This window comes from Manacus vitellinus, unplaced genomic scaffold, assembly GCF_001715985.3.
Source record: "Manacus vitellinus isolate BGI_N305 unplaced genomic scaffold, ASM171598v3 scaffold_3_pilon, whole genome shotgun sequence".
Lineage (NCBI taxonomy): Eukaryota > Metazoa > Chordata > Aves > Passeriformes > Pipridae > Manacus > Manacus vitellinus.
The window spans coordinates 37,826,201-37,968,591 of NW_021940535.1; the positions used below are offsets into that span (position 1 = coordinate 37,826,201).

The 142,391-nt window shown below is 40.4% G+C and overlaps 2 protein-coding genes and 1 long non-coding RNA gene across 5 annotated transcripts; 2 read left to right on the forward strand and 1 right to left on the reverse strand.

Annotated features, from left to right (window-relative positions):
* The first annotated feature begins 41,380 nt into the window (after positions 1-41,380).
* ARMC3 (armadillo repeat containing 3) lies at positions 41,381-101,487 on the forward strand. 3 transcript variants are annotated; one of them, XM_018075711.2, is made up of 20 exons: positions 41,381-41,491; positions 46,192-46,235; positions 46,934-47,020; positions 50,998-51,046; positions 59,847-59,964; positions 61,950-62,075; positions 63,146-63,214; positions 63,544-63,719; positions 65,068-65,262; positions 66,055-66,238; positions 71,475-71,627; positions 71,734-71,839; positions 84,513-84,762; positions 85,901-86,037; positions 89,470-89,638; positions 90,511-90,611; positions 91,489-91,557; positions 96,775-96,972; positions 99,400-99,562; positions 101,040-101,249. In XM_018075711.2, exons 4-20 carry the CDS (start codon positions 50,999-51,001, stop codon positions 101,247-101,249), a joined length of 2,472 nt encoding a protein of 823 aa, XP_017931200.1. In that variant the 5' UTR covers positions 41,381-41,491; positions 46,192-46,235; positions 46,934-47,020; position 50,998. The 3 variants fall into 3 exon arrangements, with proteins under 3 accessions (XP_017931200.1, XP_017931201.1, XP_017931199.1); XM_018075712.2 differs by having other exon boundaries at positions 46,934-47,004; XM_018075710.2 differs by lacking the exon at positions 46,934-47,020 and having other exon boundaries at positions 101,040-101,487.
* Positions 99,164-111,811, reverse strand: LOC108640232. The gene is made up of 3 exons (XR_001921014.2): positions 111,707-111,811; positions 110,407-110,536; positions 99,164-100,157 (listed from the first exon to the last, which is right to left on the reverse strand). It is a non-coding gene; the product is annotated as an uncharacterized LOC108640232 (long non-coding RNA).
* MSRB2 (methionine sulfoxide reductase B2) lies at positions 111,479-121,336 on the forward strand. Its single transcript, XM_018075713.2, is given in 7 exon segments — positions 111,479-111,654; positions 111,656-111,712; positions 111,781-111,928; positions 113,149-113,255; positions 114,236-114,312; positions 118,207-118,354; positions 120,276-121,336. Coding segments are annotated over 7 exon segments (777 nt in total). The 5' UTR covers positions 111,479-111,522; the 3' UTR covers positions 120,384-121,336.
* The last annotated feature ends 21,055 nt before the right edge of the window (positions 121,337-142,391 follow it).

Here is a 142,391-nt window from a genome sequence, read left to right on the forward strand (position 1 = left end):
ATCTGCCCTCACTGTTCGGGGTCAGTACACACAGGTAACGCAGAGCACACACCCCCCAATGCGTTCACAGTAAGTCAGCCATCAGCTCCTGAATAATACAGACTGACCCGCCTGCTGTACATCTTGCTTTGTGCATCAGCTGACACTTAGCAAGGTGACCAGATCCTTAGGAAGATGCAAGAGCAGGGCTGCTCTGTGAGGGTGGACAAACCCTTATGGAGTGAAGGTCATCCTCAAGGAGTTAAGGTAAGCCTCAAACACACCGCTGAAGGTCATCCCAGTGCAGGCAGTGCCCTCAGTGACAAGGCACAGCCCCACAGGGCCTGCACTCAGTGTCAGGGCGCTGGCAACAGCACACACCAGCAGTCCCTGAGAAGCTGAGGTGATGATCCGGGTTCATCCAGGAAGGCACGATGTAGGCACAGGGTCTATCCCGGGCCAGAAACAGAGGTGCAGGCAAGCTACTTACAAGATAGGCCCAAGGTATGTCCAGGATACAGTGCATGAGGTGGATATACCTACAACATAGCTCAGACAAAGACCTAAATTGTGCCCTACCTGAGCTGAAATGGAGATCCTGGGCAAAAGGTGTTCCCAGGTGTGGTTGTTCAGGGCAACCAAGGTCAGTACATGAGTCTGGGGGCCCAACACAGACTTAACACAGCTGCTCATAAATTTAAAAACTTGTTGACCTCTCCACTTCTCTTTTGCTGTTGTGATCAACACCAAAAGCATCTATCATGCTGGAATCCAAAACAGTAGTGTTTAATCTCCCTCCTGCATAGAAATAGTTACTGGGATTTATTATATGGTCCCTTTCCTGCATCTTATGGAGAGTAGGAGAAAACAGAAAACAGAGATGTTATATTTCAGTTTCTGTCCTTTTTTTTTTTTTTTAGTAGAGTTCCATAGGAGTTACAGAGAGACTGAACTGTAATTTTTGTTCTTGAAAATAGATTCAACAACAAAAACATCCCTTATATTTCTGCTGTAGTCGATGGAAGCAGCTGCAGTCAGCACCTTTGAAAAAAAGCAGGTCACTTAGATGCCTAAATATAGATCTGAAGTCAGACTTTCAGAGGAGTTTGGTGCCCCTTTTACTCCTTACACTGTGCTTAGAACATGACATCTGAGCATCGTACAATGCTGCACACATCAACACAACATGGCTAACATCTGTCACATACATGTCTTTCATCTTCTTTCCAGAGTAAATGCATATAGTGAAGCATTTTGGTTTATAAATGAGTAATAAATAACACACATTTTCATAGGTTTGTTATAGGGAAGGCTGAGGAAGGCTTCTTTTTTCTAGAAGACTTTCTTGTCATCACAGCCTAGATTCTAAAGAGCTCTTCCCTGCAGATATGAGTTCTCACTAAGGAAGGTTGTTTTATCAGAGGAACAGATGTTGACCATTACATTTACAGCACAATTAAAAAAAAACAACAAGGGTCTGGGCTATCTTCATGACAAGGCCCAAGGCAAAGATTTGTCCTCTCCAATTTTAAGAACAAAGAACAGGACAGTTGCCTGTACCTGTCTTTCCTCTAGGAACCACTGTGGACACAGGTTTTCTACTGAACCCATGATATAGATGAAACTGTACACAGGGGTCACTTGAAGAGACAAAACTTGATTACCCTTGCAGCCTACATTTCTCTTGGGAAGTCTCTTTCTCTCAATTGTCACCCTACCCCTTAAAATAAAACAAAACAGAGGCTGAGTCTAGGATCAGGCCCTCCAACCAGTGCCCACAGTAAAAATTTCCCCAGTCCAGTTCTTGCAGTTTGAAATTCCCTTTCAAACCCCATTTAACTCCCCTCCAGCTGGAGCTCCAGGCCTGTCTCCCTGACCATAAGAGCAAACCTAATCTTATGCTGTCATAACACAGGGTTTCCAGTCATTGCCCACACTAAAACGTTCTCACAGCCACGTTCTCTTCACAGTCTATCCTTTCCTTTGGCATGTTCCCTTTTAAACCTCACTCCATCTGCAGCTCTAGGCTCTCTCTGTCTGAATGCCCACCTTAACACTAAAATAGATCCTTAGACCAGGACCCCCAGCCAGTGCCCTCAATAAAATATTGTCCCTGCCACATTTTCTCTGCCTCACACCCTGTGTTTTCAAAGTTCCATTCCAGCTGCACCTCCAGGTCCTCTGTGTCACTCAACTCTAACCTTAAGCCTCAAACAAACCATATGCTGGGCTTCAGACGTGGCTTCCAGCCAGTACCCACACCAGGAAGTTCTTGCTGCCAAGTTCTTCTGGCAGCCTACACTTCCCTTAGACAGTCAGTTTCTAGCCCCAAGCCAGCTACAGCTGTTCTCTCTTTCCTTCTTTCAAACATAACTTCAAACCTCACCCTACACCTGGAAGTTATGTTGAGTCTTGGACCAGGCCCCTCAGCCAGTGCCTCCACCTACAACTTTTTGCAGCCAAGCTATCCCTGTGGCCCAGACTTTTCACTAGCAGCTGCTCTCAAGCCTCTCTCCACCTTGAGCTCTAGGCTCTCCTTGACTCTTAGCACCAGCCCTAACCCTCACACTAGCTGTATGGTGAGCCTCAGACAAGGACTGCTGAGCATCGTTCACAGCAAAAAGTTCTTGCAACAAAGTTTTTCTTGCACCCCATGTGTCCTAGGCCTGTTCTAACAGCAGCAGTAGACTCTCTAGTGTTGTGAAAAATAACCCCAGCTGTAAGTCCAGCCATAACAGTAGGCTGAGCCTCAGACCAGGCAGACTGGCCAAGCTCTCCTTGAAGTTAGACTTCCCTTTCAAAGCCCCTCTCTAACTCACTTCCTGCTGGAATGCTAGGCTCTCTCTCCCAGCCCTAACTCTAATTCTGATGTAAACATAACTGTATGCTGCAGCCACTCAAACCAAAACATTCTCCCAGCCAAGTTCTCCTTGCAGCCCACCTCTCTTCTAACCCCACTCTCACTGCAGCTCTGGGCGCTTTCTTTTAACCCTGACCATAACGCTAGTCTCTATTGGATTTGCATGGCAAGATTTTGGTACTTGGGGGTGGGGGGTCGAGGGTGGTCGGGGGCTACAGTGGTGGCTTCTGTGAGAAGATGACAAAAGCTTCCCCCATGTCCAATAGAGCCAATGCCTGGCAGCTCCAAGATGAACCTACTGCTGGCCAAGGCTGAGCCCATCAGTGATGGTGGTAGTGCCTCTGGGATAACATGTTCGAGAAGGGAAAAAAAATCTGCAAAAACAGCAGCTGGAAGAGAGGAGTGAGAATATGTGTGAGGAACAACTCTGCTGACACCAAGGTCAGTGGAGGAGGGGGAGGAGATGCTCCAGGCACTGGAGGAGAGATTCCCCTGCAGCCTATGGTGCAGCCCATGGTGAGGCAGCTGTCCTGCTGCAGCCCGTGGAGGTCCATGGTGGAGCGGAGATCCACCTGCAGCCTGTGGAGGACCCCACATAAGAGCAGCTGGATGCCCAAAGGAAATTGTGACCCCGTGGGAAGCCCACACTAGAGCAGGCTTCTGGCAGAACCTGTGAAAAGAGAAGCCCACGCTGGAGCATATTTTCTGGTAGGACTTGTGACCGTGTGGGCGACCCACACTGGAGCAGTCTGTTCCTGAAGGACTTGCACCCTGTGGAAGTGTCCCACGCTGAAGCAGTTTGTGAAGAACTGCAGCCTATGGGAAGGAATTACAATAGAGAAGTTTGTGGAGAACTGTCTCCCATAGGAGGAACCCCACAGTGGAGCAGGGGATGAGTGTGAGGAGACATTCACCTGAAGAATGAGAAAAGAGCAGCAGAGACAGTGTGTGATGAACTGACCACAAACCCCCATTCCCCATCTCCCTGCACCATTGGAGGGAAGGAGGTAGATAAAACTGCGAGAGAAGTTGAGCCCGGGAAGAAGGCAGAGGTGGGGGGAAGGTGGTTTTAGACTTGTTCTTGTATCACATTATCCTACTCTGATTTGATTGGCAATAAATTAAATTAATTTCTCCAAGTTAAGTCTGCTTTACCCATGACAGTAACTGGGGAATGATCTCTCCCTGTCCTTATCTTGACCCACAAGCCTTTCACCATATTTTTCTCCCCCTGTCCAGTTGAGGATGGGAGTGATAGCGTAACTCGATGGGCACCTGGCATCCAGGCAAGGTCAACCCACCACACAGCTGTATCAATAAACCCAACCAAAGGCTGAGCCTTAGACTAGAATTCACAAGACCAAGGTAGGCTTGGGGAAAACTATTTATTTTGTGTTGCCTAGTCTGCTCCATTTTTTTCTGCCATTGGTAATAAAATTTCTGCTTTGTCCCACTTCTGGTGCAAAATGCTCTCAGCTGGAATCTGGTGAACAAGGGACAGAAAAGAATCAAAAATGACCTAGCAAGACTGTGCTAATAAGTGGCTGTCCTTGACTGACGTCATCAACAGTTAGAATAAATTTTAAAAAGAGTGTGAGCTCTCACCTTGACTTTTAAGAAAAGCCTGGGATTAACCATGACTTAGCAAGCTCACTTCTAAAATCTATTTGCTTTTTTGGATGCTTGCCACAAAGTTTTGTTTAGCATTGTTGTTTATACGTAACACTAATTTGTTACTTTATTCCACTATGAAAAATATGTGAATAACTTGCTTTTTCTCTCATTAGTCGCCCAGAGCAATTCTTCTGGTGAGTTAGGGTCTCCAATTTGAAGGAAAGGGATATGACAAAGTTTGTAAGTGAAGCTTTGCCTAGCTACTGGAAGGTGATATTTCCCTTTACAATTATATTCTGCAGCTGCAAAGAACAGAAGGCTCACAGAGTTTCCCTGGGCCAACTGCCATAGAAACTAATTTCAGCTAAGGCAGACTCATAAATTGTTCCATTACTCCATAAATTGGTCTGGGCACATGTCACTTCAAGCCAAGCTGGGTTACTTTAAATCTACCCTGTAGTTCTAAAATGCTGCCTCTTTTTTTAAAGAACGTGGCTTAAAGACATGATGAAAATAAATAGTGTCTGAAGTGAGTTAATATTCTACAAGAGCACAAAACCTACAAGGATGTCAAATTATTAACCATTACCATTTTTTTGGAAATACATAAAGACCAGACTAAATATTTCGAAGACAAATACTTTCCTTCATTTGCAAAACAGAAAAGGAGAAATAGAAAACCAATATCTACTAACTATTTAAAATGCAGACTCCTTAATTGCTCTGTACTCAAAAGAACAAATACAATCTGTATGTGGGAATGATTACTGGCTACATATGTTTACAGGCAGAAAGCACCGCCTGCCCTTTTCAGATGTGCCATCAAGAGCTACAGGATTCATAGAATTTCACATTATTACAGAAGATTCCAAATAGTCTATGGAACAATTTAAAATACAGATTCAAAAAAGTTAAAATTAATTTAGGAAGATAAATGTAATAATTTCCTAATCAGAAAGGATTCTGACATTTCATTTTAAGCACTACCAGTTTATTTTTGTTCCTCAACAGGAAGCACAATACAGAACCAAAGCCCTCAAAGAGACTATCAGCCCCAATTTGAGATTAGGCATCTAATATAAGTGATGCTTTCTTTTTTTGTTTGGTTGGTTTTTTTAAAGGTGAAAAAATAGGCATCCCATTTCAGTCTAGGCTTGGGAAATTAGTGCAGGCAGGTGCAGCTCCTGTAATCACGATCCTAAAAACAGCGGAAGCCAGGACATCTTATTTTCACCTTGCTCGGCTCTCCATAAACAAGCCAACTAAAAGTCTCCCTACGATCAACATCCAGCAGCAGCAGTGTCCATTTTAGTTCAAACAAAGACACTTCTCCACAGGCAAAGAAACGCAAAAGCCCAACTGTCCCTCTCCCTCTGGGGCCCTCCACTTCCCTTTTATGACTTCCCCGCTTCAGCAGCGCAGCTGCCAGTTCCACCTCCCAGCAGTTTAACAAGCCACAACTGCCAGGTTTTGCAGTTTATATAGTCTTTAAGGGCTAACCTCTTCCTTTTTCTGTAGAGAAAGCTTTTAACCCTTTATAGGTTCACAGGGCCTACAGCTCAACCTTCTGAGTTGTTTGTGTGCAGCTTTCTACTGTAACTGGGATTTTCTAGTGTCTCTCTGTTGATCCAACTCCTGTTTTATCAGGTGTAGTCAGCTAGGAAATTGCAGAACTGTTCCTGTATGCTGGTACTCCAGCTGGGGGGTTAGAGGGCAGTATATAAAATAATATATAAATATTTTTTCTTCCCAGAAAATACCTCAAAGCTAATAGATTTTACTGTTAAAATAATGATATTTTACAAATGGCATCAAATGTAAGCTTAATAAGGACATTCTGTATATGCGTCTTTTTTACTCTTCAACTTGAAAAGTGTTCTGCTCAACATCAGGTAATAAATATAACTTTGAATAATCTATTGCCTGTATAAAAGCTTTTTTTTCCCCAAATATGCTCTTTATCTTATTGAAAAGATTTTAAGCTTCCTTTATCTGCTTTCAATAACCTTTAAAACATAAAAGGACATGCAACGTAATAACAGATTAAGAAATAAGATGTAATATTTAATTCTTTAATTGCACATCCTTTAATAAAAAATGCTTGGTGCAGAGTTTATATTACTTTGTAAAAAAAAATCACTATAGGTTCCATTTTCCTCTAGCTGTTATTTTTATTATTTGCAAAATTTCAGAAGACTTTTCAATTTGTAGCCCAGAAATACAGCTTCCTCAGCATATGCCATTTTAGCATTTTGTGCTTAGTGTGGTTGATCACAGGAACTGCAATAGCTGAAGAGCTGTTAGAGAACTACAGTCATTCCCATGTGTTCTAATTTAGACAGGTGCCCCTGGAACTGCAGATTTCGCTTTGAGAGAAGGTTATGCTTGTGCACTTTTGGGTGTTGCTTTAGGGCTTTCTAGTATTATTCTGCTGGAGATATTAAAAAGCTACACTGATGCCAACTAGGTTAGCCCTGGGAAATCTCTTGAAAGTCAGGAAAAAGTAATATACAAAGTTTTCAAAGCTTGGTTAACAAAACCATCCTTTTATTTTCAATGCCTTCATTTTGGACAGAAAACATGAGATACCAAGACCTTGAGCACTGACAATAACTGAATATTAAAGCTCTAGCAAACCTTGTGAAAATCAGGTCTTACATGTATCCAAGAGTATCTAAACAAAAGCCCTACCTACATTTAAAGAAATCACATGGTCAACCATTTCATCACAGGTCAGTTTGATCCAGACTTCATCCATTCCAGTTCTGAAGTCTCCAAAGAAGGAAATCCTGCAGCCTTTCCACTATCTGGCCACCTGCACAGGGGAAACACTTTTCAATAAATCTAATTGAAATTCCGAATGGTCCAATGGGCTCCTCTGAAAAGAGCCTGATTCTGCCTTTTCTCACTGTATCACTCCAGATACAGCCTCATAAGTGCTGAATATAGAGAAGGGAATAAATGCAGTGGCTACACTACATACAACTCATTTATTCTGTCCTAGATGCAAGATCCCAGATCCCATTTACACTCGAACTTCATGAGTTTCTGTCAGATCATTCTCCAGTCTGTAAAGATTCTTTGAACTGCAAGTACTCCCTCCAATGTCGTACTGACCACAAACTTGCTGAGAGTGCACTCCATCCCACCACCCAGGTCATGAATAAAGGTATTAAACAGTGCTATCCCCACTATGAATCCTTGAGGCATGCCACTTGTATAACCAGTCACCAGTTCTGCTTCATATTGTTGATTACAACTCTTCCAGCACAGTGATCCAGCTGATTTTCTACCCATGTTATCACCCACTTACAGAGTCCATACCCCCACTAATTTAGCTGTGAGGAGATAATGGGAGACCATATCAAAGGCCTTGCTAGAATCAAAGTACACAACATCCAGTGCTCCTCCCTTCATCCCAGAGCAAGTCATCTCATCACAGAAGGCAATCAGGTTGTTCAGGTATAATTTACACTTGATAATTCTTGTGCTGGCTGTTCCCAATCACCTTCTTATCTTTCCTGCACTTCAAAATGCTTGTAGGAGATTCAGTCCATAACATTCCCAGGGAGTGCAGTTCAGCTGAGTGGCCTGTACTGCTGCAAATTCTCCTTATTGTCCTTCTCAAAGATGGATGTGAGTTTCCATTCTTTTTTCTTTATGGCTTCTTTGTAATATATTATTATTTCAATCAATTAAAAAAATTACAGTGGGACCCTGATGTGCTATCAGAGGGTTAGAATCTATCAGGTCTCTCTTTTATGGAAATTTTATATTCTAATGTAAAAAACTTGCAATATTTAGGTTTCAGTATATTGTGATGTGGTTCTGCTAGAGAAATTGTTAACCTAGCTAACAATCTTGTCTAAAATTCTTTTGATTTGCATGACAAATACATGTTTTCCAAGAAATATTTTGTAAGAAAATGAAAATTAGATGTAGTAAATTCTTTAAATTGCTTTTAACTACTAAAACCTTTCCTGATGCCAGTAGATAATTAAAATATTATTTTATATATAATAAATGCAAACAGTCAGCTTGGTAAACACCAGAATAAGAAAGGAGAGAAAGCAAATGATATGAAGAAAAACTTATCCATCTAACTACTTTGTAATTACTACATAAAACTCAAAGGATTTCAGAGAAAATGAAAGTGATTTCTCAGGAGAGCAGAGGGAAGATTGGTGTAAGAGCTGCTTAAGCACATGACCAAAAGATTCTAGTGACATCTCCAAGGAACCACATAAAATGCTGTAGACCTGAATAAAGAGGAAGGTTTTTGAGTGTATCGTCATGTGCTGCAAACCTGTGCTTGAACTCATCTTTGATAGATTAAGCAGCTGCAACCCACAAGGCCACCAGTGCTTTATGTGAGGCTGTGGTAACAGTTTTGTTCAGTTCACTAAAACTCTCCCCTCTTGAACATCTGAACGTACCTGTGCATGAGGCCTGAGCCACACATTTCTTTTTTTGCTAATGTTTTGTCATTAGATGAGTAGTGTAACTTTTAATTTAAATAGTTATCCAGGTGCAGAGGTGGCTGCAGCTGTTTGCACTAAACAATGTTACTAGAAAAGCTAGGCTATTTCCTGTTCTTAGGAGAAGCTGCTACACCGTAAGAGCATCTTTTTACACATATGACGTCTTCTACCCTCGTAGTACTTTGCCTATTCTGGTTTTAAAAAGTAGGCTAAACAAAATAATTGCAGCTATTCTAGAGCTGAGGAGTAGCCTCTTTGCCCAAGGTTTCTTCCTTGGTAAGCTTTAGCAGTGGAGGTGGCACTTTCTGGCGATCATGGGGATGATAAGATACTGCTTAGTCTGCATGTGTGTGGCTTGGTGTCAGTAACCAGAGTCCTGCTATGAGATTAATTAGTAGGGATTATCAGTGTTGTTCAAACAATGTGACCTGTGTGCAGACAAAGCTTTGATCATTATACAGTGTCATTGAACACTTCATAGCAGTCTGCAGCAGCACATGTCCAAGGTTTGTTATCAGAGCTAACAGGTTTTAGGTTCTCTCAGTTTCCCTGGGGAAGCATGATAATTTCCAGGAATTCAGCTTTGGAGAAAGCCAGTGGTCCCATGGTGAAAAAAGAGCCATTCTAGGCTGGAGCAGTTTGTTTGCTCCAAATTCATTGTGTTAAATCACGAACAAAAATTATTCAATATGTAGTAAAGGACTTGGGAAGGCAGATATGGCCAGGGTTAGGACCAGCACAATTTACATTGCAAATATTGTTTTGAGAAGTAAATGAAAGTAGATTTGCCCCATTTTTTGGTGGCAGTAAAAACATGGTCAACTAATATGTCATGTTTTATTTTAAAATGACACAATCTAGTCATGTGATTTATAATAGCTTAAAATTGGACATTAGTATACTCTCTGTTGGTTTTAACTATTTTTCTTACTTTTTTTTTTAATGTTCAAGAAGCCAGTTTGTATTTATTTTGCATGAGAGCAAAATCCAGCAATCCAGCAGAGTGGATTGACAATTGACATAACACAGAGGAAGTCAGGCCATAGAATTCTCCATGCGAGTTACTATAAGCAAAAAAGAATGTCTTTTCTAAACACAGAACACATCTTAACACCAGCTAGTTCCTTTTCTCACAAAAAAAAAAAAAGGTATAGTTCCTTTTAAGTCACAGAAGCTGCAGTGGTTAGCACCAGAAGAGCATCTTACCTGTGATATAGCTAGACTTGGTGATAGATTCATTGTGGGGGTGAGTGGAAGAACTGAAATCACAGGTGGACAACTGATACATGGCCAAAGCTCTCTCTAAAGCATGTGAGTTTACGTGTGTGAGGTGGGTAGGATTCGAGTGGCAGCACACGGAAGCAGAAGACATACCACAAACCACAGCTAATTTGGCCCTCAGCTTTCTTGCGCTGTCACTGTTTCTACCCTTGCAGATGAAGTTGCAGCCACATTTCCTCTGCAAGGCAGGCAGAAAAGGTAGCTGAGAAGCTTTCAAACTGCAGAATAAGTGCAGCACTGCATGAGTTTTCATATTGATATAAATATCAGCTCTTTGATGTTAGGTACTGCACAGTCCTGCAGAAATTAAGGCAGAGTTCCCATCCAATGTTGAAGAAGACAACAAGGAAGCCGAGAGGTTTTGTTTTGCTTTGAAGCAAAGATAAACAGACTGTCTACAAATGAAATATTCATGTGTTCCAATGTGTTTTTCAGTTCCTTGAATAACTATAGTTTGTTTTGAGCTCAAGTTTAAGAAATATCTTAAACTACCACCTCACAGAAGAGAAAGGCTCCAAGGCCTAAGGGCTGTGCTCAGTAAGGAGCCAGGCTATTAGTGACACTGGACCAACACTACACTCACTGTTGCAGGTCCTACTTGTCAGTTTAGAACCAATATTTACTCAAAGAAAATTAAAAAAAAAATCAGACATGCTTACATATTTGTGATAGGGCAAGAAATTACTTCCCTCCTGCTCGTGGTTTGCAGACCACATGGTTTCTGTTCAAGTCCTGCTGGGAAAGAAGGGGAGGAAAGAATATCTGTGGCAGATTGTGGGGTCTCTTCTACTTCCAAAGCAGAGAAAACGCCAGTAAATATAACTATGTAACCTGATATTTTGTGTCCTTTTCTCTATTATTTTGTTTGCTGAATATTGCCATGGAGAGACTTTAGCCATTCTTACACATGGCAAACAGGTCAGCTATTTGCACTAATTGTCAGGCAGAATCTATATTTCAGGATCATTATCGGACTACCAAAGAATAGCGTTAAGGCACCATTAAAAAATTACAAGAAAATATTATTCCTTGTCATTTACTGCTTGCACAACTAGGCAGACAAACACACACAAGTACACGAGTCAGAAAGAAGGACTGTTGCAGGAAATATCTCACAAAAAGGGAAATGGAGAAGAGACAAGTACGTAATATAAAGAAGAGGGAGGGAGGAAGCAGTGGGTGTTTTCTGCACAGTCTTAATTACTTTGGAGTTTTAGGCATTAGATATTAAAAAAAAGAGTAACAGAAAAACCATGAATGAGAGTGTTCTATTGAAACAAGCACTACCTTATAAATGAAATCAAATAGACTCTGCTGGGACAGCAGGTGTCATGAAGTATGCCATCAAAGTGACCTACTCTGTCAGATAGCAAGTCATGGTTCCCCTTTTGCTCAGAGAAAATAAACAATTTGAATGACTTATCATGTCAGTATTTTATTAATTTGGTTTCTCATCTGTTACTGGGATGTTTTCTATCAGTTACCAGGTTCCTCTTGGCTCTGTCCTTCATTATGTTTACTGGAAGAAAGTAGTATTAGCTTGAAGCAAATCTCTCAAGGAGAAAGATGTACTTCTCTAGGCATTCCAAGAAGTCTGAAATATTGTTGCTTCCAACAGTCTGTAAGGAAAAGTAGGAAAAAAGCCAAATCAGAGTATCTTTAGCATGAGAATCTACTTATGTAGATATGTAGTCTTTTACATCTTAGTTTAGTTTCTATGAAGAAAATAATATTTACATGTCAGAGAGCACAGTGTATGGTAAAGGAGTGGTCTGTGCTGTGGGTAGCCCTAACAAGCTGGAGAGGGAAATGTGCCCCCCTATCCCATGCATGGAAAGCTACACTTCATTATGTTTTAGGAGTATCACAGACACCATTCCTGAGGCACCATTCCCTGACAGTACTTGCTGTCTAGTGTTAGGGTATCCCATCTGGTGCACAAGGAAATTATATACTAAATTCTTAACATTCTTCCAAATACCACACCACTTGTTAGCTAATAATAGCAGTAATACCTAAGTACTAACTATGAATATAGCAATATTAAACACTGAAAAGACAAAAAGATCCTCCTATAAAATTTATAGGAGAAAGTAATTTCTCTGTACTGCATCCCTGAGATTATTCCCAACTGTTTCAAGAACAATGCTTTAACAATTTTAGGTGATAGTATAACAAAGTGGATAGATACATTAAATATAAGATGAGAACATAGTATACATGTGAAAATTTACAGCCATGTAAATAACATGAGCATAACGGACTAAGGTTGATGGCTGAACCAGTTAAAAACTCCAGTTTCTAAAAGCTTCACCACTGTCCTGGAGAGTTTCATAACAGATTTCCACATAAACAGGAAATTTTTAGTTTTAAAAATCTCATCCTGAAAACTGTCCATAAATATGCAGACATATTTTCCATGATTTCCAGGTGAAATTTCTCAAGTTTAAAAGTAATGATCAATCTCAGAACTCAGCCTCCAATTTGAAGATTCCTTTTCTTTTTTTTCCCCCACTTATCTCTGACACTAAAAGTTCAGCAGCATAACTGATGCCCTCATTGACTTCACCTGGTGAACTAACTGGGTTGGACCTCAAAAAAGAGTTCTGGTCACATACCAGAAGTCCTTTCAGAAAGACGAGCTCTGTGCTGTAGGTGCTAGTGAAGTGCTGTAACAATATTTTAAGCACTTCTGTAAAGAGTCACCACACCAAATATACACAAAGGAGGGATCTGAGGAGTAGGAGAGTGGCATTGATTATTTTTTTATCACCAGAGTGCACTTGAAAAAGAACTTCCTGAAAAATAGTTCAAACTGGTACCAAGAGAGAAGAAAATGTGAATAACAGCATCCGAGGACTGGTTCTTTTGATTTTCACTCAGGAAAATTACTTTGAGGAGAATTTTGTCCAAAGAAGCATGAGATCCACTGGATGCCTTGGGATTTACTTACACTGGCCTTGACAAAACCATTTTTGCCTTAGAAATGAAAATTAATGGTTTAAAGGAAAGGCAAAAGGAAGACAGCACTGAATGGAGTCAGATACAGCTAGACCTCAGTGCCCAGCAGATGACCACAGCATGGGAAGTTGCTGCAAGGGAAAAGAGAGAGCAAGCCACAGGTAGTCTTAATGTCTGAAATGAAACAAAACCATGCACCTCCTACCTCTAAGGCTAAAACCAACGGGTTTGGGCATTCTTAGCTTCCTGATAGGGAGAAATTGCCAACATGGGGGCCCTTTACAGAATGCACATTTTGCCTGCTGGGCCTTGTTCTGCTGAGACAAACCTGAAGTTTTAGCTGACAGGACACATAGAACCTGTTGTTATCTTAGGAAAAGTTTTATGAAGTATCCCGAAGGAAGTTACTAGTATTATTTGATAGATAGATATCATATTAGCTTTTAAAACATGGAACAGCTGCACGGCTCAACCTGGGGAGATCCAGTTCACAAAACCATTATTTTTTCTGCTTGTTTAAGTCCCTGAACTGGTACGTTGTGGATCAGATGAGCACCAGCATAAGAGAGAGGCGAGGAGGCAGGTTAATTTATGAGGAAATTACAGCTTTAGGCATGCTCTGAGGTGTCTTTTGGCCACAATAGCCAGGAGTCATCTCATCGGCTCTATGCCTCTAACATGTCATCTTTAGGAGTAAGTTCCCTTTCAGTAAACATATATTCAACTTGGAGGTTTTCTGGTTGCCACTGGATATGCAGAGAGAGTCAAATTTCTGAAAATTCTGTGTCTCTCTGGGAACACTGTATTTCTCTATTTCTGGATCTCTTTGATTCTACTCTGATTAAAGGTGTGGATTAATTACTCATCATTTGTGGGAATGAAATGGAATAACCTGAAATTTGCTTGAGACGGCCCCTCCCGAGAAGGACAGAGTTCAGTTCCTTCCCCTCTTTTGTCTTAGGAATAGAAATATTTCACTGTAATTTCACTGATTTTGAGAATCACATGTCATTAAAATGTTCTTACTGTGTGGAAATTTCAGCCTTTTGAGACAACCAGCATCTTACACATATCACACATGGCACGATGATACTGCAGTTTTAGTTTCAGAGGCCAACATGGCACACTCCCTCCAGTGTCCCATTTGTACTCTTTGAAACATTGCTCCTTTTTTGCCCTTTCAGAGGCTTTCATGCATCCCTCCCTTGCAAAGGGCCAAACTTGGACACCTCATTCTCTAAATATGGCTGTTAAATTAAAAAAGTGCTAATGGCTAAACAAGGTACAATCCAAGATTACTAAATTAATGAGAACATATCCTCCACTTTTTGCAATGTAGGAACCTGCTGCAGTGCTGCCTACCAACATGTCAAAAGAAAAGATGCTCAAAAAACCTGAGAACCATACTGGTACATAACTAATCAGAATCTGCCTAAGCCACAGCAAAGCAAAGTAGCTTTTTCACGTGTTATTTTAAAGAAATGGTAAAAAGAACCACAAGGACCCCCATCACACACACAGTAATATTATGCTTTACCTTTTCTGAGGATTTGCAAAAAACTCACCAGGGAATGATTCAGTATTACCTGTCATACCCATAATGTGTATATTACTATTGAAAGGGCAGCTCACAGAGCAGATACTCAGACATGCAATGGCACCAAGGAGTTATTCATATGCTGTGTTTTTCTCTTCATATTATCCTGCACACTGGTCTCCAGCACTCAAATCATACTTCATCCTTTTGTTCTGTTCAGGTTTGACCCCAGTTTTTAAATGGAAAAATATATTAAGAGAGTCATAATCATAATGCTCCCTCTGGTTCCATTAGCTTTGGAAGAACTGCATTTCATACATTATACGTGACCAAATTAAAAGGCACAAGTTTTTTGTGTGCAATTCCTGGCTTACAGCGGCTGGGTATAATTATTTCTTCTAGGGTATTGCATTATACTGTAATTTGCACAATGGCCCAAACGCCTTCCAGTGCGCCAGCAGAATCAAAAACTCCACCACTTTACACTCAAGTGCAGTGCTGCTGCTCTGCTTGTTTCAGCATGGGTAGACAATTAGATAAATAAAGTGGAATTAACCCCCTCATCCCCAAATGAGGGGTTGTACTAATAAATAAAAAGAAACATTGAAGTTGGAATATAAACCTATTGATCTCATTTCATCAGAAGTCGCCAACATAATATTAAGTAACATATGAAGTAATTATTTTTGAGTGTACAACTTGAAATGTTGAAGAGGTTCTACATTACATTTTCGTACTGAAATTCATGCAGCTGTTTCCCCTGCAGTCTTTGAAAGCAGAAATCATCCTTTCTGTTCCTCTGTACATGTAAAATTGGGTACCATTGAGTCGCAGCTGTCTCGGTCGACAGAAAACATTTTTATTGTGACAAAAAGTACCCTCATATGAAGCATTTTAGTAATGTCACTGTTTCAGCTGTCAGCTGACATTCAGCTTGACATTTACAAGGTGACTTCAATGACATTTCTGTAATTTGACTAACTAATGACCCTGAATAATCAAGTGATGACAGCTAAGATCAAACCCAAGCATCTGAACCACATCTTCAACTTACATTTATGTCACAAATTGCTATGAAATTTTGATAATTCTAAATATTTTTGTGGTCTGTTTAAATCTTTGTTGAATAATGAATATCACAAAAGCAAAAAATAGAAAGAAAAATTCTTATCAAATCATTGTAGAATTTGTGCACCTGGGCTTGCCATTTACTTCTTACAGAATGGGGTATCTTATTCTTCACATCACAGACATTTTTTAATAGTTTATAATAAAGCCCAATAGTTTTTCTGCGCTCAGATTAAATTGTGCTTTCTTGAGATTAGATTATTGCAGTGAATTGTGATTTTCAAGGGATTGGTTGAAATGAAAAAGGTAATTATTGTGAAATTGTACCAAAGAAAGATACCAAAAAAGTAAGTTTAACTTTTTTCTTTGACTTGTCCAACCAATTGTTTAAGCTCTCCTTTCATGCATTTTTGAAGCAATTTCAGAGTTTCCTATTATATTCAGAAAATTATGTCAATTATTCTGCATTAGTACTTTAATTAGATATAGAAAGTAAATGCTCAGGAAAGCATATAATACTTTATATTTCACTTACTGAAATACATAATTTCATTTATATTTTCCATTAATGTTCTGAGTTCATCCAGTACTTACTCTGCAAGTATGTAAGGACATCGGGACCTGCAAAATTAAAGCATGTCATTGCAATGAGTTGCTGTCACTCATTCTTCCTCTTGTTAATAGCATGGCTAACATCAACATTGTGAGACATTACAGCTATTCTCTTAAATACTTTTATTCAGATATATCTATTTTCTTTTTTCCTTTGGAAGTGTTGGAATCCCTTACTATTATAATCTTTGAAAGAAATGCAGTTCTTTTTAATAAGTCAAAGAAACCTGTTATTTCTTCATTTGGTCCCTCAAACTTCTTTTCCCTTCCCTTCCTTCTCTAAAAGCTTTGCTTTTGTGCTTCTTCATCTGAATTAGTCATCTGGACTCCTTTCTAAGCACTGAAGATCCAGTGATCGCATCCTATAGCAGGACAGGTGGACCATGTCTGGAAAGTTTCTGTTTCCTCTCAGTGGAATATGAAAGGAGGTTAGGATGACTTGGTCTGACAGAAACCTTTTGCTGTTGCCATGCAAAGCTAGAGATGAAACTCTCTCAAAGCCCTACCTGTATATCAGCTACAAAAGAGCCTCTGGAAACTGGCAGCTCTGGCTATGAAGAAAGATCAGCCTGCTTAACAAAACCAAACCAAACCAACGCATGAGGAAAGATTTGTTTCTGATAAGGCAACCTAAAAAGAGTAACCCTATTGGGCATCTGGCATTTGTTTCCTATTACAGGGAACAGTAAGGACGGGTCAACGCTACAACCAAGAGAAATTAATTTCCTCACAGGAAGTGTACTGGCTGTTTTTTTAATTACTTCTGTTTCAAATGCTTCCATTTTATGACTTTGAAAATATGCACTTTATTTTATACTCCAGTGGATGATCATGTGTCTATCTGGACTGGCAAATAGAGTGTTATCTAGAGTATTTTTTCGAGGGGGGAAAAACCCCAAACCTCACAGTATTTTGGAAAACTCAAAGTTTAATTGGTATTTGGGTTCCTATTGTCATTCTGTGGAATAGTCTATATAGAGACAGAGCTTTTAGGGCATCACCTCCAACCCAATTTGCATGATTATACTGGAATGCAGCTGCTTTTATGTAGCCACTCTCATTCTTCTTGGACCTAAGTCTTTCTCGCAAGTGCAGTAGTTGCCTCAACTAAGCGGATATAACCTGAGAAGAGACTCAGAAGTCCTCATGACTTGGAATGTTGTTTATAGGGCTCAGTGGGGATTTTCTGAATATACTGATTTGCCATGAAATATTCATTTAATAAAGGAAAAAACATTTGCATGCACATTTGTACCATATTTGTAATGGTTTAGACTGCCAGTCTCCCACTTGCTTTTTAGTTGTTTCGTTGGGTTTTTTTGGTTCATGCTTTCCTATTCCACTGTGCTTTTCTGGCTCATTATCTTTGTCCACTGATGGGATACATGCCTGGGAAACCATGTGATCACAGGGCAAGCTTGCTGTCATCCTACAAGTTCCCTAGTAAAACACTCTCAGTTTTCAGTACTTCTTTGCCCAGAATTCCATGTATTTTGTTATTTATTGGGTGTTAATGGATTTCACATAGGACAGGATCAACTTCAAGTTCAGCCTCACCTCTTTGAAAATGTAGCTCATCATAAAGAAAGTTGGGCTTTGTCCCTGTGTCACTGGGTTGCAAAGATGCTCTTGTGAAGTTTTGGCAATTTTGGGAGCTGTCAAACATGTGAGTAGCCTAGGAGAAGTGGAATTTGCACATTTTTTAGTTTCAAAATGCAAATTTCTCTACTGAGCATGAGTGATCTATGATTTTACAAGAATTTACAAATCTTACAAGAAGGAAAAATTGGTTGCCTGAATATTTTTTTCTATGTAAGATGGACATTTTTAGCTCAAATTGCTGGGGATGTGCAAAGCTACAAGTAACTGAGGGACAAAAATCTATAATGGAAAGTATCAGCTGACCCTGACAAATGTGCTGCTCTCTGCCCTACCTCACAGTCATCTGCCGACCTATAGGGCACAACACAATGAATTAGGTATTTGAAATGCTGTTTACCCGTTTGCTATAGACAAAATCAACATTGTACCACCATACTAGGAGGGCATATTACCCTGCTTCCTTCTCTTAACACGGTAAGATTGACTTTCTCCTGCCCCTCCCTGTGATCTCTCCTCTTTTACCCTAGTCACTCAAAGCTCGGGAGTGATGAAAGTCCCTTTTGGTGGGGACTTAAGGCTCTTGCCCCAAGCCCATCTTTTAGCTTGTGAAGTGAGAGGCACACTCGAGTCTTAGATCTGGTCATAGCAGTTTTGCATCCTGGCCGCTTCAGTTGGTATTTCATGCATGAGAGGCTACACCTAACTCTGTATTCCTACAAAGTACCATTTGCTGAGGCTGGGGCTAATAAGAAATTAGTCTTGAAATCAAGGAACTTCAGCAGATCCAGCAACCCTCATCTGCATCAGGAGACTATTCGTGTACTGCCAGCATAGGCCATTTATGAGAAACGTAGACACAGAAAGGGAAAGGTGGTGTTTATGCTGATGTCATGAAGCAGCATAATATATTAATCTGGAAAAAATATCACAGCTAAAAACTGATATATTTTCAGGACAGGGATGTGTGTGTGTGTGAGTTTCAATAATGGTTTTGAACCCAAATTTTGCAACTCTATTCTCCCGGCTTTTTGAAGGTTTTTTTCTAGCATGTGCAGTTTGAGGCACCACAATATAAAAATGACATTAAGCTATTAGAGAGTGTCCAAAGGAGGGCCATGAGGATGGTGAAGGATCTGGAGGGGAAGCCGTATGAGGAGTGGCTGAGGTCACTTGGTTTATTCAGCCTGGAGAAGAGGAGACTGAGGGCAGACCTCATTGCAGTCTACGACTTCGTCAGGAGGGGAAGAGGAGGGGAAGGTACTGATTTCTTCACTCTTGTGACCAGTGACAAACTCGAGGAAATGACATGAAGCTGAGTCAGGGGAGGTTTAGGTTGGGTATCAGGAAAAAGTTTTTCATGCAGGGGGTGGTTGGACACCGGAACAGGCTCCTCAGGGAAGTGGTCACAGCACCAAGCCTGTCTGAGTTCAAGTGTTTGGACAATGCTCTCTGGCACGTGGTGTGATTTTTGGGGTGTCCTGTGGAGGGCCAGGAGTTGGACTTGATGATCCTTATGGGTCCTTTCTAACTCAGCATACTCCATGATTCTGTGTTTCCATGTCTCACAGCCCTGCAATATCTCAATAAATCTTTTTGTAAAGCCTTATAATTTCAACAAGGTCTGTTTCCACAAGTATACCCCATATTACTCCTTATTGCAACCTGCATATCAAAGCCATGTAGCTAACAGAATACCATACACTCTTTTAGCCTTCCTCCCATACACAAAATTGCATGTCAAGAAGCAACTATTTAAAGACACAATGGATGTTTGTCTACTTCTACAGAAGCCTGTACTAGCTAGTAAACTGAAATCTTTCAACTACATTAATATCTCTGATAGTCTTCAGGATTTATGTTTATTACAATGGGAAATAAAAATATATTAAATTACTACCAGTGTGAAACACTGTTTGCAGTCCATGGTCTGATAATATTTTATTTGGTTAAAAAAACCCCCAAAACCCACATCAAAGACTAAGCCAAATCCACCCAATAGCTCAGTGGGTCTCCACTTCAAACTTACAATTGGTGGTGTTTTACTGAGGGAGAATATGGCCTACACCTTTAATTTTGTTTGATATTAGCAGTTAGCTAATATAATATTCCATATGAAAGGATTTCACTGACATTAAGAAAAATATGTTGAGTAAAGAGAAAGAGAAATGGTTTTGCAAGTAAGTTAGCAGAAGTTGAGAAAAATATGAAGCTGAACATTTGTTCCTCATATTTGGACAGTGATGTCTTACTACATTTATGAATAATTTCTTACAGTTTTTTATCACTTTCTGCCCCAGAAGCTAAATTAGTTTTACAACTATTAATTGAATTGTCTAACTTCACTACACACTGGGAGATAGAAAGGATTATTAACTCCACTTTACAGATAAGGAAACTGAGACAGGGAGAGGAAACGATTAGCTGGAGGTCACACAGGGAATCAGAGACAGATAAATCCCAGATCTCCATCCAATGCATTAAGCGCTGAACATTGCTACTTCTCCACACAAACAGCCAGCAGAAATGAGACACATTGCAAAGAGAAACAATTAAAGCAACATTTCATCAAAGATAAAAGCTTCTGAAATTCATCCTATGCTGGTGATACCAACCATTGTTCTCTTTTGTCTCTGTCACATTGTTTTAAGTGCAGATTAACCCTCCTTCCTTGCTTCCTGCACCATTAGGCCAGCATGTGCAGCACATGCACTCACATCTCTCCTGCAGCCCTCCTGCAAACATCTGCCCTACCTACAGGCTGCACACTGCTTTGTGCTTCCATTGTAGCGAGCACAAAAGCTGATCATTCCTTAGCACTCGCAGTACATGAAGCACATGTCTGCCTCTTCAAAAAGACCAGTCTATATACAGATGTAGGATACTTTTTCTATTAATAAGTTAATGGACAAGTTCAAAAGTAAGTTGTGTAATGTTTAACTCGGAAAGGATGGGGGGGGAGGTGTAAGAAATAAATAAATAACAATATACCTTATACTTCTGAGATTTTCTCGGCCAGACCTCACTCGCTCTGGGTGTCTAGGAGAGCTCTGGCATACTCACCTTGCACAGCACTTTACAATTTCAGCTATCACCACTCTGAATAAGGTACTTGATTAAACTAATTAAAGTGGTGTTTATTAGCTGACAGCCATTAATAAGAGAGCTGGTTAAACACTTGCCACAGTGTATCAATCAACAGATTAGAATTTTCTTTGTTTTAGTTTAGGCCTACATGTCTTTGTTATAATTACCTTAGTACTTAGATCTAATACTGAAATTCTGTAAATCAACACATATGTTGCCATTAATTTTCACAGGAAAATCACCAGGATCTCTATGAAAAACATTTTATAAAGCACTGTATGTGAGCAAATCAAGTCGCTATAAGATTAAAATTTTGAAGCAACTTTAGTTTCTGGCTTTAGGACTTCCCTGTGTTCTCCTGTCTCCACTTCATACTTGTACACAAATTGTTTGCTGCATTTCTAACAGAGTGAATGAGGTCTCATGACTTTAGTTTAATGGGACAGATCCATGCTACAGAAGAAAACAGAATTATTACATAGTAAACATTAGGACAAGTGTGTAGACTCATATAAAACAAACCAAAGGCTTCAAGAGGTAGCATTAACATTCAAAAAATCTTATTTAAACTACAATATTGTTAAAAACCATTTTTAAGTTTTGCTATGTAAGTTTGTAAAATACAGAGTTTATAAACAGCAGCATGGATCAAAAATCAATGTATTTTTAAAATACTTCTTAATGAGTGCTAATTCAGTGTGGAACTAGCCTTCAGAATTTTTCAAAGTTAAATAAGAATACATGTGTCTGATTGGTTTCAGTGGAATCACTGAGAATATGATCCAAGGAAGGATTTTACTAGTACTTGAAGATTAAAGCTTAAAAAATAATCTGGAAATCAAGAAAATTCAATTACATAAAATAAGAACAACTTACTAATCATTACTGACATTACAATGGTTGTCTCTTTCTATTGCTTTTTGTAATTATACATAGTTTTCTACTGGATAGTTCTGATGTCTCTTACAAGGCCGAGAACATGAACATATTACAATTTACCTATGGCATTCCTCAGCTAAAAAGTATAATGCATTAAATTTTAATAGTTGGTCTAGATACATAAACCAGTTTTTATTTTGTTTGTGAGGCAAATACTCCTCTTATTTGCTTATAATTTTTTGGGGTCCAGTTACATTTTGTTGGAACAAACTATAATGTGTAAAGAATGATAGATGAATACTTGAAAAACAGCCAAAGTGAGTTTTGTTTATAATAAGACTTTTTCAGGGTATCTAAGAAAGAGAATTGGTAATTAAAGACTTTTGTCTTCTTAATAACAACTATAATAGCCCTTCTTAAACTCAAAGCCACATGTTTAGACTGTAGGCCAGCTGTAGGCCATTAAACACCTGTGACCTTCTCCTACGAGCAGTTGAAGATCTTTGAAATGGAATCTTTACCTAATGGCAACTGTTTAGCAAAAGAAAAACAACCCCAAAGCAAAAAACAACAATAACAACAAAAGCAACCAACCAAACAACCCAAAAAATTCCATATCCAATCCCAAAACTCTGCAGTGAAGCACTGGCCCCCTTCCAGGGGTCACTGCCCTTGTTCTTCCAGGATAGAACAGGGATGGGGGACCACTGGCTCAGAAGCCCAGGAAGTTCCTCCACCAGTGTTACTCTACAGAGTGAAAATTTGGATGGTGTACTATCTCACTAAATGCCTAGGGCTGTGCAAAGGCACTGGATTATCACATCTACACACAGATTAATTTTCAAACCCTTGTCCAGAAATCCTTCTCATCTTCATCTCCCAGGTCCCAGTGCAGAGGCTTGGTCTGCTTCAGCTCCATTCTAGATGCCAAGAAGAACTGAATGTTCTGCCACAAAATCCAGGCTACAGCTGCATCTATATTAGTGTTGTGTTTTGAGGCAATGCAAATCTTCACTGTCCTCATTTACTGCACATTGGTGCAGTCTACAGAACAGCGTTTACACTAACTGGGCTTCCTTTCAGGGACATCTAACCTGATGGTGGTGCTCCATATGGCCACCAATTGCACTTCAGCCCCTATGGGGGACACGTGAGCCCATAACAGTGCTTGCTGCTTCAGAGTCCATCGACATTGCGTCTTGTCAGTTCTGACACAGGAGTGCATTTGGAGCAGATCTCCTGCTGTCCCACTTACTCTTTGATTCGCACTGCAGAGGGGTCTCAGAGAGTCTACACTGGATTCCTTGTAGGTGAAACTAAATTAGCAAATGTACCTCGGGATTTTCTCCTAGGGCACTGCAGCTGCTAATGGAGATTCAGTGCATAAGACCAGATGAGATCTAATTTGAAACACCCCGCTGAAACACGGAGAATGTGGTCCTCAGCACCAGCTACTTCACTCTGCAGGCCTGCTTTTCTTGCAGCACATTACGTGCTAGCTTGAACACAGCCTCAGATAGTCTCAGACTGCATGTGTGGTGACGATGATTGTGGTATTTCAGGGGACCAACTGCTCCAAAGTAACACCCCTGAACTGCACATAATGTAGATGTACAGGCCTCGTGATGTTCACTTCATTAACTGTTACTTTTGTTGCACCAAATTACTTGATAACGTGGACATAGCAGAGTGCTCTTTGCCATTAGACTGGAGTCATGCCAACCAGAGGACATATTTTAGACCTATGGAAAAATATATGCAGTTTTATCACAATTTTTACACCCGAATACTTACATTTATCTCTCTGTTGCTTTAACTCTGTGGCATTACTGACAGTATGGACACAAGTAGGGAAAAGTGGGACACCTGCCACCATGGAATGGGTTGAGAAGGACTGTTGGTTTTTATAGCTCTGTTTAGTTAAGATTAAAATTCCATCACACAGCTTTTACTGATGGTTTATTTAAATCCTGCAAATGCAGTTTTGTTTTATTTTATTAATGTATCAGATTAAATTTTGTGGGTTTTTTCTTTATCTCTGTATATCATCTAGCATTAAAAGTAGAGTAACTGAAATATAAATAAATACATAAGTGAACTCAAATCCACCATAATTCTGCTGGTCTGATTCTGATTTCATGCTAGTATTAATCAGAACTAAAACAACTGAAAAAAAAATCAGAGCCATATACTTCCAGACTTAGTACTAGTGCACCTCATAGTATCAGAAGGTCATCCTCTAGCAGCACAGCAACCTCTGATATTGCGGATTGCAAATACTAAACTAAAGAGAAAATCATGATGGAGCCTAAAATTAGTCTGATACAAAGCCCAAGGGACATCCTCTATGGTCCTTGCTAAAAGGGAACAAGAAAGACTTGACCAAGTATTATTGGTCAGAATTTAAAAAGTGGAAATGAAGGTTTCCACATACCTCTGACTTCTGCCTTGTGATTTCAATCTGCAATAGAATCACCCCACAAAAGAAAATAAATTATGACAGGACTACAGACACAGACCAAGGCTGCTTTAGATTAAGTTCTCTGTATACATCATGGATCTGTACCATCTGTTTTGTATTGAAAAAGAATAATATTTTACAGCACATTTATTACAATATACTAAGAAACTTAAGAGCTCTCATACTGCTTTAAAATATATATTGAAATTAAAGACAAAGTCCAACAGTGGAAACTGAGGGTCCTCAGCATCTTTCAAGAGACATTCAACAATTTCATGAGAGCACTGTAAATGGAAAACAAACCTAATATATGATTCTTGCCTGCATCCTGTAAAAATAAACACCATTACTTATACTCTGCTACTCACATACTTTACATGCATGTCCTGTAAGTTACCAAGAATAAACTTCAGTCATAATATTTACTGATAAATTTCTGTTATACAATTTTATGGAGAACTTTATAAAAACAAAGTATTTATTTTTGTTTCTTTTTAGTCATGGATGGACTTACTGAATTTTCATATACTAGATTTCAGATAAACTGGATTTATAATACATACAGCTTTTTATTTATGCACTGTATATGAAATTCACTTTTCCTATTGGACTTGTATAACTTTTCTCTTATTATTCAGATTTCACAATGTCCTTGCATTGTATGCCTCAGTGAATTCACTAATTTTGGATTTTGTTAGCAAAAAAAATAATTGATGAATAGCCATATATTATCTGTGAGCACTGCAGTTACAGTTTCCTTTATACAATTTAGGCTACTTACCCATGCTAGGAGAACTCTCAGGTGTCTGTTTAAATGAGTTATCCAACATTATGGTAGATATAAAAGGGCTCTAATGGGATCTGAATTTTTTTAATGGTTCTCAGAAACTACAGTTACAAAGACCACCTCTCTGCAGATTCCCTGTTTTCTGGCTCTGAGTGTCAGTGCAGCAGCAGGGCTAATGCCATCACAGGCTGCACTAGCAGCAGCACAGTCTGGCTGACAGAAGGGAGTGGTCACTTCTATTTGACACCCACGTCCAGTTTTGGCAATTCAAGTACAAGAATAACACAGGCATAATGGACCAACTCCTGCAGGCAGACACCAGGATGTTTAAGGGATCAGAAACACAACATAACAGAAGCTGAGGCGTCTGAGTTTGTTCAGTCTGGAGAAGAGATAACTGAGTGGGAATCCAGTTTCTGCTTTGACTAGGCTTACAGAAAAGATGAAGCCAGACTCTTCTCTGAGCTGCACAAGGAAATGACAGGTTGCAATGAAAGAATTTCTGAGTGGATTGAGAAAGAAATTCCTTTTCGAGAGTACTTAAGGACAGGAACAGGTTGTCCAGAAAAGGCCAGAATCCATCCTTGAAGATACTCAGAATTCAGCAGGACTACAAAGTACAACTTGAAAGCCAATCCTGCTTTGAGCAAGGGGTTGTATTTGGTGACCTCCAATAGTCCTTTCCAACTGGATTCTAAGCCTCTGTGCATGGGTTGCTACTCCCACCTCAGTAATACTTATCATATCTAGCTTTTCTGCATCTATACACTAAATTTGTCATCTAGATCCTCATAATCTTGCATCCTGATTAATTCAAAACTGCTGCTTTCAGACCATCTGTTATACATATTCTCCCTCCCCCTGCCCCCCCCGCCCCAATTCAGTATACACAAGATACAGTGGTTCTGATATTCCCTGACCACAATTCTGACGTTACTGCATTTTTATGTCTCACCACAGCACTGCTTATCTCCCCCCACAGCACAGCGGATTTGCTTGCCCATTTGTCAGATTCTGCCACTGGGATCTGCTTGTGCTGGCAGATCTGCATGGCAAATCATGCGCCGTGACCAGTCCTTCTGAACTGGTGCAGAAATGCCTTCCAGCCTTCCACATTCTTCCGCACACAGTTCAATTATTGTGATTTTTTGAAGAAGCTGCCAGATGATGCGTAACCAGAAGGGTCATGGTGTTTGTCAGTCTCTTTCTTTAAAATGATTATGTATCCTGCATATTCCCTAATCTTCTAATCTGGTATGTCAGAAATTACTTACCTTCAATTAAATAATTACAGCAGTTTTTCAAAGTATATGAGTTCCCACAGATACTATGGGACATGCTTGGTGAAGAGTCTAGAAAACAACAATAACAATACTGCAAAGGATCTTAATTAATCTAAATTGGTTTAAGTCCAGTGTTCTTTAGGTGTTTTGATGATTGGAGAGGACTGTAGGATGTTGTGCTATTATAGACATGTAAGTTTGGAAAATAAAGTCTGTCACAAAGGTTTGATTCACAGACTTGTACATAGGTACCTGGTGATGCTATTTGAGATGTCCTAGCTTCTTTAATACCCCCATGGCTTCTGTCTAGGCACTATAGAAAGAAAACTAACCATACACTACATTTGGCAGCTACTAGAGGGTCTCTGAGATCCTCTGGGATGTCTGAAAAGATATAGAGTACCTTTACATACAGGGAACTAAAATGGAGCCCCTAGTCCCTGGTTTGTACGTAAGTTGTAAAATAGTACAATAACAAAGGAAATAATTCTACAAAATACACTGAAATTATTAAAAGAATATTGTAAGAAATCCAGAGGAACAACAACAAAAAAAATCATAATCAGGTATTCAGTTTCAAATGTTGGGTGTATCAGTACTTGGCACACTGGAGTGGAAAGAGCTTCCAGCGTTGGTGAGTCCAGTCCCTGCCATCATTGCCAAAACAATTTATAATCCTCTCCAAACTCACAAGTTTTGTCCTTGAGCACTTACCACCTACTGCTCTTTCAACTAACAGCCAAACATCGTAATCAGTTATAACCCATAGATATATGTGATACACATATAGGTTATATTTCCCTGGGAAGATACACATTTTGATTGTTCCTCACACTCTTTCCATTCTTTTGGAGGGTGTTCAGGCCATTATTTTAAAGAATTATATCAATCAAACTGGAAATCAAGCTGCAAGTTATATAGTCTCCAACTATCTGGCTACAGTGTTGTTAGAGAAAATGGAAGCACTTACCAGACATAAACTCTATATTTTTCATGTCTTTAGGATAAAAACTACAAATAATGACATCTTCTTTTGTACTGCCTCTGCCCATTTTGGACTTACAATCAGCCATCTAAAACCTGAAATTTGGTTTATATTATTCCATGGAAAAGGAGAAGAAATAAATTCAGAACTGATACATCAACACAGAAAAATAAAATCCTCATTTTCAAAGTGGACTGACAAAAACCAGCTTCAGTAAAGGAAGATTAGTAATGCAACTAAAAAATTCGCTTTTTACTGGAGTTTCTGGTAATGGGAAGTTAGAAATGTTTGTAGTTTGTATCAAACTACACAGTCAAGAGAACTCAAACCCAATGACTGGAACTGAGATGTGGATTTGACTCTCTTTTCAAAGGAATAGAGCAGTACTAACTTCCTATATTTTTGACCATTTTTTACCCGAAAATCTTCACTGCAAAGTTCAAAATAAGGTAAAGGACGAGGAATACAAACTTAGTGTTTCAAAAAAAAAAAAAAAGATGTGCTGTTCATCAAAATTATAGAAAGCCTTGTCCACCAAATGACTACAAGGTGCTACACCATAAATAACTGCATAGCTCTGTGAGTATAAACACTGGCAAAATCTTAAATAACACTGTCTACATTGGTCAAAATATTTTCATCTTGAACTAACCAAAATACCCCCAAATGCATCCACATAATCATTATTCAGCACAATACATTAATTACAGATTGAACTTGACAGCTATGACCAGCTTCATAAAAGCATTCTGACATGAAATTTAAGCCCTCATTGTTTTTATAGTAAAGGATTATTATCTGGATTTAGATCACGTGTTACAACAGTCTATCTTTTCTTTAATTGAATGTTATTACCATATTTTTTCCTTCCTTAGCAGAGAATTTGAAAATATCTGGTGGTGTTCACTTTCTTGGTGGATGTTGCTTCTGGCATAATAAGCACAATGTGGTTACAGCCTTCTAACTTTTTTATCCAAACGATGTGAGTTAATGTACAAGATGTTAGTCTGTGGCAATCATATCCACTGCATAACTGAATTTAGACTTCAGACCTGCCAAGTATCTCACGCTGCTCACAGGGCTCACACAGTTGGCTCATGCCTGGCATTCTCTTGCAGCTGGGGATCCAACACACACACGTATTCAGCATTTACACAGATCCTTTGATTTGGTACATGAGATCATGGAGGAGGAATGAAGCTGTCGCAAGCCCATCCCATCTTAATGGAGCCTTCTGCTCACAGAGATTGTGCCAGGGAGATATGCTCTCTGGATGCAGCCCAGTTTCCCAGCTGCATGTCAGCCCATCACTCAGTGCTCCCTCTGTCCCCTGGCCTCGCACGGCATTCTCACAGGTACTGAAATAAATGAGACCTGAAAGCACCGATATCTGATACCATACAATGCACAGAACTTGCAGTTTATTATGAAGCAGACAGTGCAATAAATCCCTCTGTATTATATTTAGTAATGGCATCATTTGTGTCATTCAGGAAAGTGATCTGGATAGTTTTGTACAACCCCACGGCTTTGAATAAATCACTTCCAGAGTGAAGTATTTGACCGATGAGACACTAACTGTCCTACAGCGAGAAAATTATTCAGGCTGGGAAGATGACAGGTTCAGAGCATGAAAAACAATAAGCCATAGAAAGGCTGGAAAGAACAACATGTACAAAAGACCAAAGGGCAATTGTCACTATCCCTGAGTAATGACCATAACAACAGGTGCTAAAACATACAATACAACTATATAGTACTAGCCAATTTCTAAACTGGCAGAAAGCTCAATAGCCAAGTGAAACCCTTTATAAGCAAGAGAGTCTCATTTGCACAATGAAAGGGCCAAATAAAAATGACTAGGTTTTGTTTGCAATACCCCTTACAGTTGTCTGCAATGTGAGACAGCTTTCTGTTTGCTATTTCCATTTGATCTCCCTATGCTATAGCTAATATAATGGTTGCCAATTGGAAAATAAGTAGAATCTGTAGTTAAAATTGTCTATGGCCTTGAAATTGTTACAATTTTTTCCTCATCTTTCTTTACAATGAGATCCATTTTACAAGTACAATATAAAACTATTCCAATTTTTCCTCATGAGGATGTTTATCCTTTCTTATCTAGCCTGCCTGTCATATCTTATTATAATTTACAGAAATCTGAAATGTGCTGTTCTGATAAATCTGTCAGAATAATAACAGAAACACATACAGTTAATCATTGTGATAGGGTTTCCATATTATTGTAAGATAGAACTGAATATTATGAATAACATTAAATGTAATTTATATGAATATATAAATCCTTACCAGTGGTTTCAATTTTCCAGTAATCTTGAAATTTTATCAGATACTAATTGCTAATAAGCATGATTCATTATGACTTACTGCGTACAGATTTACTGTTCATGACGGGGAAGTAAGACAACAGACACAGTATTCCTGAAAATGAAAAAAAAGTTCTTACTATCTATAGGTCTGTCAAATATAAAGTAATACTTGTTCTACAAAATGTCAGTATGTCTGTTGGTCTTCAGTAACTATGTTACTCTGAGCCTTTTTTTTAGTATAGCATGCAGCCAGGCTGAGGTAGCTAGAGATAAGAATTGGAATCAAGCTGTCATTTGGGGAAATGTTGCATCTAGATTCTTTAGATCCAATCAGGGAGACCTGAAGGGAGATTTATCTTCTCCTGTATAATCACTAATGATTACAACATTGAATTCACAAATTCTGAGAATAGAAAACATAAACCCCAGAGAATTACTTTTTTGTTTCAAAGGCACATTAGCTGTAATCCTAAGCATATGTCTCTGCCTCCTGCACAAATACAGGAAAATCCAACAGAATAAGCAATACCATTCTTTGATTTATTTATCTGCGCATTCACGCTTCAGCTTTGTCATCAAGCAATCCATTTCAGCCTCCTCCGTGCACCTTTTTTCATTTTGCTGTTTTTCACTGAAGCTCTTCTTGCTGCTACTGCCTCCAGAGTCACACACAAATAGATTTAAGCATGAACATTTAATGGCAAAGGCCTTTGAAAATTATAGAACTAATTTTTTCAAATTTTTTTTCTGCTTGATAGCTTGCAGCACCAAACCAAACAGAATCATTAAATGGTTCAATGGACTAAGATCAAAGACAGACACCTGTGAGCAAAATCCTCTATTATCCTTTCACTGTCAAAAGCAATTGTTGCTAATTGAACAAGTTTGTTTAGTTGTAATATAGCTCAAGAGACCATATCCTGAGCTGCTGGAAATAGATCTGGTTCTGCTGAAGTCAGCTCTGCTAATCTATAGCAACTGAGGAACTGTCACAAGGAAACAGTTAACCCATTGCTTAACTGCAAGGGCTGCATGACCAGCTATTACAACAAAAATATGTCTCAAAACTTGGGATGAACAAGAAAAAAATGACCACATTCATCTTTGACTAATTTTATGTGAGAAGCTATTAAATACACACTTTGGTATCAGTAGACTAGATGGCATCCAATAGCATTTGATGAAGACAACATTTAAAATACGCTGGAAGGTCTGCAAGCAGACTCCAGCCATCATTTTCTAAATGCTTTTAAAATCTGATTTCCCTTTGCAAGAAAGAAAGCTCCTCTCCTCCCTGCTCAGGTTTAACGCACAACTCAATCAACCAGCAAGCAACAAAATGCAGTGCTAGCATATGGATTTAAAAGTTTAGAAAGCAAATAATAACAAATCAAGCACATCTTCAAAGCGGTCATCTTTATAAAGAGAGCTCAGAAAAAAAGTGTGAGTTTATCTGCCACATTTTAATTCCTGGCAATTTCATTCCAGTGAATGGAATAAAAACAAAATCCAAGCAATCACCCAAATGACTTCCTGTAAGGGCAAATTAGATAGAGATGGAAGATATAGGTCTGCTACACAAATCACAACAGCCTGATTTTCAACAGTAAAATTATATACAAGCAATGCTTTCTGAGGTAGCAGTGCACATTAAAAATGAAAGAATGTAGTTTAGAGAGAGATTAAAAAAAATTGCAATCATAAATACAAATATTATTTCTTTCAGAATCAGTACTGGCTCATTCATTCAGCTAGGTAAGGAGAGCCTACAAATAACTCCTGTAAATCGCCAGCTTAGCCTTTTTCTCTATCTGGTGCTTCATAGGACTTGCAGCAGATGACAGCTACAATGGAATGCCAGTGCAGTGCAACACTGAACCGCCATGCAGATCATCAAGTAAATACCAGCATTTAAAAGACTCCGTATTATCAAGGCTGATGCAGATACAATCTGTAGAGAGATAGATTGGTGCAACTACCCAGATGTATCACAAACAGAACATCACATTGTATCATGGGCGCTAAACGTGGCCAAATTCCACTTACTCCCCTCGCTAACTCCAATCCTATTTACTTACAAAGCTTATTTTACTATGATCATTGTTGCTTATCACTTATTTTTTATCCTCTTGCTTGAGCTGTTCTAAGTCTCCAGCCACTACCTTTAGCTCTTATTACCTTGCATTGACATTGTTAAAATAAAAAATAATTTATAAACCCATGAAGAAGGTGACATATTATAAGGACAGTCTGTTAAAACTCATTCATGCAAGTGTATGGGTGTGACAGGTGCCATACATTCAGCACACATGTAAGAAGTCACTATATCCCCCCTTTTTAATAGCAAGAGACTTTCCAAACCAAGAAACATTAAGAGCCATTGCCCAAAATATAGGGCACACCTAGAACCTGCCAATGACTGAGCTAAGTGCATTCCAGGCACTGGGACCTAGATGTAGGTGCCAATACTAGTGGTCATTGAATGGAAAAATGGAGAGATTCCAAAGCAGGTACAGAAAGCAGAAGGTTAAACAACATGTAGCCAGTAGTAATGTAACCTAGAGATGAACAGTTTTTGGGAGAGCCCTGTCCGTGAGGCACTCTTGGCACTACAAGTGAGGAAACTTCTGCTGTTGTGGCAAGAAAAACTATCTCAAACCACAAGATTTTACAAGCGTTTGTCTACTTTGATTTCATCATACAGAGCCTGAATATTAGCCAATAGCACATGTCACAGGGAAGATAAAGTAGAAAATATACAAGCAATATAAAAACCAGCAGTATTTAAACACTGGCTCGTGATTCCATTTTGGCTGTGATGGCATCTCTTACTTCACAGTGACCACATTAGAAGAGGAGACAAGACCACCTGGCCTAAAAATACCTTTTTGGTACAGAAGTCTTCATTCGCTGATGGCTTCCAGGACTGGTTAATGAAGACACCCTGTCAACTAGGCCATGGCACTGAGTGTCCAGTCCAGTCCACTGGCCATGTCCAGTCTTTCCTTAAACACTCTCAGGGATGGCAACTCCACCACCTCCCTGGGCAGCCCATTCCAATATCCAATCACCCCTTCTGTGAAGAAATTCTTCCTAATGTCCAACCTAAACCTCCCCTGGTGCAGCTTAAGACTATGTCCTCTTGTCCTACTGCTAGTTGCCTGGGAGAAGAGGCTGACCCCCACCTGGCTACAACCTCCTTTCAGGCAGCTGTAGAGAGCGATAAGATCACCCCTGAGCCTCCTTCTCTCCAGGCTGAACAGCCCCAGCTCCCTTGGCTGCTCCTCATAGGACATGCACTCCAGACACTTCAACAGCTTCCTTGCCCTTCTCTGGACACACTCCAGCACCTCAATGTCCTTCCTGAACTGGACATGGTACTTGAGGTGTGGCCTCACCAGTGCTGAGTACAGGGGAAGAATCACTTCTGTACTCTTGCTTACCACACTATTGCTGTTATGGGCCAGGACACCATTGGCCTTCTTGGCCACCTGGGCACACTGCTGGCTCATGCTCAGCTGCTGTCAGCCAACACAACTAGGTCCTGTTCTGCTGGGCAGCTTTTCAGCCTGTTGCCCTGCACAGGGTTGTTTTGGTCAAAGCGTAGGACCTGGCACTTAGCCTTGTTGAACCTCATGCTAGTGGTCTGGCCCATTAACAGAGCCTGTCCATGTCCCTCTGCAGAGCCTTCCTTCTCTCTAGCAGATCAACATTCCCATCCAACTTAATGTCGTCTGTGAATTTGATAATGGTACACTCAATTCTCTCATCCAGATCATCAATAAAGATAGTAAACAGAACTGGGCCCTACACTGACCCCTGGGGGACACCACTAGTGACCAGATGCCAACTGGATGCAGCACGGTTCACCACCACTCTCTGGGCCCAGCTGTCCAGACAGTTTTTAAACCAGGAGGAGCGGAGAGTGCACCTGTCCAAGCCGTGGACTGCCAGCTTTTCCAAGAGTATGCCGTGTGAGATGGTGTCAAAGGTTTTGCTGAAGTCCAGGTAGACTACATCTACAGCCTTCCCCTCATCCGCTAGGCAGGTCATCTGGTCATAAAAGGGACTCTGGTCATAAAAGGAGCCCTAAACCTGTGCTGGCTGGGTCTGATCCCTTGATTGTCCTGATACTGTATCATGTGCTGCAACAAATTTTCTGAAAATGTTAATCTATTAAGCAGTCATGTCATGGCAAGAAACTATTTTAAATTATCACCAAAACAGAGAGACATACAGTTAGTAACTTCTCAGATCCTGCTCTATGCTACTGTAAAAGAAGGCTGCACACCACCAGGTTCCCAAGAACAGAAGTCCTTGGAATTGGTACAGGACCAAACCTCATTAGCTTAAACCAGGGGCCCAGGAATGCTTCTGAGCACCCTGGGTTCAAGTATGCTGAGCTTCATGTGTCTTGTGTCAGAAACTAAAACTCATGAACTCTCCAGCTTGCATCCTGCCCCTTCTCACCCCTGCTTTGGTTTCTGCAAGACAGTGCCTGAATCTGAGTGGTGAAAAGAGCAAGATCCTGAGGTAACACGAAGATAACCCTTGTTCCATCTATGTACAGTCATTTGTGTGTCTCACTAATTATAAGGAAGGTAGTAAAACATAATTATATATTCTAAAAGCCTTTTTCAATACCATCACCCTCTGCACTGGAAACCATACCCTCAGGTCTGGACTTACCAAGCTCTTTGAAAAGTTTCTGCTATGCTCTATAAATGAACCATGTTAGGTAAATGAACTGAAATTATTGCTGCTCTGGATAACAGTGATTTTGCAAAACCACACAGCATTTAGTCCTATTCTGATTTAAGCATAGCAAAAGGTGCATTAGCATGTATCTACTCAGAAATCAGGAATGGGCAAGTACAAACCCCACGGTTCTTCCAGAGTTAGAGGGAGTGCAAGATCCAACAATGCCTAACTGAACATAGGAAAAGCAGAAGACAAAGGAAGGCTGTATTTCAAAAATATTAGTTAGCATCTTATTCAGCATCCTAAACTAAACACAATTCTGAAAGCAGAAGCCTTACCAAAAGCTGCTGAATACACTCTGACAAACACCTAAAATGACTGGGCTGATACCAATTTCTTAACCTATAGAAATAGGTAATGTTTTGGTGGGCTGACAATATGCCAAAGTAATTTTCAACACAAATAATGCCAAAACAAGAATTGGATAGTAATCAAGCTAGGAAACGTGTGAAATGCAAAACGACTTCAAGTAAAAACAAGACCCTGTTTCATTTCCATGCAGTTTCAAGGTCAATGACCTAAAGCACATCTTATCTTGCTTTTTGTGCTCCTCTTCCACTTTGTCTAGCATTTATAGGAGCAAAACTATAACAAGAGCTTGGCTGATAGATGTGGATTACACTACTCTAAAAATAAGGCCTGGCACTGCAACCAGGTTTCAGAGACTGCAGTGCTGGCTCCTTTCAAGTTACCCATGGGCTTACTAAGCAGCTGGCCAGCAAGATGCTGGATTCTCATATCTGGTGTGAGTCTGGCAAAAGCACTCCAAAGGAAGCATTCCTTTAAAAATTAGTAGGATGAGGGAACAAATTTTACAAAAATTCCCCTAAATAACTGTGATGGGGAAAGGGAAAAAAACAGCTTGAAGATACTTAGGTATCCCTAAATATATGTATCTGACTAAAAAATTTACTAGTATCATTCTCAGGAAAATTTTTTTGTATAACTCGTGTGTATAACTTCAAGCTTTCAAATGTTTCTTTCTTTTCTGATTTCCAAATTTTAAAAAAAATCGCTACATAAAGGATTTCTTCTCTCTCAGCTGCAGACACACTTCACCTCAAGTTTTTAAAAGTTACACAGTAAGAAAAAGGAAAATGCAACTGTAATTGCACACTCTGTAGTGTTTTCATAGCTGGGAAAGTTATGTAAATTACAGAGTAGATTAATGAAGAGGAACTGAAAAAAAAGTGAAAAAATTGCTCAATTTCCCCTATGAACCAGAAAGAAACAAGGAGAAAAAGAAAGGGACCAAAACCTCAAATTCTGAGAATTCTAAATCTGTAATTAAAAGAGTAAAGACTGCTACAGTATTGAATCAACTTAAAAATATTCATTAAACTGTCCTGTATGTTTTGTGACTCTAGCCTTCAAATCCCAGATAAGAACAGACTTGTCATTCCTTGTTGAAACACAGCCTTTGGCAAGGCTTCAGAGGATCGGTGCTGTTACAAGAATGGAAACAATACAGCACAATTTGTCCTGAAGACACTACAGAATGTTTCATCTTTGAAGAATGAAGATAGAAAGTGAAATTTGGGCAAGAAAAGTCTTGGGTTTTTTAAACACAAGCTGTGTATTCCTTCATCAGTTTAGCAGATTATGGCCTCTGAGAATACCTGATATCAAACAGTCTGTCCAGGATGACAATTAACACTATCCTGGAGAATTTATTCAGTTTAGCCTTTAAATCCATGTCTTGGGAAAACAAGTGATGTTTTAAAACATATTTGCTAAGAGACTGTGAAAGTATTTAGGCAGAATTATCTGATCTGTGTTAGTGTAAGGTCAAAAAGGTGAAATCTTCAGTTCCTTCCCTTCCTTCAGTCATTTCTTACAGTAAGCCATTAACATCTCTGATAACATCTACAGTTTTCAAATACCAGTTTAGATAAAAACCAGTTATTTATGTTAGCTGATGATGGTCACTCCTAATCTACTCTTTTTTAAAAACAAAAAATGTGATAGTCATGGTGACTTGAAAAGCAATCTTATTTTCTTGGGATATATATGCCCTAAGAAACAAGTGTGCCACCTATTGATTTACCAGATATCACCTAAGCATAGCCTTCCTGATTTTGTAATGCTCATATGCTCCAGTAACAATTTTTGAGAACCTTAATGAACTTCATCTCAAAATGCTCTATGATGAGGACTTCAGAAGAGCCCAGTTTCATAGGCAGAAATTCAGCTACAGAAATACTGAAGTATGTGGTCATTCCTGTTAAAACAATCAAACTGGTTTCATTTCATGCAGCTTATTCAGGATTATACAGGAAGCTCTATGGTCTCAACTCCTGGTTTAAACCTTTCACTGCTGAACCACCTGTCCTCTTCTGAGAGTCTCTGAAGCTACTGGGTACATACACAGACATGCACTGATGTGACATACCACTACCAGCAGTCAGAGGTCTAGGTACAAGCTGGGGCTGCAAGTAATCAGTTTCTAAATAATAGCACTGCAATTTGCCATTTGCAAATTATGATTAATACATTTGCTAAAAATAATCAATTAAATAATTTAATTTAATTTTTGCATAGAAGAAAACTGACGAGAGAATACAAGTATATTGGGGGGATGTTTTTCAACACTCCCACACCATACACTTGGTTTAGGCAGGGAGGCTGTGAAAAATGAAGACTTAAAAATCTCACTCGCAAATCAAAAGACAAAAAGGCTTGTTCTTTTCTTTGATTCCTTCCCCCCCGAAAGAGGTCCATTTACATTGATATTGAGTATTTTAATGTGTGAAGTAATACACCAAACTGAAATGCCAAGATGTTGTGTTGTAAATTCATCACTCCCTAAGCCAACTGCTTCTTGTCAGAAAAGAGAAGTTCCTTTTAAGTGTCTTTTGAGACTGATATAAAACAAGTTATATGACAAGACTGTTTGTACTGTATGTCATCAGGTATTTCTTAAAGCATAAATTATGACTGATTTGTTTTAATGGAAAAAAGAGTTATTTCAGAAAAGCAATCCAGTGAATAGTAGTTCTACTTCTGATGTTTCAGAAATGAGAAATGACTCCCCCAGTGGTACTTCCAGTAAAAGTAGACAGATAATTTCACACACCTCAACATGCAAATTTCCAACACTTAAACTCAAAAAATACTTTGAATTGGCAGTAGCTTACGCATTTAAATCCCTTTTGAAATTAAATATTTAAAATGGTTTTCCCCAATATTCTTTCAAATATGTTTCTAATCCATACTTGATTTATTTTTGCAGAAGCCTTAATTTAATCAAACTGATAGGATATTTGGCCCTGTTTCTTCATAGGACAGCACACAAATTCTACAGTGGCTCTATCAAAAGTTAAGTCATGAAATTTTGTTAAAATGTGTAGTTAATAAGGTCCTTGTAGCTAATAAAGTTCTTATTAATTTTATTCGGTATTTAGTCTCAGAAAGATCTTTAATTTTATAATCTTCTATCTTTAAAACAATTTGTATTATTCTGGTTTGTGTATCTTTGAATGTTAGAATAAATTATATTTCAATAAAATATTGAGTTCAAGAAGCATTTGGACAATGCTCTCAGGCACATGCTGTGATTCTTGGGGCTGTCCCTTCAATGATCCTTCTGGTCCCTTCCAACTCAGAATATTCTGTGATTCTGTAGTTTCTGTCATTTGTGACTATTTGTTAGTTGTGTAGTTTTGTGACATTTTGTAACTGTTCTCCTCATTAGTCCTCTTCCTTTGCTTTCTTATCAGTATGTTGTTACTTAATAAAACATCTCAGAATATTTTCACAAAATTAAATTAATTTTTTTCTTGATATATTTGCATAATTTTGCCAAAACACAGGTAAAAATGCTGCAAATATATGGCTGTCACACAGTGCTTGATTGTCTCTTCTCATGGCAAACAGTTAAAATAAAAAATAAAGACGGAAAGTCTTTATTCTGTCTCTGCAGAATTCATTTCCACGCAATGGTAAGACCACATTTATTTAGACTATGGAGGAGGAGGTATGTGCCCACAACATGCTCATGGTCCTTAACTCCCAGACATACAACTGAACAGAAAGTAGCACTGGCCTGATGAACACAGACTCACCTGTTGTGGAGTCAAAATGCCACAAAAGCACACACCTGGAGGTGCTTCTGGGTCCTGAAGGTAGACATGTAAACATGGAACAAATAACAGAGCTGGGGAGGGAACAGCATGCTCGACTTTCTCCTGGTCATCTGCTGTTGCCCATCTTCCTTTCTATCTGCTTCACAAAACAGTTGCATAGTCTTCACAAAATTTGTGAGAAGGTGCCAGCTATGAGTTTGAAACTGTCTGTGCATTTCCTACCTGCATGGCACGCTTTAGTCTTCAAGGACAACTGAGCCCATTCTTCCATGAGTGTATTGAAATACAGGGTAATTATGCACCAAATTACCCTGTCCCTCTTCTTTCACATAGAGTCTGTATCGCTGTACGTTTTTTAGGTGACCATTCAAATGAAATAAAGAAAATATCTAACCAACTAATGTTTGGCTATCATGATGTTTGAAATAGCCACAAGAACTACCATTACTGAAGATAAGAAAAAGAAAAGTCTTCCCAGTCATGGAAATCTTCGGGTTTGGGACAAGTAGATCCCAAGCAGCAACTAAGCACTTGTGGGCTGCTTGCTTACTATACCCCCACAGCCACAGCAGGATAGGGGAAATAATTACAAAAACAGAAGTGAGAAAATAAGTGGCTCAAAATAAAGACTGCTTAATAAATGAAGGAAGGAAAAGTTTAAAAAATCCCCAAGTGATGCAAAGGCAATCACTCAGCACCTTCCACCAGCCTAGCCAGTCCCCAAGCAACATCTGCCTTGGGAAGATCACCCCCCAGCGTTATTGCTGAGCCTGATGTTATATGGCATAAAATACCCCTTTGGTCAGTTGAGGTCAGCTCTCCCAGCTGTGTCCCCTTCTCAGCCTCCTGCCTACCCTCAGGCCTACTCTCTGGCAGGGTAGCATAACAAACAGCCTTGACATTGTGCAACCACTGCTTAGCAATAGCATTATCAACACTATTTCGATCACAAACCTACAACATGGCAACCCACAAGCTGCTAGGAAAAAAACTATCTGCACCCCAGGTAGACCCAGCACAAGGTTAAAACCAAATCTTTGCCTTTACTATTTACATCCATCTCTTACATTTATAGCACCAGTCTGGCACTATCGTGCCAGACTCTGTTTAGAGAAATAAAGGTCCATGATGAAGTTTAGGAAGCAGGTGACTTGCCTGTACCAAAATTGTTTTTCCTTCCTTCCTTCCTTCCTTCCCTGCCAGTGTAAGCCTCTACTAACCACTGTAAGCCTGAGACATCCATTGGCCAGAATTGGTGGAGTGTCAGTCAGTCACCAAGTTCAGCGAGATTTCTTCTGTCTGTGGAGATACCAGTCAGTATAAATGGTTCTTCACTTGTCAGCACAGTTACTTTCCAGGGAAGGTGATTATAAATCTCTATAAATTTTCTATAGGAGTGTCAAAAGTGGAACGAGACACCTTCACACGTGGCTTTCCTATGCCTGAAAATGACCTACCAGCTCTTCTGTTATGATGGTACACATTTGTCATAGTGTGATGGCAGGACCTTTTTGTGCTATGATCTCAATAGATTGATATGGCTTATAAAAATAGAACTAAATTTATACTTGCAGCGCAATGTTGTAAAAAATCTGGGGAGAAAGCAATGAGATTTGTGATTATAAGGAATCACAGGTGAGATATGTTAGCAGCTGTAATTTCTTTACCTATTATTACCTGACTTTGAGGCCTGGAAATGATTAGATTTTCTTGTTTTCTGTCACTTCAGCAGTTACTGATAGCAATTAAGCTGCATTTCAAGTAGAAAATTTTTTTTTGATTTCAGAATTCAGCAAATACTAGAATGAATCATTATTCTGAGAATAGCACAGTTCTCGATACAGCACAGTGTTCTCCATCACCAACCCAGAGCTGACAACAGCTGATCACCCCTCCGGCCCCTTGACATGGCTCTGGCTGATGTTCTGCCCACGGGGCTCGAGAGAGGTTTGCCTGTGCCTCGCTCTAAGTCGTGTGTGGTTTTATCTGTTTCTCCCCAAAACAGAAGGCTTTTTCAACTTTTTTTTTTTTTTTTTTTTTTTTTTTTTCCCGTGAGTGCACTGAAAATAGACAGTGGCACAGGACCAAGAGAAAAAAAAAACCACAAAAGGCAGGCGTGAATATGGCAACTTGTATATTTTAGACAGACTGTAAACGTTTATTAGTTTTCAGAAATAACGTTCTTTGGGTGAGAAAGTAGCCTTCCCCTCTAGTCTGCAAAAATAACTGATTACTTTTTTCCATCACTGCCCCGGGCCCATCAGCATTAACCACTTAAAAGTTTCCCTCAAAGAAGTGTCACCACCACTTCGGAGTCGGGATAAACTGTGAAGAAATGGATTATATGCAAGTGTCACGGCGAAATTGTTCCCCGAGGACTTCTGGGAATTCACATTAAACGAGCAACGCTGGAAGCCGTTGCCCAGGGACGACTGGGAAAGGGGGGGGGAAGGCGGCGCGGGGGCGGCGGGCTCGGGCTCCCTCCGGCCCTCAGCTCCCGGCTCCCTCGGCCTGCCCGGCCGCCGCCGTCTCCCGGCAACCGCGGAACAGCGGCGCGGGGCGGCGCGCGCGATCGCCCCCGGCCGCGGGGAGCCCGGGCAGGCGGGCGCTCCGGCCCCGCGCTGCGGATCTCGGGGTCTCTGGCGCTGAGGGAGGTGGGCAGAGGGCGCAAGCACGCGAGGGCGGAGGGGCTGAGCGCTGAAATCACCGTGTGCGGCCTCGGTGGGCGGCGTCGGGAGGTGTGTTATAGCGGCCGGTGCCCTCGGGCCGTGCCCGGCGGGTCTGGCTCCCCGGCGCTGGTCAGTGAGCTGAGGGCCACGTGTCTGTATACCTTCAGAAATAGTAAGTTAAAGCTTAAAAAGCATCATTATTTTATGCTAGTAGCGTCTTTCCAGTACCTGAAGGGAACTTGCAGGAAAGGTGGGTCAAGACTGTTTACAAGAGCGTATAGCAACAGGACAAGAGGGAATGGGTTCAAATTGAAAAAGAGTAGGCGTAGATGGATATTAGGAAAAGATTCTTTACTGTGAGGGTGGTGAGGCACTGTAGCAGGTTGCCCAGAGAAGTTGTGGATGCCCCATCTCTTGAAGTGTTCAAGACCAGGCTCTGGATGGGGCTTTGAGCGACCTGGTCCAGTGGAAGGTGTCCCTGCCCATGGCAGGGGGGTTGGAACGAGATGATCTTTTAGGTCCCTTCCAACCCAAACCACTCTATGATTCTATGATTTTTAAAGGCATACATTGAAGCTTTCTCCAGCCACAACCAAAAAACCCTAAAAACTTACAGTCAACTTGATAAGGGCATATATGCCTTTAAGAAAAGCGATAGCAACACAGCTGAGGTGTATCCAGTGCTGACAAAGAAGTAAGAGTACAGTTTTGTCCAAGACAGGAGAAGCTTCATCAGGGATGCTGTGTTCAGCTGAGGTCATCCATGTTTTCAAGAGGTTGACTTAAAAAGGGCTTATGAGGATGGTGTGGGAAACGAGGAATCATTTTTTGGAGGAAATTAGAAGAATTCTTTAAGCTAACAAAATGAGTGGGGACCGGTTTGTTATCTTCAGGTAGAGGAGGGGCATGATCAGAGCTGCAGTGCCTGTCCTGTGCAGACAGGCTGAGAGAGATAGGTGGTGTTTTTCAACCTGGAGAAGTGACAGCCCTGGGGAGACATTGTAACACCTTCCAGTACCTAGAAGGAGCCCACAAGAAGGCTTGAGGGACTGTTTGCAAGGGTGTGTAGGGGTAGGACAAAGGGGAATGACTTTAAACTGAAAGTAGGTTTGAATTAGACAGTTAGAGTGGTGAGACACTGGAATGGGTTGCCCAGAGAAGTTGTGGATCCATCCCTGGAAGTGTTCAAGGCCAGGTTGGATGGAGCTTTGAGCAACATGGTCTAGTTGGTGTCCCTGCCCACAGCAGAGGGCTTGGAACTGCATGATCTTTAAGGCCCCTTCCAACCCAAACTGTTCTATGATTCTAAATGTATTCTGACTCTCTGTATGTAAATATATATGGAATTTATATAATATACTATATAGTATGTATAGAATATGGTAAATATATATTGTATAGAATAACTATTTACTGTATATTTCATTCATGCCAGCAAATAAAGTAACTGACAGATGTTCAGACATGACACAAACACAGTAAACTGCAGACAAAAGTTAAAAAATGGTCCCTGACCTTGCGGAACAACTTTTTACCAGGAGAGGTGGACACAAAATATCTAGCAGTTTTAAAGATACAATGTGATAGGCATCTGGTGGGATTAAAGTGATGCAGTGGCTGTGATGGAGGGGCATGAATCTGATCATTCAGAATGTCCCTTTCACCAAATGTCCCTGTGACACTGCCAGGAGAAGGCATTCTTTTTAAGACATGTAGACTGGCACCGCTGGCTGAAAACTTAGGAGCGTCTTCAATTTTTTTACTAGTCTTTCTTCCTAAGTCAGACCATCTTTGCCTCTTGTATGAGGAGTGTCCTGCTGTTTTTGCTCAGACAGTGGTTGTAACTACTGTAACTACTGTATCTCATTTGTTTTAGGTCAATTTTTCTTTAGTCTCTTTTTCATGGGATGAGGGATTTCACTATGTGTCTCAGTCAGACATTTAAAATCACACATACTTTCTAAAAATCACCTTCATTCGGGTTATAACAGCTTAGATTTTCCAGAGGTAGATCTTAGGTCTCATATTATTTAATATGTGACCAATAATATAGCAAAATCAAAATTTTCTAGTGAGATAAAATAATTTTGTTATGACTAAAGAAGACTGCTAGAAGCTTCTGAGAGCTCTTCTGCAGTTAGGTGAACTGGTAACACAATGACAGATAAAACTAATTGTTGATGAAAGCAGTGTAATTTATAATGTCAGGAATACTTAGAGCACTATATTCTCTTCAGTAGTGAACCTAAATTAATTGTGATCAGCTGGGGAAATGACCTGTTTACTGTATGTGGATAGCTTAGTGAAAATCTTCACTGAGGAAATTGGGTAAAAATAAATACCCTGAAAGTTATAAAGTCACTCAAATAAGTCAGTAGTGTTCTAGAATTGATTATGGTATTTTAGGTTGAGTATATCATGTCTGAGAAAGATTTAACAGTCACAGAGGGACTCTGAGACAAGAAATATAAATGTCTGGAAAAGCTATATGGAAAAAATAATTAAGCTGGCTTAGAAAGGTGATAAATCAGGGTGTACAGTGAGTTATAAAAGAAGTATAAAAGATCAAGTCAGGGCACCTCTTACCTAAACTTGTAATACAAGAATGAGAGGTTGAATTGAATAACACATTTAAACTATTTACATATTTTTTAAATCTAAAGCGTAGTTCCTTGTACGGTGTCCTTGACAATTGGACCTGTGCTGTAGCATTTCAGACTAAGAAAGAAGAGTGAAAGGATTAAGTGTTCATGTGGACAGTAAAAATAGCTACTATTGTTAGGAAGAACATAAAAAGTTTAGAAAATCTAAACCTTGGTAATTTAGGGAAATAGAAACCCTGTAACAAATGGAGGAAATCTGACTTTTGGGATAGTTTCAAGGAATTATCAGCATTTGGCTGTTGCCATTCTGGAGGCTGGATACTGATCATCCATGGAAGACTGTTCTTATTCATAGAAGGAGCTTTCTTGTGCTGAGACCTCTTAGTTATTGTGTGATTTGGAAAGAATGCTATCATGTCCTTTAATTCCTATTAATTTTTTTTAATGAACAATCATACGTCATCTTTTACACCGTACAAATTGGAAAATACATTCTGCCTCTACAGCTTAGGATTTCAACATGATTGGAACACTCCTGACTCTTGCTAGGTGTACCAAGCTGTTCACTTTCAGAAAACAGTGAACTATGGCCCTTGGGCAGTATGGAAAAACTATCTATCAATCTGAGGCTGTACATGACTCATGAGTCAAATTTTTTAGTGCAAATTTAGCATATTTTCACAGCATCAGATTGTAGAATCAAATAGCTGAGAAGCTTGGCTTTTGTTAAAAACCTTAGCATCTATCCTTGGGCTTTTGAAAGTAACACTCAGCTGAATGTTAATGTGATATCAGAATGCAAATAAGAAGTGTAATTGTATCTTAAAAGTTCTGAGATTTTAAATAAATAATTGTATTATCTTTTAACTTGCCTAAAATCACCACCTTTTCTCTCTCATAGCTATTTTCTCAACCTGGCATCTAACTACAAATTTATTTTGGTTTTAAGACTTTGTCTGCAGGGTACTCCACTCTGCATCTCTCAGTATTTTTAATGATTCTTTCATTTTCTGTGTGTATAACATGAAAATGCATAGATCATTGGAAAAAATTGGAATCTTTAAAGGAACTCTCAGAATGATCAGAGTACATTTAGTCTTTTTTTTTTTTTCCTGCAATGGGATGAACTTTGTCCAGTTGAATCAAAATATTGTCTTGTATCTAGGATCACACTCTAGGTAAGTTTGGTTAGTTAATGTCTCTTGCATGGTAGCTAAATCTTGACCTAATCCTCACAGCATCATAGAATGAGTCAAGTTGGAATGACCACAGGGGGTCATCTGGTCCAACCTCCCTGCTCAAGCAGGGTTATCCCAGAGCACATTGCACAGGATTGTGTACAGATGGTTCTTTAATCTCTCCAGTGAAGAGCAGTCCACAACGTCTCTGGACAATCTGTTCTGGTGTGTGGTCACCTGCACAGTAAACAAGTTCTTCCTCATGTTCAGGTGGAACTTCCTGATCATTTTTTGCCTAATACACACACTGGACAAATTCAAAGGTCTTGACTTAATTGGTCTCTCATGTATATATATGTTTCATATGCCATATATATATATATATATATATATATGTTCAGGAACTGAATATTAAATTGAATCTGCCATCTCTTTTTAACTCTCTTCTTCTGTGAAGCCAAGTTTTTTAGTAGTGTTTTAATGCTTTCGCCGTCTCTACAACATGGCAAAGAGAGTCTGTTGATCCATACTTAGGGAGTTGGACAGAAAAAAGATGGAAGAAGAATGTGGGAGAAAGAAAGGAGTTTCAAGATCATTCCACATTGTTCTCTTAATTAAGACAGAGCTGTCTGAGAATGATGATGAGTATATTTAAGATGGCATACAAAGGACATACTAGTTTATGGACTCAAAAAAGGAGTGAGATTGTCTGCTGATGATATGATTACATTGGAAGGCAGCAGAACTAAAGTGTCCATACAGAAATCAATTGAAATAATCAATGACAATGACCCATTTATAAGGCAATTTCCACTGTTATCACAAAAAAAATAGCTTCTATGAGACAAAACTAAACAGCCAAACTTCAATTGAACTAGCTCGACTAAATTGATATGTAATTGTTACTTGGAAGGCAAAAAGAATCTCGTGCATCATTTTTGTGAAGAACCTGAAAATCGTGGCCAAGTTGTAGTAACACAGCTTCAGATTGTCTTAAAGTATAGGACAGTTAATCTGAAAAGTGGATCATGTAATAAATAACTTGTTAGAAACTATTCTTAAATCCTTCTCTTTGCACTGCTTTTCCACAGGGGTAATTGCTCTCAGAAGAGACCTTTGATTCCTTGACTAAGAGGTAAGTTCCACAGCTGGCTGTACCTTTGACCTGTTCCTGTTCTTTGTCTCAGGTCTCACAGTATGTGCAGAGTTCTAGGTTTTTGTGTCTGTTATTTAAGGATTTAAAACAGAAAGAAGCAAATGGAACAGGTAGTGCTTTCTAAATGCATTGTCTGACTTAAAACCATAATATATTATGGTCTTGAAGTGTATGCAACAGGACTCTGATAATACAGATATATACTCCATACTGTAAAGGAAGATTATAAGATTTCAGTATTTCAAACAGAAAAACAACCAGAAGACTTTCCTCATATTTCAAAGTGTGGTTTATAGATTCTTTTCTTGTTGAAGCTCACTTACTAGCCATCATCTTGTGTTTAAAAAAAAAAGTGTAGTGGCTAGAAATAAGTGCATATCTCAAATTTGAATCTAAGAAACTATTCACACTGAGCAGAGAGGTTCTTATAGCAAGACAATAAAATGAAGTAAGTACAGAGATCATGGCCGTAATTATCTTACGATCTAGTACTTGGAATCTGCTCCTCTAAGCAGGCATCTGCAGCAACTCTCAAAAACTAAATAAATTGTCCTTATTTTATTTGACATGATAGAGATGCCAGTTCCTGATATAATAGTCAAGAGGTTAGAGGGTTCCACTTCTGAACTAAAAAATCTGTATTTCTGAACTTCCTCAAAATCCTTTTCCACTTACAGGCAAAATGTTCTGGTTATAGAGATGTTACTGGAGATGAGCCTGTTCCTTCAACCACTTTAAGAAAGACAAGGTGGCTGTGTTTTGGGGTATGTCTAGTTCTGCTAATGGTTAGTCTGCTGCAGTAGTATCTGTTAGATCCAGCCTGGCATGTGGATTTATGTGGAGAAACGGGGTAATAAGCTTAGCTCACACATTTCAGATATCAGTATAAATGTAAATATATGAACCAACAACTCTAGACTTTGGTTTTGGTCCAAGAAAAAAATAGTTATTTTTAAGGTGTGGTTCCATTTTAGATACCTACTTAGGATGAATTTGCCATAAGAGGTATTCAGTATGTTGACTAGATCTCCATCAGTCATCAAGGACAGTGACTAACTTTAGTACTGATGCCTAATATAGTTTAGTGGACACTACTAACAGTTTACAGATACTGATTCAACTTAAGATACACTGGAGCAGTTCTGGTCCTGTGGGAAAGCTGGAGATTCTAATGAAGTTTAGAGTGAGACAGGGAAGTACCTGCTGAGCTTAGGCATTGAGAATAGCCAGAGCTGAGGGAGAGTGTTGAGGATTGTGGGTTTAGAATGAGGATTTAGGTAGAGCTAATGACTGTCCTGCTGGCTGAGAGAAAACACCCGATTAGACCACTGCTCTGAAACTGGGTTGGAGGGAGGTAAAGCAGGCTAGTTTATCTGTCATTGATAGCAATAAATTCCAGGTGAAGGACAGAAAGTAGCATAGAATGATAACTTCATAGATTGCTTGACTATGCATTGCCTGCATCTGTTAGGTCAAAGTACTTTATTACTTCTAGCTCTACATGATTTACAACAATCAACTCTTTAATCTCAAAAAACATATGTGGAAAAAGTATGCTTCTATGATTCTAGAAACGTGCAAGACATGAAGTAGAGGATATTACTCAAATGAGAATATTCTTTATTTTGTCTTTAAGATTTAGAAATATAGAATTGGTTAGGTTGGAAAAGATCTTTAAGATAATTGACTCCAACTCTTAACCTAACACTGCCACGCCCACCACTAAAACATGTCCCTAAGCGTCACATCTACATGTTTTTTAAATACCTCCATAGTTAGTGACTGAAGCTCTTCCCTGGGAAGCCTGCTCCAATGCTTGACAACCCTTTTGGTGAAGAATTTTTTCCTAATATCCAATCTAAATCACCCTTGGTATAGCTTGAGGTAATTTCCTCTTGTCCTATTGCTTGTTACCTAGAAGAAGAGACCGACCCCCAACTCACTACACCCTCCTTTCAGGTAGTTGTAGAGAGCAATAAGGTCTCCCTTGATTCTCCTCTTCTTCAGTTTAAACAACCCCAGCTCCCTCAGCTGCTCCTCATCAGACTTGTGCTCCAGACTCTTCACCAGCTTCATTTCCCTTCCCAGGACACGCTCCAGCACCTCAATGTCCTTCTTGTAGTGAGGGGCCCAAAACTGAAGCCAGGATTCAGGGTGCAGCTTCAGCAGTGCCCAGTACAGGGGCACAATCATTTCCCTGGTCCTGCTGGCCCCACTATTGCTGATACAGGCCAGGATGCCACTGGCCTCCTTGGCCCCTGGGCACTGCTGGCTCATGTTCAGCTGCTGTTGCTTTTCTGCTGGGCAGCTTTCCAGCCACTCTTCCCCCAGCCTGTAGAGTTGCACAGGGTTGTTGTGACCCAAGGGCAGGACCTGGCACTTGGCTTTGTTGAACCTCCTACCATTGGCCTCTTCCCATAATCCAGCCTGTCCCAATCTCTCTGCAGAGCCTTTCTACCTTCCAGTAGATCAACAGTCCCACCCAACTTGGTGTATCTGTACTGTAAACCTGCTGAGAAAAAGACAACATGCAGCTATCATGGACAGAAAGGGATTTGAATAAAGAAATTCTTTTATAGTTCAGTAGCCTTTCAATACCTGTACACATTGATTGGCTGTGATAATGAAAATTAAATGCAGAAGACATATTTTTAATTATCAGTAAGCCAAAGAATTCCAAGTACATCATTCCCTCAAATCAGAGAGTGATCACTGAGATCTTTATGGGAACAAAGATCATACCAACATTTGATGGCAGAATGCATTGAAATCCAGACTAGTACCTGCTGCAAAGAAACAGACTGAGGGGCATAACCCACAGTATAGTAGTTGTGCTGGTCTCTCTGCTTATTGCTATAGGTCATACTGCTTTTTTAAAGTTAAAGGAACTAAATATTTTGAAACTAAGAAAAATGTAGAAGTTTCTTAAAAATATGCTCAGAAGTTGGATGTATTTATACAGAATGAAGATGTACTTGCAATTAAATGCTTTAGTTATTTTTGTTCTTGAAATATTTATAATTTGAATCTGAGAGCATTAATTATACAACATTATAAATACTTTTACATTAATTAACTTTTTAAATTGTTTGGTTTAAACCTAATTAAACTCATTCAGAATTAAAATTGCCTCATGACTTTAGCTTAATTTATACCTGAAATGAATCGAGCTGAACTGAATAATTCTAAATAAGAGTCCATATCTCCATACCAGGATTTAGCACAATTTAAATAACCCAGATTTCCTGAATGTCCTTGTAAATCTGATTCTTGTATGTGTGCAGGATTCTTACTTTCTACAGTGACTGCATAAATCAGAAGGTAGTATGTCCATCATGTTTGTTGAATATACTGTCAGTAATTTGTCCTTATGCTTTTTCTTATGTAAGTTAATTTCTCTCTAGCCAAAGCTGCATTTTCTGAAACACTGAATTTGTGTGTGTGTGCTCATATGTGTGTATGTACAGATGCACAAGGGTAAAGCAGATTGGAGCTGAAGAATCTTTGATTGTGTGGATTTTCCTCTCAAAACTGTAATTAGTGACCTGCCTTTGAAGTTTTAAACTTCAGATCCATTTTTAGGATGTGATTATGAACTGGTTTCACTACTGCTATGTTACAGTTTATTTGTAGAGACCACTAGAGGAAAAATACCTGGAAAAAAATCAGAGGATTCAAGAAGAGCTCTAAATTTTTGTTGGACACAACAAACAATAGCCTTGACTTTTGTGACCAGCCAGGCTACAGCTCATATTGCACTAAAAAATAATCTCTTATACCACAGGGAAGCTGTCAGGATAGTCCTGGCTGAGGGTGAATGTGTGGTTTTACTTTGAGAACCAACAGAGGAGTTAACAAGGGGTGCTAACAGTGCACATTTCACTTTTACACAGTGTTAAAACAAACTGAAGTTTGGCATAACTTGGGTTATGTTCTATGCATGGTTAGTGCTAGTGGCTCATGTTGCCCTTTACTTTTGCCTGTACCTTAACTGGAAGGCTCTCCTGAAGTTTTTAAAGCCACACAAAATTAGGTCCACATGAGGTATTACATCCATGTGCTTCAGAAGCTACTATTAGATGCAGTTGAGGAGGTCTTCCTGGTTCATGTGCACATGTGCTAATGCCAGAAAAAAAAAAAGGCAGAAGACAAAAGCTAGACTTGGTGAAAATGGATGTAACTTTTTTAAATCAGTGAAATTTGTACTGTAAAGAACTGTTTCTTAATACCTGCAGACCTGATTTTTGTCTTTTGTGAAATATTAACAGAGAATTCAAATTGTATTTGAACCATGTTTTTGGGGTAGAACTTATTTGTACATTCTACATTTGTATGGAATGTTTGCTAACACAGAATGTGTAGACAAACATGGGGAAATACCCTAAAAGGACTTTCAAGTTCATATATGATTTATAGATGCAAATAAAACTAACTTAGAGAAAAGGATGTTCTATGTATTTGTACCACAGTACAACTTGAGCCTGTGATGTCTCAGACCTTTCTTTTGATCTATGTATTTTGTTGACAGATGTATTTTACCAAATGTGTTCAAGTATTAGAAAAAAGGACAAATTTTGTATAGAAACTACTATGTCAAAGAAATCTTCAGACTAATTAGGTGGGGTCAAATGAATGAGAAAATCTGTCTTAGAAGCTTTTCTAAATCAATGGTAAACTGGTTCCTAAAACACAGAAGGGAATTTGTTTGTCTGCTTTTATTTGTTTGTTTGTTTGTTTTTAGAATGGGTAAAAAAGTAAAGAAGGAAGCAGAGCCTCCACCCAAGGATGTGGTAAGTTTATAAACTGCTATGTGCTATAAAATAAACATTGCACAGTTACAGGCCCAGTACAGTCCTTATGTAGTTCCTTATTCTCCTAACTTACCCACATTATTCTAAAAATGGCTTTTAAAGATGACTCTGTTTCTGCTTTTCTTGGACAGCATACAAACCAGAGTGACTGGGCATGTGTAGTTCTTTGTAGAGATTGTTGTCTTTGGCAGGCTTTGCAAACAGTAATGTATGAAACAATCCAGGCTTCTTTTTATTTAAGAACAGTGTTAGCTTTCTCTTTGTAAAAATCAAAGGAGAAAGGAGAAGAGCAACCTGAAATCTGCCTGTCTTTTCAACTGTGAAGACATTCTCTTTCTTTAAGGGTGAAAGAGTTAAGAGTTAACTGCAGACGGATCTGCAGTTTTATACAAATACAAAATTTGACAGATATTTTGAATGCTAGTATTATATACTCTGGATCTTTTGCAAAGATACACAGTCTTTTTGGTATCATTGGAAGTACAAGAGCTGAAGCTAAATATAGAATCATGGTGATAACGTGACTATTTTTCAAAAGGTGGAGGTTAAGGATCTGACACAAGCACACTTTTCAAGGGTTTCTATAAGTTCACAAGGTACAAAGAAACCCCCCAAAAGATAGATATGCAAAATACAGGAAATTTTAAAGCTTAAATGTTTTATTCAGAAAGAAGTAGAGGAAATACAGAAACCTTGAAAATAGTATAATATAAATTCTGTGCCAGATAATAACCAAATTAATGAAAATAGGGACCTCAATGAGTTCCACAGAGGAACATGAAACTAAATGCAAAGTTCAGTACACTGTTTTAAAAAAACAATGGGTTTGTCTGTAAAGAGTGGTAGTACTGCAAGAGCTTTTTCAAAGCTCATAGATCATAGACAAGTTGATCAGCAAAAACTACATTACAATTTTAAAATTAAATAAGCATAAATAATTTTGACTAAGTAATATCCAATAGCCATGATGCTGCTGAGGCATAGGAATTGATACCAGGTTTGGCCCAACTGTTATGTGGAAAGGTGAATATTACAAATGTAATTCATAAGCTCCAATCAATAACAAATCCTTATGAAAAGAGATGACATAAAACTTCAACATAACCTGGGTCTGTATAAAAAAACCAGGAGGAGTCACAAAGACAGTGAATGTGGATAAGACTAATTAAAACAGGCCTGAAGAGTAAAACTAAGTATCTTTACAGTCTAAGAAAAAATTCGAAAGGCATGACAGTACATTTAAGCCATACAGATAAGCTAAAGTAATAAAAGTTGACCTTTTCAGTAAATAGCTAAAATCAGTAGATGCAGCACTACAATTTCTGTATCCAAAACATACCATTAGATTTTCTGGAGAAAACTGTGATACAGCCTAGTAGGTACTACAATAGGCTGTGAATAATGTCAGAAAAGATATTCAATAATTGAAAAAATCCAACTTAGAGAAGAAGTTGATAAAACTATCAAAAAGGAAAGAACTGGAAAGAGTGAATTCCAGATGGCATCTGAAGCTTTTGGCTTAGTTTTTCCCCTTATTATACTTCAGGTTAGCATATCTCTTCTATCAGTCCTAACAGGAGAAAAAAACCTGAATGTTGCATAGCAAAACAGTATTAAACATGAAAATAGATAATTGATTAATTGTAACTATCAACCAAGAAAATCTTATAGCTATGAGAATGTTGTTAATAATGATTGTGTAAAATCAAATCTCAAAACTTGAAATTTCACCTGAATATTTCAGGTGGCAGGAAATGAGATGCAGACAAAATAAAAAGACGTATTAGCCATTATCTTCTGATTGATAATCTGTTTATGAAAATGTCAAGTCTAAGAAAAGAAGCCTTGAGATAATGTAGGCAGGCTTATAAAGAGGGCCTTTGTGCACATGGAATGCTCTGAGAATATATGGTACTGCAGATGACCACTAATTTTTTATAGATTTCTAGGAACAGGTGGGAAACACATCTCTTAGCCTAGCCTCTGTTTCAGAAAATGTTCCTGAGGATTCTGTTTTCACAGCCTTGCATAATTTGTCTTTACTATTCTCTGTTATGAGAATTGGTCTCCTACAGGAAAAATATTGCTTTGAGCCTCTATCTCTATATGAATGACCTAAGTCAGTAATTCAGGCAGATAAAATACTTGACACAGATTGATAGGAACTTTTCATATGATGTCTAGATTAAGTTTGGTCCAGACAATATTACTATTTGATCATCAGGTAGGGCACAGACATTGAAAGGAGACCTAAGATTACCAGCAGAGAAAATACTGAGGCGCTGTCACTTAAAGAAAGCTATAGATACCTGAGTATTTTTGAAAATAGCTTCATTCACAACTCTGATGTTAACAAAAGGTGGAACGTATGAAGTGGCACAGTCAGCTCCTGAAATTGTCTCCACAGAAACCCCTTCTTTTGATTAATGCCTAAATATTAATTTGACTTGACTTTAGTAAGGCTTTCAATACTCTCATAACATCCTCGTAGGCAAGCTAGTGAAGTCTCGACGAGAAACAGTGTAAGTGAATTGAAAAGTAGCTGAACTGACAGGCTGAAAGCGTTGCAGCATGGGGTCCTGTTGGAGGGCAGGCACTCTTGTTGTGCTCCAGGGGTTGATCCTGGGGCTGATACTGTTTAACCTCTTCATTTGTGACCTGAATGATGGGACAGAGTGCACCCTCAGCAAGTTTGCAGGTGATACAAAATTGAGAGGAGTGATAGGCAGACCAGATGGTTGTGCAGCCGTTCAGAGGGACCTCAACAAACTAGAGAAATGGGAAATTGGGAATTTAATTAAGTTCAGTAAAGGGAAATGCCAAATCCTGCACCTGGGGGAAGAATATCCGGTACAGTCTGGGGGATGACCAGCTGGAAAGCAGCTTTACAGGAAAGGACCTGGTGATTCTGTTCTCGGTTCTGTGGTACAAGTGAGACAAAACCTTACTGGAACAAATCTGCCAAAGTCTTGGAGCATTTGTCATTTGACATTTGGGACTGTTCAGTCTTGAGAGAAGGCTTGGAGAGAGGGGTCTTGGCAGTGTCACCTGACAGGAAGAAGTAAAGAAATCAAGCCAGGCTCTTCTCAGTGGTGCCCAGTGGAAAGATGAGAGGCAATGGAAACAAACATAAATCCAGGAGGTTCCATTGAAACGTAAGAAAAAAAACCACCCTCTTTTACTGTAAGAATGATGGAACGTGGCACAGGTTGTCCAGAGAGCTTGTGGAGTCTCCATCTTTGGAGACACTCAAAGTCAGACTGTGTGCCAGCCCTGAGCTCCAGCTTTCCTTGCTCTGAACAGGGCAGTTGGATCAGATCAGGTCTCCAGAAGTGCCTTCTAACATCAACTGCTTGTGATTCAGTGGAATATTTTGGGTTTATATTGTTAAAACAGGAGATCAGGCAATCACAAAACTGAAACAATTAGCATGTCCAGGTATCTATTAACTCTGTTTTTCTAGGTAAAGGAAAAGGGATTAAGAATATCAAAGATATCAATAGTGCTTCTAAAAATTCTGTGAAAGGTGCGATGCTAAACCTGACCTTAAATCAAATTTAAGTGATTTTTAAAAAAACAATTACAGCATGATTAAACAATAAAATAATAGCAGATAAATGCATCTTTCATAAGGTGGGATTTGCATTCAAATGGAAAAACAAAAAAACCCTTGCCCTCCCAAATGAGTAGTAAAAGCACAATGTCACCCTGCATCAAAATATTTTGGGAGAGAACTAGCAAAGATACCAAATTAGGAGTAAAGCTTTTCCAAATTTACTAGATGCAAGAAACTTCTTAGAGGGACTTTATTAGGTGATTAAAGTCATGAAGGAAAAGCAAATTTTTTTTTTTTTTTTGTCAAAAGCCAAAGCACCAAAATAAATGTGATAAAATTGCCCAAATAGAAATAAATAGTATTTGCCCAGGTCTTGTGCTAAATGAAAAATAATTAAAATCTGAAAATGTGGTACTGCTACATGTAGTATTTAATATAGTGGAAAAATGAAGAGTAGAAAATTTCATTTTCTAAAAGAAATACATTAATAATTACAGGAACTTTCCATGCTGTGTTAATTGGTAGAAATAGTTCTGAAAAAAAACTTCAAACCAAACCCATGGATAAATATGATAATAATGGGGGAGAGTCAATACTGCTTATGTAAATTTTCATCTCTGAAATCTACTTGAATTCTTTGGAGGAGTTAGTGAGCAAGTGGATAATGGTGTTCAGATTGATACAGTTACTTAGCTTTTTCAAAAGTTTTTAGACCGAGCTTTTCACTCACATAAAGACAAAGAGGTAAAAATAATTTTCTCTCCTAGCAATAGTGTCGGGTTGTAAAACCGAAAGCAAAGGTGAGAAAACAGGTTCCTGTTCAGGTTTCATAACAGAGAGAGGTTGCCAGTGGAATGTCATGGACTTTTATTCTGCAACCTGTGTCATCCAGTCTTTCAGAATTAATTGATGTTTTCATGAAAATGGCAGCCAGATACAACATTTCAAATTCCAGAAATAAAAGGCAAAACACCATGTCACTAGCAAATGCATTATACATGCACATGTTAAATGCCATTAACAGTTTTGGTGTTTCCATTTCAAATGGAAACACAGTTCTGAACTGTAGAACAGAATGAACTAAGAAAGACAACAATAACAGACAGAGTGGCTTCTGTATTAGGAAAGATCAAAGGGGGTAGGTTTCTTCATCCCCAGAAGGAACAACTGTGAAGGGGAATATCATAGAAACTTAGAAAATTATGAATACACAGGGAAGACAAATGGGTGTAATTTATTTCATTGTTTCTTATGGTGAATGAACCGTGGAGGACAGACAAAATTATCAGGTGGTAGTTTTAAACAAAGAAGAGGCACAGTAATTTATATGACTGTTAAATTGTGGTACTTGTGTCTCAGAATATTAATGGTGATTAAAATACAGATGGCTTCAAAAATTATGTACCAAATTTTTTCTTGGACGTTTTGAACATGGAGGTAAACTCACTAGGCTCTCCAGTTCTCTAGGTTGCAGAGTGCTGGAGTCTGAGAGGGAATATAAGCAAAGTTTAATAGTCTGCTTGCCCACACCTGTTACAGGCCTTTTATCAGAGACAGGATGCTGGGCTAGATGGGTCTTTGGTCTGACTGGAAACATATTTTATATTACATTCAATTTCAACTAAATTAAGTTGATGGAAGCAAAAAAAACCACCACCCAAAATCAAACCCCAAATGCTCTGCAGTTTTTAATGGCTTTGAAGTCAAATGTACACAAAAATCAGAATCAAAGACATGTAGAAGTTTTTGAATTATAGCTTTCTTTTTCATTTAATTTGCTTTTTTCTTAATAAAAACTGAATGTTGGCAATGTTGCTTATAAACTAGTTAAATTTCTGTGTTTAATTCAAGGTTATTAATTCAGTCATATTATTCTAGCACATAATCTGTCCTGTATGTGCCATTACAGGAAGAATATACAATGAGGTATGAAGATTTAGAAGCAAGCCTTTATTTAAAAAAAAAAAAAGGTGGAACACTGGCTATGCAGGCATTATGATCAGCAAGAGTCCTAATCAGTTCTATGATAGTTTTGATGAACACAGAGCAATCACAGATTCACAGATTGGGTAAGGTTGGAAGGGACCACAGTGGGTCATCTGGTCCAACCTTGTCGCTCAAGCGGGGCCATCCTAGAGAAAACAGCACAGGATTGCATCCAGATGGTTCTTGAATATCTCTGGAGAGGGAGACTTCCCACCCTCTCCAGGCGGTCTGTTCCAGTGCACTCTCACCTGCACAGTAAAGAAATTCTTTCTCAATCACTGACCTGCTCAGGCCTCTGACTGCTTAAGCATACATGGGTAGACATTAGATTAATTTCACTCTGCTCATGTGCAAACCTGTCATTAAATCCCAGGAATTTGCATTAAATTGTGGTTTCTACAATTTATTGTGAACATGAGATGCAGTGAAAATGGAGCGATGTAATAGTGACTTTGTTATTAGATCAATGTAAATAAATAACTGAGATTTAAAACCCTTATTTCATCTTTCATTTCTTATTGAGCTTCATCTGAAACCAATATTTGTGTTTATTTCTCTCTGGAAGACTAGCAGCCTTTACTAAAAATTGGGGTTTTATCCCATCACCAAGTATTTGTCCAGACTCTGGAGATGTGTTTGTGCTTAAATAATAGTACTTACCTGGAGGATCATGTTCGGTCCATGCAAAGACCCAAAGGTGCAGAAGTAGGGAAGTATGAAGGTGACTAAAAGAACTTTCAGTCACCTCTTAATTCTTCTGTATTCCCCTCATGTGGTTGAATGAGTGTTGCTGTGAATTTTTTTTGCCTCCTTACAATCCAAAAAGAAAATTCCTATAAAGAATTCCATAATTTTAAGCCCATCATAGAATCAACCAGGTTGGAAAAGACCTCTGAGGTCATCAAGTCCAACCCTTGATCCAACACCACCGTGGTTACTAGACCATGGCACTAAATTCCACATCCAGTCTCATCTTAAGAACCTCCAGGGATGGAGAATCCACCACCTCCCTGGGCAGCCCATTCCAATGCCTGATTTCTCTCTCTGTAAAAAATTTCTCCCTAAAATTTAACCTAAACCTCCCCTGGCACAGCTTAAGACCATGCCCTCTTGTCTTACTGATAGCTGCCTGGGAGAAGAGACCAACCCCCATCTGGCTACAACCTCCTTTCAGGGAGTTGTAGAGAGTGATGAGGTCTCCCCTGAGCCTCCCCTTCTCCAGCTGAACAACCCCACTCCCTCAGCCTCTCCTCAAGGACTGGTGCTCAAAGTCCCTTCATTCCAGCCTTCGTTTCCTATTCTCTGACCTGCTCCAGCAGTCAAATATCCTTCCTGAAACTGATGGGCCCTGAACTGGACACAGCACTCCAGGTGTGGCCTCACCAGTGCTGAGTACAGGGGAAGAATCACTTCCCTGGTCCTGCTGGCCACACTGTTCCTGATCCAGGCCAGGATGCCATTGGCCTTCTTGGCCACCTGGGCACACTGCTGGCTCATGTTCAGCTTCCTGTCAATCCAAACTCCCAGGTCCCTTTCTGCCTGGCTGCTCTCCAACCACTCTGTGCCCAGCCTGTAGCGCTGCAGGGGTTGTTGTGGCCAAAGTGCGGGACCCGGCACTTGGCCTTGTTGAACCTCATCCCATTGGAATCAGCCCAACTCTCCAGCCTGTCCAGGTCCCTCTGAAGAGCCTTCCTGCTCTTACATCATTAAGATGTAACTTGCACCACTATGCTATTACTTGATTTACTTCTTGTTGCTGAGTCATTATTAAGCAAAATGACTTGCAGTATAGTAAGCTGATTATATTTTTCCATGACTTGGCCCATGCCTCCAGCTTGTCACAGCAAGCACGAAGTATCTTCAGATTTTCAGACCTGATTGAAGCGAGGTAGATCAGTTAAGCACGTTAGGCAGGCAACCTCTTAATGAAATTTGTATGTTGAGCTTGCTGCCTGCTAAGTTGTGTGATCTGCCTCATGGAAGGTGATGAAATGAATTAGATTTTAAAACCTACTGAAAATATGAATTTGGAAGTCTTTGTACTAGTATCATATTTTGCCTTATTTTTGAGCAAGTCAGAAGAGTGAGAAGAAAAAAAGCCTCCTCTCTGTACATTTTTCTTCTAGCACACTCATAACTTTTAAGATTTACTCCATATAATTTACTTGCTTGACAAGCAATATGTGCCTCTGATGTAGCTATTAGGTTTTTTTAATGAAGTAAAACAAATAGTCAATGTTTGTAATTATATATGGTATAAATATATATTGTAACAATATTTTAAAATAATTTGTATATTGCTATCTCATATGATTAATCTGCTATATTTTAAAGATAAATACATTGATTCTGAGAGACAGCATGACTCCAGTATGTGATAGTTTCTGTATGTAACACAGATACTCTATAGTCCTGAAGTGTGAAGACATAAGACAGTTTTTCCGTACTGAAAAATTACTTTAAATCCAAACAAGCTTAAAACGTTTTAATTGGTAGGATTTTCAGAAATTGAATAGAGTCTTGTTAAGGAATGAAAGTCTTTTTTAGAAGATTCTCTTGCTCATGTGATGTTAGTCCTCAGAAGTCTGTTAAGAGTGTGAAAACTGTCTGATTTGCTGGAAGATTTCTTTCCATATGAGAGAACTCGGAAATAACAATGAACAGTTTGTATCATTTCTGGCTGGGTGAGCAGGGATTATATCTTGGAAATACTTCAGCTAGTGCAAGATCATAGTGAGCTGAACTGAGTTGACAAAGGCACAGGCAGTGTTCTTATATTATTTTTTTAAGCAACCACAAAGTGGTATTGCCACAGAGTAACCAAATCCTCTTCCTTGTACAACACCTAAGTTCGTGGTCTCTGTGTTACAGGTGCTCAAAAGAAACTTCTCATGTCTGGTTCCAAAGTTACAGAATGCTCTTACATGTGTAACAATTACTTAGTCTGTTACTTTCAAGACTTTCTAGATGTGCAGGGAAGTGTCAAGGTTTTCCCAAAATCTCCATATGGGATGAAATCCTGATTATATTTATTTGGAAGTCAGTTTTTAACAGTGTCTCCAATTGTTAAAAAATTGGATTTCTCCAAGTAAATAGCAACTTGTTAATATTTCTAATTCAGTCTAGATATCAAACAAGATTTTTTTTAAATTAAATATGGGAGTCTACTGCAGCATACAGAAAGAGTCGGTATAAATCAAACTTTTCCTTCCTTTTTTTTTGTTTGTTTGTTTGTAGTTCGATCCATTATTGATTGAAAGCAAAACACCAGAAACAGTTGTACTAATGCTTAGTTCTCCTGAAACGGAAGTTTTGACCAAAGCATGTGATGCTCTATATAAATTTGCTTCAAAAGGTTAGTATTTTTGCAATGAGCTTTGTTTTGCACGCTTAGATTTTGATAGTAGTTCACAATTTTTAGTTTCCTAGCACTGAAATCTTAATTTCTTCTCAAAGGTCTCTGTTGAGGTTTTGGGGGTTTTCTGAAATATTGATCCAACCCGTATTTGCAGTTATAAAGTAGTTTGCATGAAGCAGATTTTTATAATTTTGTTGTAGAATTTTATATTCACTGTTGAATAGAGCTTGTTTTAAATATAACGTAGATCTGGTTTTTTATGAGCAACAGACCTGCAATTGGGAAATAATTCTTTTTTTATGTCACAGTTTAAGACTTCTGTACCACTGTAGTTATTTTAAGGTTCAGTTTTTAATGAAAATAACTTTTTAGCTTGTTTCTGTTATTTTTGCATAAAGTTGTTGTGTCAGGATTTCTGTGACAGAAGATTTATTGGAGACTGCTCAACCTCCTTTATCAAGCTTATTCTGTCTGTTGGGAATCTAACAAGTCTCCAAGATACCAAATCTTCCAAAGGTTCCTGTATAATCTATAGCTAAGGATCATGTCCAAGGGACCGAGGACACAAGCATCTGTATAAGGCTCAATTTTATGTAGCAAGTAATTTCCTAAGCTGTCTCCTACTTACTCCATGCCAGTCACTCAAGTTGGTATATGCTGGTAGTATTCTTGGTCTGATTAATCTGGTTTAATTTTAATTTCCAGTAAATTTACATTTTCTTAAAAAATTGTGGGTTTATATGTTGATTGCTATACTGATGGCGATTGCCAACACTGCTGAAGTTATGAGAGAAGAGCTGGAGGCTTTGACAGCTGGCTAGAGGTCAATGAGTTCTGAGAGATGTTTGGGCTCAGCTTGATATGGCAAGCTTGGCTGAGAGCAAGCAATCACATTTTGAATATGGAAGAGAGAATGTGGACTGTTGGGAGACAGCTATGAACCATAAGCTCTTGCTGGCTCCTTCCCTGCTATCCACAGTAAAGTATGTCATGCTGCAAGAGGGAGGACAGATGCTTATATTTTATGTTTCTACTAAATGAATAATCCTTTAAATCATTAATGTAGATATTCCTACAATCTTCCAGAAGACTTGACTGTAACTTTGCAGTGTGGCACAAGAGGAGGAGTTGTTTTCAGTTAATTAATTGCAGTTAATCTGTTTTTTGAGTGTTGCTAGTAAATCAAGTCCCATCCCTCAATAAAAATACCTTGTATTTTAATCATGTCTTGGCCTGGGAATGAGCATAGTTCTCCAGTTTCCTCTTACATTCCTTGCTTGTAGCCAGAAAGAATAGGCATAGTTCATTAGAAAATGAATTATAAAGCTGTTGTGGGAACTGGGAATGGGAGTAGGATTGGGATTTTGTTTCTTGGGTTGTGTGTGTGTTTCGAGTGATCAGGAATGGAAGGTTGTAATCACACAAAACACCTCTGTTCTTTGTATGTCCAGCACCTATTGAGGTACAGAGTGCTCCATTCTCAGGTGGTAGAAATCTCAGTTAGGATTTAATGTTCCAAATCCTGGTAGTTGCTTCCATTGAGGGATAGTAAAGATACACTGAATTAATTAACTGTTATTTTGAGGAAAACAGAATTGGGAGGCAAGAAAAGAGGAAGACAAAATGAGGTTCTTAATGATACTGAATAAAATGAGGTTCTTAATGATACTGTTCACCTGTACTTTGCTAAATAGAAAGTTGTCCTTTGCACTACCATTGCAGTCTCTAACAAATGAGTGGAGTGTCCAATGGGCAGAAGTGTCCTTTGCTTTACAAATGTGAATTAATCTTAGATATTATTAATCCTTGAAACTCTTTGACACATATTTATTTGGGGTATAGATTACATGATCTCCCAAGGCCCTGTCAGGCCTTTGTTTTTTGATTCTACTGTCCAATAAAAGTAGCTGTTTTACTTTGACACATAAGAACTGTGAGGTTGTTGCATTTTTTCTTGGGCTTTTAACACAATTCCTCTTCAGGTGATGAAAACAAAGTGACACTTCTTGGTCTTGGAGCATTGGAACATCTGTATAAACTCATCTCACATGAAGATCCCATTGTACGCAGAAATGCCATCATGGTTTTTGGCATCATGGCTTCTAATCGTAAGAGTTTCAATTTATAAATATTTTTGAATGTGTGTTCATCAAAACAAGGAGCTGACCCATGTGAAAAAATCCTATATTAATGGCCCAGAATAATGAGTAAGTGATGTAAGGTTGAGTTTCAGTGGCTGCTATTTTTACAGTGCTTTATAGACCTATATCTAATTACTGTAATTAAGCAGGTGTTATTTTGGTGGATGTTCTACCCAATTGTATTCCATTGTGATGTCCCAGCCACTCTTAAGTCTTTTCATCAACTGCTACCTGCTTTTCATGCTGCACTGGACCTTACCCTCTTTACCTTCCTTCAACTCAGCATTAGCAGATAGTCCTTGCTGCTGCACAAGCATGAATTTGAATGGGCAAAGATCTTCCATTTATATTACATCTTAATTGTTTCTTTATTTAAAAGTAAATTAAACTCATACCTTTTTTCTTACATATCAACGCTGTAATATGTTGATAATGACAACACTGCCCTGTAAGATCACATGAAGTCTGTTCCAATAGCTATTATTTGATTTTTTTTATCCAATGGTTGTGGTTTTGCTAGTTTGCCATTAACAACAGTAAAAATTCATTCTGAAAGTCTTTACTGTGATTTTAATAAGACCTATGTAATTCGTGTTTTCCATTTGCAGTGTGGGCTGGCATTAGCTTGAAATTGCAAAATCGTGGCTTGAAATAATGGAGAGGTTGCTTTTAGTTTGATAATTTTAATGACAAATAATTTAAGCTATTGGGATATGACTTCTTTAGCAACTAAAACTGTGCAGTATTTAACAGAACCTGCTAGATGCAAGTATTTTGAGTAAAGTTTCAATAAAATATTAAGGAAGTTCATATATATCACATGTCAAAGAATGTCATCTGGTACTTGAAAGTCTTTTCTATTTTTTGTCTGGGCCTATTATAATCTTGGTATAACTTCAGTTGTGTGTCTTTCCCAGTCAGATCTGTTTGTCACTCAGGGAGTAACCATGAGTACATTTGCTTGGAGCAGATTCTCTTCTTTACTCAGCCAACACTGCCAAATGAGAGACTTCATATTTGTATTTATTTCATTGTAGATAATGTCAAGAAGTTACTGAGGGAACTGGATGTCACAAATCCACTTATATCACAGCTGGCACCAGAAGGTACCTTGTGCAGTATTCATTCCTTGTGCTAAAGTACAGTGAGAAATAATTTATGATTGCATTTGAACGGACAATTTAATAAAATCTTCCCTGTAACTTATGATTTGTCCTACTACATGTTAAAGAGGTAAATGCTTTTATAGGTGTAGCTCTTACTCACTGAGTAGCGTTTTATGTTGTATGGATGGAGCAACATGTTTATGGAGACATCAGGTAGGATTAACAGCTATTATTTATTGACTCCAAATAATATTTTAAACCACTGGATTAGTGAATATATTCTGTGCTGAATAAAACTTGATCAAAATGTTTGTTCTTTTTCCCTATAGAAGATGTAGTTATCCATGAGTTTGCTACTCTCTGTCTAGCACATATGGCTGTTGAATGTACTACTAAAGTAAAAATATTTGAGCAAGGTGGATTAGAACCACTTATCAGACTGCTAGGTAGCCCTGATCCTGACGTTCAGAAGAATTCACTTGAATGTATTTACCTTCTGGTACAGGTAAAGTTTCCTGTTGTTTGTTGCCTTAACTTACAAAGGCAGATAGGCACTTCCCTCCCCAACCCCCACCCCACCCCGCCCCTGATATCCTCTGTGGGGAAATAATTTTAAAATACTTGTTTCCTTTACTTCCCAATGTCCATCAGTGTATTTTAACCATCACACTCAATCTCATGAATGTTAAATTAGTTATGAATATAACTGATTTGACTCTAATTCTGTTGAACTTGATGCAATTATCTGTGGTGTGCTGCAGTATAAGTATAATCAGAATGAGATTTAGATTTTTTAAATTAAATAGGAGTTTGTTTTCTCAGTTGGAAAATGCTAATTGTGGTAATGAGAGTCATAATCTGTCCATCCAAAAGGTTGGAATAATCCTGTAAATTAAAGAACTACCAATTGCATTGTGTCTTGATTTGACCAGCAGGTCCATAGCACAGTTTTGAACATATTTTTAATGGTAGGTGAATGCTGTCAACAGCTACTTTCCATACTGGGAGGAATAGGTTTGTTATTGGCTACTTTCACACTCAGCACTAATGTCATCCATATGCTGCTTAGCAAAAGAATGGTGCATTTGTATGGCAGTCCTCTTCCATGGCTTAAGCGAATCAATTCAATAATGAATTCAGTTTATAACTCTATCTCTTTTGGGGCATCAGAGCATGTCTATTCAGAATCACATTCTACTCTTTCTCCTTTTTTACTATCTCGCTGTCTTTGTTGCAGGGTATATCTGGATAACTGCACCTGGTGCTTGCTTATATTGATAAGGATAATTGCATGCTGCACATGTGCAATAAGCTATTTAAAAGCAAATTGTAATTTATTTATTTATTTTCTATTTTAATATAATCAACTGCTGTCTTTTTATTAAGCTGCGCATTCTCTGTTTAAAGTTGAAATTTTAAATTAAATATAATTACTAAAAAAAAAGGAAGATATAACCAGGCAACCACAGTTGAGTGCAAAAAACTGTTTTCCATGCACTGAGTAAACAAAAACGGTGAAACTAAATTTAAAAAACTTACTCAAAGAAACATTTATGTTGAGACAAACATGGTGAAACCAAGAGTAAATGGGCTTCCTTAGACAGAACTAGATTCTGTAGTGTGTACTTCAGTCTTGAAAAAAACTCCTAGAATTTAAGGTTCACGGGGCTTGATTATAATCAGTTTGATTTTTAGCTCAAAAGAAAGAAATCTTCAGAACTGAAAGCTCTGGAGTATTGACTAATTTTTTGATGTCTGAAATCAGACTTTTGGTGTTCTTTCTGTAAAGTCAGGAGTGGATGTATTGTTATATTCTCTATCACTAACTTTATTTGTTGAATATTTTACTGCAGGATTTTCAAAACCGTGCTGCAGTTAGTGAACTGAATGTGATTCCACCGTTGCTTGAACTACTGGAATCTGAATACCCAGTTATTCAGTTGTTAGCCCTTCAAACCTTAGAAGTAATTAGCAAAGACAGAGAAACCAGGATAATACTGGGAGAAAAAAACGGATTAGATTGCCTGCTGAAGATACTGGAAACCAATGTACAGTTTACTTGCTTTAAAAGTTTTTTCGTTCTTGCTACTAATGTTTGTGTGACTAATGAGAAAATATTACTTATGTTTTGGAAGAGTGAAATAAGAAGAAAGAGTTCCTTACTTGGAGTGAACTGTGATAGAAATACGATAGGCTAGGATACCTAGCTTACTAAGAAAGGAAGCAAAGGGATTCACCAAAGTATTTATATTTGTTTTATTGCTCTTAGTAATAAATGCTGTTTTACATTTACTGTCCATTTCTCAAACTGTTGTAAATATCAGAAAAATTCACCATATAGCTTTTTATATGATGTTTTCTCAAATTTTTTTTATTATATATAGAACTCTGATGCTGGTTCCTAGTTTGAACACTGATCCTTTTTTCCTGAATTTACTTTGATATCGATGACCTTAGACATAATTTTCTACCTTGGAAATGTCATTGTTTATGTTATTATGGTATTCAGTTTAGTGCTTCTTGAGTTCAGGTGTCACCATGGGACATAATGCATAGAGAAATTTGTGAAGTTTTTGAAATTTTAACATGACAAGTACCTGTCTAACCCACTTTGATGTAAATGAGAAACTTCTGGAGGCTTTAGTGGTTTTGATAAATTGTGTTGCATCCCAAGGCATCATCAAATAAATTAGATGAAAATGTGAATATGAAAATATGTTCTCTGCAGTATGAACAAACTGTCCAAAAGGAAGTTATAACAATTATCCTACAAACTTAAAAGCCAAAGATATTTTAATCCTGATTTGAAGGTTATTTGTTTGGGTTTTTTTCTTTATTAGGAACTGAGTGATCTACACATCAAAACTCTTGCTGTGCTGGGAAATTGTCTTGAAGATGTGCATACTCTGCAACTGATTCAGCAGACAGGAGGCCTTAAAAAACTCCTATCACTTTTAGGAGTCTCTACTGTTCCTGATATTCAGAAGAATGCAGCAAAGGCAATTACCAAAGCAGCTTGTGACTGTATGTGACTTTTCAATAATCCATGGACATAAAATTGTTTATGAAGTAAATTTTTATCCAGAATGAGGTTGTCTTACCTGGTTGAGGATAGTACTTGTGCTATGTTTTACACACACACACACATATATATATATATATGAGAAAATTTCAAGATTTTGCTTCAATTTATTTTTAAATGTAATATATTCTTGCAAAATGCTGTTCTCAAAGAAAAATGGAACTTTGAAAATATGATCTTTGTCTTTTGATTAGTGATGCCAGGTAACTGCCATCTTAAGCCACCTTTGCTGGCACTTTCTCACCACTATCAGTTAAGACTTCATCTGGCATTCAGCTGCTCGTCTAAATGTCAGGCAATTTCAAATACAAATTTCTTTAACAGGGGTCTGAAAGAAAACCTTTCAAATGGCTTGCAGATTAATATTCTCAAGGGAGTTAAATAGTTTCATTGTAATCTTTTTATAATTATTCATCCTATAGTTCTTTTTTATGTACTTTTCTTTAATTCACCAAGGAATTCTGAATTAGGCAGAACATGCTCATCATTTTTGCCCACAAGGATGGTCTTTTAATCAAGCTACATTTGAAATTCTTTCCATATATTGGCTTCTGAGTTGCAACATGTGCCAAGTAGCATTGTGTAAAAAAATACGATGTAACTAAAAATATACTTCTGTCTATAGAAGGTTTTAATTCTGTCAAGGGATTCTTATGATAGAACTGTGACAGTAGAGCTTAAATATTTCATTAATATTTCTGGCACTTTGTGTTTGAATCATGGCTTTAACTGATGAGTATTTTAAAAATATGTTATTTAATTTAATACATGGGTAAAATAATCTCTCCTTTCTACAATATTTCAGACTTCCTTTCTTCTCTCCCCATGCTGTCTTACCAATTCTTTTCTCACCTTGCTTAGTTTGACATCATGAATATTTGTAATTATTTGGATTGCAAATGATACACAAAAAGAGTGGAATCTGCCTTTCCTAGTATTCTGTGGATTTCTCTGTGCTTTCATCATTATCTGTTGGAAGCTTTGCAAGTCACTGAAGATTGTTTTTATTAATGTTCAAGTATCAAAGATAGGAAGGAACCTTCTTATGCCAGTATTTTTTTTGGTGTATTTTCCTGTATTGTTATTTTATTATGCTACTTAGGACTGTCAGTATCATTTTTATAGTCCTGTGACAGGCTTATAAGGTGTATGCTAAGCAGATTTATATTTGCTCCTACTGCTTTCTACTGCATCTTACTCCTTTATCATATTTATTTTCAAATAAGCATAGCCTTCTTTTCCTCTTTCACACTTTTTTTTTCAGTTTTTGTGGCCTAATATTTTAGCAGCTGTTAGTAGAAGCATGTCTGAACACATTTTTAAAGCACGGTGGCAAGAACTACACATAATATATTACAGTACTGCCTATGATCTTATATCATGGGATGTTGCCGTCAGTGAAGATGCATCTTCTTGTCATGCTTCTTTACAAATGGAGTCAATGTGGTTTCATTATAAAGGTTTGCTCTCTTCTTCAGCCTATGACAGTTGGTATGGATACAGCAAGCTGGGAAAATAGATGAAAAGAACATTTAAAATATCTACTTTCAAGATGTAGAATTTTGGTGACACCCAGTTAGACAAAGGGATACTTGTCCTGGTGCAGGAGAAAACACAATCCAGTAACCTCACTGCTCAGTGTGGCCCCCAGAAGCATTGTATTTTTCAGATACACAGGGCTACTGTCAGTCTTCCAGAGGGAAGAAAAGTGGCATTGAGGCCATTACAAGAAATAGCCCAAGTGCAAAAAGAAAACAGAAATATTTGCAGTCCTTGTTTGTTGGATTGGATTCTGGTTGTAAACATACTAAACAGCCTATCCAAACTGCAACACTAACGTATACAGCACTAGTACTTGCCTTGATGTGAATCCAAAATAATACAACACAACTCTAAGTTCTGTAGTGACTTTTCCATTAAATTTGCCATAGCCATACAGTAGCTGACATTCTTCAGGTTTGATAATTTACCAACATTTCCTGCATACATGGGAAAAAAGAGTACTGCTTTTCATTGGAATGAAAAAGTTCCTTCTGGAATGACAGAACATGTATCGAGCTGGTTTTTTAATCCTGGAAGCTGAGTATACAGCAGTGTCTGGTTTTGAAATTATTATTGTTGTCAGATGGAATTTAATTTTGATGGTTTTTTTTTCCTGATAGATGTGATCATAGCAAACAGTTTTGGTTTATGTCCCTTTCAGCCCTTTGCAAAGGGACTCGTGGTGGTGTTATAAGATAGATTTATCCCTTAAGAGCTATTCTCAATATCAGAATAAATTACGTGGTACAAACATGATATTCAATTTGAAATAGCATCTTTAGGCTGCTCCTCTGTTTAAGTACATTAAAATTGATCACATTTCTATACATAATCATTATGCCTTTACCCCTAAAATTTTTTTTGTTCAGTACATAATTTTGAATTTAATATATTAATTTATTGATGATTTTATTTTGTATGCTCAGAATTATAGTGGTGAATTATACTGTGATTCCCTCCTTGCCCAGCAAATAATGCAGTCATTTCAGAAGGCAAAATATAATTTAATGCTATAAATTATTGAATGTTTGTGAGTGGATTATCTGGACTGTTGATTAAGGAGGGCCTGATTTCCCCTGTCAATGCCAGACACACCAGCAACAACAAAATGCTGTAGAGTATGTATGGAGAATGTGATGATCATGCTCACCTGGGCTTGGCCTCACTCTGCCAAACTTCTGGTTTGAACCTCTCCCCGTTCTTTCTCTGTATCTCAGTGCAAATCCTTTCAAAAGGGAGCACACTAAACATGCTCTGTAACCTGCTTACCATATGCATTTCATAATACAGATTTTCGTTTATCTGGGTTATCTCAACTCAAGATAAGTGAGAGCTCATGGTACTATTTAACATTAACTTCTTTTTTCATTTGAAATTGGTATAAATAATTCCATAAAGTGGTGACAGTGACCTGAATAGGCGATCAGTAGAATTCTGATCATGATTTTGAGGCAAATAGGAAAATATATTGAAAAACAAAGGTTATCTCACAATGGGGTCAATGCATGAAAAACTGGACAGAACTGTTAGTACTCCAAACTCTTAGTTGTGTGTGCTTGAGTATTTTGCTTCATGTTAAATCAATGTATTCAAATCACTTAGGGGTTAAGAAAGTCATCACTGTAAAAATGGTGTTGGCACTCACGTGAGAAGTACTTCAGTAGAAAGGATGCTTTTCAACTGTGCATTCTTTCTTTTCTCTAGCAATGGAAACAAAGGAACAATTCATACAAACAGAGAGGATTATCAGAAAATATTCATCCCTTATATAGAATTGGTGCCTGGATTGTTAAAATATTAATAATTTTCATTGGTCTAGCTACCTAAATATATGTGGATACTCTTTACCATGAGTTCAAATTCAAAATCTGTTTTTCCACATTATCAGAAAAATATTTTTCTGTTTAAAAAATTTTAAATCACTATTTTCACTCATCCAAATTAATTATTTTCATATTGTTATTTCATATAGGCATAAATTATCTTTAAAATTAAACACTCATCATTATAGCTGCCTTTAAAAGCAAGAATAATTTTAAAGAAAATTTGAATAGTAATAAATAACTTGCTGTACAAAAACTAAATTACTGAGTCATGAAGAACCTCTAGAGATCATTATTAGGGATTATGGACTACTTTGTTAAGCAACAGGCCAGCGGCATACTTGATAACTTCTCAAAATGGTCTCTAACCCTAATTAAGGCCTTCTCTTGAGAGCTGGCCAATATGCATCAAGGTTGTGGCCAAGGTTCTGCTGACCCTTAAAATCCTCTCTGTTTTATTTGTTGCATCTTTGCTTTGTGGTTTCATTTGTGTAAGTGATGATTCTAAAAATGTTTAAAATTGACCTAGAGAGAAGAAAGCAACTGTAGCTATCTCACCTATGTGCATTGAGTCATTTCTGCTGTAACTAGATTTTCAGTCAAATTCCCTTTTCATTGACTTTGCAGACTTGTATTTGTTTACTGTTATTCACTATAGATTCAGATTTATCTAAAAGAATACTTATGATATTTTCCTTTCCTTTTAAATTTTTTTTATTTGGAGGATGACAGTCCAAACAAGGGAGAGATCCCTGAGAGCAGTAGTAAGCATTGGTAAAATTTCTACATGTGTTGAAGTCCCACTGGCTTCTCAGTTCATGAATTTTTTTAATACATTCAAAAATTCTACCATTTAGCTAGAACTTCAAGCATGTAATTAATCTGCTTTAAATTATGCATATAGTTAAATGTTTATTGACCCTCATCACTGTACAGCTTCTGTGGTGTCCTGTGCCTTTCTGGATAAGAAAGTTTCACTCAGGGCTCTTTTTAACAAACACCTGGATTTCTGATCTCATCCATTTTGGGATGAGGGAGTTTATTAGTTTGTTAGTATCTACATACAGATGTCTGTCAATACTTTGTCGAAGCTGTGTGTTGTTACTTGTGTAGAGGAAGGGAACATCTATGTCCTTCCCAGCTGCTGCCAGTCATTGCAGAGTAGGTCAGCAGGGAGCCCTGTGTCACCAGGCTAAACTACAAAATTGAAATTCTCTGCAAATTGTGCATTGATGAAGAACTACAAGCTGTGCAGAATTTAAAATTTTCTTTGTAACTCCTCTTGCCCTTTTTTGGCTTTGTATCAGTATGTTGGCTTTTGCAGTATGGTAACCGATACTCCACCAAGTTCAATTGTACATTTACTACTATGTTCTTCAATTTTATGCATTTGGACTTTGTTAGCATAAACTGAAGTTAAGCATGATCCTGAGTAAGTATGATCTGTTGAACTGGAAAAGCTGTTTCCATCAAACCTGTATACATTCTGCGGTTTTAAAGTCTTTTAGAGAACAAACTTTGCCTTCTGTTGGGCTGTGTATGTTTGAAGCTGTATTTAATAGCCATCGTTTGGGCTTGATTCAGAGTTCACTGAAGTCTAATACATGAGTTGGATTTCAATGATCCTTGTGGGTCCCTTCCAACTCAGGATATTCTATAATAGGATTTGGCTCAGGTCCTTTGTGCACATTTCTAAACGGCCGATGCCCCTGTTGCCAAATATTTCGAGCAACTATATGAAATCAAATTCGTGTCCTTTCACTGATCTGGAAAACAAATGCTGATTAATGCTATTGTTATTTCTTGTTTAAAGCTGAAATCAGAAAAATCTTAAATGAGGAAGAGGTTGAGAAATGTCTCCTAAACCTTTTGAAAACTGGCAATGATGAAGTTAAAGTTGCTGCTTCCCGAGCAATTTCTGCCATGTGTAAGAATGTAGAGAGCAAATGTGCGCTTGGACTCCAGGGTAAGTAAGGTGGGAAAGGATGAGCTGAGAATTTGTGCTTTTTCTTTTGTTAGGAGACTGCCATGGTTTACTTAAAGGTTCATATATACAATTATTTTTTTCAAAGGGATTCCCCAGCTGGTGCAGTTGCTAAGTAGTGATAATGAAGAGGTAAAAGAAGCTGCAGTGACAGCATTAGCTAGTTTGACAGAAGCCAGTCATAGTAATGCAAGGTGAGTCTGCAATAATTGAATTATTATTTAAAACAGTAATCTGAACACAAGTGATAATATTTTGATTTTTAAAAATGCCTTGTCTTGTCCTTATCCCGGGATAGGCAGGTCTGTTTGAATTTGACTGTAAGGTGCTTTTTGGTTCTTATGAGTCATCTGGAATAGGCTGGTTCTCATCAGTGTTACAAGAGTTATGCTGTCTCTACTAACGTTTGCTTCATCAAGGAAAGGTATGAAGCAGATGTAATGAAAGCAGAGATATAAATCATGTTTTGAAGAGAACATATGAGCAAAATATGCCTTATAATCTAAAGCATTTGATGTGGAATTTTTTTAAAATTCCAAATCATTAAGATAGTTTAAAATTTTATGGTTCATACAACTTTTTTGACTGATCTGAATCCAGTCTTTGATGGAGATAGCTCTCAGATCTTCTGAATATTGGCATTGTCTTGGTCTTTCTTTTTTGTTGTTGTTTCCCAAGTAATGGAGAATGCTTCTAGTGCATTCTCTGAAAGAAAAGAAAGGTAACTTCAGTATCCAAAATAACTAACAAAGGATGGTTAGCTGACTATATGTTCCCAAACAATTGTATCAACTAAATTCTGCTGTCAGTTGGAGAGTTTTGTTATCCCAACTCTATTAAAAATCCTGTTCAGGGAAAAGAAACAGAGCAGTGTGTGACGTATGTGAGCAATCACATGTAACTTACAAACCATAAAATAACATTCCTTAGAAGTTTCCTGGAATATACTTAAGAAAGTTGTAATCAATTCACAGGCATTCTTTGAAGTGAAAAAATAAAATAACTCACAAAATAAATTATTTGTTTCAATTTATTGATTCATCTCTAATAGTCACCAGTATTCACTTAATGTTACCAGATGGAGCCATAATTTGATGCAAGAGAATAATACTCTGTTCTCAGATTCGCATAGTAGATTTTTTTTTTTTGTCTGATACTCTGTTCTCCTCATGTGCTGGACTCTTCAGTTGGTGTCAGTGGGAGTCATACACACATAAAATGAGCGCAGTACTGGAGTCTAGGGGTCAAACTTTCAGCTCTGCTACAGCTGTTTTTCGTAGTGCAGCCCTTTGAGGTTTCACATTGTCAAAAGGGATTTTTGAGTTGGTATAGCAGCTTATGCCAACTCATTCCATTTCTTTTGCCAAGGAGATAGTCAGGACATTGTTTAGCTCAACTGCTGGAACAATTCTGTGAGACCTCAGGCAGGGAAATAGCTGTTTCTGTTCCTCTGCATTATAATGAAGTCCATATTTGTTTCTTGCTGGGCAGAGTCAGGAAATTGTAAAGGTGGCTCACATATACTTCTCTCTCTTTGCAATCCAGCTTCAAGTACAATATGGAAGCACCAGATAATCTAATCACATGTCTTCTGTGAAAATCAGGAAGCAATAATTTACATTAAATATGTATATTGGATGAATGCCATGTGATTATATAATTACTTCAAAGCTTCATTCCTAAATCGAAACCATTAATAAGTCATAGAAGGGTATAAGTGTGACTAGGATCTGTAGACAAATATATAGTGTTGAACCCTTAGCTGATACAGATTGGTATAGTTCCAGCTCACTGACTGACTGTCTGGCCCATATTTATTTTACATACACGTAATAGGAAATAAAAATAGTTTGGAGAAAATTAATTCCAGATTGAGTCACCGTAATCATATTTCGTTCTAGAGTGTTTTATGTGTTTGTACGCCACTGAAAATAAGTGTCTATATAATGAAGATGCTGATACACTTTTATAATAATGTGACTTTGCTGTGCAATTATGTTGACAGTATTCTGATCCCAAATGAGACTAATGAGACTAGCACCCTTTTATTGGTTATGTATTAGATTCTTGTTATAAACCCTCCAAGAATATTAAATCATAAAGGTAGTAGTAGCAGGTAGACCTTATGTGTCAAGAACATAATGGCCACAGAAATGGGGAAGACTATTTGCTGTAAGTGCTTTCACTTTTTACTGACTAGTCAAAAATTCAATCTTGTTGAACTCATGTACATGCGTTCTGCCATATTTCATTTCATGAGCATTTTTGTATGTATTACATTGACTGAAGGATGTGTACCTTGCCTTTTCATTTTGTACAGTATATATTTCAGAATATAAACTGAGTACAAGACATCACTATTTTTGCTGGAGATTTGTTGTTCTTGTTAGGAATATTTGCTCAAGAAGTGTAGCCTGCTTTTCATATAATATGGAAAAAAATACAATTTAAAACAAATTGTGTGTAATTAAGGCTCCCACAATAGCTAGCTCATAAAGATAAAGTCTTCCATTGATTAATGGCACAAGAACAGCATAGGTAATGGGCAATACTACCCCCCACTAATGTATATTAACCTTGACCTTTAGGTGCTTCCCCACAGCAATGAAAGGCTAGTTCTCTACCCCTGCCCAATCAATCCTTTGTTTCTTAACTGAGACAGCTAATAAAGGTGTCAAATATGGTGGAGATTTGGTAATTAGAACACCTGTTCACGATGAACGGGACAGAGACCAGCTTGTCATTTCACACAAGTCCCCCAGCAACCACAATTTGGCAAAAATAAATAAATTAATGAATTGCTCTGCCTACCAGAGTATTTTAACCAAAGATCTAGAGCAGAAGAGAACACAAGTCCCATACAAGTGGTTTGAGTTTTCAGGTTTGCTGGAAAACATGGATTTTCAATATGATCTCTACCAGAACACATAACAATTATTATAAATAACTTCTAAAATATTTCAGCATTTAACTTTTTGCTGCAGAGCTGTTGTTGTGTCATACTTCAGTAGCATATAGAAAAAACCACAGTGGTCAAATGCCTCATTAGTTTACAGACTGATTCCCCCAGATGACGGTTTTATAAGAATTTTATCATAATGTAAGGACAGAGTTTTAATGTTGCTCTATACTGGTAATAACTTCTCTGTAAACTTGTTAATAATTAGGCTAAATAAATTTGCAAAGTATACTGCAGTTTAAAATCCCATGTACTTATTCTAACATGTTATGTCCCTCTGTGTATATAGTTCCAAGGTCATCCATGGTATATACATGTCAGAATTTGTTTCTGTGGTCTGCTTCTGGAAAAAAAAGAGAATGATGTTCAGCTGGGTATTTGCATCTATTTTTCCCATCCCATCTTTTAATCCAGAACATTAACTTGCTTTGTTGAAAACTGTATACACTTATTTGTACAACCAAATGCCATTTTAAGAATCCATGAAACCTGTTTCTGCTGTGTCCAAGCATAGGGTGATGTGGGCACAGTCAGTTCAGTAAGGACGTGAGGCACAAATCCAGCAATTACACGGGAACAAAGAAACAGCAGCGTCATCTATTGGGCAGGAAAATAAGTGATTGTGTGCCACACATCTAACCCTGGAACAAATGTCTTATCTCGGCCTCTGCCTATTTTTTCCCATTTAAGGTATAATCAATTATTTTTGCTTTCCATGTGTTTAGGGTAAGCTAATTCTGTTAAATATGAATATGATGTTAGTTAGAAGTAGCATGTAGAAATAAGATCTCAAACATACCAGTTAGTCAGACATTAATTTGACCAGCTCTTTTCTTCAGTATTGTTGTAGCACAAATGCCATTTCTAATAGCTGCCTTCATAAATCTGGGAGTGTCTGAATTCTGGGCACCTAATGGATTTGCCACTAAAGAAAAACATATGCTCTGGAATTTAGAACTGGGTACTGGATGTGAAAACTAATTAACAGCCTCAATAATATTTGTCCTAAATTGTTTATTTTAAGTGCAAAATTTATAGCATTCAGTTAGAGTTTGGTCTGGGGGAAGAAGGAAAGGGATGGTTTTTCTTCATCTGTACCAAGTGCTGCAGGAATTTGTGGTACATGACAGACTTATCATATGGCAGAATATTTCTCCTGGGGTTTATGATTAGTGTCATTTGACATATTTCTGTATTATATCTGGATTTAAGATAGCAAAGTATCATCCCAACATTTAGCAAGCTTAGCCAGTTAATCAGCAAGTTTTATGTTTTTTAAATTATTAAATTCTTCACAGAAATCAATGGATCTATTTACATTCACGATTATGTCCATATAAGCAGTTCTAGGCATTAGTGCAGCATCTGAATGTATGCTTTCTCAAATGTATCAAGATTGTCAAGATTTGGGAGTAGCTTGGGATAGGAAGATGGGTTGGAAACTTTTTGGTTATGGACAGTGCCCAGCAAGGAGAAAGCAAGTTGTTCCCTTGACTTCAGTGGACGTTGTATCTATTCCAAACTGAAATTCATACACTGATCTAATGACTCAAGATACATCCTCAGTCTGTTCCATGTGGATAATGCTCACCTGTAGTTAGAGTCTCTCACCTTTTTAAACTGAGATTTTTCAGTACCCACAACAGACTTTTTACTGTTTTTAAGATGGGTATGGCTGTCAGGGAATGAATTTAAAGAACGTCCAGTGTTATTACATTCAAAATGTTGTTATTATTAGGAAGTAGTGATTACTACCATTAGGTAGTAATACCATTAGGTAGTAATCTTCCCTATTAAAAAATGGAAAACTTAATAATAGCTTTTCTCTTTCGAGACTGTAGATGGAATCTAATTCATATAAATATTGAAGCGTCGATATTACGTAAGGTAATACATTTGCATGAATATATGTGTTAATTTACGAGAACAGGAACACAAATTTCTAGCACGAGAGCTACATTTAATAACATAAATAGGTGGTAATCTACTGTAGGATTTGTCTTTTTTATGGTTTTATAGTTCTTTATGACATAAGTTGTTTTTTTTCGAAGGAGGAAATCAACAATAGAATGCTGCTGGTGGTATTGTGTAGATGTAATATGTTTTAATACTGACCCCTAGTGTCAGAATTATATTTTTGAGCTCATGTGCTGCAAGGTAAAGGGATTTTTGGGGTTTTGTGGTTTGTGCTATTATTTTCTATATTAGCATCCATTCTGCTGCAGCCTGTAAAATACAAAGAGTTATCTCATGCCATGAACAGCTCCCTCTCTTTTCTCCTACTGTATATCCATAGTGTGGGGGATACTTTCTAATAAAAATTAAAGCAAAAAACCAACACACTCAGTTATATATTGACTTCCAATGAAAACTGCAAAATGTTTTATGGTAAATTTTTCCCTTGACAGAAAAACTGAATTAAGTCCTAATGCTGGGATGTCATTCAGAAATGTGTTCCCTCTTAAGACTTTAACATCACATCAGATGATTGATACACAACCCACGGACAGTACCCTGAATCATGCCCTGCTGGCAGGTGACAAATGTTTTGTACAGCCAGCTGTTGTATTTTTCTCTTACATTTTTGAAAGTGTGGCTGTGTGGAAAACTCCCTCTGTACACTGACACTGTAACTGTGTTTTGGTCTCAGTACAGTTCTTCTTTTACAAAAAACCAAAATTGTTATGCATTTTCCTGGGGTTTTTGGGGTTTTGTTGCTGTTTCCTATCAGGCAACTGAAGACAAAGACCAATACAGAGCATTCATCTCTATCTAACACAGATCTCATGTCACTGCATCCTGAAGTGGATGGGAAACTAAGTATATCCAAAATAGGTTCAGACAGAAAACAGAACGCTTCAAATTGAATTGGGATAATGATAACTATGTAGAAATTCAAGTCCTTGTTGATATAGCAAAATCTTTTGGGCTGTTTGTACTCCCCTACCTTCTAAGCCTTGCACTATGATCACTATCTTAGCCATGGAAGGCTGGAATTTCACTTGGAGCATATGTAACTTCCATGTCACTTGGAGGACCTATAACTTCCCATGGTAGATTTCTATGAGATCAGGTGAAACATATTTCTTCCCCGATGGAGACTTCTAAACCTGGGAGAGAAAACTTTCTTTCATTTAGTGGCACAAGTACAATGATTACCCTTGAGTGTGTATCCCTGCAGTGACATTCAGTGGCACGCACTGAGATAAATTATACTTTTTATGAATTTAAAGTGGCAAGGGTTATTTTACTTATGAGTAAAATTTCAGACAAATTTATTGGTGCTTTGCATGCGCATTTTCTTTGTAGTATATTTCTAAATTAAATGCAATTTTTTTAAGTGTATCTTTTAACTTTACTGTGGTGTGAATTCGTTTATTTTAAGTGTCTGTTAGGAAATTGCAGGGTTATGGCTGACCATGCTGTGAATTCAACCTGTGCACTGACTGTGGCATGTTGTCTACTTGGACTGTCTTATACATAAGACGGTAAAAGTAAGCTTTTACAAGTAACTTTAGCATTTTGACATGCAACCTCAATAATTTTATCTTAACATAGTAGTATATGTGTATTTTCTTACAGATGTAATTTTAAGAGAGAAAACTAAAAGCATAGATTTCTCCCATCTGAATCATTGTAAGAGCTTGAGCTTTTAGCAAGGCAAAACAGTCTCCTGACATTTGAGATAAGTTCAGTGTTATCCAGAAAAGAGTTATCCAGAAGTGAAAGATGATGTCAGGTTTCACAGTCCAAAGTACTGTGTGTAGAGACTAACTTGGCACAGCTTTTTTGTCCTTCCTCAGCTGGTGCTTCCAAAGATGAAGAAAAGCCACCATATTCTCACTCCCTGTGTTCAGAAGAGTTGTTGTGAAGACCCTGATTTGGCATTTTCTTTCCTTCCATTACACCTCCATGAAGGTTGCTGTGGCAACACCTGCATATTCCCTGTTATTTTGCTTCTGTAACAGTGTAGGCTCCAGGCTCACAATATTTGTGCTGAGTTACTCATTTTTGCATGCACTACTTCTTGGATCAGAAAAAAGAGAGAGGAGGATGGTGTCTTTTTCATTAGCTTATCCTGACCAAAGATACATGGGATCTTTCAGGAGTAAAAAGAGTTTTTATTGCTGAATCTCAAGCCTTCCACATAATAGTGGAAGTGTCAGAAATTCTTAACAAAGGTTGCAAATAATATTATAGTTGAAAGTCTCAGATATGAACAGATAGCTCATTACCAATGTGCCTGTAATATTTTAAATTAAATATACTGCAGTTTTAGAACTGAGATCTATGTAACTTTGTCAGATGAATTCAGTGACAGACATTAGAATATCTCTGTGAGTTGCTAAATGAGAGTCAGGTATTAAGTCTCTGCTAACCCAGACAGTTTAAGGTTTTATTGCTTCCAGACTGTGAGGTTTATTGAGTTTTGGGTTTGTTGATGTTTTAACAAGCTACTTGTCATTATAAAATAGAAATAGAAGGTTCAGTTCCTGAAATGAAAAATTAATATGGTTTGTTGATATCATCAGTATTTTTATTGGAGCACAAAGGGGCCTCAAATTGTAGATCAGAGTCTCCTGTGCTAGGTTCTCTTACTCAGAATAAACATACTGACATTAATTTCCCTCGTATAGTGAAGAAAACGGAAGTAATATTAGTTTTTAAATAAAATACAGGTGACTATATACAACAGTCAATTGCTTTTGAAAATAATTAAATCACAAAGTGAAATTTTTGCTAAATGCAGAAGACATTTATTGGATGTGTGTATTCTGCTGGCATAACAAGGCAAATGAAGAGTACTAATACATTTAAGGGATAAAAAGGAAGCTATTTCTTATCAAACTTCTGGTTATGATATTCTTTCTCAGAAATTGCATAAGAGAGCTGGATCAAAAATGCCATGTGTGAAAAAAGAAGTCATGCGATTTAACAACAGATAGAGTTGATTTTAAAAAATGTATATGTAATTAGATGCATAATTCTTATGCATAATTTACATGCAATTATGTATGAAAATGAGATATGCACAGCCATAAATGGCTAGCTAAGCACCTCACACACAATCACAGTAATTTTACACAGAAATTAAACATGCAGTTGAAAACACATTTGAAAAAAATGAAGTCCCTAAGGAGTCCAATGGCTTTTGTGAGGAGGAAAAATCTGAATTTTTTCTAAGCAGAAATTATGTTAAATCCTCAGTCAGAAGGGGGGAGTAAACAGCATAGAAGCGAATAAAAATATAATTTAATATAAACCAGTTTATGTTCAGTTGTGGTAGAAGCAAAACCAAACATACTTTATCATTTTTATGAAGTGTCAATCTCACTAGTGTAAATTCAGAAAATGCAGAGCAAACAGTGGTGTCAAGCTGCATCACTGCTCTTCCCCTCTATCTCCCCTCCCTGGGAGGTCGTTGAGGTTGGAGGTTTGGGGGGCAGTCTCAAGGGTTTCTGGCAGCTCTTTGAACACTATTAGTTGCTTTCTCCCTTAGGCTAGACCTTCTCTTCAGGAGGAAAAGCTAGCTGGACCATTCCCTATGCACTAAGTAAATAATCCGTTATTTTTCTTGCCCTGGCTAGAAGGCTTGGTCACAGACCAGAACTATTATGCTTACTATGATGCCAACAAAGAGGTGGTTCATGCCCTAAAATGCTTACAGTCCTAAAAATAAAATAAACCCACAGAGTTTTGGTCAAATTTTTACTGATTATTGTTTTCACAACACTGTTAACAACATCGGAACTTTCCTGTTGCACCCCAGACACGTAAAGCAACAAAATATTCAGTTCAGTCACATTCGTATAAATCCCCAAAGTATCTGCTGAAAAAAAAGTTTGTTTTGTGAAACTTTTGGTAATGATTTTATTGACAACATTTAACTTATTTTTGCAGTAAAAGCAGTAAAGAAAATGTTTGGTTTTTTCACTTTTCAGCATTTATTCTTTTAGTCTTAAATCGAGAGTATCTGTTAATAACGTGTTACAATGTATATTTAAAATTAATAAATTAAATATTTATTATCTGACCTTTTAATATTTGTCTTTCCAATGACACTTGGGAAAAAGATTTTATCTATTCTTGAATACAGTAATTGGAATCCAATTGTAATCAGAATTTTACTGTTTCACTGAAGAGCCTGGTTAAGGTCCTTAGGGTTAAAGTAAATGCCTGTTAGGTTAGGCATTCTAATGATCATAATATGGGCTTATAATTCATAACATTTGAATTATTTTAAATGTAATTTAAGCTCTGCAACTCCTACACCTATCTTGTCTGTTTTTTCTTGTTGTTTGTATTTCAGATAGACAGCTTCCACTTTTGAACAAAAAACGGTGATGTTGCAAATTCAACATTTTATTTTTCCCTCGTCATTGTCTTCTTTCCTTTAACCTAACCTTTTTTCTCCATATTTAGGAAAGTTAATGTATTTTGAATATTTACACAACGTGGAGGGGGAAAAATCCTGTGGATTTATATAATTTACTCCTTTTCCACATCAAAAAGTGAACACTTTTTTCCAGCTAAACCAAGGCACACTTCTTCCTTGAGGATGTAGTTCTGTAGTGGGAACACTGATAAAGTGCACTGTCTCAGTAGGATGTGTCTGAGGGAGAGTGTTCTGGAGGCAGGGAGAGAGGCTACGGCTGCTCTGCGTTAAGCAAAGACAGTGCTGGTAAAAACTTTCTCCAACTTTTGTTGCCTTATAATAAAAGAATTACACGGTCCATGCCTATGCCCAGGATGGAAAGGAACAAGGACCTCCATACTTAGATCTTAATGTTGTATTATTTCAGCACCTTAAGAACTTAAGCATGTTCATTCTTGCAGCTCCCTTTTGAGGTCAGGCTCCGTGGTCCAGGGTGACAGTGCTATTTCTGTGTTCTCCGGAGGGCTGTGGAGTAGGATTGAGTTGAACTGTGGATTCTCCATTCTTCCTTCTTCCCTCAGAATCGCTTCTGTATGTGTCCCTGTTATCAGAACAAAGCATGGCATCAGATGTTCATGGCCTCTTAAAAACATATTCTCAAAGGTACTGGTTACCTTCAGCTCCTGTTCCCTGATGTCGTCACTTCTAACAAAATCTTTTTGCCTTGTGATCAGTCGTTCTACTTGATTAAACTATACTCCTGAAACTGTGATTCAGAATGAGTCTGTGCAGAACACAGATCTGAAATAAATATGTATGATCTTCTAAATCAGTGGTTCTCAACCTTTTTGAAGTTGAGTGGCACTTGAGAAAATTGGGTGTGCTCTGTACCTCGCTGAGGTCAGCTCTGAACACACGAGGAGCTGTCACCTTGCTCTTTTGTTAAGTGCTTGTGTACTTGCTGGCTTTATGGAAATTATAGTAAATCTGCTTATAATGTGATTGGCTACGTCATTCAGTGCTGTGTATCATTCTGTAACCAGTCTGTGAGGGACGATATGTTTACTAGGATTTCCTGTGGGAGAATACATGCATTCTTGGGTGGAGTATTGGAATAGTAAGTCCTGTACTTACTGCAGAAGTATTGGATATACTACACCTGTGAGATGCAGTGATGCATTTCATGAGTAGTTAATCTGTCCCATAAATCCTGGAATTTCTTTGTATCCGTCGTAAAGGAGAAACTGTTTGGTTTTGTTTTTTGGGGTTTTTCCTTCCTGCATAAGATATGTGTGTATGTACTGTGTAATGCTGTAAATCTGATACTTTATGGACATGCCTTACTGCGTATGGCCATGTGCATGTATGTGAGTCTCTCCCACACTTTGCCAGCTGGTACATTGTGACATTGTTACATGTGCTGTGAATGTGATGTTTTCCAGCAAACCCGTGATACATGTGGTGGATAGCTCATTCTTACATGTGCAATCAACATGTCCAGGATTTTTTCATATACAGCAGCCTGGATAGAGCTACAAAAGTCCTGAAGCTGGAAATTTGGATAAAATTTCATGGCAAAGAGAAGACAGTCAGTATTAACCAAAGAACCTAGAAATACAGTGACCTTACCTAAGTAAAAACCCCAAACCGAATCAACAACAACAAAAAAGCAACCCACCAAACAAAACATTTTTACATCTTCTTCATCTGGTCAAGGAGGGAAGGTAAAGGAAATCCAGCTACTTGAAGACAGTCAGAGGAGTGCAGTGTGGGACATCTGAAAACATGGGGCTCACTTCTGAACAGAGACTGAAGTGCTTGCATTAAAGTTACTGGTGCTCCAGACGGATTCATTAGCCAACACCAAACTAACCCTATATCTTAACGCACACCCAAGCTAATAAGCCCGCTCACCTTCAGTCCCTGGATTGCTGCCTTTTCCCTGGTTTTCCAAAGTGGGAATTACTGCCTGCCAGCCTTCCTTAGATCCATGCACCAGCACTATTTGTGAGCTGCCATGGCCTTGTACCTGAGGCAGAGATCAGAGTGACAAACCCCATTAGCCTCTGCTGATTCATTCCAGGTATGCTCAGGAGCACCTGCATCCCCCTCTGTGACAATCTGGAAATATTTGCACTAACATGAGTTCACAGTCAGATCTACATTATGTTGCCCATGTAATGGGATTACATAGCACAGGCTGGCATGTATTCTGCTTTCTGTCCTGTTTGCATAGGAGTGTGACTATCAGCATTCCTGGTGGTTTTTAGTTTTCATCAATGCCCCGGCAGTCTTTGATAGTATAATGGTTTCTTTTAGATGTGATACTTCTAAGCTTGTGTTTATTTTGTAACTGTGAAACTTATCAAAAGGTTAGTCAGATTTTGGTAAGAGGCTGTTACAATAAAAGATGTTTACATGCAGATTTCTCTTTTTATTTAATGTGTTCACAGAAATGTAGCAAAATTTATAAGAAGTGTACACTCCTCGTTGAAGAGCTTTTTATGTTTTTGATGTAGGTAAAATGTACTAAAAGAGGGTATAAAAAGCAGTTGCAGGGAAAATTCAAATTACCATCTGCACGTTCCCATTGCCAACTTTTGTTTAACGGATGAACCCAAAGTAAAATTATATATCCTCTAATAATGCAGCTCCCTGCATTTTCTGCTGTGTCGTGCCCAAAGTTGCTATTTCCTTAGTAGTGCTTCTTCAGCTATGTTTTTTTTCCTTGGATGTTTTCTAACCTAAATCTGTGAAATGATCCTTAGAAAAAAAATCCCAACAAACTCACCAATTTTATTTGGAAATGGTTAGTTTTGCATGCCTAGCTTAGAACTTGGCCACACAAGCGTTCGTCTCAGCTCTGCTGAGAGGCAGCACCCTTCAACCATGGATGCATGGGAACAGAGGGAACATTTAAACTGGATCTGCTGTTGATAGACTAGTTAATGTGGAATCACAGTCATAGCCAGCCCTGAGCTCTGTTCTGATGACTCTGCTATTATCCTGCTGTATAAAGCCAGCTCAGTAATTCCTACATTGCACTGAGCTGCACTAAGAAGGACAGAAACTTGGTCGACTATGTTTATATTACCTAGGTACCTGATAATAAAAATTTACAGAGACAGAACAAAGAAAAATGTGACATTCCATGCACTATAATCCTCATTAGAAGTAGTGCTAGAATGTTTATGGCAAGAAGTGATAAATGTCTGCAGAAACATTTGCCTGGAAGTAAAATACAAAAATCACACATCTTTAAGAAGATGCGGGATTTAACTGACTTGTTCAACACCTCAGAAAGAATCCTGTAGTAACTTAAAGAATCCAGAAGTTTGTGACTTGGTTTGTCTGCTTAGGCTGTGTCTCTTGAACTTCGCACCATGAGTCATATATAAATCACACACACACACATATATATAAATAATTAAATCTTGAAACATAATACTAATTTAATTGGTAAATACAGCACACTAAGAAGGAAAGATGGTCCTAAAATAACAAATATTTTCCCCCTCCTTTATTTTGCTAGTGCTGTTGCTGAGGCTGAAGGAATTGAGCCATTAGTGAATACCTTGAGTGCTCAGAGAGATGGAACCATTGCCAATGCTGTTACAGCGCTGACAAATCTGGCCTTGCAAGAGTCATCCCGTGTCAGCATCCAGAGCCACGGCATCATGAGTGCCCTTGTGGAACCACTGCACTCCACCAACAGCCAAGTGCAGAGCAAGGCAGCGTTCGCTGTGGCTGTGTTTGGTTGTGATGCTGTTGCAAGAACTGAGGTAAAATTACTCTTTGAGGTTGTGATTATTGATAACATTTCTCGGTTCTGAGGTCGGAGTTAAATTAACCTGGAATCTTTTGTGTCTGTTCTAGAAGTTTTGAGCTTTCTAGATTTTTTTATCTTTGTCATAGGCTTGTTCTACCGAGTTTAGCTGTTTTTCATGAGATTTTGGAAAGGGCTTTCTTTAATTTGTATTTTCACTACTGTGTTTGCTTACCCCAAATTAATGCTTTGCAGCTTTTCATTGGCTTCCACGAGCTTTAATCAGGGTTGTATCTTGATCCCCATGTTAAGGAGCATTAAAGGTTTCTTTCAGCTGAACTTTGAACATGAGAAGTTCAGTCCTCTTTACTCTCCCTCAGTGTTCTGTTGCCCACTTTCAAGGCCTGAATGGCAATGTCTGACCTTGCTTAATGAAATATTGGATGTGCATGGACTAAATGTAATTCAGACAAAACTCAAAATATAATTAATCCCTTGATCAGTGACATCCAGCAAGTTGAACTCTTTGCTGTTTATGAATTGGTCATAGTATTTTTATAAAAAAGAATGATGCTATGTGCATTCATAAATCATAAGATGGGGTTTTCTCATGGGTCAAGTTTGTTAATTAGGACATGAATAAGGGGCACAGATAATTAATCTACCTCTTTCAGTGTCCTTAAAATGTCTTTCTCTTCAAAAATCCAAATGAGCAATATTTCCTCCAGCATGTATAGGAAAGATACTGTAGCACACAAGAGAATAGGATGTTAATAAGACTGTCACACATGCAATACATATTCAAATGTATTGTGATGTAAATTAGTTGCTGGGAGGCAGCAGAACACAGAAAAAGCTGTGTAACTCTCTGTGGCAGTTTTGGGTTACATAGTCTCTTCAGGTTCCACACCACAGCCTAATAACTGAAGAGTAAGGCAGAGCCAGAAGGGATGTCTGTGTTGTACTACTCTGAAGCTCACTTCAGCTCCAGCCTGTGCAGAGCTCACGGGAACACAGATTACCCACAAATGACCTTTCCACCAGCCCAGCACAGGTTGTCTACGAGGCTTGAATGTTTTGGAAGGTGAATTTCACAGGCTGTTCTTGCTCGGATAGATGAAAGGGTAAGTGGCAATGTCTTCACTTTTTCCTAGTTAAGAAATGCAGGTGGACTGGGACCACTCGTTGAACTGCTGCATTCTAAGAATGAAGAAGTCCGAAGAAATGCCTGTTGGGCTGTTACGGTCTGTGCAAGTGATGAACCAACCGCTGTTGAACTATGCAGGCTAGGGTGAGTGGAAATAGGACATTTTTGATGTGAAAACTCAATTTAAGTCAATCTTTACGTATTTATAGCAGAATAACAAAGCTTTTTGGTAAGCAGAAACTACTTTTGCACCACAGATGTTACAGATGAAATGGTATTGATTTTTAGGAACAGAGGTTTTCAGACAAAATATAAGCCTGTAGAGAGAACTTCCTGGAATTATAAAGCATTTATTGTTTCTGTGACTGAATTAGGCTTTAGATTGAAGATTGCTTATATCAGTCAAAATTAGGAACTACAGTGCCCCATACATTTCAAACTGAAATAAAGGTTTCAGACTAAGTTTAATATACAGTAAATTGTACTTATTATGCACAGGCTAGATTTGATTTACAATCTCTGGTTAACTGCAGGTGTGCTGAAGTGTCATGTAAAAGTGACTCTTTTATTCCTTCTTAGAAGCTCCCAGTTCCATATATTAATATCTGAATTACAAAAGCTAGTTTAGGTTATAAGAATTATGACACAGGATTCCTCAGACAGGGTGACTTTTAGTTACTGTTAAATTAAAATATATGTAATTGCCCTGCTCCCTCTGCTGGGCACTTCTCTGATAACTGCACGGATACTTAAAATCCCCCTAGGAGGGAATTCTGCAAAGGGAGACTCTCAAAAGTTTAGATCATGATGGGACCTCAAAGGTGATGTTATCCATCTATCTGCTGTAAGACTGAGTAAGGTACACTGACGTGTTTTGGCTTGTTTGGTGTAAATACTGATTCTGATGGGGTTTCACAACTTTCTGAGGTAACTTGTTCCAGTGCTGGAGTATCCTTACAATTAGAAGGGGTTTCTGAGTTTTAAATATCCCTTATAGCAAATCAATCCAACTACATGTTGTCTTACTTGCAGTGGGATCGAATAACCATTTTTATAGCAATTTAACTTACTGAATTTTCTCATTTTCTATGTTCCTCTCTGTTTCTTTTTCATGACAAAATAAAAATGTTAAACTAATTTTATTTTGAAATCTTGTATCATTTTGTCACACATCTCTGAATTTTTCTTCTTTATTTATACCATTTTGAAGTGTCATCTCCCACCCTGGATGAGGTACGTCAGATGGGGTCATACCACCATCAAATAAAGCTCAGTAATTATTTTCTTAATCTTGCATATGGCACTGTTCTTGTTTAATCCCTTCTTTGTTACAGTATCAAAGTAGGACTCTAATTGTAATGTGTCCTTCCAGTTTGACAGGATATTATTGATAATTATATATTAAGCATAGTTTTTCAACTAGTCAGGCACTACTTCATGTTTTTTTTATATAGATCATATTTCCTTGATTTGATCACGAGTATTCAAGTAGGAATATGTGAAAAGACTTATTAAAATCAAAACATATCTCAAAGTCAACTCATATCTCACATCTACTTTTTCTAGCTATACATCAAGTCACCCTATCACAGCAAGGATTACATTCACTTTACATGACTTATTCTTGACAAATACATACTGGCTATTTCTCACCTCTTATTGCTTGCAAACTGATTGTTTAATAATTTGATATAGTTTTCTTTGGACACTGAAATTTGGCAGCATGATATTTATTATAATTTCCTTGTTCTTAGTTTTTCAAATCTAGGTAGTATCTTTGCCCTTCTCCACTCTCCAGGCATCTAGAATTTTCAAATACAATTATAAATAGTTACAATGTCGCTTTTGCAAATTCGTAGAGTGGTATGAGGTAAGTGTCCTCAGGGACTGCTAACTTTGTCTCCTCAAACTTACTCTAGACATGTTAAGACTGCTGTTCCTACCTCCTTGTTAATATGACTGCCAGGCATCAGCCTGAAACCTTTTTATGAAAACTGAAGCAAAAAAGGCATCATCAGACACTTCAGTATTTTCTGTGCCATCTGTTATGAGTTTTCTTCCCACATTGAGTAATAGGCCTACGTTTTCCTCTCTGACTCATAGCATGTGAAACATTTGTCTCAGTCCCTGAACAGTTGTGTCTCACTTTGCCTGTGCATCTTTTGGGTTTGTCCCTTACTTTTTCTATTCTGTTGGTAGTGTTTCCATTTCTGTTTGAATTTTTTTTTTTTTTTGGGTTTTGGCTCTTCACAGAATTTTTGGTGCAACTGTATTTGTCCAGTTTTAGTTTGTCTCTCCTCTAAATGAGGGTAATGTGCCATTGTGCCTGTAATGTCATCTGGTTTAGACACTGTTGAACACATTAGCCTTTCTTGATTCATTTTCCCCTTTAAAATTCTTCCTTGTATTATTTGCTGCTTATCTGCAATATGCTGTAGACAAATAGCCTGAACTGCTCTTCCACTATCTTCTCCCATTGCTCGCTTCTATAAGAGAAGGCTGTCATTTGCCTTGCCTGAAAAACTTGTTCTCTGGAATTCATCTGACGGACCTTCGAAGTCTACCTTGTAAATGTCTGCAGCTGAGGCTCCCTGTGTAGCTCACAGAGAGAAATGGGCAGCCTAAACATGGAGATCATTATATATGTATCTATAATATGTGTGTGTGTATATATAAAATTTATTCCTTGAGATGTGAAGAATATCTGCATGTGTGCATAAAATCACACACATAAATTTGAATATTTACACACAAATATATCATCATTTTTCCTGTTTTTTTTTTTTTTTCACTTGCAAACAGTTCTAAAACTGCAGTATGCTATGTTCTCCTTTATCTTCTTAGTGAGCTTTCCCTAAGTTTTTCAGGTCAGAAGTTATCAGTATGTGGGTTTCTGCACCAGAAACAGCTTAAGAAATTAACTCCTGTCCTCCCATGTCCTCACATTGCTATTTGTTTCTGTCTCCATGCTGCAAAAATCCTGCCATTCTGATGGTGCTGAGACAACTGCTTGTGTTTCTCTGCTCACTCGTGTTTAGCAAATATCTGCCAACTGTGCCTTCCCCAAGCACAGTAACAGTCCTAGGCCAGAAGGATTCACACATCACATAATGCACAACTGGAATCTGAAAATTGCATTGCAGCTGGAGAGAGAGAGAGAGAAAAAGAGAGAGAGAGCGAGCTTGCCTGAACTGTGTCATATGGTCAGCTCTGAACATTGTTCCTTTTACATCTTTTTTCTCCCTCAAGTCCTCTGTGGTGCCAAACATCCTTCTGATAAAAGGCTGTGGCATCGTGTCCACGTTTCTTTATGTAGCATTTAACTACCTAAAGAAATTGCTTTTGCTTTTGAGCATTGCAAGGCGTTTTTCTCCCCTTGAGAAGAAATTCTGTGCAGCACAACCTTGCTGGCCCAGAGGGCACAGGGCTGGCACTTGGAATTGAATTTGTCTTGGCCTTGGTAATGCTGAAAACTAACTCTAAACTGTATAATAACAGTTAATAAGTATTTAACAATGAATTAGCCACTGTGTTTTATTTACCAGTGCTTATTTGCTTTTGTATTTTATCTATCAGCGCTTTAGACATCCTAGAAGAAATTAATCTGTCAATAAAGCGTAAAAATAAGTTTAGTGAAGCTGCTCTGGAAAAGCTACTTGATAACAATCTTTCCCAAAAGTACAGCCGGCTGGGATATTTATCATCAAGTAATATCATTACTAATGGATTCTATGACTGTGGTCAGGTAAGCTATTCTAAATAGCTACTCTTATTTAGAAAGAGTAAAATTTTCCTGTTAATTTAGAAAGAGTACTGTAGCAAAAAAAACCAGAATCTGGCTACAGAAAATACTCTGTTTTCATGTCCTGAAGTTTCACAGCTGTTACACAGATCTCTTTTGATTATCTTTCTTCATGGATGAAATCTCACCATCTTCATGCTACCCCTTAGTTGTGATTTTCTTCCCAATCCTATATGAGCTGTGCAGACCCAGTTCCTTTCCAGATCCTTTCTTAAACTTTAGGTCTTCTGATCTTTTTCCCTGCAGTGTACTTAATACTAACTCGACACTGAATGACCTATGGACTTTTTGTTTGTTTATTTTTACATAAAGAAGTAGAGAGTTCTTATTTTCACCTGAGTCATGACCCTTTCTCTCACAAAGAAGTGTTTGTAATATAAAGACTGACTCCAGTATCACTTGTTCAGGTTAAATCAGAGAAAGACTTCTTAAAATACCCAAATGAATTAGAAATACCAGTCTTACTGACAATCAGTGAAATACCTGCTCCTAAAGCACTTGGTTGCTTTGAAAATTCCATCCTGTATTGTAAAGCCTTCAGAGGCAGGAACATTTACTTATTCTGGAACTGTTTGGAATGCCTTAATGACAATAACTGCAGGTTAAATTATTTATAAACAACATTTTCTAAGGAAAATTGATGAAGAAAATGCAAATTAAGAAGAAAAAAATTCACATATTTTTAATAGCTTTGTAAGTTCTTGCAGAGTCTTTGGTTTAAGATTAGGAATTTTAAATTACTCTTTTAAATACATTTTTTGTCTGCATCTTTAACTGAACAGAACACCTTATATTTTATGCTAATTTTCTTGTAGATAAAACCCGGAGCAAAATTTTTATCTTTGGAAGAACTAAGCATGCAAGAGCTTACTGACCGTCGGGCAATAATCTTCATTAATGCTAAACCCCAAGAAGAGTGAGTCATGTTAGATCTACTACCATTTATTGCAATAGCTCATCTTTTTAATAATTTTCCCTGTTTCCAGTATAAACTTCATTTTATAGATATATACATGCACGCATATATACACACACATATACAGGCACATCTATTTTAATGCCAGTACAGTGCTTTATGTCCTAGAAGGCAAAAGAGTCGTATTTTATAAAATAAGAATTTGGAAAATAACTTTTTTCTCTGTTTCGAGAGATAGACAAATGCATGGAAGTTTAAGCACATCATCCCAAGAGGCAGGACAAAGCCAAGTATGAAGACCTCAGGCTTGATAAAGAACCTGTGTCTGTTTCTTCTCCGTTTAAGTTGAAGCCAGCCTAACAAATCTTCTTAGATTTGAATGCAGGAAGTTGGTATTGGGCTTGTTTAACTGGGAGCCATTTCCTGTAAACAGTATCACAGATCAAAGATTGCTCTACCAATATTTTGCAAGTCCAAAACCTTCTTCTCTGTCAACACATCACATATTTGGTTTACAGTATCATTAGCTTCCCTTTTAAGCTTGTATATGACACCATAAAGATGTCTGGGAATATCTATGACAAATTATACTTCCATGCTCTTTGTTGATCCCTAGAGTTGTCTTTAACTATCAGGTTTTCTTTCTTTGGCTTTGATACAGCTTCTTGCTCTTGCACTTCGGCAGCCGTCTTACTCCCCAGTTACTTTTGTGTCCATAATTTGGTATTCCATACTTCATTTTTGATCCCTGAATCAATATCTGGTTTATTAGTGGTTATTTCTTCCACTTACATTCCACAATATATTTAAAATCAGAACTCCATTTTCATAGCTTCACATGCAAATAACGTGCAAAAATAATCTTGTTCTGTTTCAGTCTTGCAGTAGAGAAGGCACAAGATTCACCACCTCCTATTTCAAAAATAGGTAGTAAAGAAAAAGCAAGGTAGGGTTTTCAGATTTACTGGTTGTCAATGTTCTGTTATTGCTCTAACATTAAAAATAGAATTCTGACTGAAAATAGTGACAGTTTCTGAACACTTAAATACAATGTTAAGTATGTTTTTGGAGTCCTGCTTTCACCTCCTATTTGCAGTAACATTCTTTTGTCTATCTTAGTGGTTATTTGTCCTCCCTCCCCCCCCATGCTGTATTTGAACAGCTCATATTTATTTACTTTTTTCCTCTCATTATCCCTGGGAGGCAGGGAAATGCTATTATTTTGCAACTTGACAACCAAGACACAGGGAAATTAGGGTAGAAGTTCTTTCTCAATTTAGGACTTAGACCCATGAAATGTTCCTACACTGTCTACATGCATCCTTATTTGTAGATTAAATTTCTTCCAGTGAAATTCCATAGATGACTAGAAGCTGTGTGTGCTCAGAACTAGAAGGGTGTGCTCAGAGCTGTCCTGATTTTGATGACAACTAGCCTAGAAATGCTTTGCTCTTGCAGGGCTTGTCCTGATCCATATGATACACAAGGTACAGTGCTGCAGTCTGTCTGTTCATACCAAATAGGCTGGAACCTCTACCCTTGTAGTGAAAAATTAATTTCCTTCTTTTACAGAAAGAGGATTTGAGCCTGTCCCTCAGCAGACAGCTGACCACAAGATATTTGGGGTTTAGCAGTCTCCTTCTGGTTTGTTGTAGCTGATCACTGACAATGGGGGGTAATGAACAGGGCTTTCTGCTTCAGCTGTTGGGGTACTTACCTCAGAGAGCCAAGACTAAATTTCTAGTCCTTGTCTAGTATAAAATACTTAACCTGTAGTTTGTTCCTGTGGAAGAAAACTGAGCCATGGTCTCCCAACTGTCCTGCCTGTAAAACAGCAGCACAGTCATGACCACAACAGTGCCTTTTGGAGAAGCCAAGTGTACATGCCCAATTCCAGGGGAATGTCCAGAATTCCAAACCCAGTCCAGTTAGAGCCTCCTTGCCATTAATGGGATGGTCTCTAGTCCTTGACAGGAATGTGAGATAACCTACAACTCTCCTTGGCTTTTCTGTTAGCTAACTTTGTGAGCCGACCATTTATTATGCTGGTTTCTGTGAGTCCCATTCCTGACTTCCTATTTTTCCTTTCTTTATGGTATAGGGAGCCTTGGTAATGGCTCAGGGCTGTGAGTTCTAGTCAGTGGTGGACATTATAAACTACTAAGTGCTGCAGGGTTGAACAAAAGGAGAAATGGTGCATCTGCTGTAGGAGCTGAAGTACTGTGTTTCCAATATTTAGCTTGGAGCTCATCCATTAACTATAATACACTACTGTCTGTACAGGCATTTTATTGACTGAGATAATGGCTGATTTCTTATGCTGTTTATATATTTCTGGGTATGTATGAACCTGTGCTTGAGAGATGAAATCTGCAGTAAGAAAGTTGAGAGAAATCTGAAACCTGCTTTGTGGTCTTAACAGTTCAATGGTATTTCCAGTGGAGGAAAAGCAGGAGTTTTCTGGACAATGGTGTTCACTTAGCAAAAGCAGCAGCAGAGAAAAAGGTTTAAGGGTATTATACTTTGAATTATATTTGAATATATTTGAATTATGTCAATTTTTTTAGAACTGACATGCAAATTGTTGACAGATAATAGCTACTGACTGTGAAGGGTTGAGGTTCTGACAAATCAGAATCCAAATTGTGAGATTAGTCTATCGAAAAGTTATTGACTTAGAAGGCAGACATTCCCATTTGACTAGTTATTTGGACTGCAAGCACTTTTGAAATTCAGTTTCAGTCATTTCATAGAAGATACCTGAAACAGATCCCATGAATTGCATTATGGAAGGTTCCTGTTTCAGGATGCACGAGAGCAGATATTGCAACTTGGGTGTCTTATGAGGCCTGTCCTACCTTCTGCTCACTGAGCAGGTCCTCCTGGTTCCCCTCATGCTCTGGTCATGACCCACCACACATATGCCAGTTTACTCGAAGGGAGCAGAGGCACGGGGAGATGTGGAACCCCAGTTGTGTTTGCTCTGCACCAGTGGCAGGTTCCTTCATCTCAGAACATGCTCGAGTCACAGGCCATTTTGCATAGTCTCAGGAGCTGAGAGACCTGTTCTGACAAGATGTTTGTTTATTACAGTGTGAGATGAAGATACATTTGGATAGTTGCTTTTTAAATGCAGTTTATGTCAATTACAGAGTAAATGACTGCCCTGTTAGCAACCATAACTCTTTCAAAGAGCAAAAAATTTCCTTTAGGAAGAAATAAATACCTGGCTCAATTTCCCATAGTAAACCTTGCAGGGATATAAAGACTTCTTTCTTCAAGTATGAAGTAATTGCTTTTGAATGTCATGATCAAGTTGTATGATTTATAACCCCATTGTCATTCATTTTGAATCCATAATTCATACATCATTATTAATTTGTGAGATATATGGGAGTTACTTGAAGGTCAGTAGCTGACTCCAAGTCTCAAACACACTTAGACTTTTTTCTACATATTGTTTCCTTTGATCGTATGTTTCTGTTCATCATTATTTTGCAAAGTAATACTGAACACTGTTTAAAGCCATTGCTTTGAAAAAGTGATACTACTTTATATAAACCATAGTTGAAAGCTCAGAGAAAGGGTAGTTGTAATTGTCTGCTGGCAGTGTTTGAATTAGATGTAGAGGAAGTGGCTAGTTGATAGTTTGACATGTATTTGCATTGACAGCAGCACTTTTAATCAAACAGTTGCATATCTGATATACACACTGACTGGGCTAAAACATTGTATTTAACATTGACTAATAAATGTGTATTTATTCCATGCTACATTCCAGTACAGCATTTAAGGTAAATACTGCCCAATGTTCATTTAATCCTTTTCTAAAGAGTATCAGGCTATTAAGCTATGTAAAATGGGAAAGAAAATAGGTGTCATGGCTGTCTTTTGATGGTAGGATATTGTATTGGCTGCCTTCTTCGTCACCCTGATGCTCTGGTGACCCCTTGGACTTCTATACTGAAGTTGCAACAGTACTCAGAAACAGCTTGGAAACTATTAAGTGCCATGATCTCTCCTTTGCAACATTCCTCTGCATTCACAGCAAGTAGTCTCACAAGTAGGAAAACAGCTTTGGGAAATGAGAGTGATGTTTTTTTCTGATGTCACAATTCCCACTGGTAAAGAAATGGGAATTAAAAAAAAAGTGGGCAGGAAAAAAGAGAGTAGAAGTCTACTGTAATGCTTACAAAATTGCTGTACAAAATAACAAGAGCTCCACAGTTCCTTATGAGAGAAGTATTAGACAGATATGATGAACTGAACAGTTGAGAAGTAAGGTAGAGACAGGTGTGGAAGACAACCTTAAAGCAGCTATTCCACCAAGGAACAGAACATAGTTATACCTGAGAGAAATAAGCAGCAATAAAAACCCCAAGCAAATCACTGTTCAAACCCATCCCTCTCAGGTGTTTTCTTCCTAAAAACTGGGAAGGAGGAGAATGAGTGATCTGAGACTCATTTGAGTAGATAGGAATAAGGAACAAATTCTCCTGCTATAGCACTGTAATTTAATGGTGCACTTTTTATAGGGAAAGAAAGTACTGGGAGGAGAGAAGGGATAAAGGGGAAAAAGAGAGAAAATGGTCAAGAAACAAGAATTATAGCATTTGTAGAAGTTGTTCCTTTGAAAACCTGCTAAGTCGGACACCAGAGAGTTTGGAATAATTAATTTTTTTTAAACAGGGCGTTTTTAACCATAGTGTATAAGTGTATAAATGGATAAGTAAGAGGCTGTTTAATATAGCATTATAAGGTTCCCTGGCTATAGTTAGAGTCAAATTAGATAAAGAAAACTGGTTTTTTTCAAGTATATGTGTAGTTAATAATCAGATCAGTTCATTTAAGAGGGTGATAATTTTTCTGTAATTTTAAGATTAAATCTTAATTGGTTATCCCTCTAAAATAATGTGCTTTATGACACCTATGAAAAGGGCTTTTTGAGAATATGGTAAATCTCAATGGGTTAAAGAAAAGTTTGCAAAGTATTCTGCAGACAAAGTGCTTGAATTCAACTACTTATAATGATGTACACCCTTTTGCTTTGCCCAGTGCCTTCCATCTTAAGAGTCCTGTTTCATTGTAAAAATTTTAAGAATAATTTGAAGAGCATAGAATAATGATAGTGTGTCCTGGAGCCATCTACTCTAGTGGTTCTGTATTTCTTTTTTTTCTCTTTCCTTCCAAGAACACCAGAAATACTATAGATTTTTAAAAAAATAAGACAGAGCTGTTAAATGAAGGAAAGAAATTTTGTCATATTTCACAGTAGAATTATTCAGGATTTATGCTGAAAAAGACATAATGCTTAAAAAACACTAGTTTCATGTGTTCCCACAAATGAAAAATCCTAAAGTGTCTGATTGTATAGACCTTAATGATACCTCTGGTAAGATACCGATTTTATAGTTGCTGCATTACTTGTGAAATGCACAATATTCAATCTAAGTAGAACAATCATTTCATTTATACTTCTGCTGGGTGCTTATGATGCCTGTTCAGGATCACAGTCATTTTCAGATCCCAAGCATCAGTGAAATATGAAGCACGAGCAATGAAAAAAAGTCAACAAACCCACACACTTCTTGTAAAATCTTCCTCTGACAAGCCATGTTGCAGCTTACATAACACTTGAAGAACCTGGACTTGCAAGTACAGAGATTATCTCTTGGAATGTCCTCTCAAGATTTCAGCCATGCTTTTGATACCATTTGTTCCTTTATTTTAAGTCCAGATTTTTATCAAGTAAAAAGTCACTGGAGGTCATGATTTTTAGTTCATATCCATTGGAACCAAACCATAACTGTCTAAAGATCTTTCCTCTCTGTATGTAGTAGGTAAGAGTCTCCTCCCCTAGATAACCCATATATGGGAAAGACATACCAGAGCCACTGACAAAAATAAAATGACAATTTACAACACTGTTAATGTAGAGATAGTGACACTTGGTTCCTAACCATCTCCTGCGGGAATGTTCCACAAGTGTTCTCTACAGCTTTATACATTTTGGATATTTGTTGTTAAGAGAAAAGATTTCTCCTACTTTCCATCCCTCCCTAATCAATTTGTGTAAATGTCCTGGTGGAGAACTACTGTATTTGTATTTGAACTTTAGAGATTACAGTATTCTAAATAAATGTATTTTTTTTTTCCATGTAAGAAAAGGAAAGGGGAAAACAGAAGAGGAAAAAGCAAAAGAAGTTACTGATATTGCATCTAAAGACCAGGAAGAAATAAATCTAGAAAATACACTTTGGCTACCGCCATCTGACATCATTTTAATGGATTACATTAATGATGCTTCCAAAACAATTCTACCACTAACTACTACCCGGGAACAGGTTGTGGCCCTTGCACAGTGAGTACCAAATTACATTCCAAAAGTTGAATTAGTAAAATAACTGTTTTCTTATCCAAGAGCAACTTTTCCAAATTCGGGTTTTTTCCCATTCTTAACTGGAATCCAAATCAGCTGTGTTCCAGCATGTGGACATGATTTTAGATTTTAAGCTTCTTGTTCTAATTCTGGTACTTTAACTTAATATTTTTGAAATAAAGTATCACTTGCAACAAAAAGATGTAAATTTTTCATTTTGAAAATATTCATACGAGCAATTTTAGGCTTTTTTTTTTCACATTTATATGAAACTGTACTGATCCTTTCCAATGAACACATCAGCTCCCTTTAGCATCTATATCATCAAGGAGCTCCAGAGACTCAGGTGCTGCAAAGCCTAAAAACACAAGTTAGAACCCCAACCTAACAGTCAAGACGGTTGCAGCTTACATGTATCATATCTGTTCTTTCTCTTACCGTGTTTCTTATCTACTTGGTTTGGAAGCCCCTCGGGACAGGAACTCTCTTGTATTTTGTTTTTCTATAGAGCCAAAAGCATGAGACAAGTTTTCTAATGCAGTTTTTAGATCCTGTTGTAATTAATATCCTGATGGTTTAATAGTGCCACAATATTGCATTGGTGCATGTACAGACTGTTGTTATCAATGTGTGATTCATTAGTTACACTGACTATTCAGCCTGGGCACCAATCACTGTCACCTCCAAGCAGTGTGTCTGCTTTCATCTTCTCCTTAGTTTAACCTTTATTATCTTAGCAGTTTCCTGGCTGCCTCCTGAATCTGGAGAGTTTGGTGTCAGATCCCACTGAGTCTCACAAAATTTGTTACTTTCAGTAACTCTCATTTTTAATGAAGTGGTCTAATGTGATATGAGGGATGGCTTTTCTGTTGATTGCAGAGTATGAAAGGACAGATATTCATCCTTAACTATCCAGCTGTGTATAAATCATGCTGCCTTCCTCAAGGTGGAATCCATAAAATGCTCTTTAAAGTTCAGTCTTCTAACCGGTGAAATACTTGCAGACACACAGCCCAGTGAAACAATCACGGGAAATTTAAGCAGAACGTTTTTTTTCTGGGGATTTTTCTGTGCGTGTTCCATTTTAAGTGGCTGCCTGAATAGCGTGTGTTCAACAGGGAGGGGAGGAGAAGGCAGCTGCTGCATCCCTCGGCAGCCTGGCAGCCTGGGCAGAGTTCCTGCTCTGCTCACCAGAGAGGGGGTCGGGCTGGATGAGGGAACACCAGCAGTGCTGGATGTGTCCTTTGGAACAAACACAGCGCACCTTTGCGCACACACGGCGGTGCTGAGCACGTCAGCTCAGACAGCTTTGCTGTGTTCAGTGGGGGCTGGTCATGGGCACACACAGTGAGAGGGACTGCCTGGAGCCCACACTATTCCAGCTTCACCCAGTAATTCCCAGCTTCAAGATACCACATCCAGCCTGCTTGATGATAGCTCCCCATGCCTGTGCTGTTGGAATCAGTGCTTCCTCAGCCCTCAGTTTGAGAAATGAGGCCTCAGAGGTTGCCTTGCTTGTGCTGTGCAGACAGAACCTGTTCACAGTTTCTGCAGAGGAGGAGATGCAGATTTTAGCTCCCTGTCTGAAGCAATGGCTTGTGATTTCCATGTCAGCTCTGTGACATCTTGTCCAGGGCGAGAGCCCCTCAATAACCCTTGTGCCTGTGGCTGGAGACACTGCAAGGAACAAAGGTCTTTCCATACAGGGACCATGCATAGGGTGGTGAAGGTGTGTGTATGAGGAGGTGGGGACTTACAAATCAGGGCTTGGTCTTGTGTGTGTGTGCTCACTCAAAAGACATCCTTTTGGCAGAGTTGGCACAAATTGTGAGTTCCGATCTGTTTCTGTGACTGAGCCACTTGTTTTAATGGATACACACTCACCTCTCACCGCCAAAATACAGGCTTCAGTGTAAGAAAGCACATGTAGAAGTACCTTCAATGAATACAGTTGCTTTTCTGTGTTGGAATCATTACCTGTGGCTTTATTTTTGTCATATATATTCTCAAGGTTTTATTAATATTTCAAACAAATGTAATATGTAGCTCACCTAATCTGTTACCTGCGAAGATGAACACTAGTTTCTGTAATTACTTCTCAGTAATTGATGATTTTCTCTGAGGACTTCATGCCTATACTAGACCTCTCCAGAATCTCTTCTGGCAGTTTTTGCACCTTGTTTTAGGTCTGTGACAAATCTGAATGACCTGAGTTATGGTTATCTATATTTATAGTAAGCATATTTAAAATACCAATTACTGAATTAAAAAAATTAAGCAAACATAGAGGGAGTATTACTCTCATATTTCATTCACTTACTGGTTGTATACATTTCATTTTGCTACATTTTTGTGATAAATACAAGAGGAACTGTCGATGTAATTGATCCCAGTATGCATTTGGAACAGGTTTGTTGCAGACAGGATGGGTGGCTCTATTGAAAGAGACAAACTACATGACTTCAGCTGGGAACTTCACATAAGTGAAATAGAATTTGAACTGAAATGCAACATTGTGCCTATCGGGAAAATCAAAAAAGGGACGTTCTATCACAGGGCTTTACTTTTCAAGGTACATTAACATTTATTTTGCAACATAACATATTGATTTTAAATGGATATTCAAAACTATACTTGCATCAGTATAATACCATATTTTTATTCCTGTAAATCTTTTGTATACGTTTTAGTAATTTTTCACCAGCAAAGTTGATTTCCCAGTGAATGAAAGCCAACATTGCCTCTTTCTGTAAGCATTCTTGTTGTCATTAAATTGTCTTAAGTGATATGAGCAGAATACTTGATAAATGGCAAAAAGCCAAAATATTTGATTTGGAGTCAAAACATTTTACGTTTTCTGTAAACTGTAGAATATGAATTATGCAGCTTCCTTCTTTTTCCATGCTGCAAATGTAAACTTGTTGGGACAATTTTTGTTTGGTATCTATCCAGTGTTCTATGATAGTATATAACAGCTTTAATGTTCTAGTTTCTTAGAAGTTCACAAGCATTAACTTCTGGGAAGTTTCATTTCTTCTTTCTTCATGTGAAGATATACTGGTGCAGTCTGGTTATCTGTCCCATACTTTTTCCTTAGCTGGATTTTTGTCTTTCTTGGATGGAAAGGAAAAGAGAAGCAAGGGCCTAGCACATTGAGCTGGAAGGACCTAGGAAAGAGCACACAGGAGAAAGAGCACAAACCTAAATTTATGGTATCCATTGGGAGAGAAAGTTCCCAACCTATTTTATGAATGGTCTGAGGCTGTGAATTAATTATCCTCCACTGTCTTAAGAAACCTTTGTAGGGAACAGATCAGCTCTTAAAGCCACAGCACTCTAAGCAATGGATATCCTTGTCCATTTGTAACAAGTTAAAAATCTTCCAGGACTTCATTCCTTCACAGCAGATGCATGGTGAGAAAGCAGTTTTGTAGCTGGAAACCATTATAGGTCTGTCTGTGATAGTGCAGCACAGAGGAAAGGCAGGTGTTTCATCTAGCAGGCACTTGCCTTGCATTTCATTGCTTCCCACATTTCCAGGGCTGAAAAGCAAGGAGTGTGCTTTGGAGCGAAGCAAGAGTCCTAAACTTACACTGATGAAAATGTTACATTTTTACACTTAATATTTCATATGAGCTATATGTGTGCAGTGGGCCTACACCTCACTGCATGAATACACTTCATAATACTATTCAGAATTAAGTCTTCCAACCAGAAAAAAAATACTGCTGGATATTGTGGGTGTTGCACTTCATTTGAGATCTAAAGGACTGGCTGATAAACAAATATATCATTATCTGAAAAGAGTTAAAATTAATATTTTTCATGATGTGCATTGAATACGCTCAAAATAATATTTAAAAGCCTACACTTTCTAAGCAGAATGAACAGTAAAGGTTTGCACGCTTGAGAGGTTTATAAAGTCTGTTTCAAGGAAACACTTCACTTTTAAGGTATTTGTTTGCTTTTTAAGCATCTCTGGGCCTTGCTGTATATCACAGAAGCTACATGGATGAACTGTGATTAACTACTACTTCTTTCATTTTTAGGTGATAGCGGACAGGATTGGCATTGGCTGTAGTTTAGTTCGTGGCAAGTATAACAGAGCTTGGAATGAAGTTAAATTGGTTGACGACTTTCCCAAGGGAATAGCTGGGCTTCTGCTTCCTCCTCAAGAATATATTGTAGATCTAATGTTTGAGCCAGGCTTTTTGATCAAACAGGGAAGTGCAAAAGCGGATCAATACAAACGTATTTAATCATCTTGACAAATTTCACCAAATAAATATTTTAAAGATGTTTGCAGTGCTGTATTTTTGAAACACAGGGTTTCATATCCAACTATCAAAAATAAGCATATCTGGTATGTTGTCTTAAACATTTAATTAAATGAATTTTTGGTATCCAGCTTCGATGCTTAGAAATTTTGTTAAATTTTTTTGTACTATTTTAAGACTAAACTGTAAAACTATAGATTAAAATTTGGTAATCAATATTTGTTATGTGCTAACATTAAAATGCTTATTAAATAGGTTTAGATTATTTCCAATACAGTATTTTTTTTCTTATTTTCCTTCTACTCTCATGCACATTTATAGAAACTACTTGTCCATGAAGCAAGAAAATATGACATCTGGTGAAATAACAAGTCACCTAAAAACAACTGAACCATTTTTGTGTGAAATAACCCAAGAAATGAGAATTAGAATGAAGATAATGGTACACTTTCAGCCTCTGTAGAAAACATCCCATATATATTTCTCAGAACTTGGCAGAGTTAATATTTACAGATAATAAGGTACTCTAGTTGAAAGTAAATACTGTTTGTCCTGGCACAGGGAAAAGCATAATAAATTAATTTGTGTGATTTCTGTTTAAATTCTTTATTTTTCACTTGAAGATAAAATGGACTCTGAGAAGGCAGCAGTTTTAGACAGGGAATTTGTATTTCTTGCAGCCTTGGGTAGTGTGGTGTTGCTGAAGTGTGGTGGTGCATCTAAGAGAGGTAAAATACTGGCTACAGCCAGTAACTCCAGTAAACACTTCCTGGTGAAACTGTCAGGAATGTACTGGAGTATTTCAGGGAGCACCACCATGAATTGAGTTTACCATAGAAAACTGAGAAAATGCCCTGTACAGCAGTTGGGCCAGTGCAGACAATGTTTTACAGAACTGAATTTCAGAAGAATTTCAGAATACAAACAACAAGGCATTTACTTCCTGCCCACCAAAAATGTGACTTAAAAATTTGTTGTCCGTGTTCATTTAGTTTTTTAATGTTTGCATAAGCAGAACCACTTGCATTGACCACTTTAGACTGAGGAGGTTTGTATCTGTTGTATTCATTACTGCTTATAAGCATGATCCCACCACTCCCCCTCCTTCCTCCTCTGACATGCAGCATGATTTCCTGGTAGCCCCTGGGGAACATTTTATCTTTCTGTTGTAAATTCACTTATATGGCTGCATGCTCATTTTTTTACCTTATGTTCAGCAGCACTCTAGACATTAGAAGGAAAAAGAACTCTGGCAACAAAATGCATGTTATGCTGGTAGAACTGAGAGGAAGGTGAGGATGTGTTTCTTATCATTGCTATGTAGCAGGTAGGGGGATGGAAGGTCATATGCTCTCCCTGACAGGTATGACTCGGTATAGACATCTACAACTTTGAAAGTGCAGTAAATTGAAGTAAAATAAGAATTAATTTCCTGCTAGCTATCATTTTGTATAGTTTTCTTACACTGGAATTTCATTATTTTGTATTGGAACCATAATGTTAAAGTGTGACTTACTGTGTTTGAGGAGGTCTTGAAAAGAAAGCAATTTCTGTTGTTTCTGATAAAAGTCAATATGGGGGGGGGGAAAGACAAAATGCAGTTTTTAAAAATAAAAATTGGGAAAATTCTAGACATATAAGCTCACTTTACATAAAATAAGTATCTAAACAAATAAAACCATATACTGTACCCTGCATTGTATAATGAAGAATTTGATGATCCAAAAATGTTGGATGAGGGTTGTTTCGTGTCAACTCAAAATTTTTAGTTTTGTATTATCTGAGTTCTGTCACTTCAAAATTGTAACACATTTGGGTGTCAGAAATAAGATCTAGGCAGAATATAAACACTACAATCTCAAATTGTTACTCTGAAAACTGCACTTCAGTTGTTAAGTAAGTCAAGAGATGCCACACTTTTTATTTGATGTTAACCAAGGACCTGTAGCTGTGCCCATGGCTCCAGTGAAGAATTCCCCCAGGCTTGAGAAGCACATCCCAGCTCACACTCATTCCAGAACTGAAAACAAAATGTTTAAACATTTCTACAAGGCTCATCTGGGTGCATATTCCCAGGACATGTCTAATACACTATTTGGCTTGGGCCATGCCTGAGAGAATTGATCACCTTCCTCCTTTTAAGGAGCAGATGGAGAAGGGCCTCATATTTCCTTTTGCAGGTTATGCAAGATCTCTTTGCCTATTTTAGAATAAGGGACAAAATAGGCTCTTCAGCAAAGACTCTACTAGAAAGTTCAGTGCCATTAGGTTTTCTGTGGAGGTCTAGCTGTGACCAAAATTCTTCCAGTCTATGTAAACCTTTAGAGCTGTCCACTGCTGTTCCTCGCTCCCTCATCCACGCTGCATAAAACTCCCAAAAGTAACAACCCCCTCCATGGGCTCCATAGCACGTAACATGTTTCCTTTCTGTGGTGCCAGTGTTGTGCAAGTTTGCTTTAAAACATGGTGCCAAGTTCTTGTGAAGCAGAAACTGCTCCAAAATCCCTTCACTCTTCTGTTGCAAGAAAGGCTAAGCTAACTACCCAACCAGAGACCTCAGTGCATGCTGGCTGGTACCACAGCTTGTGGTCTCACTGTTCCCCATTTCTTTTTTACTGTTTTCTCTTGCCGTTTCCAGGAGATATTCCTAGATTGTCTTACTGTTTCTGATACTCATCTCTTGTATTTTCTAATCTACATCCTGTCGTGGTTTAAAACCAGCCATTAGCTCAGCCCCACACAGCTGCTTGTGCTCTCCCCCTCTGGTAAGGTGGGGGAGAGAATCAGAAGAGGAAAAGTGAAAGAACTCAGTTTAATAGCTAAAGCAAAAGCTGCACATGCAAGCAAAGCAACATAAGGAATTTGTTCACCATTTCCCATGGGCAGGCAGGTGTTCAGCCATCCCCAGGAGAGCAGGGCTCCAGCATGCATAACAGTGACTTGGGAAGACAAACAGAATCCCAGAATCGGGGAGGCTGGAAAAGCCCTCTGAGATCATCAGGTCCACCCTTTGACCAGATACCACCATGTCAATTAGACCATTCTAAGTGCTGTGTCCTGTCTTCTCTCAAACACCTTCAGGGATGGTGACTCCACCACTGCTCCACCACCACCATAAATGCCATCACTCCAAATATCCTCCCCCTTCCTTCTTTTCCCCCCAGTTTATATATGGAGCACGATGTCATATGCTATGGAATATCCCTCTGATCACTTGGGGTCATCTGTCCTGGCTGTGTCTCCTCCCAGATTCTGGTGCACCCTCAGCTCGCTCACTGATGGGGTGAAAGAGGAAAAGGCCTGGGCTCTGTGTAAGCTCTACTCAGCAATAACAAAAACATCCCTGTGTTATCAATGCTGTTTCCAGCACAAGTCCAAAACACAGCCCCATAGCAGCTACTGTGACGTAAATTAACTCTATCCCGTTCAAAATCAGCACACATTCTTCTATAGATCAGCAGTGCTTCCTAGCTATAAGGATTTGAAGAAAAAATACCCCATGCCATAGCATGCTTTTAATTCCATTTTAATACGAATTTCACTGAAAAAGATGCTTTTAGTGACAGAGTTTGAAGGAAGATTCCTTAAAGGCCAGGTGTCAAAAAGATATTAAAAAGTCAAAAGGTTTTTCAAAATGCCAAGTCATTAGTTTTAATTGGCATTAGGGAACAAATTATGAAAGACTGGAGGTCTACTTAGTGTCCCAAGATGTAACAGATGTTGGTAATGATATCTGATTTCCAAAGCTGGAAAATTCTCTGGCAAACAGGCACTCTTAAGACACAGTTTATCCATGGTAGATCATGCAGAAGAATCATGTGCTGTGAGTGCCAGTTTCTTTTCATTACACTCTTTTTGCTGCAGACTTCTAATGTAATTAATGGGAGCTGCAGTACCAAAGAGAGAACTAGGTAACTGAAGGCTGGCCCTTAGGTGTAAAAATATGCAAAAAAGTCAAGGACTATAAGCCCAAACATTGTGCTATTCAGGAATTCCTAAGTATCAGGAATTGACGAACTGGAGCTTTGCAGCACTGGGCCAAATTTAATGTTGGGTCTAAGTATCTCATGGCAGTTTCCACAAGCCAAGTGCCATGTGGCATGTGGTACGGTTCTAAAACACAAATAAGATGAAATACAGGCCAAGTTCAGGATGCAGTGTTACATATGCCAAGGATCACACTGCTCCAGTGGTCAGGGCACCTTCTTCAGAGCAAAACCTCTGATCAGAAATCTGCAATTATTTACACAGGGATTAGTCTGTAGCTTTTGTTACCATGGGACAGAGGAGAGATGAGAGTCACAGATTCATAGAATGGTTTGAGTTGGGAAGGAACTTAAAGATCATCTCATTCCAACCCACCTGGTGTGGGCAGGAACACCTTCTATCAGACCAAGTTGCACCAAGCCCCATTCAACCTGACCTTGAACAGTTCCAGGGATGGGGCATCCCCAGCTTCTATCGGCAACCTGTTCCAGTGCCTCACCATGGGGCTGCTGCTGATTTAGTGCATTGTTGCCACTTGTTGTGTATTTGCTGACCACAGAAATTCAGCAGTAAACAGCAGTACAGGTTTCAGTCAGGTCTGTGTTCAGTTTTGATACTGAAACGCTGCTGAACATTAGGTGGGTGGGAAGGTATCTTTGCTTGCCACTCAAAAATTAAAGCAACACATTAACAAATGTGCTAGCACATGACCTACCATAATCGTCCTTGCTAGATGAATGGCAGTATGGTGTGGAACTATACATTAGGTGAAACCTAAAGCCTGCTCTGATCCTTTCTACCCTCTTCCTGTGGAGCAAATATGGACCAAAACATTTATCACAGCAGCATTGACTCAGTACTCTCTGTCTTTTAAAAGGCTCCTCACCTAAAGTTCCCACAGAAGTAGTTGTCCCTGCAGACCTGGCCAGTCTTTATATCACATGAATCTGGAGGAGAAGTTTTTGCTCAGCTCAGAGTTGTTCAGATAGGTCCTGAAAATGAAACCCAACTCCTGTTTCTGTGGGAACAGGATATGCTGGGCCACATTGCCACCAGGAACTCCATTTTCATGAAATGGAAAACCAGCTCATGCCTTGAGAACAGAATGCTAGTTTTTCCAACAGACAATTGGTGACCAATTTTTTTAACTGAATCTTTAAGTACTGCTAAAAGAATGAGTTTAAGGCACACAGGTAGTGCAGAACTGCACACTGTGTACCTGCACATCCCTTAAGCAGTTTTTTGAACTAGAGTCTCTTGCACTGCTTCTACCTTAATACGTTTCTTATTTTTCGAATCACACATCCATTTGATAAAATCACAATCTGCTTTTATATAACCGGGAAAATAAAACCCAAACAAAACAGCCTCCAAAAACACAGATACCAAATTAATTTTGAGATATTTCTCACCCTTCACTATCCATGTACTTTATCAACAGTCCTGTTTGTTACTCCATAACTCCTTCCCTAGTGAAATCAAGAGGCAAGTTCAGCCTTCCTGTCTGGCCACAAGGCAGGTGTCTCTCGCAGGAAGCTGGCAGTGTGTTCAAGTGCCCCATCAAACTCCCCCACAAGCTGGGTCACAGCCTTTAGGGGTGCTGAAAGCTCTGCTGAAGCTGCTGCAGACCCGGGGCACAACACTTCACACTGGTAAGAGGTGCTGGTTCAGGAGGATGTTCCACATAAAAAAATATAGGACCAAGATATTACTTCTTGACCTCTTAACTTGTTCAAATACATTCATTTTTAGTAGAACATTTCCAGAGGACAGGTGCTGCCAAGAGGTCTTACTCTCACAACACAAGTCAATCAGAACTTGAATTCCCAGTTAAACCATTCCTGCTGCTGGTGGGACAGTGGCAGTACAAAAGATCTGAAGGTCATTCGAAAGCAGGGAATGCACACACAGCCTCCTGCTTTCTGCTTATCTTCTAACCAAGAGCACTACAGTGAAGGTGAGTCACCAGCATAAAACCAGTGGGTGACTCTTCCAGAAGTGCCTGCATCTAAGTGAAGGTAAGATGGAGGAAATGCAGACTTTGGGCAGACTTTAAAGAACATGATTTTGTCCTTTCCCTGAATAAAAAATTCATTAAAAATAAACTTGGGGGCTTACCTATGACAGAAAGAAAGAAGATTCATAACTTCACTTATGTGAATCCCAGATTTAAAAATACATCTAAGATGAATGACTGGGAATAAAACTTGTTCTGGTGAGACCTTTTCCTCAGGAATTCCCGTTTGCTGGGAAAGAGGCAAACTCTGTTATCAGGGAAGTCAGTCTATTGAAGAGAGCCACTTCCCCAATCAGAGTGTGAAGCATGACATTTAAAATTATTAAATTTTAATCATTTATATAATCATTAAATCCTTTATATTTTACTTTTTTTATGATGCAATCATGAATGAGCTTTTTCCGCATTTGTAATGAGAGGATAGAACAGATGGTCAGGGCTTAGTTCAGGGTGTGATAAATCCATTAAGATAACCTACAGAAAGCTGCTGCTATGGCAGATGCTGCCAAATAACTGTTCGTTCGATGGTCTGTTCAGGCTTTGGGTACTGGGTGGAAGAACCATCCCACTTCTTCACTACCTTGAGGTACAAGGGATAGGAAATCACACACAAGACTGTGGAATGTATTATCGCTGTCTATGTGGTTCGAGAAATTTGGATGGTATGATACAGGGGATGCATAGGGCAATCCAGGGAAATAGCCTGGAGTTGTTGCTTCCCAATAGCTGCTCCTGCAGATACACATAGCCCATACAGGCCTGTGTGTCTACTTTTAGCTGAACCAATGGCCCAATTGCAGAGTAGAGTTCTCTAACAAGGAGTGGTTGCAAAATATCCATTTCACTTTGAATTCATGCCTTCGCTTGTTCTGCAAGACACTTCTCAAAACATTTAGGATCCTAGAATAATTTATGATGGACTGGACCTAGGGAGGGCATTTGGTCTAATCCAACTCAAAGCATTTGTCACAGTGGACCAAACCTGTAGGTCCCTTCCAACTGGAACTATTCTATCTTGTTCTATTCAAATTCCACCCTTAGACTCCTGCAGAAGGCTCATGCTTAAGCTAGTCCACCTATTTTTTTCTAAAAACAAAGGTCAGAATAATCAGGTATCCTATAACTTATAATTAGCAAAAAGATATATTAAACCATAAAGCAAGCAAAGCAAGAAGTTGTGTGTTCATTATTTCTGATGATGACTTTGCCTGAATCACATCAGACTACTCTGTAAATGAATCTAAGCAGAATCCCTGTGTCAGCTTCAGGGAGGTCCAGAGCTCTGTTCAGTCTCTCTGTGCCTCTGGAAACCAGCAATACCCTTTTCTGAGGTGCTTTGACACTTTAAATTTTGCTGAAATCCCTCTCCATCATTGGAATTCAGCACCAGAGCATTACCACATATCTTTGGATAGCATTTGCATATGAAAACAGTATCTCCACATACCAAGACCTCAGAGTTTTCATCACACCTGAGTGGCTAGGAACTGGCTGTGCAGTTGTATCAAGTCTATTAGAGCAGAAGGAAGACTCTGCTGAGGAAGAATGTGGAGTTCCTGCAAAAGCATTAAGGATTCTGTGGGGGAAAATGGAGCCCACGACAGATACAAGCTACCCCCGAAGGGCTCATGCCAGTCCCCTGTTCCTCATTCCCCAGAGACCTGGGCACACAGTATCACTACATAGGACAGATCCAAGATAAATTCTTGCATGTTGAGTTCCCATGTGTTTCAATGGGAACATCTCATGGGAGGGGACATACATTAAGTATGATAAAGTGAGCAGAAGAAAACTGATTGCATACAAATGCATACAAAATAAAAACACTACAGTTTCAGTGTTTTCTTCCATACGTAATAATGTCGAGGGGCTTTATTAACAAAAGCTGCGTAAGCAGAGGTCTGAATTTGAGCAGGGTTCATCTGACTTCTTCACTTCACTGCTTCCTGGCTGACTGCTCAGTATCTGCCAGCGTAGGCATTATGTGATGCTCTGCTTGTCCCCAAAGCCATCAGTCAAGACAGAGCCTGGACTGGGAAGTGGTTAGAGTCCAAATAAATATTAGCAGGATAGTCTGGACCGTGCCTGCTTCCCTCCTACTCTCGCCTTCACCCACCCACACACACACTGCTGCTGCTGCCTCAGCACAGAGTAACACTTACAGGAGGTGCTGAGAAGCTTCTCCCCCATCTACACACATCTAATAGGACATTTTGTGACCTCTCCCTGGATGCAGCTTATGTACATGCTGGAGTCAGGTGACATTTTTAACAATAAACCTGCTGAATTACAATTCAGGGAGAATTTACTTGAAAATTTACATAATGTAGCTAGGGGAGACTTTTAACTGCTTCCCCTTGTGCATAAGGGAAAAAAAAGGGAGGAAAATTAAGTAACAGCCTAATTGGTTTTTATAACAGTCTATGGAGAGAAATGCAGGCCGGATGTCTGCCTAGCTACACAGCTCGGTATGTGCTGTAACTATGGGAGGCAATATTACAGGCATGACAGGACAATGATTTGGTTTTTCAGGACCAAAGATCTGAAAAATTAAATACCTCCAGCCAGGGGGGTTGTTTACCACTTGAGGAAGGCCTGTCATGCTAGTTTGGATGAATGCAGGTCAGGCTTCTGCTGGAAGGAAAAAGGGAGGATCTGCTTTGCCAGTGCACCACCTCAAATGTGGATCATGGCTGCTGGGATGAATGGGATCTGCCTCTTCCACCACCACCCTCATTTTAATCAAGGCGTGGTTTGCAATGAACTGGGTGACTGAGGGGATGATGAAGCTTGGGCTGATGTGCCTGATGCCTTCTGCTCCTTCTGTTCCCACTGCTCCCCTAGGTGCACAGCCCAGGTGCCTGCTCCCCTCCTCCACAGCCCAAGGAAAATGGCACAGCAACAGACCTGTGTTGGTTCCATTCCCACTGCCTCAAAAGTGCTGCATTTTGGGATGGTACACTTAACAGCCACAAGGAAGATATTGACGGTTTGTTTTTTATTTAATTTTGTCTTTAAAAAAATCACCAGTTAAATCAATGTCAATTACATGAAAACATGCAAGTTTCAGGACTAATCACTTTCTCTCACCCTCCTTCATTTCCCAGATACTTCAGGGAGAACTCCATTGATTACCTGTCCTCCTCAGCAGCAAACACAACTTGAGATCAAGACCAGGAATGTGAGGGAAATGCCTCTTCCACAGTTGAACTGGAGACAGAGTGACACCATCGCCTGCCACCATTTTCCAGACCGAAGCCATTTCCTAGAACAGGGGGAGTGTCAGACTGGCTCTCTCCTCTCCAAAGGCCCTCTAAAATGTACCATTTCCCTCCTAATGCATGGCTAAATGACTGATATAAGATGCCACAGGAGAAGTGGTTTGAAAAGACCTTTGATTGTTACTTCCCCAAATGGCCGAACGTGGCAAAATGTTGTCCCTCTGCCCCAGCACGGATGCTGCCCCCTGCGAGCACCAAGAGCCCTGGCAAAGCCCTCTCCTCCCTGCCCAGCAGCACTCCTCTCCTAATATCCTGAGGACTCACAGCCATTGCATCTCCAGGATTTTTCTCAAGGTACTGTGGCTTCATTCCACAGTGTCTTATTACACAGGACAAAACCATAAACCCACTGTGTGCCCTCTCTCCCCTACTGCAGCAGGTAGTGAATGCAACCATCTACGAGCCTTGCTGATATCCATCTTTTGGTGCAATACTTTGTGGAGCCAAGCAGAGGGAGTAATTAGAGCCATGGTACTGATAATGTGCTGTGCTGGATATCCTCAGCTGCCTTTGAACTCACTGTCTTAGACATAAGGACGGTTCAATAAATGTGTATATACAGGACTGATCACGCAACACTATTTTTTTTTAGCTTTGATTTCAGAATTAGGCTAGAAGAACTAGACTAGAAAGAAAGCAATTTTCTATTAAACACCATTATTAGTTTTGTTATCCAATGCAATTAAAACAGTTCCTTCCACATCCTTCAGAAACGATGAACCAAATCAGAAACGGAACTATTGGGGGAAAAAAAGCAGACAGTAGCATGAAGGCTTAACCTGGAAAACTAACTTGTGTTTAGGTTTACCTTTTAAGGACAGGAGGCCAAACTAAAACACATGTCCTACTACAGGTATATTTATAGACCAAGTCAAAGCAGCTGTGACTGCAAATCGCACCGCTGACAAGTACCCCTCAGACAGCACAGCACCTTCGGCATCGCTCGCTCAGCGAGAGCAATGCCTGTAACATGCATCCAGGACAGCAAGAGCACTTGGGCACGCAAGCACCAGACTTGTTCTCCTTAAAAACAACCTACAACGGCTGCAAGCAAACGCCTCAGCAGGATTTTGTTATATTTATGGCTGCAGCGATTGTTGATTTTTTTAAGCTGGTCTCTTTGCCTCTCGGTAAGAAGCGATCGAAACCTTTACCTGCAAGTGCTGCATCGGCATTTAAGCGAGTTCTTTACTCGCTGCTTTTATCAGGTCTGACAGCTCAGGCTGAGCGCACGATCAGACGCGCCCGGCGCGTTGCCCAGTCCCGCCCCCCGGACATGGCGGCGCGGCTGCCCCTGAGGGTGCTCGGAACCCGCGGCCTCCGCCTCGTCCTGCTCCGCTCCGGCGGCTGCGCCCGCGCTGCCCACAGGGGCACAGGTACCACAGGGGCACAGGGACCCCCCACAGGGACCCCCAAGGGCACAGGGACCCCCAGGACACGGGTACCCACAGGGGCACAGGTGCCCCCCACGGGTATCCACAGGGGCACAGGTATCCCCGGGGCATGGGTACCCACAGGGGCACGGGTACCCACAGGGGCACAGGTTACCCCCACAGGGACCCACAGGGGCACGGGTACCCAGAGGCACAGGTAATCCCCCGCCTGGAGCTTGGGAAGGGGGGGAAGGAGCAGGAGCTGCCCTGCAAGGGGAGGGCATCCCCGTCCTCGATGTCTTCTGGCCGGTTAGCACGCTGTAGGTTTTCGTCTTGAACTGGCCGGCTAAACTCTGGGGTTTTTGCTTAAACTATAATTTTCAAATTCACACACACACACCTGCCAAATCTCACCTCTGCATTGCAAGAGATGAGTGCAGGCAAGCATCGCTCAGGAGCTGATTTTTTTTCGAAGATCCTGTGCTGATGGGAGATAGGCAGGGAAGTAGTTCCCCACCTCAGACTTTTTGATTAGGAAGGTATTAATCTATTTTACTCGCTGTTTTTCAGCCAATCCATTAATTCTTTGCCAATTCCATACCACCATAAATGTTCTACGTGATGAGTACAGACTCACAGGAGGCGTTACTGGAGTTTTGCGCTGTAATGGGTGACTTCTGCCCTCCTGTTGTGTGTCCCTCACTTAACTACAGCCCCTTTCTCTTGGTCTCTAGGTGTTTCTTTCTTCCAGTGCTCCTTCTTAGCACTGCTTTTCATTGGGGCCTGTGAAAGTTGCTAGTCTTCAACGGCTCATAGGTGAACATTAGTTCTGGTTTCTGGGGGTTTCCAAGAGACAAACTCCAAACCTTTTAGTGATACCCGGGGATGAGGAAGGAGCAGGAGCACTGCACGAGCAGTTATTCCAAGCCAGAACAGAAGGTTGTGCAGGGAGAGTGGGAGGTATTTTGGGTCATAGGTGCCTGTTTCTATTATAAGCCTTCCCAAGTGTTTTGCTGGAGCTGCTGTCTAGATGTAGCACATCAAATGGAAAGCAGATGCAATGTCCTGCATTCCCCCCTGCTCATGTCCCTGAATTGCTCGCTGTGCTCTGTCTACCCATAGAAACTTGGGGAGAACTAAGATGATGATGGAAAGCATCAACGCAGTCTAAATTAAAATGGTGTTAAAAATAATACAAATTATCTTTCTACATCTAATTGAAGACAAAGGGTCTCTGACTAAACAAGCTGAAGCAAGTGCTGCTACAGACTGGAAAAAAAAATTGACTCCGGAGCAATTCTATGTTACAAGAGAAAAGGGAACTGAACCGGTAAGCAAAGGCACTAATGCTGTCCAAGGGTAAACCACCTCCTCTGCCTGCTGGGCTGAGAAAAACCTGCTTTGGGGAGATGTGACCACTCAGTTGCTTCGCAGGATTTCTCCTGCCTTCCTGTTGATGAAAGTTAGACTCATTATACTGAATGAGGTGGATTTTGTTCTGACACAGACTGGTTTGAAGATGAAAAAGCATTCTGCATTCTTTTCATATTTTGTTGGGTTTTTTCCTGGGATGCTTCGCTGCCAGCTCAGCAGTCTGTGTGGCAGTAGTGGAGCCTCTCCAGAGGGGAGGGAAATTGTATTTTGTCCTGTAGTCTCCTTTTTTTGACCATATATAGATTAGCCATGGAAATATTATACATAGCACTCCATTCAAGAGATGGGTTATCCCTCATGTGCCAGATCACCCACCTACCTTGTCCCCATACTTTGTTTCCTTCTGTGATGGAGGCCATGTAGTGTTGTGGATGGAGCACTGACATCCACAGCCCAGAGCCAGGACTTCTGCATGCATGGATCATGCACCATGGGATTAAATCAGTTAACTGCCCAAATTCATATCTATAAAATAAGGATCTGAGTTCCAGACCATGCAGGAAGGAGGAGAGTCCCTCTATAGAGCCACTTTAAAGTTGTGGCACTCCATAGCAGAGCCATGGTCTTTGGGATCCTGCACATTTCACCAGTTCCTCGGAGGTCACGACTCCGTCCCTGGTACCTGGATGATTTATGCATCTGACTGGTTTCAAGGTTTCCGGGGGTAGGGGGTAGTCTTTCTTCACTATTAATCCAAAGGCATCCTCCCCTTCATTTCTTTGGGCTGCTAATGTTTGTTCTTCAAAGCCCCCCTGTGAAGCCTTCTTTTTATGGTTTTTCTCCTGTTTTGAATCTGATTCCTACATGCTTGTTCCAGATGGTGAGCTTTCAAAGACCTGCATTATTAACTTCTCTTTTTTCCTTCCTTTTTAAAAGCCATTTAGTGGGATCTATCTGAATAACACAGAATCAGGAATATACTACTGCGTGTGCTGCAATGCCCCACTCTTCAGGTAACATCCTTAGGATTTCATAGTGTCTTTAACAAGCCCTAATTGTGGCAGGAGGGGCAGTGTCTTTTCACGAGCAGAAGTGAAAAGGAGGAGGAATGGAAAGAAGGACAGTCCCTACATATGAGACCTCCAGGATACCTGTGTTGATACCTGTGCCTTTTCCTCGAGCGTGTGAGGGGCTCCAGTGGCCAGCAGACAGTTGCTACATTATGGTCTGTCTGTTTCTCCTGCCACACACTGTTCTTGTGGGTTGATAATAATTCTCTGTTTAAGAGATCCTTAAACCACAGGCTGCCACAAATTATGTGTATTTGTGCATTAGTATCACTGTGTTCTTGTGCTCCTCCAAAGTCATCTTCTGCCACTCATGCTGCTGGGCTATGGAGACCTTTGGTCTGCCTTTGTTTAGCTGTTGTGATGGTCTTATTGCTGGGTCCCTCACACTGGAGCTAAGACCCCCACCCTCTACTTGTTCCTTAATTGAATTCCACTATTCCTACTTTTTTGCTTAAATCTACTTTTTAAAACCTAACTGCAAATGACTGTGCTGTTAACCCCAGTGCTCTTTGCAATACTATATATTTTGCAACTTCATTAACATCTAAGTAAAAGGAAATAGAGTGCCTTGGAGTAGGATATGCAGTGGGTGTTCTGTTCTCTGTAACTGAACCAGAAAAGACAGTTTCTTTTGTTTTTGTTCTAGAAAATAGCCCTTTTTTGTTATTATTCCCAATTCAATGAAATGCAGCTGATATGCCCATGTTTCTGAAGACTTTAAAGGATGCATCACAAATCAGAGCTTCAGATGGGAAGCTGAGGAACAAGAGATCTGGATAGTAAGAAAGGAGGGGAAAATGTAATGGCTGTATTGAAAGTAAACCTAAAGTAAGCAATTAAATGGTAAAAATGGAGGCTGATCATTTTGAATGGTTAATTTTTCTTTGGCCAAGTATGGAAAACTGTTGTTATGCAAGTATGCATTTGCTTAAATGTATCTTTTTCTGTAGAGGTTTGCTAATAAACACTTTTAAATAAATTTATTTCCAAAGTTCCAGCATTAGAAAATATTCTGAAGACAAATACAAAACCTAATAATACCTCTGGAAAATTCAGATAAATTAGAGACATTTTAAATTACTAAGCTGTGGAAGAGTTCCTTCAATTCCTTCAAATTTGCCTTCAATTTCGGCATCTTTTATATTAGACAATAGATATTGACAGATCAACATGAAGAGAGACAAGCACTGGAGGGAATTGCTTCTGCTGCTAAACTAGTAACAAATCGACAATATAACCAAACAGTCAAGCTGCTTTTTGCACTATCCAACTCTCAGAGAATATAAGTACTTTTGTTTAAAGCACAAGATAATGCTGAGCCTCACAGACAAAAAAAAATAAACTGTCAGAAAAAGAACCTCGTAAGAAAATTTGAAATTATTAAATGTGCAAAATGGTCCGGAAATATATTTTCCATTGATGTATTATGTTGTGGAGAACACTAAAAATGAGAGGGGGAAATGGTATTGGATAAGAGATTCATTCATCATATTTATTTCCTAGTCCATTAAAAATGTCCTTTCTTTTTCAAATGCATTAGATCATTAGCTACAGGTAAACATGAAGTATTTCTTCCTTTCTTTGAAACATGTGTATATACATTTATACCAGAATTTATTACCTTCTACTACCAAATATTCATTTGAAAGAGTTGGAAATACATGGAACAAACCCCTAACTTTATAGATAGCAAATTGTGGTGCTTTAATTAAACCTCAAACCTTCATCAAACCATAAACCTACAGCTGAGATTCATACAGCAAAAAGCACTTTTTAGAATTATCTGGATTCCATCCAGGATGACTGAAATAGGGATCAAAGTAAATGACATGTGCTGGAGGAATGGCGTGTCGAAGGCTAATCTAATGCATATGTTTAGGGAAAGTCCATTTATCCATAAATTAAGTGGTGAAATACTTCAAAGGACAAATATTATCTTGAACAGCAATATTTTTGGGTACTAAAATGTTTCTATTAGGGAATCTAAGTGATATTACTGTTAGTAAAACCACACAGAGGCCATTTCTGTTGAGAGCTAATTTAACAGCTCAAAGGATTGTTCCTTTAGCAGTGGAAAACATCTACAATAAACTTAAGTATTGTGAGTGACATGTAAGGGACAGAGTCAGTCAGGGTCAGATGCAAAACCCACACAGTGTTAAAGACCTTCGGTGACTCTATGGGGTTTTAGAGAGGATCTTTGTATCCATGTATGAATACACATAAGGACCCCTGTGTCAAAAAAAAAAGAGTTCTAATAAAAGGGAATCAAAACAGATAAATGTCAGGGAAACTCAGAAGTCTTGTACAGATATGTGTTCCCCCAGGTTATTCTTGTGGTGGCTGGTAGGCAGTGTTAATGTGGTTTTGTAGCATAGAAAGCAGGCAGCCCTCTTTGGCTGAAAAGAAACAGTGCTGGAGCCCTAAGGACCTTCACATACAAAGGCAGAGTCCACAAACTGCATTTGCTTCAGTGCAGCCTGTTTCTGTACTGTGTCCTGTTTCTCTCCAGTTTTATGGAGGGGAGGAGGAGGAAGGAGAGCATTTCTTATGGGTATTTGTGCATTGATGTAAAGGACTAAGCAACAGCCCTCACAAAAACTAGCCTTTGGTCATTCTGTGCTTGCAAGTCCTCTTTTATTTCCAGAGTTGCATTGCTCAAAGACAACGCTGTACAGATGATTATAAAATCCATGCTGATGCACACACTGTTCTTTGGGTTGGATGTTTTAAGCTTTTTGCCTAGCTTGTTTGTCTTGTCTTTTTAAAGGCACTGCAATCTGTTTTCAGCTTTTTCTTCACTGTGTTAATATCCCACCAGAATATACATGATATACACTACATACTTTGTTTTAAACTCAGTCTTAAGTAATGGACTAATCCCCTTGACCAAGAGCTGCTACTGGTGTAGATGTCTCCATCCACCACTAGATGCCAGTAAGAGCATTGAGTTTGTGAAACTGGGAAAAAACTTAAATCGAGAGGAAATGGTTGAGGTGAGTCTCCAGCCCACTTATCTGAGAAGTATGTGAATCTATCTTCTTTTCTTGTTCTAGCTCACTCTAGGTCCCTCTCTGATAGGAGAAAGTCCATATTGCTATTAAAGCTTGCGCAGTTTTAAGTAGGAGGGATTATCTCAATTCTGTACTAAATCCCAAAAATATTATCTGATTGTGTTTTCCAATACACTCTAGGTTTTAATATGCAGCTAAACAGCGTTGGTCATCCTAGATGTGAACAGGAGGCAATCCACAAGTTGACAGTGTGTAATACTGTTTCTGATTATTGCAATTATCTCTTGGGAAAAGTAGATCTTTGTGCTGTGAAGATTTCTCATGGGTTGATTGATAGTTTGAGCAAGGCTCTGTTTGATTTTCCAAACCAGCTTGATGGCTGGCTGCCAGACAAAGCCATCATCATCAGGTGTGAGCCTGGTCTGGTGGGCCAACCCAGGCTTTGTCCGTTCTTCGTTTCTTCTTGTAAACTTTCTGAGACAGTGCTATATTGGGCCAGGCTTTGAACTGCAACTTAGTAGGTGTGATTCAGCTAAACACCATGCTCAGTTGTTGGGAAAACCCTTTTCCAAGCTTTATGAAATGCCAACCTGTCTTTGAAATAGAAACAGTGAGGCAGAATCTCCTGCTGTGGGCTGATCGAGAATTCCCTTTGGAAAAGAGTTTCCAGCACAGTCTGATGCCAGTGAGAAAACTTCTACTGTGCCAAATATTATTAATAGTGGTACAAGACAGGAATGAGGAGAAAAACCAATGTTCTTAATAGACTTTTTTGTAACATCTCAGTTATTAATTAACAAGAAAATCTGGTTTCCTCTTGTAGCTCAGAAAAGAAGTACAATTCTGGGACTGGATGGCCATCGTTTTCTGAGGCTTATGGTACTTGTGGCAGAGATGAAAGTAATACCAATATCACGAGACGACCAGATAACTCATTGGGATTAGCTAGAACTGAAGTTGTCTGCAAACAGGTATGTTTATTTTGAAAACAATATGCAAAGACACAGGTCTTAACAAATATGTTTTCTTTGTGCCCATGAAGGAATCTGCCTAAATACAACAGTGAGAATTACAGTATCACTGGAACCATTCTGTCTGACTTCTTGGTATGAAACATGAGTAGAGTATCAAATATAGGCAGTCAGTTTGGTGGGAAGAAAAGTATCTGACTGGGGAAAGTAGTTGTGCAAGTATAGCCAGGGGCTGAAAATTTAGACAGAAGATTTACTGAAAGGACCTCATGCAGGGTGTGACAAGAGACAGTAGAAGAGACTCTGAGATAGGGACCATGCATTTGGCTCATCACAGGGACAGTTATTCCTAGTTCAGCTGCAAAGTATTTGCTGAAGATGTTCTTAAAATATGCAGAGATGGACATAATACAGCCTTACTAGGTAGTGAGTTGTAACCTGCATATCTTCCTACAGTTGGTTTGACATTGGGGAAAATACTGTTTGCAGCTGTTGAAGCTTATTACTCTTTGCCCTGCATGGTGGTGGCTGTGCCCTGCATCTCCACAGCTATTTTCTGTGGATTCTCATGGTTCACAGAAGCCACCCTTCTGTCTTAATTGAAATTTTCATAATATATTGAGAAGTCTAGATACTTCCAGTTATTTCCTTTATACCTTCTGGCACTAATACCTTTTTTACTTCCTCTTCTGGAATCTGCTTGTTTGGGGGGCAGGTATTTGCCTGCTGGCTGGGGTGATTACTCCAGGTTGTATTACTAGTCTCTCCCTAAGACTTCCCCCCACCACAATTCAATAGTGAATTAATTATAGAACTTTCTTAATTCAGGATAGCACAGTAGGTACCATCATAATGGTAGTCCATAATTGAAGTGGTAATAATGCAATAATAATGGTTTCCAGTCACCAGGGGTGTTCCCCGGGGCTCAGTATTGGATCCAGTCCTATTTAGTATCTTTATTGATGATCTGGACAAGGGAATCGAGAGTATCCTCAGTAAATTCAAAGACAACAGCAAGTTGGGTAGGACTGTTGATCTACTGGAAGGTAGGAGGGCTCTCCAGAGGGATCTGGACAGGCTGGATCAGTGGGAAGAGGCCAATGTTACAAGGTTCAACAAGGCCAAGTGCTGGATGCTGCCCTTGGGATCACAACAACCCTGTGCAACTCTACAGGCTGGGGGAAGAGTGGCTGGAAAGCTGCCCAGCAGAAAAGCACCCGGGGGTGCTGGTCAACAGCAGCTGAACACGAGCCAGCAGTGCCCAGGGGCCAAGAAGGCCAGTGGCATCCTGGCCTGAATCAGCAATAGTGTGGCCAGCAGGAGTGGGAAAATGATTCTTCCCCCTGTACTTGGCACTGGTGAGGCTGCACCTCCAGTACCATTTTCAGTTTTGGGCCCCTCAGTTCAGGAAGGGCATTGGGGTGCTGGGGCGAGTACAGAGAAGGGCAGCGAAGCTGGTGATGGGTCTAGAGGGCAGCTCTTATGAGGAGCAGCTGAGGGAGCTGGGGGTGTTCAGCCTGGAGAAAAGGAGGATCAGGGGTGACCTTATCCCTCTCTACAGCTGCCTGAAAGGAGGGTGCAGCCAGGTGGGGTTCGGTCTCTTCTCCCAGGCAACTAGCAGTAGGACAAGAGGACATAACCTCAAGCTGCACCAGGGGAGGTTCAGGCTGGACATCAGGGGGAATTTCTTCGCGAAAAGGATTGTTAATCATTGGAGTGGGCTGCCCAAGGAGGTGGTAGAGTCACCATTGCTGGAAGTGTTCAAGAAATGACTTGGATGCAGCACTGAGTGCCATGGTCTAGTTGACAAGGTGGTGATCAGTCAAAGGTTGTACTCTGATCTGAGAGGTCTTTTCCAACATAATTGATTCTGTGATTCTGTAATAATGCAATAATAACATGGTAATAATTTCTGTTGCAGTGTGACGCCCATCTAGGCCATGTGTTTGATGATGGTCCCACACCTTCTGGGCAGAGGTTCTGTATCAACAGTGTTTCATTAAACTTCAAACCAGGCTCTGGTCAGTGAGAAGTGGATCTCTGTGGCTTACAGAATGTCCTTTCTCTGCTTGTACAGCATGCTTGTGAAAAACTCTCATGCTTTTAATATATAACCCAAATTTTAGTACTTATGCCATAGTAGCTTTGTTTTCCAGCTATTTGTTAATAAAATACATATTTTTGTCATAACTCTTTTGCGGTCTGTTTTTTCATGGTTAGTGTGATGTTTTGATCTGCTTATTGTATTTTTAAATTTAAAAAAATCTGTGCAATATTTCACTTTAATAACTTTCATCATTAACTGTATTGAGGCTGCTGAAATGACACGCTCTCCTGAAACTGTCTATTCTGACCAGTAATTGTGGCACCCAGGAACACAGATATACATGGCTGATCATGCCACAGCTTATACTTCTGTAAAATCATCATATCTTTCAAAAGAGAAGCAAAAATAATGTGAATCTTCAAATAAGGTTTGGGGTTTTTTTCCCCTCTACTGTGAGAGACCTTTAGCCAAGCCAAGTGACTTTTCCATGAACCCACGAAAGCAAAGTCGTCCTGAAGGAGGGCCTAATTAAAACTATTCCAGGCAATGGAGCCGGTGGAGACACTGAGTCTTTTTTCTTTAAAATCAATTATTTTGATTCTGAGTCCAATAGCAGAGCTGAAATAGGGTTTGCTCCAGGAACTTTCTCTTGCAGCAATAATATGATAATAATGTAATGATATGTGTAATATTTCCAGACTTCTGTTATCATTTATGTATTTCAGAATCCAAAAATAAAAATGAAGGTGAACTTCACTGTATTTGGGGAAAATAAGTCAGCATCAAAAAACAGGTTCAGTAAAATTATGCTTTTGCTGAAAACATGCCTTGTCTGTTCTTCCTTGTACAAGTTTGTAAATACTTCTGTATTCGCCCAAGCATTGTCATTATGGTTTGCTCTAACAGAAAAATAAATCCTATTTTTGTTAAATTGAGCTTTCCTGCTTTCAGATTTTTTTTCCAGAGAAAATAATCTCTGAGTCAGAACATCAGCTTCACTAAACTGGCTGGGTTTAAATGCTTCCCTGCTGAGAGTTACTAGGCAACATCTCATTTGGCTTTACCTATAACAGACTGTTTCCATTCTCCCCACTTTGGTTGCCTCAGTAATAAAAAGGATGTGTTCATTTACTAGTGTAGTCTTAAATCTTTTCAACGGACCTCTATTGCACTGAATTTACTTTTAGTCTTTCTGTCTTGGAGCTCTGCAATTTTCCATTCTCCTGTACTTTCTGCAGGAGAACTTTACAATTCCGTAACTTTTAAAAACATCAGAGACAGCTATTGCTACAGCCAACCTACACCAGAATGGCACAAAGGCCACCAGAGGTGTGAAGCAGCTTGAATGAAGCAGACGCTGGCTGCTGGTTTTACGTAGTGTCACAGAGGGTGAAAGTCACATTGTCATCAGAGGTGTCTGTTAACAGCAACAGCATGGTGCTTGCTGTGCCTGTGCTGCACCGGGCTCTGCCACGCACAGGTGCCCTTGAATCACCTCCTGCTGTCCCCTGCCTGCTCTGACCAGACCATACATACCCACTCTGCTCTCAAGTGTCTTCACAGGTTGTACAGAAATTAGCATCTTCGCATGCTCTGAATTCATGTGCCCTCACATACTTTCATCTGCTATTTGGTTTTCTTAAAATCTGTTGCAAAGCTACCGGAAGGGATGTTTGACCTTTAAAGGCATTCTTTAGTCAGGCAGCCCTCTTCTTGCCTTTTCCAAAAGGACAGGGTTCTCTCGGAAAGGAGGAAGGTGTTCCCAGCTGTACTCCTGTGTTCAGCCAAGTGCTGGTGGAGAAGCTGGGACTTGCCTTAGGACAGTGACTTTTGGTGGGATACCAGATGGAAATGCTCCTCATTTCTGCAAATGGCAGAAAGTAGAAGAGAGCTGGCAAAATATCTGGTTTTTTCCTATCCCCAGAGATACCAGGTCTCACAACACCTTTTATGGATGAGAGTGCCACACAAACAAAACAGACCAAGAAGCTGACAAAACAAGTGTCCACACAGACGTGTGCAAACCACGCTCAGTTTGGTACCTTGGATTTACATGTTTGGTGGAGATCAACTCTTAGTGAACGGGCAAGTTAGTAGCTACTATTGACAGAGGAATCTTACCTGGAGAGAGCACATTTGTTTTACACCTATAAACATAATTGTGTGCAACCGGATGTTTGGGATCGGGAACAGTTGGTGCCTCCTCACTCATGTGGCAGGATTACCTGAAGAAAGAGATACATAATCATATGAACAGACCCATGTTTTCAAGAACAGCCCTTGACCTGCACTACACTGATACGTCGCCAAGAAAACACAATAAAGCCCCTGAGAAACTAGACACTGAGCTAAGCAGCCTTGTTCTGCTCCAGATGAAACAGGGAAAAAGGAGAAAGTTTGTCGTTGATCATGTGTATAATCAAGAGTAATGGCACATCACCTTTAAACTGCTGGACATTCGGGACCTCTGACCAAAACTTTGGGGCAGTGTACTTCATTATCTTCTGTGTCTGTGGTACCAACCACACGAGGACAGATCCCAACTAAAGGCCCAAAGTGTTTTAAGATCATGAATTATGAAGACCGATAATAATGGAAGACGCTGTTAAAGAGTATCATAGGCTACAAGAATTTCCTCATGTATCTGCAATGACTTTGTTCCACCGTAGGGAGTAATGAGCAGTTGCTTCTCTGAGCTGAATATACTCTGCCAGGCAACTGCAGATTTATGTTCCACCCTTCACATCTGAGAAGTTTTTCAACATGATTATTTCATTAATTAGTTTCAATTATGATACTTTTTATCCCCTTGTGTTTTTAAATAACCTTTCTATAAATCCTAATTGAGGTTTCTACATAATTCTTAAGAGATTTTAACATCTTAAATAAACTATTTGAAGACTTTCTTAGTCTTTACAGCATGTCTACAAGGCAAGTAACTATTCTCGATTTTACTGAGAGAAAACTCAATGAGAAGAATTTCATTGACTTGCTCAAGACTTCAAATTAAATTTGCAGCCAAGCCAGAATAAGACTTTGCATGGCTCATAACAGCATCCATATCTTCAGACCCTGCTTTTTCTGAAAGAGAAAGTTTTGGTACTTGATTGTTTTGGAGGGTGAGAGTGTAAATTATCAAAAGGGAGTAGGTCAACTTACCATATGTTTTTCCAGCTATGGTATTAAAACCGAAGCTAAGCCAACTTGGGCAACTTTGATTCATAAAGAACAACACTTGACCTCTTTCTCAGAGGGAAGATGGTAAGGGCTTGGTCAGAAATTAGAGAAAAGAATGAAAGAAAATAGGAAAGAATGAGCAGGTTACTCTTATATTACTAGCAACTTCACTCTCCTTCCACCAGAAATCATAATGCCCATTATTTTAGCCATGTACAGAGAACTGTAGTGATGCTCTTTTCTGTTGCACCATGCTGCAAATAATTTGGATTCCCTTTTAAGCTTGTGGACAGCCTAGTCTGATTTTGGTCAGAACAAGAGAAGAAGGGAGACTTTTCTCAGAGCAAAAATAGGATTTTTGCCACACTTGAACATGTCCAGCATGAGGTGGTTCAGAGGCAGCCTGCATGAGAAGGAACTGAAAAACTCTCAGCTTGGGTTTTGCTTTTTTCCCTGACTATTTTGCTAGTACTCCTAAGGACGTTTGTATTTTCTGGTCTTAAACCTTGGGAATAAGTCCTGTCACCACGCAACTCAACTCTCTCCTCTCCCATTCACTTAATGACTTTTTGCACTGGGCAGCAAAGTGTTTTAAACCATACTGCTGTGCCTATCCCATCTCCTGAAACACCCAAGTGAGGGTAACACTACCCTCACAGCAAGTCATGTACTGCTCAGTCACCCTCACGGATTTCACAGCTCTTCACACACAAGTGATGCCTCGCCCCAGCCCTCTGAGGTAGTCATGAGCCACGTGTCACAGAACAGGAAGCTGAGGGACAGCTGTGGGAAGTGACTCGCCCACAGTCCCCTGGGGCAGGACAGGGAAATCTGATTAAAGAAAGGGTTCTCAGAAGCTCTCCAAGTGTGAGCTGCTGCCAAAATTCACAAAGGAAAAGCAGTTTAGAAGCAAAGCTCTTTATTAAAGAAGTGCCCAGATTTTTTCAGGAGTAAAAGAATTTGTCTCAAGGCAGGTGTGTCCATGAGGGCTGGTTTTTGTAGCACTGAGGAATTTGCGTGGAAGAGATTGGCAGCTTGCCATGGGGCAGAAGAAAGAGAAATTCATGCCCATTATTGTGCTCACTTTTACTGTCTTCTCTTTTGTTATTTTGTTTTCGTGATTTTGTTTTGGTTTTTTGTTGTTTTTTTTTTTTTCCCGTTGCTCTGTGGTATCCTTCCTCTCTCCTCAGAAATCCCATTGTAATATCCCCTGGTCTCTGGCTTTTTTGACTGCACTCGCCCTCACCATGTTCCACACCCTCCTAATTCCACACTCAGTTCTCTCCCCTTGGTGCCAGAGAGATGAGCAAGCATGTGGTCCTGCACCCATGTCTGCAGCTCCCTGCCCGTGCTGGAAGTGACTGTGGGGATCTGGCCTGCAGGCTCTGGGCAGGTTGGCAGAGCAGACATTGGCCGTGCTCATCCTGCTCGCCTGCTTTGCACGCACAGTTCGACATTTACGAAGTGCCTTCCAGAAAAACTCATCAGGGACAGAGGAGCTGCCACAGACATCAGGAAAAAGGCAATAAAAAAGTCAAAAGGGATGCTTGAGTAGCCTACTTAGTTCTGGAAACAAAGGTTGAGCTACTCTGCCATATTACTGATGCATGGGATGTAGAAATGGGGACCACAGCCAAGTTATCTTTGCTCAGGTGTCATTTGTGGAAGATCAAAGATGGATCCAGACATCTTGTAATAGCAAGAAGGAACAGGAAAGAATAGCAACTGTTGCCCAACTGCCAAGAAAGAGGCAAAGGCATCACAGAGGAAGGTGCTGGAGTCAAACAGAGATGACAAGAATTCATGTTTTCGTTTTGAGAGAAGTCAGCACTGAAGGATGACAACACAGCTGGGAGATGTCAGCTAAAGAGCTGACTGTGACCTCTCAGGAATGGGAGAGCTGAGATCAACCCTCCCTGGTGTGAAAATCTCTTGGGGACAGTTCTGACAGAGACATGGGATACCTATGCATTTTCTGGGATTATTGAAGGAGAAAGCCTTGTGAAGGGCTAGGATCTGAGCAGAGCTAGAAGCAGGTGTTCACGCTTGGGAAGTTCAGGAGATTGACCTCACTGTTAATCAGAATACCAGCTGCAAAATGAACTCGCATACATTCACTGCCCCAGGAATGACCCTATTCCAATCCAGAAAATGTTCCCTCCTTATTTCAGGCTTTACATTACCTCTTAGTCCTGGGCCTCTCCTGAATGCACTTGGGTATTCATGCTTGGGTCCATTATGAACAAAGATTGTTAAACCTTGTCATGTACAATATGTCTAGCTGGAGTTTCCTTAGGCCCCCAGAGAAGGAAAAAAGGGGCCTCCATGACACTTCTCCTTGGCAATAGCACAAATAGCCTCTGCCTCTGGGCCTGGTCTGTAAGAAGGGCATTTTCCAAAACCAGATCACATGTAACTTTCTATGACCTTGTAGCCTTTAGTTTTCTAACTTTAGTTTTATGAATGAATCTCTGTTAAAAGCGGGGGGTAAATGTTTTTCCTTTGTCCCTCTTTCAGTTTACAAATTTGTCTTCTCCTATAGCCAGCTGTTAAAAGATTGGTTCTGCCCCTGCTTTCACCTTTCCTGTTTTATCAGCTGAGACGTCAAACTGAGGGCCTGACCACTTGGTGTTAAAGATCCATGGCTCTTTTTGTAAGGCGGTGGCCTGGCCAACTCTAGACTCTAAATGGTGCCTTGTCTTACAGTTTGAGTTAGCCTCTCACACCCTAAATTGCAAGGCGTCATTGCCTTGAGCAATGAACAGCTTCTCTGTCCTAATTCAAGGGTGACAGCAGTTAAGCAATAGGTGGAAGAAGCTGCGTATTTCTGACATATGAGCACTACTGAGAGGCTTAATTTGTTTAGCTCTTGCAAATTGTTTGACATGCACAGATGAAAAGGGCTGTAGAAATGCTTATCATGGCTTATTATTTTGGTCCTGTTACTATTCTTATTTCTATTACCCCTGTGCCAGTTTATCTTTTCTGCAAGATTTCACCTTCTTGCTCTACACCTGCCTCAAGAATATGCAGAAATTGCCAACTAAAAAACATTGCCTAAATGGAGAGAGCAGGTGAACTTCTCCAAAGAGACACAGTAAAACTCCTCCACTCTGCCCTTACCATGGTATTTAAACTAAGTCCATTAAGCATCTCTCCACAGATGACTACAGCTGATCAGAGGTGTTCAGCTGTGCTTGTGATGACTTCCAAGCCTGTGACAATCACAGTAGTGGCTGCAGGGAGCTATCCCTCTCTGCCATCAGAACTGTTTTTCTGGATGGAGAAAGACAAACAAGGCAATTTGTTGAGACCATGGCGAGGGGAGGGGGCAGTGGGTGCTGGGGACATGTGATGCAGACAGGATGATGAGATGGGGCTACTCCAAAGCAGGAAGACTTCACAAGATGAGGTATGGTATAGGGAGGAGGTGGGAACATGAAGTGGAGAGTGTAGCATGAAGGAAGTGACATTCAGTCTGAAAAAGGTAACAGGATAGAATTTTGGGATCCTACTCTGTGGAGGTATGGCATACAATTGGGTGGTTTCGAAGAGGGATGGACAGTGACTACTCAGAATCACCTCAAAATACACTTTTAAAAAAAATCTAATATTCCAGAATATTTTGTGAATTTTCCCTTGGAACCCATTGCAGCTCAAATGGCTGCTCTGCAGTGACCTCTGGGGTACGTTTGCTTTCAAACCTGCTGCAACATTTGATCACAGGAAAACCAGCTTCTCCCAAACAGATTATATGGACCTACATTTTCTTCTAAGAGTGGCTTGTGCCACTGCCAGGCTCAAAGTCCTTCTCTACATAATGCCTCATGCAGGGCATGTGTGGAGAAGAGAGGCTTGTTATCTCCAGTTTGCTGGTGCATCAAAGGAAGTTGCAGATGGTCTGCATGGATCTGATCCAATACTCTTTGAAGTCAATGAAACCCCTTCCCTCAATCTCTCATTCAGTTCTCCTCTCTCAGCTCTTTATGCAAATCATAGTCTATTTTGTGTGTCTCTCCAACAAAACCAACGTGTTCCTCCCAAGCTATCTCTTTGTGGAAGCTGATAGCAAACCTTTCAAAATTCTTGGTGTTCTCTTTTTCTGATGAAACGTGACTTGAAAGTAGATTAGCACTATCCAAAGCTGAGGGGAAGAAGCAAGCCCCGACCTTACAAACCTGTTTAAGTACCAATTACTGACAGCTATTATCACTCTGACTGCAGCAGGACTGCTCACCTGGGTAACAGCCAGGAGAAATAGGCCTCAGAAAGGAACCTGCTGAAAATCAGACACAATGCAAATGAATGCAGACCACTTGACAGCAGAAGATTGTCAGGAAGCCAAACTGGAAAGTGCTGGCCAAGCCTAAAATGAAATTGTCTGCATTTGGTAAAAAATAAATAAATAAACAAATAAATAGGAAAATGATGAATGGAAGGACAAGAGTATGCCAATCCTAAAAAACTCAGGAGGAAACTGCTCAAAAATTAGGCCAAAATCATAGTAGAGGCTAAACCCACGAAATGGGCAGCCCGAATTGTGATGATTGGGCTACAGTCCTAACACTTTGTGCCTTTTAAGATAGTCCTTATGTATTCATGTGCCAGCAGCCCCTCCTTCTGCCTTAACAATTAAAAATCTAGGATACGGATTAAAGCGATAGCAGGTGGCAATCTGATTGCTATCAGTCTTACATCTGAACCTCTCATTTGTCATATAAGCCCAACAACAGCTGGCTCTTAACCCTGGTTATCCTCATGGCTATTACAACAAGTTCAAAGAAGGTACAGAGGGATGGTCCTCATCTGCACGCTGGCAAGGAGCAAAGGGAGCAGAGGGGTGTACAGGTGCTGTGACAAGATGGAGGGGGCACCATAGGAGCCCCTTCTTCCTTCCCTTCACAGGAATCGCTCGCAGCGAGACCAGGCACCCACTGCCGGGTACCAGCTCCAGCCTTCACCCTGAATCAGAGAGCACTGACCGACATCCCCCAGCCTGGGCAGCACCACAGCAAATAAAAAGCGCCGTTCTTAGCGAGAATTAGCGAGAAAGCAAATTTCTGCCGCTTTCAGGGCCGTTTCAGCGGTATCACGATGTTCCAAGAGGCAGATCCCGGCGATAATCCGAGCGGTGGTCACGAGGTGGCGGCAGAGCCCCGAGGCCGGGCCCTCACGGCTCCCGGGCCTGGATGGGCCTGGAAAAAGGTGGAAAAAAGTGCTGTGATGTGAGTTTTGGGGATGTCTGTGCTCACGCTTAACGGAAGTCTGGCGGTTTTGGCAGCCAGGTACACCGTAGTTTCCTTGTGAACAGGTTGCGCTTCCACCCTGGAGTGCAATCCAAGCACAAACTTAGTCGTAAGAGTTCTGTGTGGCATTGGCCTCTGTAGCTAAGAGGTGGATGCTGGCATGCCATCAGTATCTTCTCTGCTGGCATTTGGTGGGAGACAGTAACATTTGAAATGAAGAGGGGCAGAGCTTGGGCAGGGAGAGAGAAGAGGGAGCAAAAGGCACAGGGGAGTATAGGGCAGGGGAGGGAGGGAAGGAGACACCAACTGAAGTGGCTGGACAGGGGCTTCAGCAAGTAACTGGGATTAGTGAGGGAAGAGAGTGGGGTTGCATCATAGAATCATAGACTGGTTTGGTTTGGAAGGGATTGTAAGTATCATTTAGTTCCAACCTCCCTGCTGTGGGCAGGGACACCTCCCACTAGCCCAGGTTGCTCAAAGACCCATCCAACCTGGCCTTAAACACTTCCAGGGAATGGAGCATCCACAGCTTCTCTGGGTAATCTGTTCCAGAGCCTCACCATCCTCACAGTAAGGAATTTCTTCCTAACACCTAATCTAAACTTGCCCTCTTTCCATTTGAAGCTGTTATTGCTTGTCCCATTGCTGCATGCCCTTGTAAATAGTCTCTCTCCATCCTTCTTGTAAGCTCCTTTCAGGTACTGGAACGCCACAGTTAGATCACCCTGAAACCTTCGTTCTTCCTGTCAAAACAATCCCAATTCTCTTATCCTTCCCTTATAGAAGAGATGCTCCATCCCTCTAATCATCTTCATGGCCCTCCTCTAGACTTGTTCCAACAGGTTCATGGGGACTGTGCTGGGGACCCCAGGGTTGGATGCAGCACTGCAGGTGGGGTCTCACCATAGTGGAGTAAAGGGGCAGAATCACCTCCCTCACTCTTCTGGCCGTACTGCTTTGGATGCAGCCAAGGATACAATTGGTTTTCTGGGCTGTGAGCACACATTGCTGGCTCATGTCCAGCCTCTCATCCAACAGCACCCACAAGTCCTTGTTAGCAGGGCTGCTCCCCCAGCCTGTATTGATACTATGGGTAACATCATCTCTGAGGATTCAGCAGAGTTGTTGTTACTACCATGACAGCTTAAAGCAATGGGTATATGTTCACCAGGTAAACCCAATTTGCATCTGATAACGAGAAAGAACTGGAGATGCTATAACCAGAAATACACCTTAAAATGTGTTATTGTCCCTCAGCTATTATTCCTAAACAATTACAGACCTCAAGAATCCAAAATATAGAGAGATGGCATCTCTGCCCACTAAAAAAAGGACAATCTAGTGTGTGAAACACCAGGCAGAAGCCCTGGGAATGCAGGAGCTGAGCTGTGAAGACCTGTGGAGGATTTGCAATGAAAGTTGGCATGGCAAAAAGAGGGCACAGAATTCACACGTGTTGCCCTAAGCCTTTATGTGCCAGCACACAGGGCCAGCACTTGCTGCCCAACCCCACAGCCGTAATTAAGGGATTCCCACTCTCCATGAACAGGTGCAGCCCCACCCAAACAACAAGGCTGCAGACAAAAGATTACAAATAAGGCTAAATCCCTCTACTGTACATTGCAGTGGTGAGCAGGGACAGGTGGCCTAGGGTAATTCAGGTTCAGTCCCCATGCTGGGGTGGGAAACTGCAGCAGCTCATGTGGATCTGATAACCCGTTGTTGGCCCTGTTGATTGGAAAGCTGATGGAGGCATGGATTAAATTAAACAGCCTGTAAGCTACTGGCAGTGGAATTATTCCTACAGATTTATGACAGCTTGCAAATAAAGGCACAGATGAGGGAGAAGCTGCTTTCTCAAGCTACCCCTTCCTCACCCGTACTCTCTCATTCGTTCATTCATTCAACTATAATTGATCATAGAGGTCTTGTACATTAGATGAGCCCAAGTGTATGCATGCAGGGGATTTACAGTGGTCACGCACCTTTGGGACTTGCTATGTCCAGAAGAGGTCTTGAGCATTTTGGTAACCCCCCCCCAAAAAAGGCAATTGTCATCTGATGTGATATTTGTTGTTTTCTAAGTTTATTGCATTTGCTGTTGAGTTAGGTATGTCCTGCCACCACTGTCTGTAGATTTGAAAGAAGGTTTTAACATGGCTCAGGGCTATGAGCAGCTCATGTAAATTTCCAGTTTCCCAATTTATACTCCATGGTGCATCTGCCTTGGGTGCATGTGGCTCAGTTACCACAGATTAGGGTGTGAAAGCAAGCTTTCATGTAGTTATCCTCACCTGGGAGTAAGTGAAAGGCTGTTTTCTGCATTTAATAGATAGGGCTGAGTTATAAAACCCTGGATTGCTCTGAATCAAGAAAAACACCCAAGCTAAAGTTTAATCAGTGCAATTTCTCTTGGTAGTTGTTAGAGAGCTGTAAGCATGTAGAAATGCTCCAGCAGTAATTTGAAGTAATTAGCTTCCTACATGGGGTGTCTTCAGTGGTGCTGAAAATCAGCCAGACCAAGCATGAGCCAGACTGGGTGCAAGGCACTTAAGTAATTCAAAACTCTTGTTAGGCATTTGAATAATTTAAATGTTGGAATGCCTTGAAAAACATGTAGCTGCCTAAATATTAGTCCTTTAACTGCAAGGTATTTTTTTTTATCCTTCTGGATTTTTTTCCCCTTCTGTTACCAGTGGAACAAGAGTGGCATCTTCAAAGGCCACCAGACTCCATCTTAAAAAAGTTCCCTCCTGAGGGTGTTTTGTTTTACCCATCTTTTCCCCTTGACTATTAATGAACACCATAAGGTGTTATACTTAGGAGTGCAGTTACTTTCATATGGATATAGATGCCCTATCCCATTTGGATGCTTTCAGGTATCCCACATGGATAGCCTGAATGGAAATTCCAGCTGAGCCTCCAGGAAGGTGCAGATCTTCTGTTGATCCTGTGTCATGTCTGCCAGCCCCAAGTACTGTATAGTCCTGGATACTAGGTAGTAACAGTACTAGACCATATATGTCGTATTCCTGAATCCCTCTCCTAATGAGTGTCCAGCTCTTGATTGGATGAAGATAAAGTTAATGATGACTCACTCCCTAAGTGACTTGCTTGAGGATATTGATGCCAGAGGCATGTGTTTACAAGCCCAAAAAAGAGCAAAGAGGATCCTGGGAAGTATAAATCCATCAGCGTAACCATGATAATTTGAGTCAATTATTAATCAATTTGTAAGCACATAAGTGATAAGAAAGCAGTAGAACATATTGGTATGGATTAATCAAGAACATATCACTTCCAATTAATTCAGTGTCCTTATTTGAAGGACTAACTAACCAAGTGTATGAAGAGATAGATGTGATATATGTCAACTCTGTTAATGTCAAAACCCTTGACTCTTCTGACAAACAAAACCATGTAATGAGATCTCAATAAAATAGAGATTAGAATGAGCAGATAATGTTTGAATCATTCAAAAGTGCTCATCCACTGTCGAAGCTGGATGTGCCCAGTGGGGTCCTGTGGGTATCTGTTGCAGCCCCGATGTTTTCAACAATAAATAGGCTACTGGAAAAAAGGGTGCACAATTCAACTCTGGAGAGCACTGGCTGGGAGAGGCTGAGAGAGGTTGATTTGAAGAACAGGATCAGGACTCACATTGATCTTCACAGATTGGAGAGCTTGCCTGAAATCAATAAGCTGCACTGTAATAAGACAAGTACAAAATGCAGTCTTGGGACAAAAGACAGATCAAATGTGTGAAATGTGAAATGAAGAATAACTGATAAGGCAGCAGTAGGGCAGGAATGGATCAGCTGGCTGTTGTGAACCATGCACCAGGTAAAATGGGAGATGCAGAAAAACAAATGTCATTTGGGGATATATTAACAGCAGTGTTTTGGGTAAAACCCTGAGATAATTATTCTGCTCTACTTGGCACTGGTGAGGCTTAGCCTAAGTGCAGTGTCTGGTTTTGGACACTGCACTTGAAGAAATGGTACAGAGAAATTAGCAGCTAACAGCATAAAAATGTTAAGATGTTTAACAAGTGCACATTGAAGAGATATGGATTTGTTTAGTCTTAGGAAGAGGTCACTGAGAGGAGACATGAAAACAGCCCTCCTTATGAGAAAGTTTCTCATGGAGTAGAATGCACAATGTTTTCCCATGCCTATTGGAAGATGAGCATATGAGAAGAGCTACCAGGCTAGGTAAAACAGTACTTTTCATGTGTGGACAACTTCCAAAGAAAATGCAGCATCTCCTTGTGTAGATGTTTTTCATGTCCCTGACTTGGTTAATAATTTGCCACAAAGATAAAAGCCTCAGGGCTAAATGGATGCAGAGATGTGGTTTTGCAATGCCTAAATTGTAGGTGCTGGGCATGCAGCCCCAAGGCTCCTGGTAAAGTGAAAGGCAGGTGATCAAAAAAGAATGTAGGAGTGACCCAGTGGACTCAGTAAGGAGCCAACAAATGTCTAACTCTGGGCTGGATAAAAATGTAACTGCACTTAGAAGCGGGGTTTGAGGGATCTGCATTGGAAATCCTTTCCTGGAACTGAACAACCATGGCAGGTCAGCCATTCCTGTTAAAAATCATCATTTTAACATCATATTACAGCCAAGACTATTCAACAAAACACCAACAGTGTAGAGTGTCTCCTTGTAAGAGACACTTGTGGGGCTAGATGGTAGCTGATGGGAGATTCCTGAGGAATGTGGACCCATAAGGTGAGTTTAAGCCTTTGGTTTTTCCTGCATCTCGAAGTCCTACCTCTTTCCAAGACAAGAATCATTAATTTAAGACTCATCTCTACTAAATAGTATCTAATAATGTTAATAAAAATACTTGTTGTTTGAGTTCTAGAATCCATTAGACAAATTCATGGAAGGGAGAGAGAGAGAAATGTATCAAGAGCTCTTATACACATGAAGCTATGCCATGGTCCAGGTCTCACAGGTCTTATGGACTCAACAGAAAATTTTTCATGAAGAGCTGTAGAGCAAAAGAAGGACTCTGCTGTTTGTAAGTCACAGAGCAGGAAATGCATCCCAGCATGGAGGGGGCTTTAAAAATCATCAGAGGAAGCCTAGGACTGTGAGTACCAGAGTGGCGAATAAGGAGTGAAATGCAGTGTTAGAGCGTCACACATTAAGGACGTGGGGTAAGAACGTGTGCTATGGCTGTGGTCTTGATAGGCCTTGCCAGATAGAGGAGGAAAAAGACCTTGGGGCACTAGTTAATGGCAAAGTGATCGTGAGCTGATGAAGGAACATGGCCATGAAAAAGGTAAATACAACCCTTGCAGTACAAAGTGAGGGATTTTGGCAGGAAGACAAGTGCTGACGGCATTCTCCAAGGAGCTGTGAGAGCTCTCCTGGACAGCTGTGTACCATTACGGTTCTGGTTGTCCCAACAGATAACTCATATGACGAAAAGGGCGGGGAAATGTGGTAAAGAATGGGGGAGTCTAATTCCAAGCTTCATTTTCTTGCCCTGGCAAAATGAGAGCTGGGAAGGAGCATGGTGACTGTATATAGACCTAGGGGAAAATCCCTTGAAGACTGAAATCTTTCATAGGAACCAACACAACAGAAGGACATAAACCAGTGAGGGTTCAAGGGAAGAGGACAGAAAATTAATGGAATCTCTAACCCACCAAAAGGAGCAATGACTGGAAAACCTTGTTTCTATTTAATGTAGAGCTGGTTTTGTTTATGGAAGAGACGATGAGACACGGGTATTTAACAGAATAAGGAAGGGCTCTGTTAACCACTGGGATAGGAGCCTGTTCCCTGAGGCGGCTGGTTGGGTTTGTTGCTGTCTCATTCCGCTGTCATGCACTAAAGGGGTCACTGCGCCGTCCCCGTCCAGCAAAACCAGCACCCGACCACCCCGCACGGTGGCTGCCTTTTCCTCCGGCCTTCTCGCATCCCGAGCAGGGCAGGGCAGCCTCGGATGACCCCACAGGCTGGGCACGGCCGCCCCGGCCCCGCTCGCACCTGAACCACTCCCGCAGCCGGCAGAGCGTCGAACCAGGCCATCTCCGTTGATTTAAATGATATTAGCTTTGAGCCCTGCCATTGACGGGTCAATTTAGAAGCTGATGAAACAGTAAATTGTTGGTGGAAACGTAGGGAGCTTTGTGCTTTGCCAAGCAGGTGCCTGGCGGTTTTAGTCAAGGATTGGTAAATTTACAAGAGCGCAGTGAACGTGCCCTCCCCAGGCTATTGTGAAATTCAGGGGCGAACAAAGGAGAACGTGAATATTCACACAGCCGCCTTTCAGCGTGTGGCATTGCTCCGCAATGTTTAAAGCGCTGCACTTTTTTTTTTTGGGGGGGGGGCGGTGGAGGGAGGGGTTGTTTTGTTTTGTTTAGGAAAAAACCTACCAACACTGTTCTCTCCTCTTCGAATCAGAAAGTACCTGTTTGCGCTTTAAAGGACATGGAAATCATCCGTGAGCAACCATATAATTTGATTTGCTAAGCAATCTGCGAGGCGATTGCACATCATTTATAATGTTCATTGAGCATTTTGCTTAATTGTGTCTCTTTTTGTAAAGGAAGCACAGCCCCCTCCCGGCTGCGGCCGGCACAAGTGGCCAGATTCCCATGGACCCGCGACAACCGCCGGCCCTGCGCGGGGTTTTTCCCAAGCGGAGCCGTTCGCCCACGCACGTCTGGGGGGCGAGAAAAGGGCTCAGGTACGAGCTCGCCTTCTGAACCCCCTCTGCTCACAGCCGGCGGCTTCGGCAGGTGCTGCTCGTCCAGCAGCTGCGGGTGCTCCGACGCGAGCCTCTCGCCAGGGCGGTTGCGTCCGGCGGGCGGCGAGCCTCGGGCTCCGCACGTGCGGGACGGGCCCGGCGGCACCGATGCTGAGACGGGGCTGATTCCCCGTGCCAGCCCCGGCCCGGAAAAGGAGCTCGGAGAGGAGACCTGAAAGCGGCACCAGCAAGGGAGGAAAGACCTTTGATGCACGACCTTGCTGCGATCCCCCTCATCCCGTTCCCCCGCAGGTGCTTTGCAGGGGCTTTCGCGCCTCCTCAAGCCGGGCAACCTGCGTGCAGGTGGGCAGCGACACCGAGCCGCCGTCGCGCCTCTCGGGGCAGGAGTCATCGGCTGCGGGACGGCGTTTGGCGGGACCAGGGCGAGCCCCTCCAGCGGCGACCCGCCTTGTCACGGCCGGCGCCAAGATTCAGTCGTACTCCATGGAGCGAAGAAAGCGAGCCGAGGCGGTGGGACTGGCAGCTACGCCGCGGAGGGGAGTCTCGGCAGCCGCCCGCCCGCACCTTTTTGCCGGCGCGGACGCCCAGCCGCACCATATAATTTGATTTTCACCCGTAGCCACGCAGAATGATTGCAGCTCATTTGTACCATTCAAGCGAGCTTCCTCGGGGGCGGGCGAGGGGGGAGAAGGGCGGGCCGGGGGAGCCGGCGGCACAAGTGTTGGGATTCCCATGGGCTGTGCCTGCTCTCCAGCTTGCCGCGCTGGCACCCCGGCCCGAGCGGCCGAAGGAGGGGGTTTGCAGACACGGTGACCTCCGCGATCTCGGTTTGAAAGAGCCTGAAAGGCGGCCCGCTATGGTGCATTACCAACCCAGCGCCCAGGTACCAGCTCGGAGGGGAGGGCGCGCAGCCGGGCCGACCCCGGCTGCCAGGTGCCGCTCCTCCGCCGGGCGGCGAGGGCCGGGGCCGCCCCGTCGGCTTTGTGGGCGCCGCCCCGCCGAGCCAGCGCTCGGCTCCCGTAGCGTCGGCGAGGGGGGAGCGTTTCTCCTCTCCTTATTTATGGGCCTCACGTGGTGGCGGGGGAAGGGGCGGGCTCACCGCGGCCGCCTCTGCTCCCTCCGCATCCCCGGGCCAGTCTCTGCTCCAGGGGAGCTGCCCGGGTCCCGGGCACCTGCCTCCGGGGATGGTCGAGCTACATGCCCGGGGGATGCCGTGGGCTGGTGGGGCTTTGCTGGCCCACAGGAAGCAAAAGAGCTCCCGCAGACGTGTCTAAGAAGTGGTTTGGGGCCTCCAGTGCCTGGCAGCTCAGACCTGCCCGGTGTCTGGCATACGGGTCTCCTCCCCTCATCTACAGAGCAGGAAAGTTGTGTAAAAGTTTGTTACCATGAAACACATAATCCCCCAAAGTTGCACTAAACAAAGTTTAATTTTGATTATGCTTTCAGTGGTAAAATAATCCTAGAAGTTGCTCAATTAAAGTGCTATTTTGTATCGGGAATTGCAATCAATTTTTTTTTTTTTTTATTTCTGGTAAAATATAATTTGAGCAGATACCAGGCAAACTCTGGTCCAGTCTTTTTAAAATACTCTTGTTTCCTTTCTGCATCAAACATTGCATCTCTGAAAGAGTGCAGCACGCCAAGCTATCCCAGCAGGTGAAGTGGTGAGTTTTATAATCTTGAGGAGAAAATGGCCATACTCGGAATTTGCCCCACTGAGGCTTTATGGACTCAGATATCTTGTTTAATTAAACACTGATAGGATGGGGAGGAAGATTTGAGAAGAGTACTGGGTAATGCCTGCACGGAGGAAGGTGGAACTCTCTTGGCTTATCTTCCCATGCCTGTGGTTTCAAGGCATTGGATCAGCAAATATGCAGGTAATATAAGATTAGAGTTGGATAGGAAACCAAACAGACCTCGGGACCTCAGAGGACCTGGTCTTTTGCCTCAGCTTGAGCTAACAGGATTCGTTATTCTGGAGTATCACATGAGTCTGGAGCTACTTCACGAGACTCTGGACTGAAAGGCAGGGTGTGGGTTGTGGACCTCACCCCTCACCTATGTCGCAGAATCACAGAATCAATCGGGTTGGAAAAGACCCTGAGATCATCGAGTCCAACCTATAACCTCACACCACCTTGTCAACTAGACCATGACACTAAGTGCCACATCCAGTCTTTGCTTAAACACCCCCAGAGACGGTAAATCCAGCACCTCCCTGGAGAACCCATTCCAATGCCCTGTCACTCTTTCTGTGAAGAACTCTTCACCTCGGACCTCACTGCTGCTCCCTTAACGCCACCATTTTCCGTGTCCTAACTGTCAAGGGTAAAACGTAGCAGAAAGTAGAAGCTGGGGCGCTGGGGACGGCGGCGGGGGAGCTCGGGGGCAGCGGGGGCCCGGCAGCCTCTCCCCGCCAATGGGCCAGTGGCGGGGCCGTACTTTCTCCACGCAGCACCCCGGGGGGGGTGCAAACCAGAACGAGCGCTTCCGCATCTCCCCCGGGGGCTCATCCCGCGGCGGAGGGGCTGATCCCGTGTTCCTGCGTGGATGCCCCGAGGGAGATGCTCCCGCCGCGCCCGCCGCTAGGGCAGCCAGGAGCATGGGTGTGATGGTGTTTGTGGTGATCGGGGCAGACCCCTGGAAGGTGCAAAGCCCACCAGGGCCCAAAACCTCGGGCACGGCCCGCCGTGCTCAGCGCGGCGAGCGCCGGCACAGTCCGCGGGCCGGGACTGGCATCCTGCAGAGCCTAGGGGCCGTGCAAGCTTTGCAGCCTCGACGGGGCGACAGACTGCTCCCGATTCCCGGCCCCGTTCTGGCCCCGAGAGCCCTCGAGGGATGGGCTTCCGCGGGCCAGGCACTCTTCTTGCCCTAGAGAAGCAGAGTTTCTGTGGTTTCTCGGTTGTGCTGGGGGGCTCCCAGGCTCACAGAGGAGGTCTTTATCGCCTTCCCGAGCCAGGGTCGGGCTCCATCCCTCGATGAAGCCTCGGTTTACGGGGCCGGGGCGTATACAGCAGCGAGCACTCCAGCAGAGGCAGGGCCAGGCGTGCTCCGGGTCCCCTCGATGTGTGCGCCCTCTCATTCTCCCGGCGAGGGGCATTGCGTGGTCCTGTGGAGTGTCGAAAGTGGGTGCCGGTGGACCAGACTCTGCATGCAGCTCTGCCCTGGCCCCATGTCCCGCCCATTCTCTGGACCTTTAGCACCTCCTGATCCCCGTGAAGGTGGCTGCCAGCTGGACTTGTCGTGTGGTCATTGACTCTGAAGAGAAGGCAACGTGCCTCTTGGTGTGTCGTTCGTTTCCCCCTCCCCTCTCCTCCCCTCCCCTCCCCTCCGGCTCTCCCCCATACTTGTTCTTGCCCTCAGAGAATTGAAATAAGGAAGAGTCAAGCGCTGGTCATATATTTTCTTTGCTGGAGGGTGGTGCGCAGAGATGTCGTTCCGCCACCGCTCCCAGGGAGCAGGAGGGGGCCAGGTGAGACATCAGTGCTGGACAAATATTGAAAGAAGGGCTTTTGCGACACAGGCGGTGCTGGCCCACGTGCGATGCCGTGGCCCAGGCTCCGCTGATACCGGTTCCTGGTTTTTGCAAGTTTCCTTTCGTAACGTCTTAGGCAACTCGAGAGTTGCCAAAGAGGAGAGAGGAGCCTTTCCTGCGCCTCAGGCAGTTCCTTCGGGGACGGTCAGTACTCATTTCTCACATGGAATCGTTCATCTTTAAAGCCGCCACTGCCGCAGGGGCGAGGGCTGAGTTCGGCACAGATTGGGAATCGCTTCTGCCGGGCGTCGCATCAAGCGGCGAGGAGGCGGGGAGCGATGTTTCATTGCCCGCGCACCCCAGCAGGCAGAGCACCTGCCGTGCCCGGCTCAGGGTTCTCCCTGCGCGAGTCCAGTCCCACGCATTGCTTACCTCCCCTGAGGCACTGCTCACAAATTTTCCACACCGGGTCTGAACGGTTTCAAGACAAGCTCCGGGCCCCCAGCAGTTTGGAAACAGTGGGTTCCCAAATATCCCCCTGCTTCCCTTTGCACTCCCATCGCACTCCCATCGCTGGGAGCTGCCGGGCCGGCCGCGAAAGTCCCGTCGGTCCTGACGGAGCTGCCTTGCAGGGGCGGACAGACCTCACAAACTGACTTCCCAGACCACCTGCCTGAGTTTTGTGGCCCAGTGGTGTCGTGCCGCCTCCACAGTGTGACATTGGCAGCCCGGTGCTGTAGGGCTCACCCCGGCTGTGCGGTACCGTCGTGCGCCAAAGCAGAACGGGCACAGCTAACCCTGGGGAAGGGGGAAAGATTCTGGCGTGGTAAATGGGCTGGGGTCCCCCAGCGTCTCTGGGCACGCATTGTGCTTGAATCAACAGGAGAGATCCTCTTCTCTTTCTTACCCCCAAAGCCTTCAGATACTGCCGTCGGGGAGGTGCTTCACCACCGCGTTGACGAGAGGTGCCCCTGGAGCCTGTCACGTTATCAGGGACAGGGACAGACCGTGGTCAAAACGCTGCGCTTGAGAGAAGGCTGGTGGCAGAGGTTTTGCGGAAAAGAGCTTGTTTTGGGGTTTTGCTCCTCCTCAGGATCTGGCGGCACTTAGCCTGTCTGACCTGGGCAAAATGCTGCAAGATGGACTATGAGTCAGCGCAGGAGTGTGTGTGTGTATGTGAGCCTGTGTGTCTCGAGTGGGTGCAGCGATATCAGGAGTCACTCGACAAGGTTTGCTCATCAGCTTTCAACTGCCCGACTCCAGCCAGAGTGTGGCAGGAGCAAGGACTCGCCATCCCATAGGTGATGACTCCTTGGGCATGCAAGAGAGGGAACAGAGCCAGCTCCGTGGCCCGGAAATTCCCCCGAAATCACCTCAGTGTTGCTAGGGTTTTGTTTTCTTCTTTTTTTCGTGTGTTTCGCGGTAGGAATTACATGGATCCGAGAGGGATGCACGGTATATGTCAGATTTATACTTGTGTTTCTGGCTGTGGTGCTCCACCCGTAGCATTCAAGCCAGGCAGGGCGGGAAGGAGCCGGCCCATTTGCTTTTGGAAAAGGAGATTGTCCAGCCGCAGGCATGGTCCGGCCACAGTGGAGAAGGACAGGGCTCGCGTTCAGGTGTATATCAGGGGGACAATAGGACCGCGGGCAGGAGCACAGGGACGTCACCTCGGCAGCGCAGCACAACTGTGGGACCGGCTGTGGATGAGCTGGCGGCTCCCGGGGGCCATGGGGATGCAGGGGTGGTCGTGGGTCGTGGGCTTCCCCGGACCACGCGACACCTCCACCCCCCCTAGCAGCCTCAAGGGCTGGGCACGGCATGTCCCTGCCCTGTTAGCAGCGCCTCACGCCCGTGAGTCGCCAAGCATTTGCCCTCCCAGCGCTGAAAGTGCAAAGGAGGGACAGGGATGCTCGCGTTGTAAGGGGGCAGCGCGGCCCCCCGGGAAGCCCCGGGGCGGGGAAGGGGAAGCATCGCTGCTCCCTGCGGTGCTGAAGCTCTGTTTGCTCTCTCAGGTGGGTCTTTCGTCTCGGTGGGACAGGGCTGTTTGGGAGCAGCGATCCGAGGGCGAGGGATGACTGCCAATCTACGGCTGGGGACACCGAGAGGCCTCCTGGCCGTCGTGCTCCGTGCCACTCGGAGCGGTCCCCACCAAGCTCCGGTGGGCAGCGAGCTGGGCGGGAGCCAGCCATGTGCCCCGGCCGCACGGCATGTCAGCAGCAGCTCTGAGCGGCATGAACACGGTCACAGCCCAGGAGACCGAGGAAAGGGATTATTCCCCGCGCTCGACGCTCGTGAGACCGTATCTAAGAACTGCGGGCGGTTTTGGGACAGCCGCTGCAGCAAACAGCCGTGAGAGGTGAAGGGCCGACGAGGCAGAGGAAGCTGGAGCAGCTGCCCGGGGCGGGAAGGCTAAAGGAGCGGGACTGGCTCAGCCTGGGGCAGAGGCGGTGTCGGAGGTATCCCGCAGCCCTGCGGGCATGGGCATACAGAAGCCTGGCTCTTGGCAGAGGTGCATGGTGCGAGGTTGAGGAACGACGGGCAAGAATGGCAACAGGAGTCCGGATGTCGAGGTCCCTGGTCCCGCTCTCCGGCTGGACGTGAACGGGGAGCTGCATCGCCGTTGCATGGTCCCTCTATGGACCACTCTCTGAGTTTACTCCTCCCGGGACGGGTGGCAGCTGTTCCCCGGCCACGCGTGGGAGCATTCCTGGCTTCGCGCAGAAGTCTCCACCTTCCCTTCTCGTTTTTTCTCGTGGTCCGTCTGCAAGCGGGACTTTCTAAGTTGTTCTTGCAAAGCTCTTTGTTCCCTCCCATGACTCACGCGTTTCCCTGCCGTTATCACGGCGATGTCAGTGCCTTTGAAGTCGAGTCATTTATTACTTTCCCGGAGCTGGCCCTGTCTTACTCTACTGATAGAGCCGGGTATGCTTCTACTCGGAGTTTGATCTCTGCCCGCGCTGGTGGCACACTGGAAAGTCACTTTCGATAAACCTCGACAGACTCTGCCGGACAAACTATTGCAGCGCTAATGACAGAGATAATCCTCTCCTAATCTGCCGAGTAATCCATTTCACCCCAGTGAGAATTTTTAAGGCTTTAATCAGTGAGAGTCAGTTAGGGAATTATTAACAGAGACTCCGCTGAGCAAGCTTGTCCGGAGAGGGCAGTGGGAGAGGGAAAAGGAAAAACGCAACAGGGCCCAATGAGGTCAAAATCGATGCATGGCCGGGCGCAAGAGCTGACGTGATGTATTTTGATGTTACGATAGAATTGCCTTCAGTTCGAACGCCGCGAAAAACCCCGCGCCATCGATCCCCCCTATGCCCGCTCCGACTGGCGGTCCCGGGGGAGCGGGG

Bases quoted from the DNA above. Each gene is read 5' to 3' on its own strand.
- ARMC3 (XM_018075710.2), top strand. From the start codon at position 50,999: ATGGGTAAAAAAGTAAAGAAGGAAGCAGAGCCTCCACCCAAGGATGTG. The intron at 63,720-65,067 runs GTAAAGTTTCCT...ATTTTACTGCAG, and splicing joins GTATTTACCTTCTGGTACAG to GATTTTCAAAACCGTGCTGC. The intron at 71,840-84,512 runs GTGAGTCTGCAA...TTATTTTGCTAG, and splicing joins GCCAGTCATAGTAATGCAAG to TGCTGTTGCTGAGGCTGAAG.